This window comes from Moschus berezovskii, chromosome 28 (genome assembly GCF_049115385.1).
Source record: "Moschus berezovskii isolate FMDL1 chromosome 28, NW_MosBer_1.0, whole genome shotgun sequence".
NCBI lineage: Eukaryota > Metazoa > Chordata > Mammalia > Artiodactyla > Moschidae > Moschus > Moschus berezovskii.
Window position 1 is genome coordinate 19,634,698 of NC_142487.1, and position 144,179 is coordinate 19,778,876.

Genomic DNA, 144,179 nt, shown 5'->3' on the forward strand with positions numbered 1-144,179 from the left:
TTGCAAGCCCATGGACTGTAGCCCACCAGGCTCCTCTGTTCATGGAATCCTCCAGGCAAGACTACTGCAAGGCAGGTTGTAAAAGACTTCAAAGGTGGCTTATGAATAGGTTATGAAGGATGAGTGGTCTATCAGAGAGAAAATAGGAAAGACCATCTGACAGAGCAGACAGTACAACCCCCTTACCATCCCAGCTCATGCTTTTTTCCTACACCCAACCTCAATCATATCTCCACTCTACCCACCTTCTGCTACTCCCCTTCCGTGGTCAGCCTTTCCTAGCCAGGCTGGTATACGGAGAACTTGACTGACTGGTAGATGGCAGGTGTAATAAGGAAGACCTTGAAAGCTAAGCCAGTCTCTTTCAACTTGTGGTCATAGAAAGATTTCTGAGCAGAGACGTAAGCTGAGCATATTGTGGAACACTCCGCACGGCTGTGGTATGTAACTTGAGTTGGAGGGAAGAGGCTGGGTGTTGGGAGGTCACCTGGCAGACTTCATTGGGGGGGGTACCTTATGTCTCTCATGGCACAAAACAGGCCCCACATTGAGGGGGTGACTGATGGGCTGTCCGGGTCCTGGTGGAGGAGGCGCATCCGCAGACGCCTCGGAAGCTCCTCTGAGAACAGGGCAGAGCCCGGGAGGAGAGGCTGGGGCTTAGCTTGCAGCTCGCTCAGCCTTCCTGGGAAGAGGCTGGAATCACTCAGCAATCAGGGAAACTCGGCCAGCATGGCAGATGGGCAGGAGCAACACTAGCGCTTGGTCTGGGATTGGAAACGAGGTCGGTTACCATCGTGCCGAGAGGGGACAGGAGAGAGAGAGGCTCCTGGGAAGGATACGGTGAGAGCTGCCCAGGCGTCCGTCAAGCAGGACTCACAGAGTTCCAGAAGCCTGGGCCAAGAGGAGGAAGTGGCAAGTAGGTACAAGGCTCCCCGCAGAACCCTGGCAGGTAGAAGAGGGTTATCAGGAAATACCCTTTTCTCACCATAGACGGAAATCTGTTACTTGCCGGGTCCAGATATTCCAAAAGCTGCTTCCCTTGAAGGTATTATAAAAATTAAGATGTCAAGTGATGGCCGCCGTGCAACACTGCCGTTGAACAGGTAAATAGATCGTCAAATGGTTTTTAGTGCCCTGAGAGATGGAGGGGAGAGTGAGACGGCAGACCTGGCTTCAGCCCAATTCATCCCCTCAAGTGACTCTGACCCTGGACAGACCATTGAGCCGGCCAGACCTCAGTTTCCTGATGTATAGAAGATGGAGGAGTCTTCCATCTCTAATACTGTTTTCCTACTACAATTCAAAATATGATGGTTTTGTGTGTGCATTTGAAAGAAATTATCAAATTTAAAATGATGGTAAAATCCAAATCACTGTTAGTGGGGAAAAAATTAGAGCAACTCATTTGGAAAGCAGTTTGTAATCTATGTCAAAAGCTTTGAAAGCACTCATATCTGTTGGCTCGATGGTTTGTCTCCTAGAGAACTACTCTACAAAGTGTTCTGAAATTCAGAAAAAAAAAATCACCTTACTGTTATTTCTAGTAGTGAAACATTATCTAGGATTGGACAGAATGAATGTTTAATTGATGCTCTGTGCTCCATACAGTGAATTTTTTAGTCATTAGAAATTATTATTGAGCGTATGAAATGATAATTATAAGTCACTTAAATGGTAAATAGGGAAGTTATTGAAATTCTTGAAGTAAGCAGGGAAATGTTTATATTAATATAGTAAGTTAAAAAACCTAGAATATAAAAACTGTAATCTAAATTATGTCAAAATGCATAAACATATTGGCAGAAAATATTCATTTAAAATGTTTGGAGATTATTGATTTAATTTATTTTCTCTTTGTTCTTTTCTAATAATCTATAGTAAGTTCATATTGCTTTCATTACAATAAAAACTGAAATAACTCAAGTTTATGATTATTAGTTGGTAGTATATATTAAGATACTGTCAGAAAAAATGGAAATAACAACAATTATAGAACTTTATTTGTTAACATGATATGAAATGATGTCTACAGAGCTCGGTTGTACATGGGTTAGTGGAAATGTCCCTGAACTCAGTCGAGCTCTAATTCAAATCGTGGTTCTTATATTTCCTGGCTGTACAGCCTCTAGTTCCATCTCTGGAATCTCCAGAGTGTCCTCTGTAAAACAAATTAAATTAATATTAAGCAAAGTATTTATTGAATATCTACCATGAAATCGATTTATTTGATAAACAAATATTTGTCGAATATCTGCCACGTGCTAGGCACTTGTGAAATGTAGTAGTGATACAGAGGTAAAGAAAATGATTCGCACTAATAACAGATTCACAAATTAATGGGCTGAGTCCTTAAGCTCAAGCAGTGAAATAAAAGATTCACAAATTAATGGGCTGAGTCCTTAAGCTCGGTGAGTCAAACAGGACATTACAGATAGAAAGAATAGGAAACCCACTTTTAGGGACCTACTGAAGTGCTTCATGCAGCATGGCAAAACAGAAGGACCACAGTCCTGGCCCATAGGTCTGGGTCCAAACCCTGACAAGTGTTGCTGTGTGGCGTTAGGCAAGTTGTTCAACTCTCTGTGCCTCAATTATCTTCACCTTAATGTAAAGATGATGGTACTTACATCTCATGAAAAGCACGTGACAAAGCCATGATCTCCCTTGAAAAAAATACGTATTGAATGCCTGGTACGTGCAACACATAGGGACACATTCTGAGACTAAATCATAAGCCAGACAGACACTTGCTCTTGCTCTTTCATCTAGAATAAATGATGTTATTATTGCTCTTATTAGTATTAATCACATAATTGTTGGAAAGAAGTTCTCAACGTTTTCTACGTGCCAAGTGGCCCCATCGGTTTTCATCACTGCAGTGGTTTTCAACCCGGGGCACATCGGATCGTGCCATCAGACATCACGGTATAGATGGTTGATCTCTTGGTGGAAAATGTCCCTTGGGGTACCCTGTGATGCCTCTTCCTCCTTGCTGCCTCATTGAGTCTCCTGGGAGGGGGGAGAACAGATGTGTGGATGATGGTGGGCGGGATGGGATACTCTGATGGCCCCTGGAAATGGGATGCCCCCAACCCCTGGCAGCCAGGGATGGCTGTCCCCCTATGCAGAGTGGCAGGCACGGAGGAAGGGATGGAGCCAAGGGTACACTCCTTCCAGAGGGCTCCAGAGCCGCAGGGGGTAATTATGTCAATGTCTCAGCAACCCAAGGGGCAGGAGCGGGTACGGAGGGGAGAGCCTGGTTAATTACGGAGCAGATGCCCGCAGCACCTTGGCGTGAATGCATTAAGGTTGGGGAGCTGTCATCTCACTCACCGGGTCACATTTATTTTCAGACCCCTAGGCACCCAGCTGGGGCTGCCTTCCTGCGGATTCCCGCTCAGTTGGAGAGATCTGCAAGTTCAAAGCCTGTGCCTTCTTTCCAAATTGGATTCCCCCTCCTGCCTTCTCTCCCTTGCTTCCCACCCCGCCTGCCTCCCATCAGGACTCTCCCCACCCCGCCCCATAGCTGCCTCCTGGCCTCCTCCTAGCCTACAGACAGCCTGAATTGTTTTGCCTGCACTGGTTTAGAAAGGAGGGTTTCAGGCCTTCAGGCGGATTGGAGGAGGGGGCTTCCAGGCCTCCCCTGGCCCCCCAGCCCACTCCCAGTCCCCTCCTGGGCCTGCCCACGGCTGACAGCAGACCTTTGTATGGATGGACGGTGCCCTCAGAGGAGTCTTCAAAGCCCTGCTGTCCCTGCAGAAATGGGATCAGCTGGGAGCTGTCACAAAGAGCAGAGGCCCCAGTGCTGTGTGCCCAGCCCTCTGCCAGCTTGCAACTGTGCCGTGGGCACCCGGGCCACAGCGGTTTAGGCCAGAGGTAAAATGTGCCAGGGCCTCGTGGGGACAGAAAAGGGGTCAGGGACCCCCAGGTTGTCCTGGTTCATCTCCAGTCTCCTCATTGTCTTTCCCACATGCGTCCCAGGCTGCCAAATGGAGATAAAACTTGCAAATCCAAAGAGGAGAATTGAATTTGCACCCTCTGACTTCCTGCCTGCATTTTCGAACATGACTCACCTCCCCAGGGGCCCGACTCCATCCACCTCTGCTACAAAAAAAGAGCAAACTCCTCTACCGCCTCTCATCTCTCTCCCTGCTGAATTTGTCCCTGAGTTAGCTCTTGCTTTTCGGTTAATAGGCAGAGATCCTTTCGCTCTCTGGCTAGATTGTCAATTTCTGGAGAAACTACGCCCACTTCAGATCCACCCTGAGTTAATCTGGTGAAACAATAGAAAGGGAGATCTTTTCATACAGCCTGCCTCATTCTGCAATGCTTGCCCTGGGGGTAACAATTTTGGCCAGTAAAGCAAAATGTCACCAGTAATTAGGCACGTCTATAATCTCTGGCACAAGCATCCAGTAAAGGATGCGCAGGTCCGGCTTATATTTTACCCATAGTGTGTAATCAGTGATAATTTTCCCTGCACAAATGAGATGATTGAACACTTTGAGTAATTTAAACCAGATAATATGGGTGAACTCACTGGAAGTGGAGTCTTTAATGCATCATTGCCTTCATCATTGTTATGCTGTTATTATTCTCATAATTTCAAGCTGGGGGTTGCCAGTTAGATTCAGAAGCGACCTTTGAAGTCACCTAGTCCAGTGTCCTCAAAAGATAGCTCTTCCGCTTGGCAAACACTGAAGTAAAATGCTACATCAGTTTGTAAGGAATGTGGAATTGCTGTGAGGTGTTTGCCATGCTAGAGAAGAAGCCCAGGGTCTGGAATAATGGGATCTGTCTGGCTTTGCACTCTGAGATCTATAACCTTCCACGACACCATTTCAAGGCCGAGGCAGCAAACTGGCTTCTCAAATGTTGAGTCCCACCGGCCAAGGTGTTTGGTTTGGCCTGTTTGGAATTTAATATTTTGTATGAGTCAACATTTAAAAATCAGGAGAGTTCACCTAAAAAAAAAAACAAAGCAATTATTTGCTTTACTTTAAAAAGTGAAGCTTTGGAAACAGTGGCCCTGCAGTTGTACTTGGAAGCAACTGGCTGAAAGAGTTTCCTGTGGATCTCCACAGTCCTTACCGCTCCCTGTCACCTCCCTGTTCCTAAGCCCAGGTCCCGGTTGCCAGTTACCCTCATGCTTCTTTTTATTTTCCTTCTTTTCTTCTTCCTTTCCTCCCCTTTCAACTCCCTTCTTTTGTTCTTTTTCTTCTGGTAAAAATGGCAACAAAAGATAGATTAATATTATTTTTCATTTTTCATTATGTTTCACACTGGAAAAGACCCAGATGCTGGGGAAGATTGAGGGCAGGAGGAGAAGGCGGCAACAGAGGATGAGATGGTTGGATGGCATCACCAACTCAATGGACATGAATTTGAGCAAGCTCCAGGAGAGGTGAAGGACGGGGAAGCCTGGTGTGCTGGAGTCCACGGGGTCGCAGAGTCAGACACGACTGAGCGACTGAACAGCACCGACAGCGACCTTTTAAAATAATGCTCAGGCATCTGTGCTTTCCTCCCATCGCGCTTGTGCTCATGTGCTTGTTCCGTGCTTTCCTTCCCCTCTGGACCATGAATTCTAAGCAGTCGTCCACTGCCTGTCCTGCTCGTGACTACACTTGGCGCCATGCCCGACAGTGTCCACATCCGATGTACGTTCTTGGACCATTATTAAATTCTCTTACTCTTGTCTCACAAGTAGCGAGACACCTCCTCAGCCAGAATTGACTAAAACCTCAGCCACAACAAGATAAGTGGGCTGTAAAAATTCAGTGGCATACGATGCAGATGATGTCACTGGGAGGCAGGGAAAGGGCCCTTTTCCGGTGGGTCTGTACTGTCACAAGGAACTGAACGGGGGCAGGATAATGGTCACCCATCTGCCACTCCCTCACCCGCCTCTCCCCCCCAGAGCATAAGAAGCCAGCCCACTCACATGTGAGAGTGGGGGCTGGCGCAGTGAGGGGCCACACGTCACTGGAGATGTACAAATACCTGTAATCACAGCCACGGTTTCTCAGGACCCACAGTCGGGGTACCGGTGAGTGCTGCAGCTCTGACTGGGAGCTGTGCAATAACACTCCCGTGTTGACTGGCTAACCAAGGTCCCCGGCGAGTAGCCCAGCTAAGACAGTGCTGCCCTCGGCCTCATTGTGTGGCCTCTCCTTCACTCCCGTTTAAGCCTCGGGGAACAGGGCCTTGTCCCCACCGCATGGGGCAGACGCACTTGCTCCCTGGTCCGGTGTGAGCGCCCAGAGGGCGGCGTCTCTGCCTGACCCTCACCACCAGCTCTGCACCCTGAGGGGTCTGCCTTTCTCCAGGAGCCTAGAAACCCCGTGAGCAGGGAGCTCGGATCAGAGAAGGCAGCTAACCTTCTCTTGGGGTCTGTGCCAGAACTCTGCTTTGTGTCAGGGAGTCCCACTCCTTTGTTAGGAATTGTGGGGCGGGATGGTGGGGTGGTGGGCATGACTCCTGGGAGGCTTATGTTAGCATCCATTGGCATCTACTCTTCCTCGCCTGAAAGGAACATTGGCCCTTGTGCTTGCTCACGCTCTAGTCCCTTTGGGCTTTGCTGGACTCCTGGGTGGGGAACCCAGCTGGAGCACCTGAGGATCATCCCCAGGTCCTGGTCTAACCCAGTGTGAGGCTGCTTGACTACATGGGACCCTCAGTGTCTGCTCGACACCCAGACCTGTGTCCTTTTTCTGATCACATGTGACTGTTCAACATTTTTGTTGTTGTTCAGTCACTCAGTCGTGTCCGACTCTTTGCGACTCCATGGACTTCAGCATGCCAGGCCTCCCTGTCCATCACCAACTCCCGGAGTTCACTCAAACTCATGTCCATTGAGTCGGTGATGCCATTCAGCCATCTCATCCTCTGTCGTCCCCTTCTGCTCCCACCTTCAATCATTCCCAGCATCAGGGTCTTTTCAAATGAGTCAGTTCTTCTCATCAGGTGGCCAAAGTATTGGAGCTTCAGCTTCAGCATCAGTCCTTCCAATTAACATTCAGGGTTGATTTCCTTTAGGATTGACTGATTGGATGTCCTTGTTGTCCAAGGGACTCTCAAGAGTCTTCTCCAGCATACAGTTTGAAGGATCAATTCTTTGGTGCTCAGCTTTCTTTATAGTCCAACTCTCACATCCATACATAATCACTGGAAAAACCATAGCTTTGATTATACAGGCCTTTGTTGGCAAAGTGATGTCCCTCCAATATGGAAAACCAAAGGAAAAGTGACTACACCTACTTGGACTCTCTGCTTTATCATTTTTAAATTAATATTTTTCTTTGGCCAATTCTTTATGCCCTTCTTGATACAGCGTCTGGGTGGCATTAGAGCAAGTCGGTGCTGAAGCAGGGGTGGCTGAACCCTCGTGGGGGCGCGGTGGCTGGAGGTGGGCTTGCAGGAAGACACGGTGATGACTGACAAGGCAAATACCTGGACTTAAGGAGTGGTACTCGGCATGTGATTCTGACGATTCGACATATATTTCTTGCACCAGAAGTGGTGATTGTGCATCGAGAGGGACCTAATGGGCCAGTTTCGATAATCCAAGCTACGCAGCAGGCTTCATTGCTTCTACAAGCAGTCGGTAGAAATCCCACTGTGCTACGCTGTTGGCAGGTTTTTCCTAGGATTCAAAAGTCACCTGGGGGTCATCTCTAATCCCTTCTGATCTAGCAGACGCTGGATCTCCACTCTTTACCTGTGTGCATCCCTCTCCCCCAGAGCTTCCTTGTCTAGAACTGTCTGTTTCAATCGTGACTTTATCAGTCTTCTCACTGACACTTTTAGTACCTTTCTCTTGTCAAAATCTTTCACAAAACCACTGCCTCAGCTTCCTGGGGTCTGTTCCCCCGAGTGCATCCCTTCATTAATGCTCCATTTCTCTGATGAGATCCACCCCTCATCCGTTTAACCCATTCACTGTGCAGTTTGAACCCTTCCCTTGGAAGACCATCTCTTTGTATTTACACTGTTATTCAGGACATGTTTGAAATGTGCATTATTCATGTGTTATTCATGCGCATTTTTGGAGATCAGTGTGCAAATCAGCTTTATTGGGAACCCCAGAGACTAGCAGAATCCTGGGTACTTACACATTGCATAGTATCATTTTCTGAAGAGCAGGCTTGCTCTGCCTGTGGGAGGGGGGGAAATGACAGTTTCATGCAACTTCCAGGAACACTCATGCCTTTGAAAAAGATCACGTATCTTTTTTATTTGCCATTTGATGTACGTCCTCCAACCAGGCTGGGGAAGTCTTCAGCTAGATTTGACTCATTTGGTTTTGAGAATGTATTCAGATCCAGACTGGCCAGGACTCTGCTGACGTCATGGGAGTGTTGTGGCTTTCAAAAAATAAAAAATCATCCTTTTTGCTTAACAGGCATGGAAAGGCTACTGTAGAGAATGTCCCCAATCTAAGGACATACACAAACAGCAAAAGGGATGAGCATGGTCACAAAGGGAAGATGGGTGTAACTTGGGTGCCCAGCCTGCCTTTCTGAGTGTGTCTTCTCTGCTCAAAGTTCCCTCCATGCTCTGAGGCGTTCCTGTCTTGGAGAAAGCAATCCATGCCATGGGATATAGAAGCTGACCATACCGTTCCTCCGAGGAATACTCAAGTAGGTGTATCCAATTGGGATAGTTCTGTTGATGGAGATCAAGGGTTGTGGTTCTTTGGTGGGAAGACATTTAGGGGACAAGATGGCTTTCCTGGAGTCTCTCTAAATCCTGTTGTGTATGTGACTTAGATCCCATCTGAACTTTGGAAAGGCAACCCCTCTCTGTGGGTATAAGAGGCTCTGTGCCAAAGTGAACTAGACCCTCTGACTCCATTTCCTCTGCACTCATTTCCCATATGCTTCACTAGTCCTCAGGGGTAAATTAGGGTTTTTGGAAAACACTCACCCTGTGAGGCTTCTGTACTTATAAGCAGGTTGTATATTCTAAGACTATTAAAGTTTATTTAAAAACAGTTCCTATGCCATTGATGGCAAGGGGCAGAGTTCTCACAACTCTGCCATGGTTCTGGCTTTATTCTATCTATAGACGCTCTTATATGAAAACCTTTAATTGAAAGGATTTGTAGAGGGAAAGAGGTGAATGACTCCCTTAAAGGTGTAAAGTGTTCATGGCTCAGTCGTGTCCGACTCTTTGAGACCCCATCAACTGCAACCTGTCAGGCCCCTCTGTCCATGGATTCTCTAGGCAAGAATGCTGGAGTGGGTTGCCATTTCCTTCTCCATAAAAGTGTAAAAGTAAACTTTATTTTTGTATGCATTTAGCTTCTCACAGTACATTTGTATGCACTTCGCTCCTGACAATCTCAAATTGTCAGAGCTCACTAAACCTAAAAATTTTGGTTCATTCATTAAAATGGAATAAAAAGAATTGTGAGTGTTTACTCGGTGTCAGCACTATGCTAGGTATGGGGATAAAGCAAACTCTGTGTGTGTGTGTGTGTGTGTGTGTGCTCTCCATCATGATCATGCTCAGCTGTGTCTGACTCTTTGTGACCCCGTGGACTGTAGCCCACCAGGCCCCTCTGCCCATGGGATTTCCCAGGCAAGAATACTGGAGTGGGTTGCTGTTTCTGCACCCAGGGTATCTTCCCAATCCAGGGATTGAACCTGCGTCTCCTGCATTGCAGGCAGGTTTTTTACCACTAGCCACCTGAAAGGCCCATGTACCCTCCCAACACACACACAAATGCACACACGTGTTACAATAATTATGGCTCAGTGGGAGTCGGGTGCAAGGAAGGTGAGGATGTTAGGGAGTGAGCAGATAAGAGGGCCCAGCTCGAGGTTGGAGGACCACAGCAGGGAGATGAGCCAAAGGAACTGATGCCTGAGCCGGTTCCTGAAGGATGACGAAGACCTCTGTGTGGAGAGGAAAGAGGGTGGTCAAAGCCAAAGAAGCATTTTTTTAAAAAGGCACAAAAGCAAGAGGGAACAAGGCTGCTTACGAAACTGGGGTGGGTCTGCTGGGAGGTCTGCAGCATGTGGGGATTCTAGCAGGAGAAAAGGTTAGAGAAGAAAGCTGGATCACACCAGGAGGTTGCAGGCATGCCAAGCTGAGGGGTGGGGACCCGCCCTTAAAGCGACAGGAAATTCCTGCTGATTGAAGCAAGACCACGTGCTCTGGTGAGACCACTGTGATGTGATGGTGGAAACTGGTTTATAGGGCAAGAGAGGAGAGTCAAGAGACTAGTGCTGGGACCTTTTCCAGGTGGGAAAGACTCAGCAAAGATGGGGGCAGGGGGCTGGGAAGCAGGGGGTGACCCAGAGCGTCACTGATGAGAGGAAACGAGGGGATGCTTGGGGGGAGGCAGAAGGTGGTTCTCAGGGTTCGGAGGTGGTGACCAGAGGCTTAGCGGGCCATTCCTCAGATACAGAACTTGAGGAAGGTCTTTCTTTAGGTGAAAGAATACGCATCACCTCAGGGAACTATTTGAAAACAGAATTCACTTGTATTAAGAAAAGGGAATTTTTAAAGCTATTGTAAAGTAATTAGCCTCCAATTAAAAAAAAAATGAAGATATAAACAGACAGCCCACAACAGGGAGTACAAGTTCTAGGCTCAGTGGGGTAATGTGTTTCAGACAGAATGTCTCTTTCCAGGGGACAAAGACCAGTGGTATTCAGGATGGGGACTTTGAAGCCTTGTGAGTCATTATCAAGGCTGAAAGAGTCAATTATTTGCCTCAAAGCAGGAGAGTGAGCTCAGGTATTTGAAGTTATTCCAACTCCGCATGGTGCCCACTTTGAGTCTGTTTACACATTTTGACTGTTCAAGATAAGATGTTTCTGGGGAAAGCAGGAGGAGTTGGAGCTTTTTCAGCACTGGAGTTGAGTAGACAGTGACACTGAAGGATAAAATATCACAAAAGTTTGGGGTTCTTTCTGCTGAGGCCAGAAAGATTGAACTCATTCTCTCTGGATGATATAAAGAGTGTGCCTTCATCACTTGTAAAAAATATTTCTGCAGTAAAACTTAAACAAAGTTCATTAATCATTATTTCTAGTATGGTAACAGCAGTCGTGGAGTCTTCCAAAGTTTTTAATGGGGAATATTTGTCTTCATCCCCAAGGCAACAGAGTCATCCTTTAAACAACCTCGAAGAGTCTCTCTTCTTTGAACTCCATGCCCAGACCGCCAAGGTTCTGTGCCTGGACCGTGGTGGGACTTCCTCGTGGCCTCGCCCCCATCACTCCCTGTCCCCTTAGACCCATCTTATGAGAACCCCTGTCTGCTCATCTATACGTGAAAGACACCCTAACCTTCCTGGCCCCCAACCTCCCCACCGATTCATACATCTGACGCTCGGATGTTGCAGCAGCCTCACCACAAGGGCCTCCCAGGGCCGCCGCCTCCTAGCACGTCCAGAGCCAGACTGCTGGTCTTATCCGCAGCCTTGCTCTTCCTGCCATCTTCCCGTCTCAACGACTGACAGTTCCGTCCTCTGGTAGCTTATTTCAGCAAATTCCATTCGCTCTGCCTTCCTAATATGTCCAGTTTCTCACTGCCTGTCACCAGCTCTACCATCGTGGCAAAAGTCACTGTCATTTATCACCTGGACTGTTCATGAAAGCCTCCTACCTGGTCCCCTGCTTCTACACCCGAGCCAAAACAATGTTGATGGCAGAAGAGTCAGAATGACCCTATTAATATCAGAGACTGAGTCCTTACTGACCCTCTCCTGCAGTTCCCATCACATTCAGGATCAATCTAGTGGCGTTGCAGCAGCCTGGCGGCCCTCTTAATCTGGTCTCTGGTCACTTTGCTCTTTTCACTTAGTACCAGTCTCGACTTACTAAGTGTCTTCTGGCCGCACTAACTCTCTTTCTTCCCAAGCTTCCAAATCCCATCTTGCCCAAGCGAGATGCTCCTGCCCTGTTCTCCAGTCTTGGCTCATACTGTTCACTCCTGAGTCCTTTTCACTTTTCCAGCTCCTTCTTACTTCCGAGCTCACCTCAAGCTCACTTCCTCCAGGAACATGCCCATGACACTCGGATGATCTTTTTTCCCAAACCCTGATGTTAATTTTTGACTCCTGTGTTCATCTCTTTTCGACTACGGCGTTCTTACTTGAGTGATACAGCTGGGTTTAATGTTAGCCAGCCAATGGGATGAGGGCCATTTCTTTTGTTTCTAGCTCCTGGAGACCCTCAGCATGGCCTGCCTGTAAATAAATCTCTTTAGGATTCTGGTAGACAGTCTGCATTACTGTATCAGGCTAGGAAAGAAGGTACAGGAGAACTGACGGGTTCTGCCTCAAATGTCATCTCGGGTGACTGCTGAGCAGTGAGGAGCAGTGAGCTGTGAACGCATGTCACAGCATGGATGGAGCGCAAAGGTTACGTGAAAGAAGCCACACCCCAAAGGATTCATAATCTAGGATTCTGTTGATGTGAGATTCTGGAAAAGCCAGAATTACAGGGCTGGAGTATAGACCAGAGGTTGCCAAAGGGTTGAGAGTAAGGAAAGCAACAGAGAGTCAGCAGGAGGGAATTCGGGGGATGATGGGTCTGTCCTGTATGACCGTGGTGGTGAACTCACAGACAGGGAAGTCTGATCATTGGCTGAGAATAAATTTGGAAAATACATGAAAAACAGACCACTGATAAACAATGCAACTGCTTGATAAATGTTTCCATTGTGTGTGCCCAGTTGTTCAGTCTTGTCCGACTCTCTGTGGCCTCAGGGACTGTAGCCCACCAGGCTCCTCTGCCCATGGAATTTTCTAGGCAAGAATACTGGAGCAGGGTACCATTTCTTACTCCAGGGGATCTTCCCGACACAGGGATCGAACCTGTGTCTCTTGCGTCTCCTGTATTGGCAGGTGGATTCTTTACCACTAAGGGAAAAAAGCCTGCTTTGCAGAAAATGTGGACTATACCAATTGCAAAAATGGAGTATTACCTGGATGAAACATACATAAAATGGATTGCAAGAATATTTTTCAGTTTGTGAATATCCAGTTGTATTTATGCTTGACAGAGATTTTACCTTTGAAAGAATGAAAGAAAATATTGTGAAACATAGCAAGTAGGTGCTGATTATTTTAAATAATACAAATAAAAGTAATTGTATCTTTAAAAATGTTCTGATGTCCAAAGAAATATGCTGTCAGCATTGTAATGAATGTGCAAAAGAATTTTTTTTGGAGCCACACACCTGTACAGATAGCTGTCATCTCATTTTTCAGAGATAAAAACTGTCAAGGGGATTCAGTTTGAGCCTAGTTGTGCTGGATACCTGCATTTTTTAGTTCTTATAATAATCCTATGAGGAAAGCAACATTATCCCCATGGGATGGATAAAAACGATGAAACCCGGAGAGGTTAAATGAACAAAGGGCTGGTGAGTGGCTGAGCTAGGATCCCCCCGGGTCTGTCTGACTCGGATGTTGCACTTGACACAGACACACGATTGTCTAGCTGTGCAGATGGAAGGCAGCCAAGGGAGTCTTCAGCCTGAATAACATGCAACTGGGCTTCTGTTGAGACCTCCGTCTGGCCTCGGGACATGGAACCTCATCACTCCTGCCCCGTTAGTGACCTCAGTCTGGTCAGTATAGCGAGAAAACTGTCCCTTTGCAAAGGCAGGGCCAGGCTGTTAAGTCCTCTCTCAGCTGCAGTACCAGCTTGAAAACAAACAGCCTTGGAGGGGCCTCTCTGTCGGGAAGATCAATGCTGCCTGCCTGATTCTCTCACCAGGGAGCTCGGCCTAAGCGGCAGCTGCTAGATAGAAACGCTTTGAAGGTTGAACTCAGGAGTCCAGCGCCGCCCCTTCTGGCAGGCTTGCCGAGCAAGGCAGAAGTGCAAGACAAATTAAAGTCCCGTCACAGGCTAGGATAGAAAGTAAAATGCATGACTCATACACCTTTTCCAGGGAGATCCTTAGAAAGTTGCCAGGACTGAGCACTCTGGATTCTCCCCACCTTGGAATTATGGCCACCCACCCCAGGATTGACAAAGTTCATTTACAATGAACGGCAAGGGCAAAGGGAATTCTTTCAGGCAATGAAGTCATAAGAAGGGAGAAGTGTAAAGTCTCCCCCTTTGTAGGAGATAGTGAAAGCTGTCATTTGGGATTGTACGTGTGTATGTATGGATGTTTATACTGTACCAGTGAATGGCATCATGTCACTGCCCTACTCATAGCAAGCATCCTCAGAGAGTGGGGGCTCAGGGAACGTCCCCCAACTCCCCATGTGCTGGGAAAGTGGCACGAGATCTCAGACGAGATGGGGGCAGGGACAGGAGCAGAGGGTCGTGTCCAGTCTTCACCTGGCTTCTCAGGACGAAGGATCCATCCTATTGCAGTGGCATATCTCTCCACTAGGTGGCACTCAGAGCCTAGCTTTATTTTAGTTTCTGTCCCTGGAAAACTTTGCCCTGCTGTGGAGGGACACAAGACTTTTGCTTGCTTCCCAATTAAGGTACTGATTTCATGTACTGTTATGCTTTGTCTTCTATACAATTATAATTTATTTTTTTCCCTTGGGGCCTAAGGGGATAGCTGTTATAACCTGATTGGGAAGGGTCATTTCATCATCATCTGACACACACACACACACACACACACACACACACACACCCCACAACTGCTCTAGGGATGAAATAGTGAAAATGCAAGTCAACCAGTGGTGTCCGACTCTGCGACCCTGTGGACTGTAACCCGCCAAGCTCCTCTGTCCATGGAATTCTCCAGGCAAGAATACTGGAGTGGGTTGTCATTTTCCCTTCCAGGGTGTCTTCCCAACCCAGGGATTGAACCCGGGTCTCCTACATTTTTGCAGACAGATTCTTTACCGTCTGAGCCAGCAGGGAAGCTTAGATCTTGCCATATTTTTCTTTTCCAGTTTTCCTTATCTCCTGCTTCTCTACCCCTTCCTCGTTCCTCTCTGCAGTCAAAACGGTGTGACCCGCTAGCACACTCCGGTGTTTAGAAACCCTGCACAGGATTACCTTTCCAGTATTTGTGACCATTCTATGGTGGTTAAGGCTTGGATACGCAGCCTCCAAAACCAGTTCACACCTGAGTCTTGAAGATCAAAGGCCAGAGAGGAAAAGATGATGGCAGACTCATTTTTGAGAAAGGACGTTAGAATAGTGTGTGTCTGGGATATTGTGACTGGATTTCATCCAGCCATTCTCTGTGGGGAAGCAGGGACTCTAAGACTGTGTTGACCAAGGTTCTTGGAAGCCTCTATTAATATTATTGGACACAATTTAGTTATTAGAGCTTAGAACAAAGGATATAAGATATGGTCTCTGTCTTTAAAAAATCCAGTCTACTTAGGGAGATCAGAAACGTGGCCATTTCAATAGTATTATTGGAGTAAGGCAATCTCAGCTAAGAGCTTCATGTCAACAGATTTGCTCAAAGAGTTCATAAAGCCTGTGCCTGAGTCCTGGGAGGTTGGGGGAGTTAAGGGGAAGGATCAGCCTAGGTGGGCTTTGATAGGATTAAGGTGGTAGAGGGGGTGGGAGAGGGCATACCCTGGGAAGGATGAGGAATCTTGCAGAACGAGGCTAAGATGCAGACCTGCAAAGCCACAGATAGCCACGTCTCAATAACTCAGTGCCTTCAATGATAAATGGTTCCTTTAAAAATCCCATTTTATGAAAAGACCAAACCACAGTAAATTCTTCCAACTCCAACATGGGATAATGATATCTCCAAGCTCCACAAAATTATTCATTTAAAGCAGTGTTTATTCCTATTCTTATTGAGGGTGACCTCATTCATTCAACAGATACTTATGGAGTACTTTTATTGTGCTGAATGTTTTGTGGGAAACCAAGATATATCAGGCAGGATTGTTTTCTCTGGAGCCTTCTTGCTAAGAGGGAACACAAGAAGTGTGCATATAATAGCTGTTAAAGTCTGAGAGAAAGACAGACTCTCAAAGGGAACTATAGAAAAATATCATAGGAGTTAAGCATAAGACCAAAGTGGTACTTGGCTGTGGGTGCAGTGGTGGGATAAGATCATGTAAAGATGAGGGAAGAGGAAGGGTGTTTCTCATGAAGGAAATGACAAATACACGATGAAGTGTTTAGAAAGGAAGAACTAAATGGGGACACACATGCAGGAGCAGGGCCGTGAGAAAGGATGCTGAAAGTTTAGGCCAAGGCCTGGCGTGAGCCAGCCTTGGATGGCAGGTTAAAGAACATGAACTCGGTAGAAAGTTACTGTATGATTTTGAGTTCGTGGATAAATTGATCTTTAAAAAGGCCTGTGTTTCCAAAAATTACCACCTGACACCAACATACATGATGGACTGGGCAGGGGAGAGGAGAGAAATGAAAGGCTTTCAGCTCCAGAAGGAAAATGACTTCATCAGTTGGCATCTGCTCATGTGTGTGCCATGCTTAGTTGCTCAGCCATGTCTGATTCTATGTGACCCCATGGATTATAGCCTGCCAGGCTTGTCCGTCTACTCGGTTTTCCAGGCAAGAATACTGGAGTGGGTTGCCATGACCTCCTCCAGGAGATCTTCTCAGCCCAGGGACCAAACCTGCATCTCGTGCATTGACAGGCAGATTCTTTACCACTGAGCCACCAGGGAAGCCCCATTTACTCACATCACTCTGGAAATAACCAATATGTCAAAAGCAAAGTTAAAGACATAAAGCCCTGGAGATAATTTTTGGTAAAATTAGGAGACGTATATAATTCACAGACCCCAAAATATGTGTTAAGGCTCAACAAAGTAGCTGAGAGCAGAGAGAAATGATACAGGATGTGCAGAGATACGTGTGGCAAAGAGTGAGGAGGCAGCTATGTTGGAAAGCACCAGTGCTTCCTGAAGGGAAGGTTGCGGTTACCCAGTTCTCTGGGTAAATGGGAGATCTGAGCACAGGCACTCACAGGATGGACATGGTAGAGGGAATCCAAAGATGGGAGCTTTGTGAAGAGCTGAACCTACAGCCATCTTTGCAGGATGCTTCTTCTCTGTAGTGTCATAGATTGTGCTGTAAATACCTGCTAGCCTCTCTGTTATCATAAAGGGTACTTCTCCCTCCAATGAAGTCATTCCCTGCAAATGGCTGGCCCAGGGATCCAGTGATGACTAAGGAAAAGATGAGCAAGTACTAAATCAATGCAAAGTTACTCTAAGAATAAAAGAAGCAAAAGCGCATCGAAACTTTCTAACAAATGGTGAACATTTACCGGAAAAAAATGTTTCCACCAAATAGAATAAAACTGTGACCAAACATTTTACTACAATTGAAAAAAAGAAAAGAAGTGACACGATGCCATCACCTCTACAAACAAAGAATTCAACGAGAATATAAGAACTTGGGAAAGAGATGACCAGAGAGACAGAAGACAAAACGTGAGGGGTCAGATCTCAGGAGAGAAGTCGGAACTGACAAACGGCCATCACAGAAATGAAGACAACGTTGTAAGAAGCACAGTGAAGAGCCTGCCTCATGGAAAACATGATAATGAACTCAGAGGAAGAAAGCAGGAAGGTCACAGACATGAATGAAGCTCTAAATAATAGATGAGGGTTAGACCAGCATTATAACTGGAGAGGAACGGCAAAAGGGATTCTGCATTTGTGCTACTGCAGTCTCTGAAAATGAAAATACAAAATGGAAAGATATTTAAAGCATGTAATTTAATAAAATTTTATTTAAATTAAAAAAAGACAAACATCTAAGTCAAAAGTTAGCAGTGTGCAAAAGAAACATGGACCTAGAATAGTCAATATGGAGACAGGGTCAAGTACATTTGTTAGATGTAAAGATTTTAGAACATTTTCTGAGCATCCAGGAAAAAAGATCAAAGCAATAAAAGGGAGTAAACTCAGATGACAATTATATTGACTACTGTGGGCAAGAATCCCTTGGAAGAAATGGAGTAGCCTTCTTAGTCAATGAAAGAGTCCAAAATGCAGTACTTGCAATCTCAAAATGCAATCTCAAAAACGGCAGAATGAGCTCTGTTTGTTTCCAAGGCAAACCATCCAATATCACAGAAATCCAAGTCTATTCCCTGACCAGTAATGCTGAATAAACTGAAGTTGAATGGTTCTATGAAGACCTACAAGGCCTTCTAGAACTAACACCCAAAAAAGATGTCCTTTTCATTATAGGGGACTGGAATGCAAAAGTAGGAAGTCAAGAAATCCTGGAGTAACAGGCAAATTTGACCTTGGAGTACAGAATGAATCAGGGCAAAGGCTGATAGAGTTTTGCCAAAAGAACACAAGGGTCACAGCAAATACTCTCTTCTGACACAAGAGAAGACTGTACACATGGACATCACCAGATGGTCAATACTGAAATTAGATTAATTATATTCTTTGCAGCCAAAGATGGAGAAGCTCTATACAGTCAGCAAATACAAGACCAGGAGCTGACTGTGGCTCAGATCATGAACTCCTTATTGCCAAATTCAGACTGAAATTGAAGAAAGTAGGGAAAACCACTAGACCACTCAGGTATGACCTAAATCAAATCCCTTAGGATTATAAAGTGGAAGTGACAGCTTCAAGGGATCCTATCTGATAGAGTGAGTGAAGAACTCTGGACGGAGGTTCCTGACACTGTACAGGAGGCAGGGATCAAGACCGTCCCCAAGAAAAAGAAAAGCAAAAAGGCAAAATGGCTGTCTGAGGAGGCCTTACGGATAGCTGTGAAAAGAAGACAAGTGAAAGGCAAAGGAGAAAAGGAAAGATATACCCACTGAATGCAGAGTTCCAAAGAATAGCAAGGAGAGGTAAGAAAGCCTTCCTCAGTGACCAGTGCAAAGAAATAGAGGAACACAATAGAATGGGAAAGACTAGAGATCTCTTCAAGAAAATTAGAGATACCAAGGGAACGTTTCATGCAAAGCTGGGCTCAATAAAGGACAGAAATATTATGGACCTAACAGAAGCAGACGATATTAAAAAGAAGTGGCAAGGACACACAGAAAAACTGTACAAAAAAGATCTTCACAACCCAGATAAATCACAATGTTGTGACCACTCACCTAGAGCCAGACATCCTGGAATGTGGAGTCAAGTGGGCCTTAGGAAGCATCACTACAAACGAAGCTAGTGGAGGTGACGGAATTCCAGTCGAGCTATTTCAAGTCCTGAAAGATGATGCTGTGAATGTGCTGCACTCAATATGCCAGCACATTTGGAAAACTCAGCAGTGGCCACAGGACTGGAAAAGGTCAGTTTTCATTCCAATCCCAAAGAAAGGTAATGCCAGAGTACTCAAACTACCGCACAATTGCACTCATCTCACATGCTAGTAAAGTCATGCTCAAAATTCTCCAAGCCAGATTTCAACAGTATGTGAACCATGAACTTCCAGAAATTCAAGTGGGATTTAGAAAAGGTGGAGGAACCAGAGATCAAATTGCCAACATCTATTGAATCATCGAAAAAGCAAGAGAGTTCCAGAAAAACATCTGCTTTATTGATTATGCCAAAGCCTTTGACTGTGTGGATCACAATAAACTGTGGAAAATTCTTCAAGAGATGGGAATACCATCTTACCTGCCTCCTGAGAAATCTGTATGCAGGTCAAGAAGCAACAGTTAAAACTGGACATGGAACAACAGACTGGTTCCAAATCGGGAAAGGAGAACGTCAAGGCTGAATATTGTCACCCTGCTTATTTAACTCATGTGCAGAGTACATCATGAGAAATGCTGAACTGGATGAAGCATAAGCTGGAATCAAGATTGCTGGGAGAAATATCAATAACTTCAGATATGCAGATGACATCACCCTTATGGCAGAAAGTGAAGAACTAAAGATCCTCCTGATGAAAGTGAAAGAGGAGAGTGAAAAAGTTGTCTTAAAACTCAACATTCAGAAAACTAAGATCATGGCATCTGGTCCCATCATTTCATGGCAAATAGATGGGGAAACAATGGAAATAGTGAGAGACTTTATTTTTTGGGCTCCAAAATCACTGCAGATGGTGACTACAGCCATGAAATTAAAAGGTGCTTGCTCCTTGGAAGAAAAGTTATGACCAACCTAGACAGTTTATTAAAAAGAAGAGACATTACTTTGCCAACAAAGGGCTGTCTAATCAAAGCCATGGTTTTTCCAGTATTCGTGTTGGAATGTGAGATAATTGAGTGCCAAAGTAGTGATGCTTTTGAACTGTGGTGTTGGAGAAGACTCTTGAGAGTCCCTTGGACTGCAAGGAGATCCAACCAGTCCATCCCAAAGGAAATCAGTCCTGACTGGAAGGACTGATGCTGAAGCTGAAACTCCAATACTTTGGCAACCTGATGCGAAGAACTGACTCATTTGAAAAGACCCTGATGCTGAGAAAGATTGAAGGTGGAAGGAGAAGGGGATGACAGGGGATGAGATAGTTGGATGGCATCACTGACTCTATGGAAATGAGTTTGAGTAGGCTCTGGGAGTTGGTGATGGACAGGCAAGCCTGGCGTGCTGCAGTCCATGGGGTTGCAAAGAGTTGGACACTTTGAGTGAGTGAACTGAACTGAACTAAAAAGTTAGGCAGGTCTCAAATTTGGCTGTAGCAAAAATGCCATGTCAAAATATAATGATGTAAGACTTAGACTTCAAATAAGAAAGTATAAATGAAGAATTTTCTATGCAAACTCTCCTGTAAATACAAAGCTTGTGTGTAAAACTGAAATATGCAAAAACTAAGGGAGCATAATTATTACGAGAACTTTTTGAAGAAATTTCTGTAAGATAAACTTACCTTAGTTAAAAAATAACTAGGAAAATTACAACAAAAGGTAGGACATATTGAATGTATTTCACGCTAGAATTAACACTAGTGCAAATTTGCAGATTAGCACAATGAATGATTAGCACAATGAATCATAATATAAGTCTTGTTTTCTGACAACATAGAAGTGTTACAACTAACAAATATTTTGAGGAACTTCGAAAGAAGGTGGGCAGTGGAATGGTTTTGCTGATTGCCTTAACGAAATAATAGTCAGTAGTTATTATTAAAACTGCCTATTAGAAAATTGGCATAATTAAGTGTACAAGAGTAAACATTAAAAAAGACAGACTTACTAACTAAAAACACATGGTCAGGGAACGTGAAATGTGCTAATTTTATCATTTCTCAGAATAAGGAATTGATAAATACTATAAAGAAACAAGGAGAAGGCAATGGCAACCCACTCCAGTACTCTTGCCTGGAAAATCCCATGGACGGAAGTGCCTGGTAGGCTGTAGACCATGGGGTCTCGAAGAGTTGGACACGACTGAGCAACTTCACTTTTACTTTTCACTTTTCTGCATTGGAGAAGGAAATGGCAACCCACTCCAGTGTTCTTGCCTGAAGAATCCCAGGGACGGGGGAGCCTGGTGGGCTGCTGTCTATGGGTTCGCACAGAGTCGGACACAACTGAAGCGACTTAGCAGCAGCAGCAGCAGTAGCAGCAGCATAAAGAAACAAAGGCCTAGGGGATTATATGCAATTATAAATAAAATTTTTATATATCAGAATAAATATGACCAATATTCCAAGCAAAGAGAATACATCCCATAGTTAAGGAGAGAGAGAAACATAAAATAAAATTCAGACCTATGATATACATTGATCTCATATTAATATTAATGGGCTTAAATCACTTACCAAAAGGATTTTAGACTGGATCAGAAAAAAACAAACCATGTTATATGGTGTATAGGAAACATATGAAAACAAAATAATTCAGTAAAGTTGAAAATAAAAAGTGAGCAGAGATATAATAAAGAAATGCAAGAAAAAAATGCAGTCCTCCCCAGAACAAAAAATAGACCTTCCGAAAGCAAACAAAAAAAGGAAGCAAACAAGCAAGAGTCATGATCTTATTTCTAGAGATTAGAATTCAGGCAAAAATAAAGAATTAAATAGGATAAAGAAAGTCATTTCAATCTTTTAGGGTGCAGTTCATGAGTTTTTAACAATTATGCTATCTATACATCAAATGTCATGGCATCAAAATGGATAAAGCAGAAATTACAAGAGATGAAATGGAGAAACATGGATACTCATGTTTCTTACTTACTTCTTTCCATCTTCAGGGACCTCACTTACTTCTTTCCATCTTCAACTGGGCAAGTGAGCAGAAACACTGAGATAAACAAAGTGACGTGATTCACAGTTTGATGAGATGGAAATAGTTCAAACTCTACACCGTGAAAATATAGAACACACACTTTTCTCATACGCCTAGAAAATAGTCACAAAAATTGGCCCTAAATTAGGTCTTAGAGAAAAATCACTGTACTTTCGAGGAAGTAATACAGACATATTCCTTCCATCTTGTTGATTTCTTATCTGCTAGAACACCCTGGTCCTCTGCCCGCCAACTTGCAGAAGAGGGGGAATGATCATGGCAAAGGCACGCCTTTCCTAAATGCCTTGGCCTGGAAGTGACACACACATTGGTTCACCTTCTAGGGTGGTTGGAAAATGTAATCCCTAACCAGGCAACCAGTTGTCAGGAGCAACCTTGGAACTATTTTGGTGAACATCTAACCATCTTTGAAACATTTATCTCCTTGTATAGGCAGGTTACATATTATAAAAACACTAACTCTTCCATGTCAATTTTAAAATTTATGTAATCAACATTCCAAATGGTTTTTAAAACAGACAAGGTGTTTTAAAGCTTGAATGGGAAACTGAAAAAGAAGTATAGCTAGAAAAACTCTAAAAAAAAGAAGAGGTGTAAGTGAGGTATAAACAGTTTTTCCAAGTATCAAAATGTTTTAAGGTCCCAATGATTAAAATAGTAGATGCCAGTGCATGAATTGTTGAGTGAGTCTGAGGAAAGTTGAAAGCCAAAAAATGTTGAGTTGGACAAAAATCTCCTTTGGTTTTTTAAGTAAAAATAAAAGACATTTTTCACTTTCACAAAGAACTTTATGGAACAACATATTCACTTTTGTTCCACTATTTTCTGTCATTTTTCAGATAACTTCACTATTCTATCTTCCCAAAACTTTTAATCTTTTTGAGCAAAGAACTTTTCCAGGTGCCTTTTACAGTCTTCCAGGTAACTGAACATTTTTTCCATTAACAGAATTTTGTAAAGAGTGAAATAAATGGACATCTGAAGGTGCAATGTCTGGTGAATATGATGGGTGAATCAGAACTTCCCAGCCAAGTTGTAACGGTTTTTGCCTGGTCACCAAAGAAGCATGCAGTCTTGTGGTATCCTGATGGAATGTTATGTATTTTCTGTTGACTAATTCCAGACGTTTTTCGTCAAGTGCTGCTTTCAGTTGGCCTAATTGGGAGCAATACTAGTTGGAATTAATTGTTTGGCTTTCTGGAAGGAGCTCTTAATAGAGGACTTCCTTCCAATCCCACCGTATATACAACATCACCTTCTTTGGATGAAGACCGGCCTTTGGTGTGGTTGGTGGTGGTTCATTTTGCTTCCCCTATGATCTCTTCCATTCCATATTGTTCAGTATCCATCTTTCATCGCCCGCCACAATTTGTTTTAAAAATGGAACTTTCTTTTTTTTTTTTTTAACACTTTAAGTAGAGAATTCCATGAGGAAATACAGTCAGGAAGGTTTATCTTTGACTTAACTTATGTGGAACCCAAACATCAAAGTGATTAATGATGCAAGTGATTTTCAGCACTTGATTTGCATATTTTGAGTGTGTCGGCCCTCTTTCCCACTGTGTGATGGTGATTGCTCTCAATTAATGTCTCGATTTGATCACTATCAACTTCAACTGGTCTACCTGACTGTGGAGTATCATCCAGTGAGAAGTCTCTATCACAGAACTTTGCCAATCCCTTCTGACGCATTTGATCAATCACTGTGTAAATCTTCTTTTTTTTTTTTTTATGTCTTTCAGTTGCATTTTTACCTTTCTTGAAATAATAAAGCATAATATGCTGAAAATGTTCCTTTTTTTCTTCCATCTTCAATATTAAAATGGCTATACAAAAATTCACCAATTTTTATTTTTTTAAATGCACACTGATATGACAGCTGTTACAACACAATCTAACAAAATTATTTTGAATGAAGTTCAAGACAACTAAGAACTACTAGTGGGCTTCCCTGGTGGCTCAGTGGTGAAGAACCCGCCTGGCAATGCTGCAGACAAGAGCTTGATCCCTGGTCTGGGAAGATCCCCTGGAGAAAGAAATGGAAACCCACTCCAGTATTCCTGCCTAGGAAATCCAATCAACAGAGGAACCAGGAATACTACAGTCCATGGGGTTTCAAATGAACCGTACACAACTTAGGGACTGAACAACATACAAAAGCGCTATCAGAACCTTGTTATAGAACAGCATGAACGAACCTTTTGGCCAACCCAATAACTTAAAGTCAGAACAAATGGAGGATATAACAATCAGGGAAATGATAGAATACCAAGATAAACTCCAAAAGGATTAAAATTTAAGGACAAGGGATAAAACTATAAAAATAATAAAATGTGCAATGTTTAAAATCTTAGCTTGGAAAGATCTTTCTAATCATAATATAATAGTCTTTAAATCCTAAAAAATGTTGGTTAATTGGACCACGTAAAAATTGAAGAAAAAGAGTTCTGCATGGCATTTGGGTCTCCTACTATAATACCCTTTGTTTTAGGTCTAAACTATTCAATTTAATTGAAGTATCAGTAATAGAACATCTATGACAAAGTTCTAAATGAATAGGCAATGGCAGCTACATTACCACTGCCACCTTGTTGACAGTTCTACCATTAATTGTAAAATCAGAGATGTACATCATCTTTTAAATACAAGTGTCAATATCAGTGATGTGTAGTTTAATATAAATACTTGGGTTATTGAGAGTAACACAAGCATCCTATATGCTAGTTCAAATCCAAGATGAATAGCCATCTAATACTTGATCATTGACAACATACTTAATGGCCTCAAAAGATTGCTTTTATGATTTGTGTATCATTCACTGAAAGATTAATTCTATTAGTAATCTTCTCTAAAAAGATTATATCAGTAATAAGCTTAGCTCTAGATTAAAATTGTCAGAACATTTGTCATACTCATTTGCCAACCACTAGATGCTATTATTGGGTGTTTAGTTTAAAAAAGAATGAGTGGAGTTACATTTTATTGACTATTTACATTTACACACGTGCAGATGTATACACGCACACACCCACTCACATGTGCATACACAACACTCTTTCTCAATCTGCTTTAGGCTGAAAAGGACTAATAATGTCCACAGCAGGGAAGAATAATAAGAGCATATTCATGAATCTGATTTCTGTTTTTAGTTCTATTGTGAATGATAATTGTTTGTTACCATAAATAACAGCTTATGCCTTGGTTGCAGTTTTCAATGTGGAGAAATATTAACTATTTCTATTCCTTCTGTGAAAAGTGAGCTCTGCTGATTTAATTCTGAGTAAGTCTAACAGTATCACTTAATATCAGACACTAATTATTTAAGTGGACACAGCAGACCTTATTTCACCCAAATAAACAGCAAACACAGTGTTCCAAACCACTGTCATCTGGTACAATTAGAAAAGATTAGCCCATTTGAAAAGTGCTTGTCACCATTTCTTTTCAAGAAGACTGACCCCCAATCAAATTCCAGGGTTTTATTTTTTGTTTTTGCTTTTTATGCCTTTCAAGTTACAAATTTGATTCAAATTTACCAATTCTTCTTTTTTTTTTTTTCAGTAAACAACCTGTCCTGGGCAGAATACCAAGGATTTCTGTTAAAACTGTTGCTATTGGCCATTGAATAAACATGTTAATTGTTCCTTTATGCCATAGATTTTAGTTCTGCTGGAGCTGATGGCTGTAATATTCAATTTATAGTATCTAATCCTAACAACAAAAGTCTTCCAGAAGTGCCTTTGAAGTTTTTATTTTACTTTATTTTGGGGGCGACACCATGTAGCTTGTAGGATCATAGTTTCCCAACCAGGGATTGAACCCGGGCCCTTGGCAGTGAGAGCTCAGGGTCCTAAACCCTGGCCCACCAGAGGAGTCCCAAAATACTAATTTTAGAATGGAAACCGCCATAAGGAATATAAAAATCTTCTAAGCATGTGGTCTTCTAGAATAGTTTAAAATGTGAGGACTCAAGGAAATCTACCCTGAGGGTGGCTGACACCCTCGTCACCTCTCTGGTGCTGGGGGGCTCCTGGTCTGCTGACATGGCTGCTGCTAAAGAGTTAAACCACTGGCATGTTTATCATTGCCCTGCCTGACGCTCCCCTCAGCAAGCCACACATCTTCCTTGGTCTGGATGACAGCTAATGAACTGTAAACGTCTTGCACCAATATTTCTACCCCATCTGCTAGCTTGAAGAAAGCAAGTTTGTTTTTCATCCTCGAAAAGAATCAACTGTATTTCTTAGGCCGGCAAGGATGATTTGCTTGCAGGGACCTCCTTTTAGCTGGGAGCACGTCTTTTGAGCTTGGGAATTTGATTCAGAAAATCACAAGCTCCTAATTATTCTTGGGATGTTTTATGTGCCTGGATGTGTTTTATTAGCTTAACTATATTGCAAGCTCTTCTAACTGAGTCTATGACCTTGAGCAAGTTACTTAACCTCTCTGGGCCTATTTTCCTCCCCTGTAAAATGAGAATTCTAATATATCACCAAATTTCCTTATGAGGTCAAATGTGATAATGATGATTACATTTCTAAAAGATCACTTAAAATTACCTGATTAAACATTATATTAATCATCAAACTGTTTCAATCATATTAATCACAATATATGTATATGTATGTGTATATGTATATCTGTGTATATAAATTTAGATATAAACATATCTATATTTGTAAAAACACACATTCCTATACCCTTTGAACAGAGAAGGCAATGGCAACCCATTCCAGTACTCTTGCCTAGAGAATCTCATGGACAGAGGAGCCTGGTAGGCTGCAGTCCATGGGGTCGCTAAGAGTCGGACATGACTGAGCGACTTCACTTTCACTTTTCACTTTCATGCATTGGAGAAGGAAATGGCAACCCACTCCAGTATTCTTGCCTGGAGAATCCCAGGGACATAGGAGCCCGTTGGGCTGCCATTTATGGGATCGCATAGAGTCGGACATGACTGATGTGACTTAGCAGCAGTAGCAGCGTACACTTTGAGCAGGGTATAACTGCAAGGTGTAACTGCTTCTGAAGATTAAGTAAATGAAGCATAATTTGACATGAGAAAGCAAGTGTTTAGGAGCAAGAGTAATGATACATTTTTAAGAGGCATCTTTTGCATCTTTTGGATTAATTTTTATATGCATGCCCTAGTGAATCTGCCTGCAATGCAGGAGACCTGGGTTTGATCCCTGGGTTGGGAAGGTCCCCTGGAAAAGGGAAAGGCTACACACTCCAGTGTTGTGGCCTGGAGAATTCCATGGACTCTATAGGCCATGGAGTCACAAAGACTTGGACATAACTGAGCAACTTTCATTTTCACTTTAGTGAAATTATACTTTGCCTCAAATATTGACTGGAGTCACCTCACAAACTTTAATGTCCTTCTAAATTGTTCTTTCAGTTGAGCTCTGTTTAGTATTTACCAAAATGGTATCATTTGAAATGCTGGTATTTATTCTATTTCTGATTTACCCTTCTGAGAGCTTAGAAAGAAGTCAGGTCTTTTCAGCTGCTCCTCCGTTTCTCAGCATAGCATCATTATATACCAAGTTCTGGGCACTAGGTGTGCTGGTAGGATGTTGTTCTTTTAGGCAATCTTAGCTGATGAGCGAATAAATGTATTTTTATATAATAACATGTATTCATAGACCTAGTTATAAATATTTCAATGTTTAATCCTTTGTATCTATTTCAAGGTAAATGTGAATTCATACCAGTGTCTCCAATACTAACTCCTTACTACATGGGTCATGCTAACCTTTGCTTATTTGTTCATTACAACAGTGCTCCCACCATCTGCCATTCATACTCAACTGCTCAACCCCAGTACACGTGTGTAGCAGAGTCAGAGTCATTAACCCATATTCCTGTAGGAAAATCTTTATCAACTACAATTCAGGTTTACATACCATTTCTTCTGCCTTTTGTCTTATGATCTCTGTTCATTTCCCCAAAGATGCTTAATTAGTACCTCTTCTACACCCTCTTTAGTGGTTATTTCATATGTCCCCTGCAATCAAAGCAGGGATTTTGCAGTGGATTCTCAACCACTGGACCACCAGAGAAGTGCCAGTAATACAGTTAGGTTTTTTTTTTCACATTCTGCATTTCCTCCTATAATCCCCCGGCCCCCTTAATGATTTTTAAAATTGGTCTTTATTTAATTTTAAACTTTAAATACTGTGTGACCTATCAACATACTTCTAACTACTTGCATATTTGGGCTTCCCTGGTAGCTCAGATGGTAAAAAATCTGCCTGCAATGCAGGAGACCTGAGTTCAATCCCTGGGTTGGGAAGACCCCCTGGAGGAGGGCATGGCTACCCACTCCAGTATTCTTGCCTGGAGAATCCCCATGGACAGAGGAGCCTGGGGGGCTACAGTCCATGGGGTTGCAAAGAGTCGGACGCAACTGAGAAACTGTCACACACACACACACACACCCCTGCGTATTCATATCCTGATTTTGTTGGCCTTTTCCAAACTCATGTACTTGTTAATGCTTCTTTATTTGAAAAATCAAGTACAAGGCATACGCTCTCCGTATTAAGCTGTGTTCTTAGTTGCAGAGAAGAGAATCCACACCAGGTAGTTAGAGTTGTAATAATAACAGTATTTAACAGCAGAAACAGCAATAATATGACTAGTATTTGTGTGTTTGCTGTGTTCCAGGCTGTGTTCTAAATGTGTTTTGTGTGTGTGTGTGTGTGTGTGTGTGTGTGTGTGTGTGCTCTGTTGCTTACTCATATCTCACTCTTTGTGACCCTGTGGACAGTAGCTCACCAGGCTCCACTGTACATGGAATTTTCCAGGCAAGAACACTGGAGCAGGTTGCTGCTTCCTACTCTAGGAAATTTTTCTGACCCAGGAATCAAACCTGTGTCTCCTGCATTTGCAGGTGGATTCTTCACCACTGAACTACATGGGTAGCCCCGCTAAATGCTTTACATAAATTAATTCCTTTATACCTCACTACCTATTTGCTCCATCACTTAAAGACATTCTTGTTGTTCGGCAGCCAAGTCATGTCTGACCCTTTGCAACCCCATGGGTTGTAGCATGCCCGCTTCCTCTGTCCTCCACCCTCAGGTAAGGAAACTGATGCATAAAGCAGTTAGACAACATGTTTGAAGTCACACAGTAAGTGACAGAGCTGGGATGGAAGCCCAGACTGCTTTCTCTAACTCCTAAAATCATCGGAAGAGGCAGCGGGCCATGTCTAGGCTGGTTTCCAGAGAAATTCGTGGAAACACCCTGCAGACGTGTCCTGGTAAGTGAGCTGCTGCCGGTCCCAGCATGCTGGCACCACACTGCCCAGCCATGATGCTGCCACTGTCCCCACTTCCAGTCCCGGAAATGTGTGGCTCCGGCTCCCACTCCAGGCTGCAAAATGGAAGTTCCATTCCCGCCAATTTCCTTGCTTCCAAACCAAAGGCTCTGAAGGTGGGTCTGGTTGGAGGGACCCACATACATTTCTGAACATTTATATAACAGCAGGTATATGAGACATGTGGGCTCCCCAGGTGGTGCTTGTGGTATAAAACCCTCCGGCCAAAACAAGAAATGTAAGAAACACAAGTTCGAGCCCTGGGTTGGGAAGATCCCCCGGAGGAGGGCATGCACTGTAGCCCGCCAGTTTCCTCTGTCCATGGAATTTCCCAGGCAAGAATACTGGAGTGGGTTGCCATTTCCTTCCCCACAGGATTTTCCTGACCCAGGGATCCAATCTGTGTCTCCTTCACTGGTAGGTGGGCTCTCTACCACCAGCGCTTACCTGGTAATCAATCAGCTGTCTGATTTGGGCCAGATGCCCGTGAGGATCACAGAAGGAACTAAGCCTGAGGCAGTCACACTCTGCTCCCAAACTTTCCAATCAATTCAATCTCCTTCCCACCCTCTGTTGGGGACAGTGAGTTACTACTGAGAGAGGGGATGTCTCTTCACATGGAAATGTGCTTCCCTGGGAAAACAAGTTCCCCTCGCAAGAATTCTGGGAGACTGTGATCCTAAAGCAGGTACAGAGAAGTGGAAAGAACACTTCCTATGCTTTCAACCTGGACCCATCACTGCCTTCTGTCCATCCCAGGCAGATCCAGTTACCTCTTGGCCTCAATTTCCCCCCTTTGAAAATGTAGGTAGTCAGACCAGCAGTGCTCACCAGACCAGATCATTCTGTGAATCCAGTAAGACAATATGTGTGAAAATGATTTGAAAATTACGAAGTACCAGTAAGATAACATTGAAGTTAAAAGCATATATACTCAAATCATTGGGGAATTGGGGATTGTATAGTATTTCTAGTGCCAATTTTATTTTTGCTAATAAGAAAACTGAATCAGAGAGTTAAGGGCATTTTTGTAATGTTTCTGGACCCTCAATCCAGGGCTATTTCTCCTTCATCATCATGTAAATGGTTTCTGAGTCATAACCATGCCTGGAAGCCAAAGAACTCAAGTTTCAAGAAAAATTCTCCCTTGTTTGGATTAGCCTGAGACTGAGTCTGCCATAGTCCTGATGAGCTGTATAGTCATTTTCCCTTTGCACAGGGAATTGATGTTCCTTTTGGGTGCTTTCTTCTTTCTGAGGCGTGTGAGGTGGTGAGAGGGTGACTTTGCCTGGAGTGTCTGCTCCGGAAACACCAGCAGCCCGACAGCCACCAAGCTCTCCTCACCCAGCTCCCCACGCTGCTCCCGGCACTGCCATCCATTTAGTGGTTTTAGTGTTTTTAAAAGTGTATTCGTCAGATTGTCAGTTTTCTATTTTTTTAAATTTTTATTGGAGTATAGTTGATTTACAATGTTGTATTTCTGCTGCACAGGAAAGTGATTCAGTTATACATATACATATATCTGCCCTTTTTTAGACTCTTTTCCCGTATAGGTCATTACAGTGTGCTGAGTAGCATTCCCTGTGCTCTACAGTAGGTCCTTACTGGTCACTTATTTTATATATTGTCAGTTTTCAAAGATATGTATTATTACAGTGTGTGTTAATTTGCTCAGTTGTGTCTGACTCTTTGTGACCCCATGGACTAGAGCCCAACAGGCTCCTCTGTTCATGGAATTTTCTAGGCAAGAATACTGGAGTGGGTTGCTATTTCCTACTCCGATGGGGATCTTCCTGACCCAGGGATGGAACCTGCATCTCTTGGGTCTTCTGCATTGGCAGGCTGCTTCTTTACCATTAGCGGCACCCGGAAAGCCCATTTGTAAAGACAGCTCACACTCAAAGAGTGTCTGTGCTTATACTGGCTTGGAAAACACTAGTGCGCATTCACGTCCGTTAACATAGCTAGGGCCTTAAAATCCCATAGCAAACAGAGACTGTTTATTATTTACTGTTATATAACACAAGGTTCCCAAACCTATTTAGCATTGAAACACTTTTTCTTCCCCAAGGAACAGCTACAAACATCCTGGTTTCTTGTGGTGAATAAATCTCATCTTCAACCACCCTCCCAACCCTCCCTGCTCCCCCAGCCCCCATACTGGACATGAGGCACATTCTCAATCTTGGCTCTGCATGGAAAGATTTTATTCCAGATACCCAAGCTGTCCCCAAACCAATTAAATTCAAATCTCTAGGGGTGATACCAGGCATCAGTACTTTGTAAAGCTCGCCACCCAAGTGGCTTCAATGCAGGGGCAAGGCTGAGAGCCTGCATTGAGGAAGTCACCTCGGCAGTGACATTCACTGCCACAACCTACCAAGTTCAGGTGAGTTAGCCTTTCCTATAGTAAGGACAGGCTCCTGATTCCATGGGAAATAGGAAGAATGTAAAATGTTCTTGTTGACTACGTGGACTATTCATTGCAAACACTTCTATGTGGGATTCCCAGGTGGCCCAGTGGTAAAGAACACCTGCCAAAGCAGGAGACAAGAGACCTGGGTTTGATCCCTGGGTTGGGACGATCTCCTGGAGAAGGGAACGGCTACCCACTCCAGTATTCTGGAGAATTCCGTGGACTGTATAGTCTATGAGGTCGCTAAGACTGAGTGACTTTCACTTCACTTCACAAACTATGCTCTCTGCCAGGACCCTCTGCAGAGATGAGCCTGGTCGCAGAAACTTTAGGAAAACATGAGCAGCAGCTCAGACGGGGAGCACCCCTTCCTATGCCCCGCCGTCCTCCTCGTCTTCCTCTCCACCTGCCTGGCGGAGCTCAGGCCCTGTCCTCACACATGAAGCGGACAGCATGGTGACGGAGTTGAGCTTTCTTCTCCCGGGATGGGATGAGGGGTCAGCAGAACCCTTCTCAGGACAGCAAAATCCCCGATGTTTAACACCTGCCTGGGGCTGAAGCATTAGTAAGATACCTGGAATCAGGGGGTGTGGGAGGACTCGATTAATTTGAGAATGGGGGAAGGGGTGGGCCGATGATCTTATCTGTAAGGACAGAGCCAGGGGTCCAGAAGGAAGACGAGGAGGGGGAGGGTTGGAGGCACGCAGGAGCGTGTGTCAGAACAGTTTGGCACAGTCTTGGAAACTTTCTGTGGTGAAAGGTTCAGCTCTGCTCTAGGGGAGAAGCGGGTGAGTGTTTCTAGAAGAGTGAGGGCATCAGCGTGTTCCGCAGTCTAATGGCTTTGAAGGACCAAGTCTCTGAATGTGACGCAGAGCTCCCTGCAGACTACTACCTGTCAGAGAAATAGTGACGTCCCCTCCCACCCCCACCTCCACCCAGAGAGACGACTAGAGCATCAGAATCACCTGGAAGGCTTCTGAGCAGATCACTGCATCCTGCCCCTGGGGCATCTGACTCCACAGGTGTGGGTAGGACCAGAGAGGCTGCATTTCAGCAAGCTGCCTGGTGATGCCCAGATGGGCAGGGATACCACCAGGCTGGAGATGTCCCTGCGGGGAGGGGTGGAGATGAGGGGTCGGCCACGAGATCAACTTTGGAAAAAGCCTCTCTAGGTCAGTCCTGCTTCTAGGCCTCTTCAGACTTTGCACAGAAGGAGTCTCTCTCTTACTCTTCACCATCAGCCAGCCCTCCTGCTTGCTACTCCAACCCTCAACTCCATAGTTTTCCAAGGCACGCTGTGCATTAGGTGTCTGGCCAATAGTAATGCTTTCTTTCATCTCACTGAAAATCTTTTTGTTCCCTAAAAAATGCAGGAGGACCCTGCATCACACGTGGCTCGTCCCTCCTGAGAGCCCCTGGATTGCAGGCTGTCACCAATTCAGAAAGTTAAAGGTTCAGAAACCAGGACTTCTTTCCAAGGGGAATGTTATGCTGAATTTTATCCTGAATTTAGGTACTGGGGTTTAGTCACAGTCCTGACCCCCCCACCAGAAGTTTAGAAGGATTATGCAAATGAGGCCCCACAGCCTGCCTTGAGCATCTCAGAATTCCCCAAGGCAAGTATGCAAATGAGACCGAAATAGTGACCCCCCCCCTCACAAAATTAAAGTCAAAGTCAGCTTCATTTATTCTGTGTTGCTTTTCTCCACCTGCCTTCTTACCTCAGTCTCCCTTGCCTGGAAAAGACACGCACGCTTGGTTTTCTGCTCCAAGTGTCTATAATGACACTCACTGAGGCAGCTGCTAGTTAGGAATCATGCTGTTATTGTTCCCTACACTGTACTATACACAAAAAAACATATGTCAGTGGGCTTTGAAAGCAGGCAGGAGGCCTGAAGGAGCTAGCTCCAAATGGGAGAGGCGGAATGGAAAAGCTGCACCCTCACTCATCATAGAATTCCTAATGTGCGGCTTATCATTCAGGATGCTCTGCCTTTTGGAGGCAATTCAAAGCAGACCACCTGAAATGGAAACAAAGAAACAAATGACTGAAGGGCACATCCTTTGCCTTTCCCACATGCAACTGGTGACTTGGACCAGTGTCCCGGACGCCTCCAAGCTGAAGGAGAGGTGAGGAGGCGGGTGATGCCAGGCTGATGTACGTTTTTGCAGCTGTGTCACAGGCCCAGATGCTGGACATGGAGGAGCAGCTGTCCACCTCCATCTGCAGTTTTGTCCCTTATAGACGGAGGGACATGAAACTGTACATACAAAGGGCCTGACTATTCCTTGGGCACTCTGTGAGGCTCTGTGCATATATAGCTCATTCAGTCTTCACAGGCATATCGGTGAGGAAAGTTTTCTGAGCTCCATTTTCTAGCAGAAGAAAAGAAACTTAGAGAGCCTAGCTAACTTACTCAGATCACAGCTAGTGAGCTGCTGCCCCTGTGCTAAGAGGCCTCGGGGTGTCGCCCAGTTCTGTGCTGCCTCCAGGTTCCTTAAGCTGTCCTGGCCGCTCCCAGAACTCCTCCAGAATTCCAGATCCCGCTTTCCTGCCCACTGCTGCTGCTGCTTCCTCTCTTGGGGCTCTCCTGATAAACTGGAATTTAGGGTGCTTGTGCCCTTGGAGGGGGTTTCATTACTGGATACTGGCAGTAGCATAAAGAAAGACCTGTGGAATAAGGTCTTAAAGGGATCGAGAGAGGAAGGGATGCAGAGTCCAGAATCCACAGAGCCACAAGTCTTGTCCTCCTCTGAAAGGAGGAAGGAGAAAAGTTGGAACAGAGGCAGAATGTTGCCGGGAAATGGGAAAGAAATTGGGGAGTTCAGCACCTCATGGCTTCTATTTTCCTTGGGGTAATTAGAGGCACTGTTTGTGTGGTATCTCATTTCAGGTCTCATTTCACTTGAAAGTCTGTCTTTAGTCTGGACCAGTGTTTTGAGCAAGGTAGGGCTTTGAGGGCTCATTGCTACACTTCATGGAAGCCTGGCTGCAAGTTCTGAGTACTCCCATTTAGTGGACTAAAAATTATCCTCTCTGAGAGCAGGAGGCCAGTCAGTTTCCCTAAGAGAATTTATAAAGCGATTTCGAGAAGTTGTACTGATATTTAAAACTCCAACAAGTATACCACACATTACCAGGAGGGGAGACTGTACATCCTGATGGTTAACAATCATCTATAAAGAATCAACTTAAAAAAAAATCAGTGATTTTGAATAAAATATACTTTAGAGATATTTCTAAAGTAAGGCAGAGGAATACTTACGATCAAATTTATGTGGGAAATCTAAAAGAAGCAAACAAACGAAAAGTCCCTTGAACTCAAAGATACAGGAAATAGACTGATGATTGCCAGAGGTGGGAGAGCGGGCAAAATGAGTGAAGGGGGGTCAAAAGGTACAAATCTCCAGTTATAAGTAAGTGATGGAACCGTAAGACCCAGCATGGTGACTGCTGTAAATAATGCTGTATTGTGTATCTGAAAGCTGCTAGGAGAGTAGAACAAGACAATGCTTGTCTTGTTTGTCTAATGTGGGTCTTCATCATCGTAGGTTCTTTACCATCTGAGTCACTAGGGAAGCCCCATTATGGGCCCAAATTCTCCCTATATCCATTAAAAATCCCACTTTGCTGTGGTATTAAAGTTTCAGGGCTGCTGGGTCTTCCACTAAATGGCTCAGGGGTATGAAAGCAGCGTTTGGTTCTGTGTCAGCTTCGTGTCGTTCTTCCGTCTCCTCCCCAGGGTCATGCTCTGTGCGCCGTGTAAATACATGTGTATCTGTGCAAAGATAGAGGAATCTATGTAATGCATGTTACTATGAATTTTAATGGTGAATTGTTATTATAAATATCGTTTTTCTCAAAACTGTACATGAGCCTGTGCTCAGTCGCTCAGTCATGTCCAACTCCTTGGGACCCCATACTGTAGCCCGCCAGGCTCCTCTGGCCGTGGAATTTTCCAGGCAAGAATACTGCAGTGGGTTGCCATTTCCTCCTCCAGGGCATCTTCCCAACCCAGGGAGTGAACCTACAGTGAGTTTCATGACCTCACTTTCTCACCTTTCTTTGGATGGATACAATCATAAGTACAAAAAAACTTGAACGATTGCTTACAGCCTGGGGACTGTGCAGTTGGACAGCATCACTGTCATGAACTTGGGCAAACTCTGGGAGGTGGTGAAGGACAGGGAGGCATCGTGTGCTGCAGTCCATGTGGTCGCAAATAGTCGGACTTGACTTAGAGACTGGACAACAACAACGGGGACTGTGCAACTTTTTAATTGCTTTTCCTTTGGTTCCACCAAGTTTAGGCAACCATTTTTCTTTGAATAACGCTGGGCCTTCATGTCAGTAATTGATTTTGTAATCAGTCCTTCCGGTAGCACTTTAAAATTAATGTTCTCACATATGGATTTAATTGGAGTTTAATAAGACATTCAGTGCCTAATAAGTAAAAATCACATGATACTAAATGTATTTACTGAAGATTAACCACCATGGCAATACAAATCTATTATGTAGAAATCCCAATAAATATTTTTAGAATGTTAAATCATATGTAAACATTGTGTATTGCTTCAAGTAAATCTAGATCTTCAGCTTCATTTGTTATCTCTATTCTAAGTAAACATAGCTGTTTACTACAGTTAAATTCATTTTCATCTTCTACAATTGGTTCAGCAAAATTCAGAGTTGGGGGAAAAAATATCCTCAACCTCAGTTGTGTCCGACTCTTTGTGATCCCATGGACTGTAGCCCACGAGGCTCCTCGGTCCACGGGATTTTCCAGGCATGAATACGGAGCGGGTTGCCATTTTCTTCTCCAGGTGATCTTCCCGACCCAGGGATTGAACCTGGGTCTCCCGTATTGTAGGCAGACGTTTTACCATCCAAGCTACCAGGGAAGCCCTAATGTAAAGGAGACTGTCTCATTTTTGAGGTGGGACCTGAGGATTTGCAAGTCTAGCAAATTTTTGGGTGATGCTACTAGTCTAGGGAGTAGACCAGTAGGACACATTGAGAAGTGCTGATGTCAAGCATTGCCTTGTTTTAAGGTTAAAGGAAGACTTTGGTTTCCTCTGCCCTAATTTAATGTCTGGCCTTAGCTAAAATCCCCGATAGCTCAGTTGGTAAACAATCCACCTGCAATGCAGGAGACCCTGGTTTGATTTCTGGGTCAGGAAGATCCCCTGGAGAAGGGATAGGCTACCCACTTCAGTATTCTTGGGCTTCTCTTGTGGCTCAGTTGGTAAAGAATCTGCCCACAATGTGAGAGACTGGGGTTTGATCCCTGGGTTGGGAAGATCCCCTGGAAAAGGGAAAGGCTACCCACTCCAGTATTCTGGCCTGGAGGGTTGCAAAGAGCTGGGCATGACTGAGCGACTTTCTTTCACTAAGGAGTTGGTGATGGACAGGGAGGCCTGGCGTGCTGTGATTCATGGGGCTGCAAAGAGTCAGACACGAGTGAGTGATTGAACTGAACTGAACTAAAGCTAAAATCTGTAGTAATAGGTAAAGATGGCCACACATTCTTTGTTACTGTCCCCATTGAGAGGTGGGTTATTTCTCCTTCCCTTTAATTGGGGCCTGGTCTGTGATGGCTTCCTCAACAGAATGCAGAGGAAGTGATGCTTTAACATGACGGGAAGCTTCTACTTCCTACTTCTTGTACCCTGCTCTGTCATTTGTGAGTTAGCCCAAGCAGTCATCCCCACATGGCTAAGAGTCAAGGCCACTACCCACCAGTCTTGACTGAGCTCGCAGGCAACAGTGAGAACCAACTGGCCAGTCATGAGAGGCAGTCAGCTTGGAAGTAGAGTTGTCTCAATTTACATGAGTTGGAGCAGAGAAAACCATCCCATTTATAACTGTGGCTTAGCTGTTAGTTGTGTCTGACTTTTGTAACCCCATGGACTGTAGCCTGGCAGGCTCCTCCATCCATGGAGTTCTCCAGACAAGAATACTGGAGTGGATAGCCATTACTTTCTCCAGGGGTTCTTCCTGACCCAGGGATTGAACCTGGGTCTCTTGCATTGCAGTCAGATTCTTTACCATATGAGATACCTGGGAAGCTGTCCAAATTGCCAAGCCAAAGTAAATAAATTGTTGGTGATGGTTTATTTTACAGCAGTTGATTACCAAAATTTACCCGTCTACAAGTTGATGGGGGCCCAGCAAGCAGGCTTTCAAAATAAACTGGGAATCAATTTTGACTTTCCTTTTGAACTGAACTGAACTGAACTTCTGAGTTTATGTTGTAATATCTTAATAATAATGTCAACTAAATGAATTGCAAATGGGCAAAAGTTCATTTCAGAATTTTATTTTGCCAGTCCTCTGAGACTTTGACTTTATGTGGGAGCAAAATAAGTAACTGTCAATGAGGACATCATTTGAGGCTGTGAGGAAGGTCCTTCCATCCCTTAGCATAACACCCATGGGTGTATTTTCATAATTAGGGCTCAGTTCCTTTGTCTTGAACAAATGAGCCTTGGCTGTTAAAATACAAAGAATGATGGATGATGTAACATCTTAGTCCTTAGTGGCCATTTACATGCTTAAATCTGCACTGTATCCTCAGGCCTAAAAATGGGCTTGACAGTGGGCGTGCAAGGTCCCCTTACCACAATCAGGAGCCTGTGAGTATTTGTGTGGACTCTTTCCTTTTTTAGTATAGAAGCGAAGTCACGATTCTCATACCTGTAGCAGATTATTCTTGGAAGAAGCGATGAAGTTGAAAACAGGTTTACTCATGGAATAAAGGTCATACTTGGAACTTTTACATTATTGATCAAGAAACTTATCTATAACTTTAAAAATTTATGACCATGAACGCTATTCTTAGCAATGATTACTTTTGTAGGTACAGTCTCCAGTTTATTCAACATCCATAGTTTGTTCAAATAGACAAGTAGTATCAGTTTCAAAGTGATCTTTACATCAGGAAAATAATAAATTGTGCTTTGGAATATGTTCCTACTGTATTTTTATTTCAACCACCAGAAAGCAAAGCAATATTCTTATAATAAGGGATTCGACTCAATTCAACAAATTATTGCCCAGAGTGTTAGACACTCCGCTGTGCACTGCAGGGGATTGAATGATCTCAATGATTTCAATGTAGTCTATTTGGTGTAATAAAAACAGAATAAAAATGGCTTCAATCCTAGGCAGACTACTGGCAGCATCAGAAAAGAAATGCAAAGTTTTCAAAGGAAAAAACTGTTCAAATCTGGTTGGGGAGACAGAGAAACCTTCTTAAAGGATTCAGGGTAAGTTTAACAATAAAAAACAAGACTCACTTACACTAATATAACACTTTATACCTTATATAAAGGAGGAGGAGAGGGTGAAAGAGGATGAGATGGTTGGATGGTATCACCGACTCAATGGACATGAGTTTGAACAAACTCTGGGAGATAGTGAAGGATGGGGAAGCCTGGCATGCTACAGTCCATGGGGTCACAAAGAGTTGGACAGCACTTAGGGACTGAACAACAATACTTTATAAAGCAGTTTTACATGTATTGTCTTATTTGATTCTTGCAATATGTAGGGTAGAAATTCTCAAAGTATGTTTCCCTAACAGCATTAATGTCTCCTGGGAGCTTGCTAGAAATGCAAATTCTCAGGTCCCACTCAATCAGAAACTTTGGGGATGGAACCCACCCAGCAACCTGGGTTTTCACAGGCCCTCCTCCTGATTCTGCTGCTGCTGCTGCTAAGTCACTCCAGTCGTGTCCGACTCTGTGCGACCCCACAGACAGAAGCCCACCAGGCTCCCCTGTCCCTGGGATTCTCCAGGCAAGAACACTGGAGTGGGTTGCCATTTCCTTCTCCAATGTGTGAAAGTGAAAAGTGAAAGTGAAGTCGCTTAGTCGTGTCCGACCCTTAGCGACCCCACGGACTGCAGCCTACCAGGCTCCTCCATCCATGGGATTTTCTAGACAAGAGTACTGGAGTGGCTTGCTATTGCTTTCTCCACCTCCTGATTCTAATACCTGCTAAAGTTTGAGAACCAGTGATGGAGGGCTCTTTTGATTGCATGATGTCCTTTTCATTTCACATGTGATGACTCATGTACACCCGGGGAGGATTCATGTCAATGTATGGCAAAACCAACCAATATAATATTGTAAAATAATTAGCCTCCAATAAAAAATAAATTAATTAATAAAAAAAAAGAATTATTGAAGTTGGATTTTGCCAAGTTTCTAGAACTATACCAGGAAATCCAATTTCAAAGTTATTTCAGATTGAATATACTTTTTTGAATTGCATCTTGAAGAATGAGTAAGATTTTCACAGGTGAAGATGGTTACATGTTAGAGGTATGGAGGAGGCTGGGGTTATTTTGACTGGATGGAAAATGATCTTTGAGATTCTTAAAGATGTATTTTAGGAAACTTTGATTTTTAGGTTCTTTTCCTGAAGAAATATGTCTGTGGGTATTTATTTTGTTCTGAATTTCTTATTCTATAAATATAGAACTTAAAAAACCATAATTCTTGCTATTGTGTTTGGGTTGAAATTCATTTCCTCCAAATGTGTTTGAAGATTTGCAGGCCTTATGCTTATGCTGCTGCTGCTGCTTCTTCTTTTTTTTGGTTTGTTACTTTGAGAATGAATGTTAAGAACCAGGGACTAATCCTATTTCTTCCTTTACTTCAGTGGAGGACAATTTTTTTTTTTTTTAATTTGGAAATTACTCATAATAAGGGATCAGAAGTTCTTGAAAAGCTCCAACACATGCAGGGATTTTTTGCCCTTGGTCTTCAATTGATAGAAATTAGACCAGGCCACGGAGCAGGCAATGGCAAGCCACTCTAGTACTCTTGCCTGGGAAATCCCATGGATGGAAGAGCCTGGTGGGCTGCAGTCCATGGGGTTGCGAAGAGTCAGAAGCAACTGAGCGCCTTCACTTTCACTTTTCTCTTTCATGCATTGGAGAAGGAAATGGCAACCCACTCCAGTGTTCTTGCCTGGAGAATCCCAGGGATGGTGGAGCCTGGTGGGCTGCCGTCTACGGGGTCGCACAGAGTCGGACACGACTAAAGCGACTTAGCAGCAGCAGCAGCAGAGTTCCTATCAGAGAGATAACAGCACCACAGCCGTACTGAATCCTCATGAAGGAGGCACATGAATGACTGGATTACAAGAGTTACAGGAATGAGAGCTGCTCACTTCCCAGAAACTACAGCTCACAGAAAACCAACAAAGGCATGAGATACAGACCATTACTTATGAATGTGTAAAACTCAAGAAAGTCCACATTATTCCTACAACATGTTGAAAGTGCTTCAGAATTCACATAATACTAATTTTCTTTTGATTCTGGTTAAATTATTTATACCAGTCTATAACAAATGGTAAAATCTGTAACTCTGTTCAAAGTTTTTTTGTCTCTGCTTTTTAATATACTATCTAGGTTGGTCATAACTTTCCTTCCAAGGAGTAAGCGTCTTTTAATTTCATGGCTGCAATCAGCATCCACAGTGATTTTGGAGCCCCAAAAAATAAAGTCTGACACTGTTTCCACTGTTTTTCCATCTATTTCCCATGAAGTGATGGGACCAGATGCCATGATCTTTGTTTTCTGAATGTTGAGCTTCAAGCCAACCTTTTCACTCTCCTCTTCCACTTTCCTCAAGAGACTTTTTAGTTCCTCTTCACTTTCTACCATAAGGGTGGTGTCATCTGCATATCTAAGGATACTTTATGTATCAGCAAATGTGCTGCCTGAGCTGAGCCAGCATTCATCACCCCTGTGGCCATCCCTTCTTCTAACACTCTGTATAGTAATGGGAGTCCAGAACATGACCACCGAAAGGCAGTCAGATGCAACACGCCTCTGCTGAGTTGACCTCTTGCAACTTCAGACAGTTTCCTCATGCAGGCTAGTTTTGTGGGTTTTGCTGACACTCAAACTGAGTGTTAGTTACTTAGTTATTGGTCAGTCTGAACATCGTGGTGGTTTAATTGCTTAGTCATGTCTGACTCTTGCGACCCCATGGACTGTAACCTGCCAGGCTCCTCTGGGATTTTCCAGGTAATAATACTAGAATGGGTTGCCATTTCCTTCTCTTGGAGATCTTCCTGACCCAAGGACTGAACCAGTGTCTCTTGCATTGGCAGGTGGATTCTTTACCACTGAGCCATTAGGGCTGCTGCTGCTGCTGCTGCTAAGTCACTTCAGTCATGTCCGACTCTGTGCAACCCCATAGACAGCAGCCCACCAGGCTCCCCTGTCCCTGGGATTCTCTAGGCAAGAATACTGGAATGGGTTGCCATGGCCTCCTCCAGGGGATCTTCCCATCCCAGGGATGGAATCTGGGTCTCCCGCATTGCAGGTGGTTTCTTTACTGTCGGAGCCACCAGGGAAGCCCAAACTATTCCTAGGTAAGCATTATCAAATTTACATGTATGTACCGTAGCACAGATGGAGAAGGCAATGGCAAGCCACTCCAGTACTCTTGCCTAGAAAATCCCATGGATGGAGGAGCCTGGTAGGCTGCAGTCCGTGGGGTTGCTAAGGGTCGGACACGACTGAGCGACTTCACTTTCACTTTTCACTTTCACACATTGGAGAAGGAAATGGCAACCCACTCCAGTGTTCTTGCCTGGAGAATCCCAGGGACGGGGGAGCCTGGTGGGCTGCTGTCAGTGGGGTCACACAGAGTCGGACACGACTGAAGTGACTTAGCAGCAGCATGTAAGGTATAGTTCTGAGAGCCAGAAGACTGGTAACCTTGCTTTGTAAAATCAAAAGTTCTGTGCCCGCTTAGATTTTAAGTAGAGACCCTGAAGAGGTGAGGGCAAGAAGATAGCCACATCCCTCTTCTAGGAAAATTCCATTTTACACTCACACCTGCCCTAGCCAATTCTGTAAGTAGTGTTCTAGCTGTAATTCGAGCAATGATTATACAATTGGAAGAAGTATGTTACCTTCCATAATATTAAGGGTGATTATTTAGAAGATACTAGTTTGATGTTAAACTGACTTGTTTACTTGAAAAAAATCAGCCTCAGTCACAGTTTGTATGTGGGTTGAAATCCAACTGTGAAATCTCATTTAAAAAGTCATCTTGCTGAGTCACTTAGTCAGTGAAAACCTGAGGGAGGAGGTAATTAAGAAGTGGGAGCTGGAGACACTGAGAGAACAATCTGATTTGCTCACAGAGAGGAGACCCAAGTGAGGACTCGCTGGAGGAGACATGGAGGCCCGAGGCTGTGGAGCTGCCTCGTGTCCCCTGGGTTTTCTTAGAGACAAGGAGGGGGATGCAACCGCAGCGCCGAAGAAGTGCTCCTCTGATGTCTCAATGCTGTGGCTGATTCCTTCGCAGTTGAGTGTAAGCTGTGAGATTAGGTACCAAAGCCAAAGGAAATGGAAGAGTTAAGAGATTTAGCCAACAGGTAGTAAAGATTAAATTTTTGTCCTAGGTACAAAGTGATGTGGGAGGCAGACTTGTTGCATGGATTATCGTACAGCTCTTTAGACAACTCTGTCCAGTAGTTTTCTGTCAGGATGGAGATGTATATCTGTCCTATTCAATATGGTGACTGCTAGCCCCCTGTGGCTCTTGAGTCTCCAAAATGTGCTAATGAGACTGAGGAATCAAAGTTTTAATTTTATTTAATTTAAATTTAAGCCACATGGGTACAGGTACTACCCTACTGGATAATATTTTAGTCAATAACTTAGTACTTCTATAGTTGGACTTGGAAAGAGCACGTGCTTTTTTCTTACTAGTGAACTTTGCTGCTTGGTTTCTTCTTTTACACAGCTGCATTTCTTTTTTTAAGTTGAAATATAATTGACCTGTAACACTGTTAGTTCAGGTATATAACATAGTGATTCAATATTTCTATACACGACAGAGTGATGACCATGGTAAACGTAGTTACTATCTGTCACCAAAGTTATTATAATATTATTGATTACATTCCCAACGCTATACATTTTATCTCTGTGACTTGTCTGTTTTATGGCTGGAAGTTTGTGCCTCTTAATATCCCTCATCTATTTTATTCATCCTCCTCTCTCCCTCTGGCCACCCCCTGTTTGTTTCCTGTATCTATAAGCCTGTTTCTGTTTTGTTATATATAAATTTTTCAATTCCATGTGTAAGTTAAATCATTATGAGATGTCTCATATCTTCTTCATCCTTTCCTCTATTAATAGACACATGGTTTCCATATCTTGGCTATTGTAAACAATGTTGCAAGGAACATAGCGCTGGAAGAAGCACAAGCCGGAATCAAGATTGCTGGGAGAAATATCAATAACCTCAGATATGCAGATGACACCACCCTTATGGCAGAAAGTGAAGAGGAACTAAAAAGTCTCTTGATGAAAGTGAGAGAGGAGAGTGAAAAGGTTGGCTTGAAGCTCAACATTCAGAAAACAAAGATCATGGCATCTGGTCCCATCACTTCATGGGAAATAGATGGAAAAACAGTGGAAACAGTGTCAGACTTTATTTTTTGGGGCTCCAAAATCACTGCAGATGCTGATTGCAGCCATGAAATTAAAAGACGCTTGCTCCTTGGAAGGAAAGTTATGACCAACCTAGATAGCATATTAAAAAGCAGAGACATTGTCAACAAAGGTCCGTCTAGTCAAGGCTATGGTTTTTCCCGTGGTCATGTATGGATGTGAGAGTTGGACTGTGAAGAAAGCTGATCGCCGAAGAATTGATGCTTTTGAACTGTGGTGCTGGAGAAGGCTCTTGAGAGTCCCTTGGACTGCAAGGAGATCCAACCAGTTCATTCTAAAGGACATCAATCCTGGGTGTTCATTGGAAGGACTGATGCTGAAGCTTAAACTGCAATACTTTGGCCACCTCATGCGAAGAGTTGACTCACTGGAAAAGACTCTGATGCTGGGAAGGATTGGGGGCAGGAGGAGAAGGGGACGACAGAGAATGAGATGGCTGGATGGCATCACCGACTCGATGGACATGAGTTTGAGTGAACTCCTGGAGTTGGTGATGGACAGGGTGGCCTGGCGTGCTGTGATTCATGGGGTCGCAAAGAGTCGGACACGACTGAGTGACTGAACTGAACTGAACACATATATTTTTATCTTTTTTATTGTTTTCTTCATTAAAATACCTAGAAGTGGAATTGCTAGATTGTATGTTAATTCTATTTTTAATCTTTTGAGGAGCCTCCATACTGGGTGCACCAGTTTACATTCCTAGCAACACAGTGCACACAGCTATATTCTTACTGAGAACATAGGAAGTAAGAATGTCTTAACTTTTTTCCCTTCTTTGCTTGTTCCCTGTGTTTGCAGCATTAATGACAGGCCATAAGGTAACACTCATCCTCAAGGATGGTCTTCAAGGGAGGCCCAGCTGCCTGGTGGTCCCAGCTGGTGCCCTTTCAGGACTCAATGATCTCCACCCTGACCCAAAGCTGTGAGAGCAGACATATTGTACTTGACAAAGAAATCAATAGGTCACCTTAATGCCAGGCACTGCCTCTTGTGTTCTTCCTCTTTTTTCTGGGGAGACACTGATTGAGGGAGAAATCGTGCTGTTCCCAGCGGCGTTCTGGTGCAGAACTTTCATTGTTGAAACTAGCACATGTGTTGTGGGGGCTGCCTTTCGAGAAACTGCACCCGGGGCCAAGGCTGGAGGAGACTTTTCTTTACCCACCAGACAAATGCTGGCTCTTTTCTCTTAACTTGTTTGTGAGATCTAACATCTCTATCAACTCAGGGCCTACACAGGAAGAGTGTAGGAACGAAATATAATTGCTTTTGTTTCAAATCTTGCTGACTTTACTTACATTCCTTAAACCAGCTCAAAGGGTAATCAAGGACACTGTGACGCAGTGTCTTCATTTTCCACATAACTGTGCCCTTGACCCAGGGAGAAGGAGTGCCTTGTCCACGGTCAGGGTTGGACAACTGGTCCCTGCCAAACCTGGACTGAGTTGATTGATTCTTGAGATGGATTTGTATTTGATTATATTTTCCTTAATCATTAAAAATGGGATCTATTCAACTGATACCACTCTAATGGCAGAAAGTGAAGAGGAATTAAACAGTCTCTAGATGAGCATGAAGCAGGAGATTGAAAAAGCTGCCTTGAAACTCAAGATTCAAAAAAACTAAGATCATGGCATCCAGTCCCATCACTTCATGGCAAATAGATGGGGAAAAACAGATTTTATTTTCTTGGGCTCTAAAATCACTGTGGATGGTGACTGCAGCCATGAAATTAAAAGATATTTGCTCCTTGGAAGAAAAGCTATGACAAACCTAGACAACATATTAAAAAGCAGAGACATCAAATTTCCACCGAAGGTCAGTATAGTCAAAGCTATGGTTTTTTCCAGTAGTCATGTCCGGATGTGAGAGTTGGACCATAAAGAAGGCTGAGCACTGAAGAATTGATGCTTTCAAATTGTGGTGCTGGAGAAGACTCTTGAGAGTCCCTTGGACTGCAAGGAGATCAAACCAGTCATTTCTAAAGGAAATCAACACTGACTATACATTGGAAGGACTGATGCTGAAGCTGAAACTCCAATACTTTGGCCACCTGATGAAAAGAGCCAACTTATTGGAAAAGACCCTGATGCTGAGAAAGATTGAGGTCATGAAGAGAAGGGGATGAAAGAGGATGAGATGGTTGGATGGCATCACCAACTCAATAGACATGAACTTGAACAAACTCCAGGAGATAGTGGAGGACAGAGGAGCCTGGTATGCTGCAGTCCATAGGATCACAAAGAGTCAGACATGATTAGCAACTGAACAACAACAGCAAATTCGACTGAAGGATATATTGGTAACAATAGTCACCCTAATCTTCTCCAGAAGTTTGAAAAGATCTTTTCTTTAAATATTCTCAGGTTGCCACATGTAGGGAGCCCCTTCTGTAGGAGCAATTTGCCAGGGCAGTAACCTCACTTTGTGCTGTTATTTTAATTGCCATCAGAGTCTTGGTTAGAATCCCCTGGGCCAGGACTCTAGGCTCGATGCTGGGAAATAAATTCAGTAAATATGACTTCAGTTACCCATAGAGTCCATGCACTCTCAAAGGTGACTTTTGCACTCAATGAAACTCCTGAACCAGAGAGCAAACCTCCGGCCGACTAGAAATCGCCCTCCTCCAATGACTGTTGCTTGTTAGGACTGAGATGAGCTTCTTGGGAATTCCACAGCATTCTGCTACAAAGAGGCACGATCAACAAGAACTACTCTGGAGGGAATGAGCCTTCTGAATGCTGCCTCTGATCTCAGCAGAGTTGCACTCTGCTCGCAGCTTCTGTGAGTTGATGATCACCTTGAACCTGACTTCTGTGAGTGGATTTATCCTCTGTGTCTCTTCCACCTAAGTTCCTATTTCCTTTTACGTTCCTGCCTTGTTCTTGGCCATGTCCTGTGTTTCATGCCCTAGACTAGCCCTGTGGTCTTGACAAGTCTGTCTTACATCCTCACCCTGTACAGGGTCACTGTGTTTCTCGTTCTTTCTCTGCCTCTCTGTGGCCACCCTGGCCAGTCTGTCTCTGCCGAAGAAAGCAGATGCTGATAGCCTGTCCTCAATTCCAGTCCCCATAAGTATTTTTCTAATACTTTTCTGAATGAAGAGGAAAGACGCCTGCCCTACATTTCAGTCCCTGTGTTGTCCTGTCCCACTGCTGGGCTGGAGGAGAGAAGCCAGATGTGGGGTGGGATTGTCTGGAGTGGGGCACTTTGGCACAGGCTCCTAGGGTCCTAAACGCAATCACTGAGTGTAGAGGTCTCACACTGGACTTTTCCACACTGTATTTCTGAAAATTTTGCTTCCACTACTTCCCTTGTTTCAGTTAGTGTCATCATAATTTACTGAGTTTCCCAACTAAAACGCCTCTGAAGGGAAGTGAAAGTTGCCCAGTCGTGTGCGACTCTTTGTAACCCCATAGACTGCAGCCCACCAGGTTCCTCTGTCCATGGGATTCTCCAGGCAAGAATACTGGAGTGGGTTGCCATTTCCTTCTCCAGGGCATCTTCCTGACCCAGGGATTGAACCCAGGTCTCCTGCACTGCAGGCAGATTCTTTACGACTGAGCCACCAGGGAACTTCTGACTCATCTATTCCTCCATCTCTCTGCCCACTCACACTGAGTCTTATTCATTTTATCCTCTAAATATTTTTCCAGTTCTCTCTTCCTCTACTTCCCTGAGTAGAAGTAAGGGTGTAATTCTGGTCTTTTCCTTATATTTCTTGGACAATTAAAATTGTCTCCCAACTGGGTCTTCCTCAAACACACCTACCCAACAAATATAATACTTGCATTTGCTTTCAGAGTAGCCAAGATTTTCTTCTAAAACATATATTTCAAAATTTCCCTTCCTTTGATAAAGCCTATATAGACAACAAGGTAATGTCCCTACTCCTTCGCAAGGTTCTCTCAGATCTTATTTACAACTTTTCTCCATCACACAGCCTAGACTCCATCAAAGGATCTTTTTAGAGACCTTCTAGACATTCCTGAGCCTTTGTGTAAGTTTTTTTCTGTTAAATGAAAAGGCCTACATTTTTTGTCAAAAGGACTCCTCTTAAGTCTTCAAGGTGCAAATATTTCCCCTCTGTGTATCTGTCCTTACTCCCTCTACGAAACACTGGGGGGCTTAACTTGTGTACAGCAGTCCTTTGTCTATTCCGTGTCTTTTTTCTCTTGTTATCAGGTGATATGAATACTTGCTGTTCTGTTTGTCTAACTCCCAAACAATGGAGAGGGTGAGGACTAGTTCTTTATCTGGTAACTCTTATATTCCATTTGCCATATTTCTTGTTATCATACCAGTCTTCCAAAGTGTTAGGGCCATATCTAACAAATATGTAATCCTCATTAAATATTAATTTTCTTGTCTACTCCAAAAAAGTAAAAGTGTCATCTATGTAGGGATTACTATGTTTTAGCCACTGTGTTTTATGTACCTTATTGAGTTTAGGTATCGTTATCTCCGTATTCTTTACAAAGATACTGAGACTTCTCTATTTGCCTTCTAGGATATTACAAACTATTCATCAGTCAATCTAACAAATTAATCTGCCATAAGTTATTTATGGATTCTTTTGGGTGGCTGTGTTGCCCTTTTTCAGGCGTGATATATGCTCTTCATTAGGGACCTTCCAATCTTTTCCCTCAAATAGTGACACTAATGATTGGATGGTGGTGGGTCATTGGTGTGCTGGAGTCAGATTGTACTGGTTCCTGAGAGTCAGTGGTTAAATTTTCATGAATTTTACAAGCTGGTTGCTAAACTCAGTCTTTATTAAAAATTTAATTATGTAAACTATTAAAAATTAAATTATTTAAACTTATAAGACAAATTATATTTAAAAGTTGGTAATAGCTCCCTGTTTCCTAATTATTTTACCAGTATCCATACTCTTGAGGTTACACGTTTGTTGCATCCATGTGGTATAAATACTATAAAACTGTGTGTTTACTGTACACCTCTTCCTAACTCCAAGTTTAGTGATATCACATTGGTAGCTCAAACTTGGCCATGATAAGAGTATTTACACCAGAGGAACTGGAAACAGTGCAACCCAGGGTTTCTACTCCTGCTTCTCCCCTGGTTATTAAACACTGAGATGGGAGCATATTCAAACATGACATGCCGTCTTTGCTAGTGTATACCAATATGGCCATAATGAATGACAAATGATAGGAAAACTTCTGTTCAGTTCAGTTCAGTTGCTCAGTTGTGTCTGACTCTTTGCGACCCCATGGACCACAGCATACCAGGCCTCCATGTCCATCACCAACTCCTGGAGTTTACCCAAACTCATGTCCACTGAGTCAGTGATGCCATCCAACCATCTCATCCTCTGTTTTCCCCTTCTCCTCCCTCCTTCAATCTTTCGCAGCATCAGGGTCTTTTCAAATGAGTTGGTTCTTCTCATCAGGTGGCCAAAGTATTGGAGTTTCAGCTTCAACATCAGTCCTTCCAATGAACACCCAGGACTCATCTCCTTTAGAATGGACTGGTTGGATCTCCTTGCAGTTCAAGGGACTCTCAAGAGTCTTCTTCAACACCACAGTTCAAAAGCATCAATTCTTCAGCGCTCAGCTTTCTTTATAGTCCAGCTCTCACATCCATACATTAATACTACTGGAAACTTCTGTACTGATTGGCGATAAAACCTGCTGCTCCAAGATCCTCAAGGGCCCCAGTTGTCCAGGTCATCAAATTCCTTCAGTGAGACATCAGAGACCTGCCTATGAGCTAGCCGTTGAAGGATCACTGCGTGGCCCAACAGGCACCTCCCAGACTCTGATCCTGCACAGTCTTCAGTTCTCTACTATTTCAGGCACAGTGAAGGGACAGAGGGGAGCCCATTTTAGGTGCAAGTGTCCTTCATTGGTTGTCAGATTATACCAAGTAGGCAATCACTTATTCAACTACACATAGCATCAGCCTGAAAACATCAGTCTTCATCCTTCTCTGAGGGAAAGGTTCCCTAGTGTCATGGAACAGCCTGTTCTGACCGTTACACATCATAGTGGGCCATCATTTTCATCTCACGGCTTGATTTTCAGCCTTAGCTGCACATTTGAGTCTATTGAAGAGCCCTTAGGAAAAATAAGAACTCTCAGGTCCCAGTTAACTCCAAATACATAGGGGTGGTTAAGTGGGGAATGGGCACCCTACCATCATCATTATTACTATTTTTAAACTCACTGAGTGACTCCAATAAACAGCCGCTGATCTAACAGGTAGGATGAGGTGAGAGATGAATAGACCACTCACCTTTGTTGGAGTTCTACCATTCGATAGCTGTGTAACAATGGGCAAGTCAGCTAAATTCTCTGAGCCTTGAGTTCCATATCTGTGTAATGGGAAGATTAATAACCTTCCTCCCAGGAGGCTCTAGAAATTACATGAAAGTATAAAGGGGAGCAGTTTCTGAATGGCAAAGTGCTAAACAATACAAGTGACTTTGACTACCAGATATTTGCCTTGTCCAATGCATAGTCTTATAGCCAAGTTGCATATACCAGTGTTAGAGTGGTTTCTTAACACTAGCTGAGATCCTCTGCTCATGTCTGGGGAGATGGATAGTGCTAATAACTATAAGCACACCTGGTATAATTGCGGGATCTGGTTTAAATGCACATTGTCTTCCAACACTATGTTTGAAAGCGAGCTAAGGTGCTGACCTGGGTAACATTCCAGGGCAGAGTGCTCCAAAGGTTAATGACAATTGAGTGCTCCTATACCATTTCTTGGAGAAGGAAATGGAATCCACTCCAGTACTCTTGCCTAGAAAATCCCATGGATGGAGGAGCCTGGTGCACACTACTGTTCATGGGGTCGCAAAGAGTCAGACACGACTGAGCGATTTCACTATGTCACTATACCATTTCTAACGCCGAGCTGTTACATGTCACCCAGTGTCTCCTTGTTCTTTTCATGGAGCAGGAAATCCAACCACCCAATGACCTTTGATTCTCTTCCCTTTATTTTAGAAGCATATGCACTTTGGCTTCCATGATTAGACAAGTAGAAAATTGTGAAAACAAGATTCCAATTCCTTTGTTTGCAGAAGTAGGCAAGATTCTGATTAGATGCTTATGTGTCTGGGAGTAACAGATGAGATGTCTCATTATTATTAAACTTCAACACTAGCCTGGCTAGAAACTGGGCCTTAAGCTGCTTCCTTCAGTACTTAAATTTCAGGAGGGTAGAAAAAACGCAGTGGCCTGTCTCAAAGACCCAAGAATGCCACAGCTGATATTCAAGAACAAGCTGTTGTGTGTAGGAGCACCAGATGTCCTGACATCAGGAAGCGGATGTCACAGATCTGAGAGGAGCTGTTCAGGAAAGAACCAACTGACAAGAATTTTCTTCTTTTTTTCTAATTAATTCTGATCTTATGATTAATTAATGCTTATAGGAAAGAAAAATCAACACAGAAAGAGATAATACATTGAAGTATCCATAATTATACCTAACAGATCATCGTTTTACATTTTGGAGCATATTCTTTGAATAGTTTTTGGCAGAATTTCTGCTTACCATGTGATTTTCATTTTTTTCAAATAATAAAACATTATGAATAGTTTTATAAAATAAGACTAAACATATTAATATCATCCTTTTTCTCTCTCTTTGTACGTTTGCTCCCTCCCCACTTCCCACCCCAGGCTTCCACACACACACAGTTTGCTAGGCACTGTGCTACTTGTGAACTTTTAATTAGAGCCATTTTGAAAATGGGCGTTTGTTCTCAGTATTATCACAGACTTCCTGGGCTGTCAGGGATGGCCAGAGTTTATCTAAAAGCTCCATTTTTTTGCCAGGCAGATTTCAAGTTTGCATCCATAATAATCCTATAAAATACCTTGCAGTATTCGGATCACCCTCTCTCTGCTTCTTATCCTGGAAAATCAAACAAGGTTAAAAGTATCTTCACTTTAAACAATACTAGCTATAAAGCAGATCTACCAGTAGCTCCAACTGTCCTGCTTGGCCCTAGCCAGCTGTGAAAGAGGCTCACGAGAGCAGGAGCGGGGAGAGGACTGCTGGGACATGTGGCCAGAGCCACCAGTGTCCATCCCTTAGCAGATGTCCATCAGCTGGCTGGAGGACGGTCGACTGCCCTTGCAGCTACTTTTAGCATCCTCAGGAAAAGGTCTACCTAAAGCAGCAAGGCTCAGCCAGAAATAGAATCAGCACACTGGAAGAGTCAAGGTAGCGTATCAGCTGGGCCAGCTTCTGCCTCTCCAAGTAGGACAGGGGAGACTCTTCAGTTTCAGCAGTTGTTAGGATCCCGAAGTCCAATGACCCTTCCCTCAAGTCGGTATCAGCTCACCCGCTCTCTTTAGTGTGAAATCCTACCCCAGCCTCATCCTAGTCCTCGCCAATTGCTCCCTATATGGTGGCCTTGAGATTCCTCTCTTCCCAGATCCCTCTCTGGGTTCCCACGCTGTCACAACGTGTCCCCAACAACTGATGGACATTTCTCAGAAGGTTTGAAGGTTATTGATTTTCTTTTAGGCTTGATGGCTTATTCATATATAGTTCTTTACTAGCCCATGGGTATATATTTATTTGTCATCTATTTAATCACCAATTAAAAGAGATTTACAGGACATCCATTAAATACTTTGGGGAATACAGAGAACTATAGGACCTGGTCTTAATCCTAAAGAAGCTTCTATTATGGAGGCACAAAACTGACACCTTTGAAACATTTCAGAGTTACTGAGGCAGAATATGATTCAAGATAGGTTTATGTAGTATTATAAAAACAGGCCAGAGCAAAGGAGAACTGATGAAAACCAAAGGGGTCTTTAGGACTTCCTCCCAGAAGTGGGGCTTTATCTCACTCTTCATAAATGGGTGAAAAAGGTTTGGATGGACTTGGGTAGAGGGACAGGAGAGAGATATATTCCTTATGTTGTAGTGAGTAATCAACAGCCTGAATTTGTGAAAAAGGGCTCAAAAATAAGTAAGGCTGAATGCCTCTAATTTCCCTTGGGTGTCATTAAGTTAGCAAATGCTACTCCAAAGTTAAGTTCTGCAAGGCTTGACCTTATTCTTCTTGAAATCTTTTTTTGTTATAGGTCAGTAACTCCAAATCAGTGATGGAAATGGCGATGACCGATGAAATGTCATATAGCTATTTGATATGGTTTGGGATAGTCTGTAGGGTAATGAAGACACGTGACTGTTAATTTAATTTTCCAATAATAGTCCTGATTTGCATGGAATCAGCCCACTTTCTCTGCCTTTGATGAACTCTGCATATTTTAAACGTGGCTGGTCATGGGCTTGAATAGGCTCACTTGGATTTTTAACCTAGAGCCTTTGCACATCAGCACTGTGTACATAAGTTCAGTGGATCAGTCCAGACAGAGTTAAGCTTCGGAGAACATTAGTGATTCAGTCCTCATGCAAACTGATCATTAAAACATGCCACAGTCCCTGTGGTCCCCCATTCTCCCTCCAATCCCCTCTTCAGGCCATCGAGAGACAAAGAAAATTAACAATATCTTTGTAATGAATCTTCAGGCTTTTTTGCTTTTAGTTACAATTCAAGGGTTGAATCCCTCTTGGTATTCAAACATCATGATACCAGTCTAAACCTCCTGAGCCTGAAATGGACTAAGATAGACTGTGAGAATATCTAGTTAATCCCTTTCATGCTTCATATGAGGGAACTGAGGACCTGAGAAGGAAACCGACCTTTTCTGTTTCATTAAGAAATGGCTGAGTTGGCCCAAGGGTGTGTCTGTGGCCCATTTGGCTGTTAACTGGAAGGTTGGCGGTTCGAGCCTCAACTGCCTGTTTCTGATTCACTGCGTGACTTCTGCCTTCAGTCACCCCCATCTGGCTGCACATCTCAGTCATGACCACTTACCATATAAGTGTGTAAAATAAAAATATTTAAGTTATAAAAATCAAATAATAATAATCAAATAATCTCCCCATAATAGTAAAACTATGGTTAAGACTTTGATTTATATATCTTCAAGCTTTGTGTGTATGGTTATTGGTTGCATAACATATATATTTTATTTGTTCTGTAACCTATTTTTCTTACCTACATTTATCATGAGCATCTTTTCATGTCACAAAGATACAGAAAAGCATCTGTATTTTTAAAGACTGCATTGCAGTCTATCTTATGGATGAACTATAACATTTGGATAAAATATCCCACTGCTATACATTTAACTAATTATTAAATTATTTTACCAGATGTCCATTTATTTCCTCATGACAAATTCTAACTTGCTAGGTGATCCTGTGCATTATTTTAGATTTTTGATATGTGCTACCAAATGCCCTCTGGTTGGGACAATTCGTGATCTCAGCAGCTGTACAAAACATTCTTTCCTTAACCTTCATAAACAGTTCAGTTCAGTTCAGTTCAGTCGCTCAGTCATAAACAGTAGACACTAACATTTTCATTCTTCTTTTACAATCTGATAAGTAAACCATTTTATGCTTTCTGTTTTAATTTGTATTCTTTGGTAACTGGTGAAGTTAAACATTTTTTTCCCCATAAGTTCATTGACTGTTTATAGACAGAAATATTTTCTTGAGACTAATATGCACAGATTTTCCAAAACACACTGACCTTCATGGATCCAATTAAAAGGATACTGAAGAGATGAACTAACTGGTTTATTAGACCCAGTACACATGAGCTGAAGATTATATACTGCATTGCCCTTCAAGATTCTCCAGGAATAAAAACTAAGCAGAAACAAATGAACCCACAAAGGCAGAAAAGTGCTTTTATATTCTTAAAGCTGCACAGACATTGATTTACACCCAGAAGTTATCAGCTTACTTTTGTTATTGTTCAGTCCTATTTGCGACCCCATGGACTGTAGCACACCAGGCTTTCGTGTCCATCTCCCGGAGCTTGCTTGAACTTATGTCTATTGAGTCAATGATGCCATCCAGCCATCTCATCCTCTGTCGTCCCCTTCTCCTCCAGCCTTCAATCTTTCCCAGCATCAGGGTCTTTTCCAATGAGTCAGCTCTTCGCATCGGGTGGCCAAAATATTGGCCTCAGTGTCAGTCCCTCTAATGACTGTTCATTGTTGATCTCCTTTAGGATGGACTGGCTGGATCTCCTTGCAGTCCAAGGGACTCTCAAGAGTCTTCTCCAGCACCTTGAAATCATCAGTTCTTTGGTGCTTTGGTGCTCAGCTTTCTTTATGGTCCAACTCCCACATCCATACATGACCACTGGAAAAACCATAGCCTTGACTAGACGGACCTTTGTTGGCAAAGTAATATCGCTGCTTAATTACTATTATTTTTGTCTTTGATATTAGCCCTTTTTAGTCTTAATCCCCGCCCGCCACCCCACCCAAACTAGAAAAGATTCTAAAGCAGCAGTAGCCACTTGGTGATTATATATTTTATAATACTGACATTTTGGAGAAGGAAGAGAGGAAAACACAGAAAGTTTTTTGGGTCCTTGAAGACACACTTATGCTGCTGTTTTGGTGCTGGAATTTCCTAACTTCAAATTTAATATGTGAAAGATTTAAATGTGTCTACTCGTTGAAGCCACTATTAGTTAGGTATTCTAAGATTTCAGGCAAAAAAGCAAATGTCTAACTGATAGACACTTCCATCTTCATCGATAATTTTCCAATGACTCCTGCCCACATTTTTATCCTTTCAAATTCTGTATTGTCTCTACTATGGGATTTTTTTTTTCATAAAAGGAATTTTCAAAATTATAAAAGTATTTGCATTTATCAGTCATCATTCTCTGACCCTTAAGCATCAGAGAAATGATGTAGCGTCTGCTCTTTTCATTATTTTTGCTTTCTAATGATGGAAACATACAATGAAATGTGCAGGGAGTGATTCCTCTGTTGGCCCTGATTGATCAATCTATTTTTAGCTTGCTTTCAATCACAAACTACCTTGTGTTTGCATCTTGTGTCTTCAAGTTTGCGTCTTGTGTCTTGCCAACCGTTTAACATGCGTACATCGTGCCTCTCTAAAGGTTTTCTAAGCTTCTTTTAGACAGGAACCAGATTGTCTATTTGTTATTTTACGTGTTCCACACAATGACTTTCTCAGGTTTGAATGATAAAATTCTTGTTAACTATCTGAATGTTTATCCTACAAAGTTAAGCATCTCAAACCAAAAGCATTAAGGTCTATCACTTGCCCGTGTTGGTGGTGTCCAAAACCAGCTGAAATCAGCCTTCTTTTTAAACAGTGTTTATTTCATATTGGAATATAGTTGATTTATAAAGTGTTAGTTTCAGGTGTATGGCAAAGTGATTTTGTTATGCATACACATATATCTATTCTTTTTAAAATTCTTTTCCCATATAGATTATTATAGAATACTGAGTAGAGTTCCCTGTACTATACAGTGGGTCCTTGTTGATTATCTGTTTTACTTATGTGTGTATGCATGCACGCGTGCTGAGTCTCTTCAGTCATGTCCGACTCTTTGCAACCATATGGACTGTAACCCACCAGACTCCTCTGTCCATGGGATTCTCCAGGCAAGAATACCAGAGTGGTTGTCACGTCCTCCTCCAGGGGATCTTCCTGACCCAGGGATCGAACTTGTGTCTTGCATTGGCAGGCAGGTTCTTTGCCACTAGTGCCCCCTGGGAAGCCCAATAGTTTGTATATGTTAATCCTAATTTATCCCCACCAATCTTCCCCCTTTGGTAATCATAAATTTGTTTTCTATGTCTGAGGCTGTTTTGTAAATAAGTTCTTTTGTAACATTTTTTAAGATTGTGCGTGTCAGTGATATCCTGATATTTGTCTTTCTCTGTCTAACAGTTTACTTAGTATAATGATTTCTAGGTCTGGCTGTGCTGCTGCGAATGGCATTATCTCCTTCTTTTTTAGCTAAAATTCCATTGTGTGTATGTGTCACATCTTTCTTCATTCATCTGTCCGTGGACATTTAGGTTGCTTCCATGTCTTGGCTATTGTCAGTGAACACTGGGGCACAGGTATCTTTTTGAATTATGTTTTTTTCCTTTTTCCTGGATATATGCCCAGGAGTGGAATTGCAGGATCGTATGATAGCTCTATTTTTAGTTTTTGAAGGCCCCTCCATACTGTTCTCCACAGTGGCTGTACCAATTTACATTCCCACCAACGGTGTAGAAGGGGTCCCTTCTATTCTATACTCTCTCCAGCATTTGTTATTTATAGATGAAATCAGTGTTCTTTTCTTGCCATTTTGATGCTCTATGAATGAACAGAACTGGACACTGAGATATAGAACAAAGTTTCTATAAAAGGGAAACTAATGCATTTTTGGCTAATAGTCCATTTCATGTGTTTGTCCCTTTTAACCTCTTAGTTGTATGTTTTTAATGACTTCCTTGGTCTGTGGATATTTGAAACATTAACATAATTATCTCTGTTAACGTATCGTTTTTACCACCTGCTGGGGATGAAACACTGAAACCATCACTAGTCACTCATTAACAATAACACTAGTCACTCATTAATGATGTTGACCCAACGGCATGTTGTGTATCCCAGAGACAAATAACTGTAATTGCAACTCAAAAGTGATTTCATAAACACAAAGGTTCTTTTTTTTTGAAATGCAAAGTGGCATGCATTTGAATTTTCCACATAAATACAGGTTTCAATGAAAGAGAATCATTCAACCAAATAAAATAAAAATTCAATCTAAAGAGAGGCCATTTGGAATCAATTGGTACAGTGCACATTCTGCTTTGAAGGATCAAAACACTTTCCTTGCTGGGTGTAAAAATTAAACACGTTAGCAACAATGAAAGCCAGACATCTGGTAAGTGACATCTACCCTGGCTATCAGCAGGTAGTGATTTTCTTTTGGAACCATTCAGAGTATTGTCTGTTGCCTGGACAATGGAAGCGTGATGAAGCACTGATATAATCTGCCTGGAGGTTTTTAAGCTCCACTGAAGAGATGGAAAGCCGGGGAGATTTGTGTGGGGGAAAAAAAAATGCATTATATATACATATATATGTAGACATAAATAACTATGCCTCTGCCCCTCCTGTGGAAGAGATCTGTATAAATAGAAGCAAATGTAGTGTGATGTATTAGAAGAGCAAAGGGATGATATTTTACTGAGACAATTACTAGGATACAAAATTAGGCAAAGATAGCCCAGGGAAACCCACAAGAGACGCCTCTGCGCTAGAGTCAAGATGTTAAACGCAGAGACATTTCTTTAAGACAAGCAGTCTCCTCCGTAGCCTTTTTCCTGGTAATAGAAAAATGCTGCCAGAGGAACGGGGCCAGGGGATGGAGAGGAAGGAAAAGGGGCAGGTGCATTTGAAACTTGCTGCCCAGAAAACCAACTGCCAAGGTTTCTTAGAAAGTCTCAGTTCAACAACTGTTTAGTGCAGTGGTGGTGGTGGGGTCCCCTTTTGTTTTTTAACTTAACAAGGCAACGTGGTTGATAAAAAATGCTCTATTTTAAACATGACCTTTAAAATGCTAAAAACGACCAAACACATACTGAGTGTCAGAAACCTCTCAGGCACTGCTGTGAATGTTGGAGACGTTCCAGAGGTGAACCTCACTGCCTTTCAGGAAGACATCCTTCTCCTGCATTAACATGAAACACCGAGAAGAAGAGAGCCTTTCACAATTTTACTTGTCAATTATGCCTCAATAAACTTAAAATTAAAAACCAGAGCGCTTTGGTAAACACTATACCCAAGGAACGAATAAAGTCCTAGGACCTCCCTTCTGGGCTTAAAGAACATGAGAAATACAGTGAGCTCTGGCTCAAACACTTATAAGCTGAGTGATGTCCAGTGAATTACTCACTCTGAGTCTCGATTTCATGTTTTAATTCCTGTTACCCTCCCTGCATGCGTGCTCAGTTGCGTCTGTCTTTGCGACCCCATGGACTGCAGCCCTCCAGGTTCCGCTACTCACAGGGATGTTTTAGGCAAGAATACTGGAGTGGGTGGCCATTCCCTTCTCCAGGGTTTGAACTCACGTCTCCTGCACTGGCAGGTAGATTCTTTACCACTGGGCCACCTGGGAAGCCTGTTACCCTCCCTACAAGTATCAGAGGGTGCAAGATGGGCAAACAGTGCCTGTCGGATGGCAGCACGCACAAGGGAAGTGTTAATGCAATCTCAGGGGGGAATGCGCAAAGCCGAAATTGATTCTGGCGGAAGACACACTCTGGGAGCCCTGTGAAACTCTGCAGCAAGGCTGGGGTGCTTGACTGCCTGGAATGTGCTGAGTTTGGGAGTTAATCTGACCCAGTGAATCAATTGTAATTGAATTATGTCACACAGTTTTTGCCAATTCTGCAGGAGTCTTTGATGGAAAGTCATTGGGATATTGTGTAGTTTCTTAACACGTACAATCTTAAGGAAAATATTTCTTTGCTGGCTTTCTAAAGTGAGGCCCTTCAGCCTCTATTCTTCCACATTGCTGATGTGTCTTTAATAGTTTGTAGAAAAGCACATCTTAGCCTCCTGCCATCTTAAACATGTGTCATTTATTAGCTTATTTCAGTTTTACAACAAAACTCAGATACAGTCTTTTGTCCATTTCACAGAGGAAGTCAAGGAAGCCCAGACACAGTTGCCAAGCAACTCAATGCTTAACCAAGGATAGAGCAAACAGAAAAGTTGAAGTTTTTCTACTTTGTACTATTTTCATAGCACTATTCTTTCTTCCATGACCTCAGCACGACTCTGGACATTTTCATACCCAAAAGCGCAGAGTGAGACAGAAATGTATCCTCCAACTAGCGTCTTTGTCATACTCAGCATCACTGTGCTCCATTGCATCTCTCCCCTGCCCTGAAGTGAGGTTTATTTTAATTTTTTGCTTCTAATAAAAGAAATTTTCACATGTTGAGGTACAGGTAAGTCATTCTGGCTTCAGTTCAGATCAATCACTCAGTCCTGTCTGACTCTTTGCGACCCCCTGGACTGCAGTATGCCAGGCCTCTCTATCTATCATCAACTCCCAGAGTTTACTCAAACTCATGTGTATTGAGTCGGTTATGCCATCTAGTCATCTCATCTTCTGTCATCCCCATTTCCTCCAGCCTTCCATCTTTCATAGAATCAGGGTCTTTTCCAATGAGTCAGTTCTTCACATCAGGTGGTCAAAGAATTGGAGTTTCAGCTTCAGCATCAGTTCTTACAGTGAATATTCAGGACTGATTTCCTTTAGGATGGATTGGTTGGATCTCCTTGCAGTCCAAGGGACTCTCAAGAGTCTTCTCCAACACCACAGTTCAAAAACATCAATTCTTCGGCACTCAGCTTTCTTTATAGTCCAGCTCTCACATCCATACATGGCTACTGGCTTACACAGGGGTTAACTTGAATTTTATGCTAACTGAAATAGCCTGTTTGTGGCTCTCAAGCATAACATTGTGCTTCTGCTTTAATTTTTAAAGAAAAGGGCACGTTGACTAGAAATTCAGAATATCCATGCTAAAAATAAAGATTAAATGCCTCCCTTCCTGGCATACCAAAGCTGGTCCTCCTTTGACCATAAGACTCTTCCCTGATTCCGAGGCCATAATGACTCTCTGTGTATGTGCTGTGTTTCTGATCCTGAAACCTTGAAGGAATGTATCCCTGACTTTTTTGATGTTCTTTGTTCTGACAAGACAGAATAATGTGATGAAAACCAAATTTTTCTATTCAGTTCAGTTGCTCAGTCATGTCCGACTCTTTGCAATCCCACGAATAACAGCACACCAGGCCTCCCTATCCATCACCAACTCCCGGAGTTCACTCAAACTCATGTCCATCGAGTCGGTGATGCCATCCAGCCATCTCATTCTCTGTCGTCCCCTTTTCCTCCTGCCCCCAATCCCTCCCAGCATCAGAGTCTTTTCCAGTGAGTCAACTCTTCGCATGAGGTGGCCAAAGTATTGGAGCTTCAGCTTCAACATCAGTCCTTCCAATGAACACCCAGGACTGATCTCCCTTAGAATGGACTGGCTGGATCTCCTTGCAGTCCAAGGGACTCTCAAGAGTCTTCTCCAACACCACAGTTCAAAAGCATCAATTCTTCGGCACTCAGCTTTCTTCACAGTCCAACTCTCACATCCATACATGACCACGGGAAAAACCATAGCCTTGACTAGACAGACCTTTGTTGGCAGAGTAATGTCTCTGCTTTTCAATATGCTATCTAGGTTGGTCATAACTTTCCTTCCAAGGAGTAAACGTCTTTTAATTTCATGGCTGCAATCAGCATCTGCAGTGATTTTGGAGCCCCGCAAAATAAAGTCTGACACTGTTTCCACTGTTTCTCCATCTATTTCCCATGAAGTGATGGGACCAGATGCCGTGATCTTTGTTTTCTGAATGTTGAGCTTTAAGCCAGCTTTTTCACTCTCCTCTTTCACTTTCATCAAGAGGCTTTTGAGTTCCTCTTCACTTTCTGCCATAAGGGTGGTGTCATCTGCATATCTGAGGTTATTGATATTTCTCCCAGCAATCTTGATTCCAGCTTGCGCTTCCTCCAGTCAAGCATTCCTCATGATGTACTCTGCATATAAGTTAAATAAGCAGGGTGACAATATACAGCCTTGACGTACTCCTTTTCCTATTTGGAACCAGTCTGTTGTTCCATGTCCAGTTCTAACTGTTGCTTCCTGACCTGCATATAGGTTTCTCAAGAGGCAGGTCAGGTGGTCTGGTAGGTTTCTTGTAGTTATCTGAGAGACTTTTTTTTGGCCTGTGATCCTTGCTTTGGTGCGAATAAAACTGTTCTCTACTGCTATTACTGATTATTCATTATTTTCACCAACACTGCCCAGAGCTGAAAATTTGGTTAGCTAGCAAGCCATGGTTTCCACAAAATGATGGTAAATATTAAGTCAAAGCATTATCTATAAGGTTATTTATATACTTGTTCTAATAGCATCACAATGACAAGCATTTGTTTCCTGATTTTCAGACTTTGGTTAAACTCTTTCTCTGTCTTTCCCTCATAGGTGTGTGGGTACACACATACCCACACACCACCCCCCTCAACACCTCTAAATGGGACACCCACCTGCTGAGTGTGAAGTGAGTCCTGCCTTCTTGGTTTGACTATGAAAGCTTCTTCCAGCGGTAAGGAGATCATAGCACCAACCTGGGGATTGTAATGGATCACAGCTCCCTAGGTGTGGGATAAAAAGAGGCTTCTTGGATTCAGGGTCAGGACCTCTTGACTTCATGCCCTATAATTTTTTCAAAACAATTCTCTGTAGCAGGGCCTCCTCACTTCAGGGACATGCAATTTCACCTTTTCCGAATATACTGGAAGAGCAGTTAAAAGAAAATTTGGGAAATAGAGTAATGTCAATGTAGAATTCTAATCAGGGCTTTTCCCTCCTACCCGCTTCTGCTCCCTCCCATCCCCCACTGCCCCCAAATCAATCTCAAGGTCAATTCATAAGGTCTTGTTTCAACCACCAAAAGGAAGATCTGACTTAACAGAAGCACACAAAAAAGTTTTGCATTAAAGACAAACATGAAAACTCCCGCAGATTTTTAATTCACTAAATGAAGTTCTCTTGGTAGAGTTCTGATTATTTTGCAGTAGAACGAGAAGCTGCCCATACTGTATCTCTGTATAGCAAGAAATATTACACCAAGTGAAAATACCAGAGTGAAATATTACACCTGTCAATGAGAGTCCGTATGTGTTCGCTGTATATAGTGTGTGTGTATGTATGAAGTTTGGGCTTCCCAGGTGGCACTAGTGGTAAAGAATCTGCCTGCCAATGCAGGAGATGGAAGAGACATGGGTTCGATCCCATGCTTGGGAAGATTGCCTGGAAAATTCCATGGACAGAGGAGCCTGAGTCCGATGGGACTGAGCAACCTGGCACACATGTATGAAGGTCAAGGTGTCAACAATCTTTTGTATCACACAGCTCCATGACCACACAATGTTTGGTAGGGTCTATCATTTGATCTTCTCATTGTTTTGCAGGGAAAATCCAGCTAAGGCAGGTACATGCAGATGTCAAGCCAGATAATAATGGTCTTGATTATGAAAAGTGTCTTCAAGGTTTCCTTATCCACCCTCCCTAACCTCATTTTTGGAAACAGATCCTAAGTTTTCACTGTATCTCCTTTCTCCAGCTCTGAGTCTCTGTGATTCAAGAGTTGCCAATCAGGTAACATGACTCAGGTTTAGCCAATGAGAATGTATCAAGGGATTTTAAAAGTACAATTATCTCAAAAAGGATGCATTCACCTTTTTGGATTTCTGGCAGCAAGGACAGAGCAAGCCTAAGGCTGTGCACCATCATCTTGGTCAGTGACACTACACAGACACCTTTTCTGTACATGAAGCCATCAGAGAGGACAGAAAATGGGAGGGGGGGAGAGGCAGACTGCATCCCTCACCATGATCTTTGCCTGTCTAAATGGAGGTGTTTGATAACTAGAGAAAGCTGTTTCCTTTAGAAAAGAGCCAAGCTTGGCAAATAAACACTATTGGAGAAGGTCATGGGAAGAACGCAAACACTGGTTGACCTGCGAGCTGGACCCCAGCAATAGGTGGCTTGTTTCCCATCCCCTCCTTTGAATGTATGTTCCAGCCACGGTCCCCATGGTGGGAACCAGTTTCAAGGATACAGCCTCAAGAGAGCAGTGTGTTCATGAGTCCATCTGGACTGAACCCTGTTAGATTCTAAGATTCTAGCAGGTACCCAAGACCATCCTTGTATATAAGTCCCCTTGCTTTTTGAAACTGGCAACTAAAACCAGTCTGAAGCAATGCACCTTTTTCTTTCACCTCTTCTTGCTCTCTCTGTGTTTGGGACCAAGTTTCAAATTTCAGCCAGGGAAACCCACCCTTGTGCAAAGGAAAAGAGGCCTTTCTCTCTGGGTGGATGCGGCTCATGCCAGCGTGCATGATTTTAAGAGTGGGGGTGGACTGGGTACAAATGTTCAGTATACACACTGAATGACTGCATGCAATGGTCCAATCTTTTGCCATTTTCTTGCATCCCTGGATCCAGCCATTCCTGTAGCCATCATATCCCTGGACTTGGCCATCCCATGAGTCAATCCTTTCCCTTACTGTTCAAAGAAGTGAGAAGTCACTAGCAGTCAAGTGAGTCTTGCACTTGGTAAATGGAAACAGGGAGATACAAGTGTCAAATCTCAGAATGTGAAGTTGGTTGAGTCAGGGTGTAGGCTGAAAATTTGTCTCTGTTAAGCTGTAGCTAAGTAAATGGCTAAAATATGGCTTATTGAATTGCAGGACTCAGAGAACAGTTTCTATTGAGGCTTGAGTTTTAGAGTTCAGGTAAAATTAGTCTGTGACTTTAATTTTCCTTTGCTTTCTATTAATAACATTTTAATGCAAAAGTTATGTCTTGCTTGCAAAATGAATTGGGAAGAATTTCAATTGAAATGGAATCATCTTACCTTTAAATGTATGATCAAACTTACCAAGACAACTGACTGGGACTAATCTTTATTGAAATAATTCATTGGAAAAACAATTTATTTCTTCCATTGTTCTTGCTCTACTCAATTGCTCTTCCTGTTATTAAGTAAATTTTGCTTGCTTTTATGTTTCTAGAGAAATTTCGCCATTCTTGATATCATGTATTTAGACTTTTTCTTATTTCTTTATTAATCCCTGGCAGAAGATATATATATTTTTTACATGCAAAAGCACAGAAAAAAAGATGTGATTTTATTCATTGCCAGCCGGGTGTGAAGTATTGTGAAATATTTAAATAACCTTTTAGACTTTTACGGTTTGGTGTTTTTCCGTGTGTGCTTGTATACTTCTGATACTGACCACTTGGGAGGAGACGAATAAGAACTGTATGAGTATTTCTCATCAGGCTGCTTCCTATTGCCACTTCTTTGGTAGCTTAAAATATTAGTAAAAGTCAAAAACAGGAAACTTGTTATATTTCTAGTCTTTCTTTAAAAAAACGTTGAAGAGAAACATATAGAAGACTGTGGAAATTTCAGATGTATAACATAATAGTTTAAGACGTGTATATATTACAAAACCACTAAATGGTTAGTTACCATCCATCACTATTGTATATTTTAAAGTCCCAATATCTTGTATTTTGAAAAAGAATTTATGTTATTTATCCCTTTAATATTTGATTGCTTTGTTCTTTTATCGTTATGATTTCTTCATTTCTACTTTTCAGTAGATTTTGTTGTTATTTTTCTAGTTTCTAGAGTTTATTTTATTCCTTCTTCGTAAAAAAGTGAAAGCATTTAGGCTGTAGATTTCTTTTCCCCAGTACAGCTTTTGCCATATCACTTAAGTTTTGGTAAGTTGTATTCTTAATATCATTACTTTTTAAATAGTCTGCAATTATAGTTTAGATTCTTTCTTTGAGTTAGAAGTAATTTAGAAGCATGCATTTGCTATATGTGTGTGTGTGTGTGTATGTGTGCACGTGTGTGTTTATTTCCGTGTCACTGAATTTGCTTCTTATTATCATATAATTTAACTACATTGTACTCATGACACACAAAGATCCCAATATGTATTCTGAAAAGAAATTAGAGTTTAGTCACATAATGTTAGGGAATTCTACCGGCTTCAAGGTGTTCTGAAAAGAATATGGAACTGACTACCTGATTTTAAGACACATTTTTTAGAAAGATAATTTTATTAAGTTTTATAGGTGAATCCACCTGCCAAATATTTCCACTTTTTTTCTATTCTCATAATCTCCATCCCTGATACTCATCATCATAAATACCTAAAATCTACAGAAAATAACTAGAGTCACTAATAAATAAAGACCTAGGTGAGACTTCTGAGGCCTGCTTTGGTAGGGTTTGCTTTCTTATTGTGATGGTCCAGGCTTTATATCACCATTAATTAGACTACTTCAATCTTTTCAAACATTTTGAGCCCCCAAATAATTAAGTTCTGTGACAATCCTCCCTATATCTACCACTTAAACATAAAACTATCCTGAGTTATGGATATTTATATCTTCAGTGAAGGATGAGTCCATTAAGATGATTTTGTCTGGATGTTTAAAAAATGTGATTGAATAATAACAAAAATGTGTTGTTTTCCTTAACTTTCTGCTCTACCTAATCTTCACATCATCACCCTTACACTTCTCCACACACCCCCCTCCCCCCAACTATGTTTGCAGAAGTGTCTGGCAGATCTGGGTACAACATAATCTACCCAAATTAATCAAAGGGAAGAAAACCTTCTTTTATGAAGAAAAACTTTCTCAGAATGTCCCTAGCAGATTTCCCCTCACACCTCTCTGTTTATAATTGTGTAACTTTTCCTGTCCTAAAGCAGTCACTGGCAAAGGGATAAGTGTTGAAGTTGCTCTCTGCAACCCATGAACTGTAAGTCCACCAGTATCCTCTGCCCGTGGAATTCTCTAGGCAAGAATACTGGAGCGGGTAGTCATTTCCTTCTTCAGAGGATCTTCCTGACCCAGGGATCAAACTTGGGTCTCTTGCATTGTAGGCAGACTCTTTATCATCTGAGCCACCAGGCAAAAGGAATAGGTTACACTCAATGGCTTAGAATAATCAGGATTCCTTTCCTTAGGTAATTAGGGGAGGGGAAGCTGGCCTCCCCTGAGCCCTGAGCAGGTTGATATTTTAACAAATCAGGGTAGATTATAAAGGAAAAAGGAAAAATGGCTGTTGTTTAAACAGTCAAGAGTGTCTGCCACTAATTTCTCATCCGGAGGTCTCAAATGAACAATGGATAAGAAATAGACTGTTCTTAAACTGGGATGACTGAGAATGAACATTTCTCAATAAGAAAAAGAGGAAAATGAAAGAGATTTTAAAATACTTTGTTCCTCAGTAAAGTTTGCTCCATTTCTACTGGTATTCATTTCAGTTCAGTCACTCAGTCGTGTCCGACTCTTTAAAACTCCATGGACTGCAGCACACCAGGCCTCCCTGTCTATCACCAACTCCCGGAGTTTACTCAAACTCATGTCCATTGAGTCAGTGATACCAACAAGCCATCTCATCCTCTGTTGTCCCCTTCTCCTCCTGCCTTCAGTCTTTCTCGGTAGTTTCCTTTTAAGTCCAATGTTTTTAATGTTGAATTCCCTGGTGGCTCAGTGGTAAAGAATCTGCCTGCCAATGCAGGATACACAAGAGACCTGGGTTTGATCCCTGACTTGGAAAATCCTCTCAAGAAGGAAATGGCAACCCACTCCAGTATGCTTGCCTGGGAAATCCCATGGACAGAGGAGCCTGGCAGGCTACAGTCCATGGAGTCGCAAAAGTTAAACATGACTTAGTGACCAAGCAAGTCCGATTTACTTTTTCTTGGATTGCTTGTCCGTTTGGTGTCGTGTCTACGAGATCATTGCCAAACTCCAAGGTATAAAGATGAACACATCTTTATCTAGAAGTTCTCTAGTTTCAGTTCTTACATTTAGGCAGGGATCCATGTGCATTTGAAGTGTTCTCAGAGTCTGGGTGTAAATATTCACTGAATTCACCTGTTGTCATTACTGTACTCCTATCCTAAACTGTGCCTGATTTTCCCCGAACAATGTCTGTTTACTATGCTGAGTCGCTTGAGTCGTGTCCGACTCTGTGCAACCCCATAGACGGCAGCCCACCAGGCTCCTCCGTCCCTGGGACTCTCTAGGCAAGAATACTGGAGTGGGTTGCCATTTCCTTCTCTTTCTGTTTTACTATATTAGAGAACAAATTTCCCCTCTTCTGCCGGCATTGGAGAGGTAGAGGCATCTAGCTGCTAGATTAGGGAGTAGAATTGAAGCACTGACAGCTCCTGGGACAAACTTGCAATAACAGCGCCTCTGTAGCTCCGCCTCCACGTCAGAAGCTAAGATCAGAGGCTTCAGATGCCACTGATACTTAAATGAGATTATCAAGTGTTAACAGCTATGGGATCAGTTGGGCTGTTCCTGAGCTTTCTTCACCACGGCTTTGGGATCCAGCACGCAAAGGTTTGGTGAGTAAGTTGGCTGTTTTTTATTTACATTTAAGTTTTTAAAAATTGCACTGCTGTTTTATTCTTTTATCTCCTTTTCTTACTTACGTCTGAAATAAAGCACGTCCTACAGTTTCAGTAAAAATTCAGAAGGGAGCAGAGTAAATGCCTGTTTCCCCTCTGCCGTCTTCATCTGGAAGTCAGAGTGTCTTTTATCAAATACTCTCTTTCCTGAAGCAAAGTCAAGCTGTGCTGTGTGAGTTTTTCCTCCTCTAGTTCTATCTGCTTAATAATTAGTGTCAATTCCTCTCACGTTCTGTTTATATGTTTTCTGACGGTCTTGTTTCCAAAGTTGTGGTGAATCTTTTTTTTTTTTAATTGTCTTTATGGATATCTTAGTGGTAAGTTGATCGAGGATGTATTGGAGTCCTCTAGTCAGAGTCCATTTTGAACCACAAACCATTGATTTTGTTTGGAAAATTCTGTGACTTGATTGAATGAAAAACTAAAACGGAACATCCTGGGTTGGATGCTATATTCCTTCAGAGAAAAAGCCTTTGACCACTTCAGAAGACTTGTCCCAGGACCTGAGGCCTGTTTCAGTCCATCCAGGGCATCACTCAGCACTGCTGTTCACTGAGTGTGCTCAGGCAGTTTTTTTGGAGTTTCTTTTATAGTGAAAACTCCTTGAGCGCCATCTGTAGATACCTTATCATTTTCACTCCTTGGTTAATCGCAGTCAATCCCACGACCGTAAAATTCTGTCAGTAAGACGATGGGTCCAAAGCTTATAACTCAGTCTCTGAGCTCTAAGTTCAGTGTGGACTCATTTAACCAACTGCCACTTGGGTGTCCGGCATGTCCTTCAGAAAAGAAGTCTTAATTAAGTCCTCCTGCTGTTCCTTCTGAGGTTGTTTCTACCATGGTAAACGACTCTACCAGTTACCACGTTGCTTGGGCCAAAATCCTAAGAATTTTTGTAGGCTGACCAATCATCCTGGTTTGACTGAGCTTTCTCAAGACACGGGCCTTTTGGTTCTAAAACCAGGAAAGTCTCAGGCAAACTGGGATGAGTAAAATCCAAGGTATTATATCTGCGATGAACAAATGAGTGATGGTTTCTTGACACTCCAGTCTTCTAGAGACTCACAGCGTGATGGCTTCCCTGGTGGCTCAGATGATAAAGAATCTGCCTGCAGTTTGGGAGACTTGGGTTTGATCCCTGGGTTGGGAAGATCCCCTGGAGGAGGGAAAGGCTACTCACTCCCATTTTCCGGCCTGGAGAATTCCATGGACTGTATAGTCCATGGCACCGCAAAGAGTTGGACACGATTGAGATTGATAGAGGTGGCCAATTTAAAGTACTAGTGAACCACCATCTGTCTCCCTGTCCCTTTGGTAATTATAAAGCCTAAATTGGAGATGTTGAAAAAGCTGGAACCTCATGCTGAGAAACAGCAATCACTTATTGTTCAGTTCTTTCAAAACAACTTGATATTTGGTTCTCTCTATGCATCAGTTTCCAATTTAATAGAATACTGTCTGTTTGGAAGAGATTCCCTAGCCCGTCCCTGTGTGTTACTGGAGTTATAATTGGGTTCGGACTGTCCCTTTTTCATGTGGTTAAGTAATAGCAATAACAACCACAAACAAATGTTTTTCAGTCAAACCTTTTGTTTTCTGGTGACAGAAATTCAATTCCAACTGGCTTAAGCCAAAAAAGGGAAATTATAAATTAAAAACTCATTCCTTAAAATATTCTGGGTGCCAGGTTCTTTTTTAGACCCTGAAAATAAGACAGTGAATGAGAGATTATCTCACAAGCCGTTGGGAGAACCAATACGAATCGTAACAGATGTGCAGGTAGTGCAGTGTTGTGAGGGAGAGAAAGCCGGGATAATGGATAAATTAGGCACGATTCTCCCTCGGTACCTATGGTGGGTGTTGGTTCTTGGAGCCCCCATGATAACAAAATCTGTGCTACACAAGTCCCGTGTAGACAACGACTTATTACAACTTACCCTCTGTGTCTGTGAAATTTTCATCCTTGCTTGAATCTGTGGATTTGAAATCAGTGGATGCAGAACACCGTGGAGTATGAAGAGGTGGAAGAGTGCAGGAAGCTGCTGTCTCAGATAACGTCAGAAAGCCTCTCCAAGAAAGTGACAACTGAGCAGAGGCCTGAAGAAAGGAAGGTGTGAACCTCACAGAAGTGTCAGGCAGGAACTTTCCACACAGAGGAAAGAATGTGGGCAAAGGCCTGCTTGGGGAGAACAGGTCAAAGGGATTCAGGGAAAGGAAGTAGTGGATGAGGCCACAGAGGATGGAGGTAAATCACTGTGGGCCCTAAGCTGCAGAAAGGGCTTTGGATACATTTTACATATGACGTGAAGCCAGGGAAGGGTTTTAATGTCTCTGGCTGCTGTTTGGAGAATAGACCTCAGGAAGGCAAGAGTGGAAGGAAGGCCTGTTGGAAAGCGCTTTCATGCACCCAGATGGGAGGCTTAGACTCGGGCGGCAGAGGTGAAAACAAGTGGTCAGAGTTTGCCTCTGACCACAGGGAGACCCAAAAGGATCTGATGAATTTAGTTGGGGGCTTCCCTGGTGGCTCAGATGGTAAAGCGTCTGCCTGCAATGTGGGAGACCTGGATTCGATCCCTGGGTCAGGAAGATTGCCTGGAGAAGGAAATGGCAATCCACTCCAGTATGCTTGCTTGGAAAATTCCATGGATGGAGGAGCCTGGTAGGCTACCATCCATGAGGTCGCAGAGTTGGACACTACTGAGCAATTTCACTTCATCAAAGAGAGAGAAAGGAATCAGCATCTTAGTATCTATGGATTTGCCATTTACCTTGCAGGACACGAGGCAGTGGTGGGAATGGCCTATCTGCACAAGGGAGAGTTTCATTTTAAAGATGAGTTGCAGATTCTTATCAGATGTGCCCACGACAAAGTTGAATAGGCAACTTGGGAAACAGATCCGGAATCCCAGGGAAACACTGGGGCCAGAGGCATAAATTGGGAGATGTTAGGGAGGAGATGTAGGTAAGTCCATGAAATTGGGTGAGATAAGCTAAAAGGTTGAAAATAGGGATGAAGTCTGAAAATGGAGACTTGGGGCATTACTGAGATGATATCTACAAGACACAGCAGACGTTATTTATCAAGTATTAATGGTAAACCTTTTTAAGCACTTAATAAAGTGTGATCCCAACACTTAGAGACTAGGTAGTGGAGGCAGAGAGGAGCCACCAAGGTGGAGGGAACACTGGGAGGCTGTGGTCTCATGAAAGCTGAAGCAGGAAAGAGTGTCAAGCAAGATGTTAGGACCAGCTTTTGTTAAAAGCTGCTAAGAGGTCAAGTCACATGAGGCTAGAAAATGAAAAGGCTTTTGATGCAATAAAACTGGATAGTCTGAGGGTGGGAGCAGAGAACGTAGGCTTCAGGCTGAAGGAGACAGCAGAACCAGATACTGAGGGTTGATGGGCTGTGGCCAAGGGGCTGGCAGCTTCCTGAAACTTGAAGGCTGTGCCTCGGCGGTGGGGCCGGCCACCAGCATGGATACCTGGACAAGGCTAACCTTGCATACAGATGCCCTGAGAGCCTGAACAAGGGACTCTCTGAGAAGAAAGTCAAGTCACATGCAAGGCTGCTCAGCATCAAATGCACAACAGTGGCTTTGGCAGCAAGCTGGGCTAATGAGATTCTGCTTTAGACAGAACAACAGTGCTGGACAGATGGTCAGCCTGGGGCCAAAGGTACATCTTGGGGCTACAGCAAAAATAGCTGCCCCTGCAGACATGGCTGCCTGAAAGACCTCTTCTGGAGAATTGGGTAAGTCATACTGGAGACATTCGTTTGATATTGGGCAGGCTGAGCGTTGAGCAGAATTTGATTTGATTTGATCAAATGGAGACACATACATTGCTGATGCCTTCAGTATATAACAGAACAGTTTGCACCTGGTTCATTGACACCCCTGCCCTGTGATCGTGTCCTCTAGTGAGAGCGCCTATAATGTTTCCCTATGTCTTGGTACGTACAGTGCCGTCAATGTCACTCATGTTGGGGTGACCTTGGTTTCAGGGGCTGCTTTTCCTTTAAGGTGATGGAGACTGATCACAAGTGAGTGTGTAATCAGCAGAGCTCTTGGCTACAGGTGTGCATGATGCAGATGTACTGTCAGTGAATCTCCTTTCCGCCAAGAGAACCTTTCTGCAGCATCATGGGTATAGTGTTTGCAAGCTGTCTCCTCCGGTCTGCTTGCCCTGGTATAGGACAAGGTCTCCTCATGCACAACTGAACATGTCAGTCCCCCAGGAAACTACTCGGGGCGTCTCCATCACTACCGGAAACTGTATCAAAGGATTGCACAGTTACATTACCTTACATAGCTCCAGGATTGAATCATAGTTTCCCTGAAGTCTGGCAGCATAGAATCTCTGACCTTCAAATTCCTGGGCATAGCGGTACAACATTGACATTGCAATAGTAATTTGGCAGAGGAAATCGAATACAGTTATAAAACATGATGCAGAAATAATCGCACTTTTAGGCTTTTGGTTAATTTATACTATGTTTACACCAGTGTAATTATGTTAGTTCTAGGTGTTCTGGCGCTCGCTTTTTATTTTGGTACCAACAGTGCTGAAGTTCTTAATGGCAGCCTTGATTGCATCTGTTGATGACTAGCCTGCTAAGCGGAGGTACTGGGGTGGCTGGGTTAGAATGGTAGGTAAGGACCAGATGGGCACAGCTGGGCCTGGGGTGTGGCCCCTCCCTGCTGGGTGAGCTGCAGCTGCACTGGATGGACAGCTGGTATCTGAGGGACCCGTCTAGATCAGAGTAAAGCAGAAAGTCTACTCTGCACATCTGTCTGGCAGGGTGTATGGGGTAAATGGAGGTCTGGAGAAATCCACAGGGGCAGAGCCAAAGCTGCTAACAAGTTCAAGTCTGCTGGGCTTAAAGGCCAAAGATCAGCACGGGTATTAAGGCAGAAGAATTAGGACTTAGGGCAAAGAGCAGGCATTTGTGCAGAGTCCCAGCTGCAGGCAAGGTCATCGTTCTGAACCGTTTAGCCTCAACCAGGGGGTCTTCATATCTTCCTTATTAGTGCAGGAGACAGTCTACTTGTGCGCCAACCAGGTGGAGATTCATTCATTCATCCAGTGATGTTTCAGATTCAACACGACACAAGGGACATTGACCTAGCTTTCACCTAGTCTGCTGGGTAAGGGTGACTCTATTTTAACACGGAGTGATGAGAGTTACTATAAGAGTAAATTCTGGACAGGAAAGAGGAAGGCTGCTAAGTAGTTTGGGCCATTGATGTCCCTCAAACGTGGTTTTAAGTTGAATTTCTGGGTGGCTCGATCATTGCCCTGCGCCTGGAGTGCCAGAACACTCCGAGCAGAGGTCACTTGAATGGGTCAGTCTGTCCCACACCAGTCCCGTCTTTGAGTGGCTGAGGTTGCAGGGGCCAGGAACTGGCTTGGCCCTGCCTTTGTGCTTATCATGCTGCTGGTGACTTCATGGTCCCGTGAGAACAGGGCTCCGGCCTCTCTCTTCTGGGACAGCCCTTGTCCTTCCCTAGTTCTTCAGGACCTGGGTATCTTACTCCCTGCAAAGGCTGCCCAGCCTGGAGTGTCCATTCCCCCAGGATAGTATCTCTGTCCCCGGATCAGGCACTGGGAGCAAGTCCCCAGCGTCTGCTGCTGCTCTCCCTCGGGCCACCCACCTGCAACTTGGCCCCCTGAGTGCATCTCTTCTCCTCCTTCCCACTTGGGTGCACACGTCCATCATGAGGTTGGTAGAGTCATCCTTCAAATTCTTCCTTCCTGCTGCTGCTTTCAGATGGATTTCCTGGCCTTGGAATAAATTTGTCTTTTTTCTTCATGTGTCTCAAATTTTACCCTTTGGCATAGAATCCACTTTTTGTCAGTCTGTACGTGTGTCATTGGTCACTTAGTCGCATCTGACTCTTTGTGGCCCCATGGACTGTAGCCCACAGGCCCTTCTGTCCAAGAAATTTTCTAGGCAAGACTATTGGAGTGGGTTGCCACTTCCTACTCCAGAGAACCTTCCAGCCCAGGGGTCAAACCCGTGTCTCTTGCATCTCCTGCCTTTGTAAGCAGATTCTTTACTACTAGCGCCACCTGGGAAGCCCTGTGTAACCAAATGTAAGCATGATTTTTGGATGGACCCTCCAAAGGTAAGGACTGTCTATCTACCTCCCTGGGGTCTAGCTTTGGGAGTGACACTTTGACCTCAAATCATTTATGATAGAAATGCACACGGATGAGGAGATTTCCAGGTTGGCACATTCAATTTTACGGTTCCTCAGGGCAGGACTTAGCTCTTCTTCTTGGAACAGAATGGCTAGCATTTGTATATTTTGCTTCATTTTAAGCATTTCCAGGAGCACTATGCTTTAGAAAATGCACTGCCGCAGCAAAATTTTCTAAAATAAAAGAATTAGTGTTTTTCCCTGACTGAATCTGATTCTTAATAATGTAATTTTTACACTTTAGCCTTTCTAGCTTAAAATGTGTACCTATTGGAAAAATAAGGGGAACACCTTAGAAGTTGCATGAAAAGGATGGAGGACCTTTATTTCCATGGGATTTTTTTTTTTTTTTGCCTTGGACTTAAATGCTAAATTTCTCAGATTTTACTCGATGAGAACATTGATTGTTTCCCATATCCATACTGATGAACATCACTACCATCAGTAAATGCTTAGTACTTGTTTGTTAAAATAGATCTTCTTAGCATACCTGTGTATGAAGAATAATACATGGGTTCTGATCTAGAACATAATCTACTGTTTTAACTGCCAGGTTTTGAAGTAGTATTTAGTATTAAAGAGGAATTACTGCAGTGTCACTCAGTGATATGTATTTGAAAGCAATTCAGAACTTTCAAATGTTGAAATTAAGCATAACAGCATGAACTATCCTTTGAGGACATGCTCTGTACACACACACACACACACATTTAATATTAGAAAAATAAATTTACAGATAGTCTGTGTGCTTTGAATAGGCTTGTCAGACTGCTGATGGGTAGAAAGGCACGCTTTGGAGGGCCAAGATGGAGGGAAACCGAGAAGCTATATCACAGGCAGTTAGGACTAATGGACCAAAGATGGATGCAAAGGTCTGAGATGAAGGCTGCTTTCTAGAAATAGCCTCAGGAATATTTATCTAGTTCAGTGCCCTCGTTGGAGTTAACTGGGACCCCGTTGAGGAGATGAGATTTATGTATGTAATGGTATGTATCCTGTAACTTTGTAAATAGTCATGTAAGGTAATAGAATATAGTGAGTTAGCCAAGAAGTTCATTCAGGCTTTTCCATAAGTCTTACAGAAAGACCTAAGCGAAGTTTTTGGCCAACCCAATAAAATGAGTGGTGGTCAGTTCAACTGAACAAAGACCTTCTCTATGTCACATAGTATGCTGACAACTCAGGATACAAAGGTAAATGGCACAAGTATCTGCCCTGCTTTATTATTATTTTTTTTTATTTTACAATATTATATTGGTTGGTTTTGCCATACATTGATATGAATTTGCCCCGGGTTTACATAAGTTCCCCCTCCTGAACCCCACTCCCACCTCCCTCCTCCCTTTATCCTCCCTCTGGGTCATCCCCACATGCCAGCCCTGAGCATCCTGTAACATGCATTGACCCTGAACTAGTGATTCGTTTCACATATGACAACATACGTGTTTCAATGCCATTCTCCCAAATCATCCCACCCTCACCCTCTCCCACAGAGTCCCAAAGACTGTTCTATACATCTGTGTCTCTTTTGCTGTCTCGTATACAGGGTTATCATTACCATCTTTCTAAATTCCATATATATGTGTTAGTATACTGTATTGGTGTTTTTCTTTCTGGCTTATTCACTCTGTATAATAGGCTCTAGTTTCATCCACCTCATTAGAACTGATTCAAATGTATTCTTTTTAATGGCTGAATAATACTCCATTGTGTATATGTACCAAAGCTTTCTTATCTATTCGTCTGCAGATGGACATCTAGGTTGCTTCCATGTCCTGGCTATTATAAACAGTGCTGCAATGAACATTGGAGTACACGTGTCTCTTTCAATTCTGGTTTCCTCGGTGTGTATGCCCAGGAGTGCGATTGCTGGATCATATGGCAGTTCTATTTCCAGTTTTCTGAGGAATCTCCACACTGTTCTCCATAGTGGCTGTACTAGTTTGCATTCCCACCAACAGTGTAAGAGGGTTCCTTTCTCTCCACATCCTCTCCAGCATTTATTGCATGTAGACTTTTGGATAGCAGCCATTCTGACTGGTGTGAAATGGTATCTCATTGTGGTTTTGATTTGCATTTCTCTGATTATGAGGGATGTTGAGCATTTTTTCATGTGTTTGTTAGCCATCTGTATGTCTTCTTTGGAGAAATGTCTGTTTAGTTCTTTGGCCCATTGTTTGATTGGGTCATTTATTTTTCTGGAATTGAGCTGCAGGAGCTGCTTGTATAATTTGGAGATTAATCCTTTATCAGTTGCTTCATTTGCTATTATTTTCTCCCATTCTGAAGGCTGTCTTTTCACCTTACTTATAGTTTCCTTTGCTGTGCAGAAGCTTTTGATTTTAATTAGGTCCCATTTGTTTATTTTTGCTTTTATTTCCAATATTCTGGGAGGTGGGTCATGGAGGATCCTGCTGTGATTTATGTCAGAGAGTGTTTTGCCTACGTTCTCCTCTAGGAGTTTTATAGTATCTGGTCTTACATTTAGCTCTCTAATCCATTTTGAGTTTATTTTGGTGTATGGTGTTAGGAAGTGTTCTAGTTTCATTCTTTTACAAGTGGCTGACCAGTTTTCCCAGCACCACTTGTTAAAGAGACTGTCTTTTCTCCATTTTATATTCTTGCCTCCTTTGTCAAAGATGAGGTGTCCATAGATGTGTGGATTTATCTCTGGGCTTTCTATTTTGTTCCATTGATCTATATTTCTGTCTTTATGCCAGTACCATACTGTCTTGATGACTGTGGCTTTGTAGTAGAGCCTGAAGTCCGGCAGGTTAATTCCCCCAGTTCCATTTTTCTTCCTCAAGATTGCTTTGGCTATTTGAGGTTTTTTGTATTTCCATACAAATTGTGAGATTATTTGTTCTAGTTCTGTGAAAAATATCTTTTGTAGCTTGATAGGGATTGCATTGAATGTATAAATTACTTTGGGTAGTATACTCATTTTTACAATATTTATTCTTCCAATCCATGAACATGGTATATTTCTCCATCTATTAGTATCCTCTTTGATTGCTTTCAGTAGTGTTTTATAGTTTTCTATGTACAAGTCTTTTGTTTCCTTAGGTAGATATATTCCTAAGTATTTAATTCTTTTCGTTGCAACAGTGAATGGAATAGTTTCCTTAATTTCTCTTTCTATTTTCTCATTATTAGTGTATAGGAATGCAAGCGATTTCTGTGTGTTGATTTTATATCCTGCAACGTTACTGTAATCATTGATTAGCTCTAGTAGTTTTCTGGTAGAGTCTCTAGGGTTTTCTGTGTAGGGGATCATGTCATCAGCGAACAGTGAAAGTTTTACTTCTTCTTTTCCAATTTGTATTCCTTTTATGTCTTTTTCTGCTCTGATTGCTGTGGCCAAAACTTCCAGAACTATGTTGAATTGTAGTGGTGAGAGTGGGCACCCTTGTCTTGTTCCTGACTTTAGGGGACATGCTTTCAGTTTTTCACCATAGAGGATAATGTTTGCTGTGGGTTTGTCATATATAGCTTTTATTATGTTGAGGTATGTCCCTTCTATTCCCACTTTCTGGAGGGTTTTTATCATAAATGGATGTTGAATTTTGTCGAAGGCTTTCTCTGCATCTATTGAGATAATCATATGATTTTTATTTTTCAGTTTGTTGATGTGGTGTATTACTTAGACTGATTTGCGGATATTGAAGAATCCTTGCATTCCTGGGATAAAGCCCACTTGGTCATGATGTATGATCTTCTTAATATGCTGTTGGATTCTGATTGCTAGAATTTTGTTAAGGATTTTTACATCTATGTTCATCAGTGATATTGGCCTGTAGTTTTCTTTTTTTGTGGGGTCTTTACCAGGTTTTGGGATTAGGGTGATGGTGGCCTCATAGAATGAGTTTGGAAGTTTCCCTTCCTCAGCAATTTTCTGGAAGAGTTTGAGTAGAATAGGTGTTAGCTCTTCTCTAAATTTTTGGTAGAATTCAGCTGTGAAGCCGTCTGGACCTGGGCTTTTGTTTGCTGGGAGATTTTTGATTACAGTTTCAATTTCCGTGCTTGTGATGGGTCTGTTCAGATTTTCTATTTCTTCCTGGTTCAGTTTTGGAAAGTCGTACTTTTCTAGGAATTTGTCCATTTCTTCCAGGTTATTCATTTTATTGCCATATAATTGCTGATAGTATTCTCTAATAATCCTTTGTATTTCTGTGTTGTCAGTTGTGATCTCTCCATTTTCATTTCTAATTTTATTGATTTGGTTCTTCTCCCTTTGTTTCTTGATAAGTCTGGCTAGTGGTTTGTCAATTTTATTTACCTTCTCAAAGAACCAGCTTTTGGCTTTGTTGATTTTTGCTATAGTCTCTTTTGTTTCTTTTGCATTTATCTCTGCCCTAATTTTTACAATTTCTTTCCTTCTACTGACCCTGGGGTTCTTCATTTCTTCCTTTTCTAGTTGCTTTAGATGTAGAGTTAGGTTATTTAGTTGACTTTTTTCTTGTTTCTTGATGTGTGCCTGTATTGCTATGAACTTCCCCCTTAGCACTGCTTTTACAGTGACCCAGAGGTTTTGGGTTGTTGTGTTTTCATTTTCATTCATTTCTATGCATATTTTGATTTCTCTTTTGATTTCTTCTATGATTTGTTCGTTGTTCAGCAGCGTGTTGTTCAGCCTCCATATGTTGGCATGTTTAATAGTTTTTCTCCCATAATTGAGATCTAATTTTACTGCATTGTGGTCAGAAAAGATGCATGGAATGATTTCAACTTTTTTGAATTTACCAAGGCTAGATTTATGGCCCAGGATGTGATCTATCCTGGAAAAGGTTCCATGTGCACTTGAGAAAAAGGTGAAATTCATTGTTTTGGGGTGAAATGTCCTATAGATATCAATTAGGTCTAACTGGTCTATTGTATCATTTAAAGATTGTGTTTCCTTGTTAATTTTCTGTTTAGTTGATCTATCCATAGATGTAAGTGGGGTATTAAAATCTCCCACTATTATTGCATTATTGTTAATTTCCCCTTTCATACTTGTTAGTAATTGTCTTACATATTGTGGTGCTCCTATGTTGGGTGCATAAATATTTATAATTGTTATATCTTCATCTTGGATTGATCCTTTGATCATTATGTAGTTTCCTTCTTTGTCTCTTTTCACAGCCTTTGTTTTAAAGTCTATTTTATCTGATATGAGTATTGCTACTCCTGCTTTCTTTTGGTCTCTATTTGCATGGAATATCTTTTTCCAGCCCTTCACTTTCAGTCTGTATGTGTCCCTCGTTTTGAGGTGGGTCTCTTGCAGACAACATATATGGGGGTCTTGTTTTTGTATTCATTCAGCCAGCCTTTGTCTTTTGGTTGGGGCATTCAACCTATTTACGTTTAAGGTAATTATTGATAAGTACGATCCCGTAGCCATTTTCTTTATTGCTTTGGGTTAGAGTTTATACACCCTTTCTGTGTTTCCTGTCTAGAAAAGATCCTTTAGCATTTGTTGGAGAGCTGGTTTGGTAATGCTTAATTCTCTCAGCTTTTGCTTGTCTGTAAAGCTTTTGATTTCTCCTTCATATTTGAATGAGATCCTTGCTGGGTACAGTAGTCTGGGCTGTAGGTTATTTTCTTTCATCACTTTAAGTATGTCTTGCCATTCCCTCCTGGCCTGAAGAGTTTCTGTTGAAAGATCAGCTGTTATCCTTATGGGAATCCCCTTGTGTGTTATTTGCTGTTTTTCCCTTGCTGCTTTTAATATTTGTTCTTTGTGTTTGATCTTTGTTAATTTGATTAATATGTGTCTAGGAGTATTTCGCCTTGGGTTTATCCTGTTGGGGACTCTCTGGGTTTCTTGGACTTGGGTGATTATTTCTTTCCCTATTTTAGGGAAGTTTTCAACTATTATCTCCTCAAGTATTCTTTCATGGTCTTTCTTTTTGTCTTCTTCTTCTGGGATTCCTATGATTCGAATGTTGGAGCGTTTAACATTGTCCCAGAGGTCTCTAATATTGTTCTCATTTCTTTTAATTTGTTTTTCTTTTTTCCTCTCTGTTTCATTTATTTCTACAATTCTATCTTCTAGCTCGCTTATCCTGTCTTCTGCCTCTGTTATTCTACTGTTTGTTCCCTCCAGAGTGTTTCTGATCTCATCTATTGTATTATTCATTGTATATTGACTCTTTTTTATTTCCTCTAAGTCCTTATTAAACCTTTCTTCCATCTTCTCAATCCTTTTCTCCAGGTTATTTATCTGTAACTCCATTTTGCTTTCAAGATTTTGAATCATTTTCACCACCAAAATTCGAAATTCTTTTTCATGTAGATTCCCTATATCTTCCTCTTTTGTTTGTGTTGGTGGGCATTTATCTTGTTCCTTTACTTGCTGGGTATTTCTCTGCTTCTTCATCTTGCTTATAATGCTTTGCTTGGGGTGGCCTTTCCCTCTTCTGGCCGTTTGTGGAGTTCTCTTTATTATGTAGTTTCCTTGCTGTGTGTGGGGTTGGACAGGTGACTTGTCAAGGTTCCCTGGTTATGGAAGCCTGTGTCAGTGTTCTGGTGGGTGGAGCTGGATTTCTTCTCTCTGGAGTGCAATGAAGTGTCCAGTAATGAGTTATGAGATGTCAGTGGGTTTGGAGTGACTTTGGGCAGCCTGTATATTGAAGCTCAGGGCTAGTTTCCTGTGTTACTGGAGAATTTGCGTGGTATGTCTTGCTCTGGAACTTGTTGACCCTTGGGTTTAGCGTAGGTATGGAGACGTTTGATGAGCTCCTATCGATTAATGTTCCCTGGTGTCAGGACTTCTCTGGTGTTCTCAGGATTCGGGCTTAAGCCTCTTGCCCCTGGTTTTTGGTCTTATTCTTGGAGTAGTCTCTAGACGTCTCTATCTGTCATTTCCAAGGTGGTTCCCTCTGTTTTAGCTTCTGTCTGCTGGTCTCTTCAGTGTCTAATTTCCGCCCTGATACTAGGGGGTGGGTGGACACTTTTTAAGGCTCAGTTGTTCAGTCCTGTTCTGGGAAGGGAGGAACGCTGCAGTCGATTATCTCTGGCATCTGTGGGGAGTGCTCGCAGCGTCTCGGCCACACTGGGTTTGCCCCCGCTCACAGCACGTATGCTGTCCCAGTCTCTACTGCACAGGCTCTAGGTTGCTCTGCCGGGAATGGTCTGAGGCCGGCACCGGGTTGTATGCACTTCCCAGGTCTGAGCTGCTCAAGTTCAGGTTCTCAGGTACTCCACAAAGGCGCAGACTTGGTTGGGCCTGCGTTTTGTGCCTTCCCCGGTCCGAGCAGCTCAGGGGACCAGGTGTTTGGCGAGCGCGGTCTCTGCGACTTATTGCCTCCCCAGTCCCCGCCACTCAGTTTTCTGGGTGTACAACCGGCGCACCTTCTCAGGGGGATATCGACCGGCCCGAGCCCAAGAAGTCCTGATTAGCAACAAGCCTGTCTGCAGTTTGTATCAGATGCCTTTATGGGGCCGCGGTTGCCCGCTCCGGCTCTGGCTGCGCTCCCTGCCTGTCTCGGCGGGGGATGGGGGATGGGCCAGCCGCAGCCGGCTCGCTCTGCTTAGTCCTTTATTCTGTGAGCGGGGCTGGCCGAGTCATAGGTTAGAGCTTTCTGCCTTTTCGTGGGGAAGCTATCCCACAGTCTGCTTTGCTCTCCCCAGTTCTCTCAAATTGCCCTCGCGGCATTCAAGCCCAGTCCTCTCTCTAAGCAGTTCAGCCGGCTCCTCCCTGCCCAGCCCCCGCTGCTAATGGCGTATGCAGGCGTCTGCACTGCTTCTCCGCTGGGAGTTACCGTTTGGCGGGTAATCTGTGGGTTTTAAAAAAATCTTAAAAAAAAAAAGAGGGTTATGTGGCCCTCTGAGCTTCCAAGGCTCGCCACAGATTCGCCAGTGAGAGTGTTTCCTGGTGTTTGGAAACTTCTCTCTTTTTAAAGCCTCCCTTCCCGGGACGGAGCTCCGTCCTTACTTCTTTTGTCTCGCTTTTTATCTTTTATGTTTTTTCCTACCTCCTTTCAAAGACAATGGGCTGCTTTTCTGGGTGCCTGACGTCCTCTGCCAGCATTCAGAAGTTGTTTTGTGGACTTTACTCGTGTTCAAATGTTCTTTTGATGAATTTGTGGAGGAGAGAGTGGTCTCGCCGTCCCATTCCTCCGCCATCTTCTCTGCCCTGCTTTAAAGAGGAGAGTATTGAAGAAACAGGACGCTGTGATAGTTGGAAGTACTGGCTCCACAGCAGAACTGCCTGAGTCCAGCTTTGTTTCCAGCACTTACCAGTTCGTGAATCAAAGTGAGTTACCTACTCTCCGTGCCTTGGTCTTCTCATTGGAGTAATGCTGTTACCTCCCTCTTAGAATTTAAGGAAGTGACACACTTGGAACAGTGCCCAACACATTGTGAGCAATGGGGGTTCTCTGTCATTATTTCTGTAGGATTTTAGAATCATTGGGTCCAACGTGGATTATGTGAGAGCTTGTATGAAACAATGTTGGGGTATAGGAAGAAAACATTGACTTAGATTTTTTTTTTTTAACTTACAGAAATGAAATTTAATGAGTGTAAGCAAAGAGGCTGAAACTTGCACCTTCATTCAATAGGATGCCATGTGTGTGTCTCAAGGTTGTTAGGGAGAACTCAGAGGGATGGAGGGGTTTCATTTGCTTTTAGTATGCTGAAATATATTGCATTTGACATACAGTTGGATAAGTAGATTGAGATTATTATTTACTGTTTAAGTCCCTTTTTTGTTAAATTTTTATTCTGACAAGGACTTCCTTTATACCCTTTGTGCATTTACCAAGATTCGTAAATTTTTTGCATTTTTCCCAGTTTGCTTTATTCTATGTCTGTGTGAGTGTTCTGTGTGTGCATTTTTTTTCTGACCCATTTGAGAAAAAGTTGGAGACACTGTGCTGTATTATTCCTAAACATGTTACTATATTATGGATGAACAAGGAAATTCTCTTAACAACATTACAGTGATCAAAATTGTGAATATTGAATAGTGATGTAATTGCTATTCCTTGCGCCAGGATCCAATCCAACCACCTGTTACGTTTAATTGTCATGTCTCTTTGGTTTCCGTTCATCTGAAACAGTTCTTCAGCCTTATTTGGTTTTTCTTGACCTTGACTTTTTTTTTATGAGTACCAGCCAGCTACTTTGTGGAATATGCCTCAATTTGGGTTTGTCTGTTTGCTCCTGATTGAATTCAGATATGCATTTTGGGCACATATACCTCAGAAATGATAACAGGGCCATTTCTGTGTGTCACGTCCAGAGACATTTGATATTGGCTTGTCCCACTCTTTGTGGCGTTAAATTTGACCCTTGGTTAAGATGGTCTCTGTCTAGTTTACCCGTTAGAAAGTTACTGGTTTTCCCCTTTGTATTTAAGTATAATTTTTGGAGAGACACTTTGAGATGAAGTAAATACCTGGTCCACAAACTTCAGCAACTTGCCTTAGCATTCATTGACTCTGATGCTTATTACTTTGTTTATTACTTGCTCTGCTTATTATTATGTTTATCAGTTGACATTCTATATAAGGAAAAATGTATTTATGAACTCATGGGTTTTTATTTTGTGGATTATAGCCAATTACTATCATTTTGATGCTCGAATTGTCCCCTATTTGGCCAGTTGACTCCTTTGTGGCCCCTTAGACTGTAGCCTGCCAGGCTCCTCTATCTATGGGACTTCCAGGCAAGAATACTGGAGTGAATTACCATTTCCTTCTCCAGGGGATCTTCCCAACCCAGGAATCGAACCCAGGTCTCCTGCATTGCAGGCGGATTTCTTTACAGATGAACCCCCAGGGAAGCTCCTTATTTGGCCAGTATGCAACCCACTCCAGTGTTCTTGCCTGGAGAATCCCAGGGACGGGGAAGCCTGGTTGGCGGCCGTCTATGGGGTCGCACAGAGTCGGACATGACTGAAGTGACGCAGCAGCAGCAGCAGCAGCAATTGGGCTTTCCTGGCACCTCAGCTGGTAAAGAATCCATCTGCAGTGCAGGAGACCTGGGTTCGATTCCTGGGTTGGGAAGATCCCCTGGAGAAAGGAACGTCTACCCACTCCAGTATTCTGGCCTGGAGAATTCCATGGACTGTATAGTCCATGAGGTTGCAAAGAGTCAGACACATCTGAGTGATTTTCACTTTCACTTTTGAGGCCCTTAAATTAGGCCTTTAAAGGGCCTCCCAGGTGTTACTAGTGGTAAAGTTATTGTCTGCAAATGCAAATGCACGTAAGATGTGGATTTGACCCCAGGGTCGGGAAGATCCCCTGGAGGAGGGCATGGCAACCCATGTCAGTATTCTTGCCTGGAGAATCTCATGGACAAAGGAACCTGGCGGGCTACAATCCATAGGGTTGCAAAGAGTTGGGCAGGACTCAAATGACAGCACACGTGCATGCGCAGGCCCTTAAAACTGGCTCTCATGTCTTTTTTTTGTTGTTGTTTTAACCTATCCCTTTATTCTCAGAGCACTTTCTCTCTTGTGCAGTAAGACAGAAGTCCCTGACCTTTTTGGCACCAGTAATTGGTTTCATTGAAGACAATTTTCCCACAGACTGGGGGGTGGGGAATGGTTTCAGGATGATTCAACCACATTACATTTATTGTACACTTTATTTCTATCATTACTGCATCAATTCCACCCCACATCAGGCTTCCTAGGTGGAGCTAGTGGTAAAGAATCCACCTACCAATGCAGAAGATGGGGGTTCAATCCCTGGGTCGGGAAGATCCTGCAGGATAGGAAATGACAACCCACTCCAGAATTCTTGCCTGGAAAATTCCATGGACAGAAAAGCCTAGAGGGCTATAGTCAATGGGGCTGCAAAGAGTCAGACAGGACTGAGAGACTGAACACACCTCAGAGCATCAGGCGTTAGATCTGGAACCCCCTCATCCCACCCCTACCTTGCCCCAGCTCTGGAACTGGTCTTTTCTCCAAGGAGTACTGGTTGCTTTGGTAGCAGATAGGGAAAAAATTCTCTGCCCAAGGAAGATGTCAAGCAATTTTGCCTACCTTTCTAGGATCCTGATAAAAATATATGTCCCTTAAGAGTTCTGGGTATAGAAATGCTATCATTCAGGTTTGAGGTTTATATAGCCTGTGTCATCTCAGAACTCTCAAATGCATGTATTTAACAAAGATATTAACATTAAAAGTCCCTTGTTGGAAAGCCACCTGAGTAACTGGCAGGGAAAGTACAAAACCTCTTTGGAGGGAGGAAACCTTGATCTAGGCTTCATAGTACTCTCACAGAGAAATCCTTACTGAATACGAGCTCACAATTGAGAAATATGAGCCTCATAAGGAAACAGTGCCTTATGAGCTAGAGTCAGTCAAAGCAAGAGTTAGATGGACTCTACTTCCTCCCCTCCCCCAATAAAACACTTTATTTAATAGGTATCAGAGAAACTATAAAACTTGCTGAAAGTTAACAGACATAAAAACAAAGGCTGAGATGCTATATTGTTGGGGGAAAAAAGCCAAAATAATTTTTAAAAGAACCAGATTAGATTTTAGAAATGAAAAAAAAGTATCATTGACGTTTAATTGCTTTTAAATTTATCCATTGACTTAAAATACAGTTAAGAGCGACTGGTGAACTGAAATACATGTCTGAAGAATTTACATATTATATCTCATAGGAAAGGAAGAAGATAAGAATAGGAGATACTAAGAGGCATGAATAAAAGAAGATCTAACATCTGTTAATAAGAGCTCCAAAAGGAGAGAATGCCACTGATATTCCAGAATTAGTGAAAGACATTAATCTATGCATATCACAGGGAATCTGTAGAACATCAAAATCAATGAAGATCTTAGAAGCAACCAGAGAAGAGAAATGTTGGTTAATTAGAGTATGTAGCTGTAACAGTTAACACAGCCTTTGAATATTAAATACCACAAAATACAAAGACACACTTCTGTAATTTTGTTCAGCAAACTCTAATGTCATATATGCCACTTGGTATTTCCCAAAACTTTAGCAAACTTAAGCACACACATGGGGAACCCCATTTGAAGTTACTCACTTGAGTAAAAATGGTAAAAAGCCATATGCCAATGCCAACATACACTTTCTTCTTGTTATGGCAAGAATGTCTGATTGGATTCAAATAAAATAATCTCAAAATAGACTCAGTTATCACTGAATATTTGGATGATACATTAGAAAGCATTGCTGATGGTTCAAAGAGACAATTTTTAAAATATAGACTATAGGAGGTTTTCCCTGATGCTGGGAAAGATTGAGGGCAGGAGGAGAAGAGGGCAACAGAGGATGAGATGGTTGGATGGCATCACCGACTCAATGGACATGAATTTGAGCAAACAGCTGAAGATAGTGAAGTACAGGGAAGCCTGGCCTGCTGCCGTTCATGGGATTGCAAAGTCCATGGGTTGCAAATGACTTAGTGACTGAGCAATAACAATTAGAGATTTGCTGTATAATTGAAAGGAAGTATATACATTTTTTAGCACGTTTGTGTTCACGCTATTTCCTAGATTAGGATTTATTTGTGATTCCAAAAGGAAAGGATTTGCTAGAAGAGAGGTATTCTCCAGAGTAAGAATTTGTTTAATGTTAATTAGTATTTTATCAGAAAATCAAGCATGTTCATTGATAGAAGAGCTGCTTTGAGTGGAGTAAAAATGAGTTGAGTTCTAGGCCCAGAGGGCCCCACATGTGAAATCTGTTAGCTGCACAACTTACAGACAGAACATTCCAGTAAACAGATCGAAGCCTGTAATACACAAAGTTGTAGGAAGTCATCAGTATGCTGCTGCTGCTAAGTCGCTTCAGTTGTGTCCGACTCTGTGCGATCCCATAGACGGCAGCCCACCAGGCTCCCCTGTCCCTGGGATTCTCCAGGCAAGAACACTGGAGTGGGTTGCCATGTCCTTCTCCAATGCGTGAAAGTGAAAAGTGAAAGTGAGGTCGCTCAGTCGTGTCTGACTGAGTGACCCCATGGACTGCAGCCTACCAGGCTCCTCCATCCATGGGATTTTCTAGGCAAGAGTACTAGAGTGGCTTGCCATTGCCTTCTCCGAGTCATCAGTATAGTTAGTTTTAAATACCAAGCCCTTTAAAATTATCTAATACTATTGAGTATATGTATTTACCCTGAAAATCTTTTGTATCATACAGAGTGATTTATGAGTTACTTTATGGCAAAGTATGTGGCTTATCCAACTTATAAACAGTGTATATGTGTATATATTCTCAGACATATTCTAGATTGACTGTCACTTTCTGTGGTGACAAATGCTGTTTTCATGGTATTGAACAGTGCATACTCAGTTCAGTTCAGTTCAGTTCATTTCAGTTGCTCAGTCGTGTCCGACTCTCCATGACCCCATGAATCACAGCACGCCAGGCCTCCCTGTCCATCACCAACTCCCGGAGTTCACTCAAACTCATGTCACAGAGTCGGTGATGCCATCCAGCCATCTCATTCTCTGTTGTCCCCTTCTCCTCCCGCCCCCAACCTTTCCCAGCATCAGAGTCTTTTCCAGTGAGTCAACTCGTCGCATGAGGTGGCCAAAGTATTGCAGTTTCAGCTTTAGCATCAGTCCTTCCAATGAACACCCAGGATCGAACTCCCTTAGAATGGACTGGTTGGATCTCCTTGCAGTACAAGGGACTCTCAAGCGTCTTTTCCAACATCACAGTTCAAAAGCATCAATTCTTCGGCGATCAGCTTTCTTCACAGTCCAACTCTCACATCCATACATGACCACGGGAAAAACCATAGCCTTGACTAGATGGACCTTTGTTGGCAAAGTAATGTCTCTGCTTTTTAATATATTATCAAGGTTGGTCATAACTTTCCTTCCAAGGAGCAAGCGTCTTTTAATTTCATGGCTGCAATCAGCATCTGCAGTGATTTTGGAGCCCAAAAAAATAAAGTCTGACACTGTTTCCACTGTTTTTCCATCTATTTCCCATGAAGTGATGGGACCAGATGCCATCTTTGTTTTCTGAATGTTGAGCTTCAAGCCAAAATTTTCACTCTCCTCTTTCATCAAGAGGCTTTTGAGTTCCTCTTCACTTTCTGCCATAAGGGTAGTGTCATCAGCATATCTGAGATTATTGATATTTCTCCCAGCAATCTTGATTCTAGCTTGTGCTTCTTCCAGCCCAGCGTTCCTCATGATGTAAAAGGAAAAACTTAGCTGTCAATAAGGTGATTTTTTTTTTTTTAAACAATAAGTAAGGAAGTAATTGGGCTTCCCAGGTGGCGATAGTGGTAAAGAACACATCTACCAGTGAAGGAGACATAAGAGACGTGGGTTCAATCCCTGGGTTGGGGAGATCCCCTGCAAAAGGCCATGGCAAGCTATTCCACTATACTTGCCTGGAGAATCCCATGGACAGGGGAGCCTGGTGGGCTATAGTCCATAGGGTTGCAAAGAGTTGGACACAACTGAAGTGACTTAGCACAGCACTTATGTGATTTCGGATTGTTAAACATTTTTTGACTGATACTGAGTCATCTTCTGGTCAGAGGCCAGGTGACTAGAGCAGGGAAGAATTAGCTGAAATGGGGTAGACAGGGAAGACTTCAGAGAGATGGGGCAGTGAGAAAGGGAGCAAGATTTAGAAGGCGGAGACCTCCCATTAGGGTTCAAATGACTGCAGATAGATCAGTTTTCCCAGAGAAAAGGGGGGAAGTCAATCAATAAGCAGACTCTTTGGATCTATTGTGTGCGCCACTCTGTCTTGCAACATTGGGCCGTAGAAAGCCCTGCCCCTAAGGAACTAGAGTCTTTAACTCAATTATTTGTTCAGTACATTTTATGGGCTTTTATTCCTGGTGAGAACTAGCATATAGGCTGTCACGTAACTTCCCGTGTAAGGAAGGAGATAAGATTAAAAATAAATGATAATTGTAGACATTTTATACTCAGTAGTAAAGAATCCCCAGGCCAATGCAGGAGATGCAGTTTCGATCCCTGGGTTGGGAAGACCCTATGGAGGAGGAAATGGCAGCACACTGCAGTATTCTTGCCTGGGAAATCCCATGGACAGAGGAGCCTGGCAGGCTACAGTTCATAGGTTTACAGAGTTGGATGCAGCTGAGCGTGCATTCTTATGCTAAAGAACTTAATGGCTGGTACACATGGTAAGAGAAGTTCAGAAAGAAGTTGACTTTTGCCAACTGGAAACGTTTTGAGATTTGCTGCCCCACTTCCTTTGATGGTTGGTTGGCATCACCAACTCAATGGACATGAGTTTGAGTAAACTCCGTAAGTTGGTGATGGACAGGGAGGCCTGGCGTGCTGTGATTCATGGGGTCGCAGGGAGTCGGACACAACTGAGCGACTGAACTGAACTGACACCACTTCCTGCCACTCTTATCCTGGTTGCAGGTACTTTACAAGTTAAAGCTTTGCACACCCTGTTATCCTAACCAGGATGCTTTTGGGACATCTCATTCTTTCTCATTATCTTAAGTCTCATTTCAAATGGCTAGTCATCAGAGAGGCCTCTGACCACCACTGTTGGGAACAATCACTCCACTGAAGTCAAACGTTTTGTGGGTGATTCCCTATCATAGGTGATTCCCTTTATAGCATTTTTTGTAGCTGACTATTGCATATTAACATTTCCTGTTTCTTGTTGCTCCTTCTCCCACTGTTAACCAGGGTGTAAGCCTAAAGCACCATTGTATAGCTAGTTCAGTTCAGTTGCTCAGTCGTGTCCGACTCTTTGCGACCCCATGAACTGCAGCACACCAGGCCTCCTTGTCCATCACCAACTCCCAGAGTTGACTCAGACTCATGTCCATCAACCTGGTGATGCCATCCAAGCATCTCATCCTCTGTCATCCCCTTTTCCTCCTGCCTTCAATCTTTCCCAGCTTGAGGGTCTTTTCCAATGAGTCGGTTCTTTGCATCAGGTGGCCAAAGAATTGGAGTTTCAGCTTCAACATCAGTCCTTCCAATGAATATTCAGGACTGATTTCTTTTAGGATTATACTTAGTATATAGTATAGGACTTGACACCAAAGTAACAACTATATATCAAAGAAATGATAAAAATTAGGATTGGATCATGGAGGGTAGAATCTGTTTTGCTGTTGTTGTTTGGTCACTAAGTCATGTCTGACTCTTTGCGACCCCATGGACTGTAACCTGCCAGGCTTCCCTGTCCATGGGATTTCTCAGGCAAGAATACTGGAGTGGGTTGCTTCCTGACTCAGGGACTGAAACTGCATCTCCTGCATCGGCAGGTGGATTCTGTACCACTGGGCCAGCTGGGAAGTGCAGAATCTTAATAATGATGAGAAAAGAAGAGAGACATCTAAGGATGGGGGAAAAATGGGCTCAACAAAACTGCGGTCATGGGGTAATGTAAGATAGACTTGGAAGACATTAGGGCCAATTTAGCTTAAGCAGAAGGCTTGGAAAATGTATGACTGGGCAGAACATGAAACAGGAAATGTAAGCCAGGATGTGGGAGATTTTGAATGCCAGCCTAAGCATATCACAAGGCAATTTGGACTTTATCCTGTCTATCGTCAGTAGGGAGTCACTAAACTTTGATGGAAATTATAAATTAGAAAGCTCAATCTGACATGTCCCTTGGCACTGATTAACTGAACACATCACAACTCCTGCTTGTTTAAGAGTTACTGCAGAGATTTCTGCCCAGACAGTGCTGGGGAGAGTGTTGGCTAAATGCCTGTAGTAGTGGGAAAGAGACATGGCCACTTGCAGACAGAACTCCAAGTTCAGTGACCTGCTGGACAGACAGAAGTGGGAGGTGTTCTTTGAAATTCAGGATGTAGGTCTTCATTTCCTTTTCTCCCAGGTGTGTGTGTGTGTGTGGTGTGTGGTGTGTGTGCATGCACATGTGTACGCACACACACAGGCTCAGTCATGGCCAATTCTTTTCTACCCCATGGACTTTAACCTGCCAGGTTCCTCTCTCAATGGGATTTCCAGGCAAGAACACTGGAGTGAGTTGCCATTTCCTCCTCCAGGGGATCTCTCCAACTGAGGGATTGAACCAGCATCTCTTTTGTCTCCTGCATTGGCAGACGGGGTTCTTGGCCAACTGCACCAACTGGCAAGCCATCTCCCAAGTGTACCCTATATTAAAAGGCTTTCTAGGAGGCTGGACTCTAGCTCAGCAAGTTATAGAGTTCTACTCTGGGAAAATGCAGGCTCTGCTAATTATCTGGGATGATGGTCACGTTGGAGTCACTTTCTCAGCCTCAGCTTCTAAAACCGGAGACTGGACAGATGAATAGCCCACTTGTCAGGATGAGAGAGACTGTATCATCACCACAGACATGTTTTTACACTTTATCCCTGATACTTGGCTCTACCCCACTCCAAAGCAACTAAGCAAGCAATGAAAATGTTACTTACCACAGCCTGACTAACCTATTCACAATTTTGTCTACAATCATGACAACGTTGTCAGTACTCTCAAGCCCTATATTTAGACTTTTCCTATTATTTTCATGTCTCTGAACTGTCAGGATGTTTTGTTAGGAGCAGGATATTTGGCTACCAAAGCATTTGAATGCATTTTTAGGATGGACTTGCACACAACCTCATAGTCTCAAACAGCATTTTCAAAATAATGAAAGAATATTCTGTAAATAATTTTTTGGTTTGTTTTTAAAGTTATTTCTGTTGTTGTTCAGTCACTCAGTCATGTCTGACTCTTTGTGACCCCATGGACTGCAGCATGCCAGTTATCTCCTGGAACTTGCTCAAACTCATGTTTGTTGAATTGGTGATGCCATCCAACCATCTATTCCTTTTCTCCTCCTGCCTTCAGTCTTTCCCAGCATCAGGGTCTTTCCCAATGAGTTGGCTCTTCACACCAAGTGGCCAAAGTATTGGAGCTTCAGCTTTAGCATCAGTCCTTCCAATGAATATTCAGGACTGATTTCCTTTGGGATTGACTGGTTTAATCTCCTTGCAGTCCAAGGGACTCTCAAGAGTCTTCTCCAACACCACAGTTCAAAAGCATCATTTCTTCGGTGCTTAGCCTTTTTTATGGTCCAGCTCTTACATCCATGCATGACTACTGGAAAACCCATAGCTTTGACTATACAGACTGTTGCTGGCAAAGTAATGGCTCTGCTTTTTAATACGCTGTCTAGGTTGGTCATTGCTTTTCTTCCAAGGAGCAAGTGTCTTTTAATTTCATGGCTGCACTCACCATCTGCAGTGATTTTGGAGCCCAAGAAAACACTTTACTTTTAAAGACCTTAAATTGAGGCAATAACAGTTAGAATCCAGTGGTCTGTTTTCTGGGTCTACCTCTGGAGATATGTGGTCGATGCCCTGGGACACTTGGGGCCATACACTCTTCACTTGTCAACTGAGGGGTTGGACTAGGTGATTTCTAGGAGGTCTTCTCCTTGTGAGACTGTAGGGTTTTGGGGCAAATTATACCCTCCTAAATTTTCTGAAAATTTGTGCAAAAATGAGTCTTCTGGGTGGGGTGGGAGGTGAAACCACATGACCTCTAAGATCCTTTTAATTTCCAAATTCTGTGACTAAATGGATTCAGTAGATTCTCACAGATAATAGCTACTTAAAGATATTGACATCATCCACTTATCCATGTTAGTAAAACTCTTCATTTCAAAGCTTATAAATATTTCAGAAAACATGCCAGAATTCCATCTCTCCATCCCTCCCTGCTTAGATCATCCTTAGGTAATTGTCCCTTTAAGGTCTCCATGACCTCTGGATAAAGAAAGTTCACCAGGGTATACGGAATACTCTCCTGCAAACTCAAGTTTCAGGAATATTTATTCCAATCTTTAGTGGCTTTGTGTCCTTGGACAAACTGACTTCACATAGATGGAGATATTAAGTTCCAGAGGTTGCCAAATGTAACATAAAGCATAAAATGGTAATGGTTTGTTAAAGACATACCTGGCTCAGGGCAATGACTAGACTCTGAACATGAGCACTTTGTCCACACGGACCACAGCAACGGAAGGATCTGACTTGCTCCCCAAATTGCTTGCAGGTTGGAAACAGTGAGAGCCATGTAAGCTTCATAGCAGCACTGTCCATGGTTAGGCTGGGGTGTGGGTGCGTGTTAGTATCTGGTGGGATGCTCGTTGTTGTCATTTTATCGGTCTGTAAGAAGCTTGTCCTTCAGTGTCTGTCCTGTTTCTCCATTAGTTTATCCCAAACAGCGACCAGAGTCAGCGGAAGATGAGTGAGTTCCTTGAAGGGAACTTGTGTGACTTCATCTCTTATCCCTAGTCCTTTGCCTGACTTAGCACAGCATGTGGCATCTGGATATAGGTACACTTGTTGAATTAAACTTTAATTGTAATGACATGTGGATAAGTATAAAAATAATAAAGTGAGCTATCATCTAAAGAGTATTTGCTGAATGGCAGTTACAGTGCCAAGTATTCACGTGTCACACTTCATTCCATGCCTTGAGGGAGGAATTCTTGCTATCCACCACTTAAAAATGAGGAAACTCGGACAGAAAGGTTGAGCTGGATTTTCAAAGTCCAAAGCAGCCAAGTATGGATGGGACGGAGCAACTTCCAGAGCCCTGTCCTTTTGACCACCACAAACTAACTATATTGACTCCTTCGGTCCCATGTATTCTACATGATTTCTTCTCCTAATAGATTACTACTCTCCTTTCAAGACCCAACTCAAAATACTATTTCTGTAGATTTGTCTTTGAGCACTTTTATTTGTGAATCTCATTTTCCAATCCCATCTTAATTTCTTATTGAGTCATTAATCCAACTGACAATGATCTTAATCCTTACTATATATTAAACATGTGATAGTCTGGTCAGAGAGAAAGCTGTTACTCAAATAATCATGTAAACAGATGTAAATTTTACCAGCTGTGAGGCAGAGTTAAAAAAGAATGTAATATTTGATCCACCTCTGAAGGCTGAGTAAGAGTTAGGAAGATGAAGAGAAATGGGTGAAGGCAAAGGACAGACATGTTTATTTTAACGCCCAGTGGCAAAGAGCACAGCCCTTCAAGGGACTGCATGATGAAGGGGAATGGAGGTTCTTGGCCTGTAGTGAGATCCCAGGAGGGAGTGACGCCATCAGCTTTGTATTTTGGAAAGGCTGCTCTGGTTGCAATCCATAGGGCCAGTTGGAATGCACGTGGGCAGTGCAGTTTGAAGCTGTTCTAGTCACCCTGACAGTGATCTAGATTATAGAGCTGGGGTGGTGGAAATGGTGACTGCTCCAGACAGATAGAATTAAATACACTGCAAAGAGGTCACATTCGTATATGCGGTGAGAGATTAGATTTGGCAGGGGGGACGGGGTGACGACTATTAGGGCACTGGTTTGTGAAACTAGGCTGATGATGAGATAAAGAATACTGTAAGAGGACCCTCTTATTTTTAATTTTCTTTTAGAGGTAGTGGTGATACGGACAGTGGAAGACTCTCATTAGTTTACCAACTGAGTTCATTAGGGCAGGTGATATAGCTGCTGCAGCTGCTGCTAAGTCGCTTCAGTCGTGTCCAACTCTGTGTGACCCCATAGGCGGCAGCCCACCAGGCTCCCCTGTCTCTGGGATTCTCCAGGCAAGAACACTGGAGTGGGTTGCCATTTCCTTCTCCAATGCATGAAAGTGGAAAGTGAAAATTGAAAGTGAAGTCCCTCAGTTGTGTCCGACTCTTCGCGACCCCATGGACTGTAGCCTACCAGGCTCCTCCGTCCATGGGATTTTCCAGGCAAGAGTACTGGAGTAGGGTGCCATTGCCTTATCCAGGTGGTATAGATTATCCTGCAATTAGTTTGTGAGCATCTGGGGTCCAGGAAACACTTTTTATTTTTACTTAGAACCCTAGAGCTTGGTCTTCCTTGATGGCTCAGATGGTAAAGAATCTTCCTGCAATGAGGGAGACCCAGGTTCAATCCCCGGGTCAGGAAGATCCCCTGGGGAAGGGAATGGCAACCCATTCCAGTATTCTTGCCTGGAGAATTCCATGGACAGAGGAGCCTGGAGGGCTACAGTCCATGGGATTGCAGAGTTGGACATGACTGAGTGATTTTCATTTTCATTTTCACTTTCCAGTGCTTACCTTATAGGTTGATTTATTTCTCTGATAGCCTAATTTTCCTTAAAATTTTTTTATAAAGTTAAGCACAGAAATATATACATACATATATATATATATATAACCTTTAATAAGAGCATGAGTTTCAAAGAAATATACGCAGAGGTATTATTTTTTCTGATTATTTGAACCATGAAAATTTAATCCAATTTTGATCTTACTTTTCAACTTGTTAAGAAGCTATTTTTTAAAATATTCAGAACCCCTATTCTGGTGTTAGAACTAATTCCTAGCCTTAGAGATTGTCCTTGGCTATTTTCCTCCACCCCTTTTCAACTTTTGGCTTCTGGGCTTTTGGCTTGGTCCTCTGATGAAGATGACAAAAGGGTGAATTTTTTCCAGTCCTGTAACTTCTGTGAGTAAAGCGGATTTCTTGATTCTTTGAGACCCTGTGGCAGGGAGAGGGTTCTATCTGCTGTTTCAGTCTTTGTCTACCAGCTATGAATGCACTGGAGTCTGCATTCCTTTCTAACTCCCCTCTGTGAGTTGTCCTTTCCACCCTTCCCTGGGGAAGAAAGGAGCAAGAAAGCTACAGTGACAGGTCCATAGAGCACAAACCTCTGATGTTTTTCCCAACAGAGTATCTTTCAGTTACTTGATTCTAGCTCCTTTAGTGGAGACTCTACTTCTGCTTCCTCCCATCAGAAATTATTCTGGGTCTTCCCATGCTAGTCCTTCTCGCCCTAACATGTGCATCTTCTCATTAAGTGCTGAATAAATGTGATCAGTATCCCATTCTCATCTTTATAGCCCTTTACTAATTCACTCTGGTCAGGGGAGGACGATCACATACAGCCCTTCCTCCTGGGCATGTGTTCATTTAAAGCGCCTGTCAATATTGATGGGGAGAGAGGTTCTTGGAGAAGAATGGCACCGATTTTGAAAATCATTGAGGGTAATCAGTGGGACAGTGTGGTGGTTAGAAATGGCTTTTTATGCCTGAAGGAGATGAGAAAATCTTCCCGAGAGCTGTCAGATGATGGATAATTTGAAACCCCTTGAAATTATTTATTGGAAACAGGGACGAAAAACTCAGCCGCAGTTTTCAGCTTGACAAGACGGGGTTGTTTCATATTTTAAACATTCAAAGGAAACAGCAGGAAAGCTGTCATTAAGAGATCAGTGAATCAAGCCAATGAGTGAGATAATTGTTCACTAAGAAGAGACAGTTGACTTTTTAATGCCTCCTCAGCAATGGAGGGATGTGGAGATGTATTGTTGACTGGTTTCTAAGTAAGCTACCTGATGAAAGTGGCCTTGGGAGACAGAAAGCAGAAGACAAATATCTTTGGGAATCTGGAAAAATGCAAACGATCCTGGGTCTGTCTTCTGATGGTTGTGCCAGTTACAGCGGTGATAATCTGTTGGTGTTTATTTGCCTGTTCCAATCAAAATGAAGAGTGATTTGGGAGAGATTCCATGTAAGTGGCGGCCTTGGAGAGGCAGCCCATTTTGAGCACGGCTAATTGGAGGAGCTATGGTCATTTGAGTGGAACCAGAGACAACTCCGAGTGGCAAAATAGTGACACACAGAATCAGCAGCAAAAAATCCGGAGAAATAATAGCAGGAGGAGATTAGAGGCAGTTGATCAAATGCTAGTACATTTACTAGAGAAAAATCTCCTGTCCTGTCAAGGTTTTATGGGAGTGGAGTAACACTGGGGCTTGGAAGAGCTCTCAAAGTAACAATCCTGCTCCCCCACTGAGGCTCAGAACCGGTTAAGAAAGGAGTCAGGAGATATGCATTTCCTGTTTTCTTTTTTTACTTTTTAATTTTATATATGTTTTAATTGAAGTATAGTTGATGTATATCTGTCACTTATGCAATACAGTGATTCACAATTTTTTAAGTTTTGGTCTATTATACTTATGATAAAATACTGGCTATATTCTCTATATTTGCATAATATATGCTTGTAGCTTATTTTATACAGAATAGTTTGGACCTCTTAATCCCCTACTGCTTGTTTCCCTCATGTCCTTTCCCTACTGGTAGCCACTAGTTTGTTCTTTATATCTGTGAGTCTGTTTCTTCTTTGTTATATTCACTAATTTGTTGTATTTTGAGATGCTACACCTAAGTGGTAACCTGTAGTACTTGTCTTTCTGTCTTATTTCACTTAGCATGATACCCTCCAAGTCCATCCGTGTTGTTCCAAATGACAAAACTTCATTCTTTTTACTACTGAGCAATAGTCTGTTGTTTATTTATACCACAACTTTGTTCATCTGTTGATGGACACTTAGTTTGATTCTATATCTTAGCAATTGTAAGAAATGCTGCCACGAACATTGGGGTGCATGCATCTTTTTGAACTAGTGTTTATGGGGTTTTTTCAATATGTACCTGAAAGTGAAAGTGAAGTTGCTCAGTCGTGTCTGACTCTTTGTGACCCTGTGGATTGTAACCCACCAGGCTCCTTCATCCATGGGATTCTCCAGGCAAGAATACCAGAGTGGGTTGCCATTTCCTTCTCCAGGGGATCTTTCTGATCCAGGGATTGAGCTTAGGTCTCTTGTGTTGCAGGCAGACTCTTTACACCACATGTACCCAGGAGTCACATTTTGTTTTTAATCCAGTTAAATGTCTTTGGGAATTTGTGTCTTATTCATATAACTGAGGGCTGGCTTAGTATAAGATAGTATCCCAGAAGGAGACTTCTGTCTGGTCTCAGCAAGAGTTGGAGAATTGGCAACACAGCTTCCAGGGGCTGAACCTTTAATCTAAGCTTACTGCAGGCCAGTGTAGACCATAGTCCCCAAGAGAAGGCAGATTTCAGTAAAGGATATGGGAGATTTAAATGAATTCTGCCATTTCTGCAATATAATTAGTTACACCATAAAGAACCACTCAGAGGCTGGAAGTGTTTCTCTAAGGGAGGTCACTATATCCAGAAGTACAAGGGGAGTGGGAGATCATATTCTCCTGACAAAGGAATTCTGGCCATTAGGTCATAACATAGAGTATGTCGTTTAGTAAAATTGTATTATCTGTCTTTATTCCATGAGCGTTATTAAGGACCATCCATCATGCAGCGCTCATCCCAGGAAGTGATGCTTCCTGTCATTAGAGGTACCAGCAAAGGCTGACATGCATTTACTCGGGGAAGCTTGTGCAGTGGGTGTGTGTATATAGTTCCAGTGCCTGCAGCATGCGTTCTGTTATGGCAGCAGAGTGTGAAAGGTCTCTCTGTCCCCCACGGATGACCCTTCATCCTACTCACCAGTTGTCACCCTCACTGCTTAGAGGATGGGAAGTCATGGTGTTGACCCTCATTTTCTTACTTTCCAGATGACAGGGATCAAAAAAAAAGGAGGGTGGAAGTGCATGCAGAACAAGTTAGTTCTGATTGCTGGCAGATGGGTGGGTTAGCAGTAAGGGGCATTCCAAAGAGGTCTGAGCTCTTTCTTCGTTCTCAAGGCTGGGCAGCTTCAAAGGCTTACAGGCCTGTGGGGTTCAGCCCAATAATCCTATTTGGGCTGGAATCAGTTATTCCAAGTTCCCTCTGGTCTTCCGTCATCCTAACCAACATCCTTGGGATTGAAACCAGAAAGAAGCTTTTAGATTCACTAAGGAAGAAGCAAAATGGTCACTTTGGAAGTGTTGATGCCTGGTGCATCATCTCACACTTGTATCTTCCCAACCAGAAGGTGCAGCTCGGGATGCTCAGCTCATATGGTTCCCCTTCCACTATAAGTAGTTGAATCTGAGCTGTGAAAGTGGTTGCTTCTGGGTGAAGGATTTTTCCCTTTGTATTTTCCAGGTACCCAGTTGCCATCTGTATAGTAAAGGATTTAACCATACCCAGATATTTGCCCTGGGCTTCCAGAAGACAATCTCTAAAATCCTTGAAAAGTCTTTATCTGCCTGCAAGCCTTGGGTCACACTGGATAATCGAAAAGTTTCATACAACTCAGGGGCTGGCCTCATAATACAGTCTGACAATGAGATTTAGAGTAGGGACTTTGGGTCATACAATATTAGCTTGACTTCCAGAGGGACTATAAACTGAGATCAAGAATTTTGGCAGTCACTCAGCCTATGCAGTGAAGCCCCAATAAAATCTCTGGCTACCAAAGCTCAGGTGAACTTCCCTGACTGGTGATACTCCAGGCCTGCTGTCAGCCCAAGCATGACGTCACTCATCACTGCTGGAAAACATAGTGCTGCTCTTGACTCAGTTGGGAAATGATTATGGCAGCTTTCTGCTTGGAATCTCCCTGGACTTTGCACCACGTGTCCCTTCCTTTGGCTGATGTAATCTGTACCCTTACACTGTATATCTGTACTCTTACATTGCAATAAACCATAACTGCAAGTGTAAAGCTTTCAGTGAGTTTTATGAGTCTTTGTGACAAGCTGTTGGATCCCACTGTGGTCTTGGGGACCCCTGAGCTTGTAGTTGGTGTCAGAATTGAAGGAGTTTTGTGGACTCTAACTTTGCATTATCACCATTTTGATCTAAGTCTCATTCTTACTGAGGGGCTTATCTGCTTCTGCTGTAGAGTCACCTCATAGCCGTTTTCCAAGTTGTGGAGAAGGGTGAGCCCTTCTTGATCTCTGATGCATTGTGGGATATGCCCAAAGGTTATATTCTGTCCAATTCAGTTCAATAAATCATTTACTGGTTTGAAGTTCCTTTTCTACCAGATGGATTAGCAGAGTTCCTGGCTTCAAGGAACTTCTCAGTTTCTCCCAAGGCAGAAGGTGAAAACTGCCATGACATTAATAAATCCTAACTAGTCTGTAGAGTTAAATGAATGAAGAGAGATTACAGCATATTAGAAAGTTCAGCACTGGGACCTATGTATTTATGTCTCGAAAGTATAGAATTATGAAGATTCTTATATTTTAGAGATTATATGCATTAATCATAGAGTGGGAAACCATAAAAAGTTAAAAAACAGTGTTTTTTTCCAAAATACAGTCCTTAGACATGATTCAAGTTTTCCCTAAAGGGTTTGTGGAGGGGTGGAGGCCCCCAGTGGAAGTCTGATGGGGAAGAATTTATGCTTCTTTCCTCTGGGCTTCATTCAGTTCAGTTCAGTTCAGTCGCTCAGTCGTGTCCGACTCTCCGCGACCCCATGAATCACAGCACGCCAGGCCTTCCTGTCCATCACCAACTCCCGGAGTTCACTCAAACTCATGTCCACAGAGTCGGTGATGCCATCCAGCCATCTCATTCTCTGTTGTCCCCTTCTCCTCCCGCCCCCAACCTTTCCCAGCATCAGAGTCTTTTCCAGTGAGTCAACTCGTCTCATGAGGTGGCCAAAGTATTGCAGTTTCAGCTTTAGCATCAGTCCTTTCAGTGAACACCCAGGATCGATCTCCCTTAGAATGGACTGGTTGGATCTCCTTGCGGTACAAGGGACTCTCAAGAGTCTTCTCCAACACCACAGTTCAAAAGCATCAATTCTTCAGCAATCAGCTTTCTTCACAGTCCAACTCTCACATCCATACATGACCACGGGAAAAACCATAGCCTTGACTAGACGGACCTTTGTTGGCAAAGTAATGTCTCTGCTTTTTAATATACTATCAAGGTTGGTCATCATTAGGAACCCTCTAATTTTTTTAAAAATCTACTTTATAAATGATTCCATTTTTTAATAAAATAACTAACTGTTAAGTGCACATATATATCCACATAGACCTAGCAGTCCTCTCATCTTTTATACTTTGTAAGGGAAGAGTTTCGAAATAAGAATGCCATTTTCAAGGCTGTACAAGATCTATCAGTGATGAACACAACCAGTTACAAGGGGAAAGAGGTGGCGGCATTTCTGACGACGTGGAAGACTGAACTAGAGCAGTGAATGGAGGTGCAGGGATAGATGTTTCGGAAGCAAGATGGACTGGTGTGTGAGCAATCGGGAACACAGAAAGCAGAACCAAAGGTCACTTTGAGGTGACTAGATAACTCTATTCACAGCCACTGAGAGGGCAAAAGACTGCCCTCCATGAGATGACATGGTTAGTTTTATAGAGGTTGAGGGTAGGATGCCTATTGTGCCAGCAGGCAGTTGGAAGTGTGGGATCAGAAGTTACCTACTCAAGCACACTCCAAAATCCATTAGGGAGACCAATGTCATTAAAGAAATGAAAAAAAGAAAAAATCCACCCAGGAGACAGACCCTTTAAATTACCTCAATAAATCTTTGAAAGATGTGTTTTAAATGCATTCAAGTTGTACTACCTATGAAAGATGACTTACTGACACAGATCCATTTTAAAATCTCATGTTTTAATAGGAATGTTAACACTTCTGGCTCCTTCTTACCTGGGAGAGATGAATCTTCATAAAATTCTGTTTTGATCATGTCAGTTCCCTGATCTAAATGTTTAGTAGCAATCTGTGTTCAGCTCTGCTAATATTAAGGAAGTTGCCTTTCCAGGAGGAGGCTTTAGTTCAATTCTGTGAACTGCAACAGGGGAAAAATCACAGGAAACCAAGACAGACTGGTCAGAACGATTCCAGCTCCCCCTACTTTCTATCAGAAAGAATGTGAAACGGTGTCAAGATGTTACCTACTCTGTTTCCCGATGGGGGTAGACATCTTCAGTTCAGTTGGTCCTAAGCCCTCCCCATCTTTCCCACTCTCCTCCTCTTCCCAGCCAGAAACACTTGTTTCCTGATTGGGAGCAAGGCTCTGCACTGGTAACAGGGGTAGTTTCCCCACAGCCTGTATGAGAATTCTGTATGCCAGAATTATACCAGAAAGGGCCGTTAGTTAGTTAGTCATTAGTTAGTTGTACTGTTCCTGCAGTACAGGTTCTGACCCTGTACCCAAGCAGAAACCTACTAACCACTCCCCCCTCCCCCCCAACCACACACACTGCTTTGAGCGGAATCCATACCAAAAAGTTTTGCCTGGATTCTGCTATTGTTGCACGGAAAAGGAATGGTGAGTTAGGATTTGCACACTGTGCGCTCTAACCCATTCTCACAGAGTCCTTTCTTAACTTTAAGAAACTCTGGATTCCACGGTTTGCTGTGAGAGACAGATAATACACGTCAAATCTTAACCAATGTGTTTCATTATCTCAACCCCCTTTAGTGCACTTGCAGCTCTGGAGACCTCTCATGGATTTAGGACAAGGATGTGTGAAGAGGGAACAAAGGCGTCGATGCTTAGCTTCAGCGCATCAGCACAGGCTCCTTAGATTGGCTATAAAGATAGCAGACACAGGAAGGGGCTCTTGATGAAAAGAGCCAGACTTCTGAGGATGCAAAGTTACACTGTGAGCTGAAAGTATTGTTAATATCTGGGAAGTTCTGATGAATTACCCGTCTGCCTTAACCATCTGCAGATACAAAATGGAAGGACATGTGTCAACATGAAGAGGCATCGTAAGGAAATCAAAGAGCGGGAGTCATAGAAGAAAATGGATGCATGGCTTCATTTCTGGGAGTTAGTTCTGTATAAAGAAGAGCTCTGGGGCTCGTAGTAGCAGAGATTCATGAACTTCCCTCTCGGGTCATCTTATTGTTTGTACAGAGGTTGCATGAACAGTTAAAAAGAGAAGGAAGTCACATTATCGATCAACAACCCTTATCAAGAACTATCACATATCATATATTGTTAGAAGGAAAAACCTTATGTGATAGTGGGCATATGCAGAATCTTGGAATAAAACCTCGATTTCCAGGCTCCCTTGGGAGCTGTGTGTCAGCCAGGTAACTAAGTTGTGGTCAGTGAAATTAAGTGACAGAGGTGAACGCACTTCTGGGAAGAGTCTTTTAGGGAGAAAGATATTTCCCCTCTTCCTTCTTACTATATTGTATGTGAAGACCAGGTTGGTAAGTGTGGTGGGGTCAGCTCAGCTCTGAACTGCCAACATTTACAGATATCTCTACTTGTTTAAGCTACTGTTATTTTGGATTTTCTGTTGCCGTTCAGTTCAGTTCAGTTCAGTCGCTCAGTTGTGTCCGACTCTCTGCGACCCCATGAATTACAGAACGCCAGGCCTCCCTGTCCATCACCAACTCCCGGAGTACACTCAAACTCATGTCCACAGAGTCGGTGATGCCATCCAGCCATCTCATTCTCCGTCGTCCCCTTCTCCTCCCGCCCCCAACCTTTCCCAGCATCAGAGTCTTTTCCAGTGAGTCAACTCGTCGCATGAGGTGGCCAAAGTATTGCAGTTTCAGCTTTAGCATCAGTCCCTCCAGTGAACATCCAGGATTGATCTCCTTTAGAATGGACTGGTTGGATCTCCTTGCAGTCCAAGGGACTCTCAAGAGTCTTCTCCAACACCACAGTTCAAAAGCATCGATTCTTCGGCAATCAGCTTTCTTCACAGTCCAACTTTCACATCCATACATGACCACGGGAAAAACCATTGCCTTGACTAGACGGACCTTGGTTGGCAAAGTAATGTCTCTGCTTTTTAATATGTTGTCTAGGTTGGTCATAACTTTTCTTCCAAGGAGTAAGCATCTTTTAATTTCCTGGCTGCAGTCAGCATCCGCAGTGATTTTGGAGCCCAAAAAATAACGTCTGACACTGTTTCCACTGATTCCCCATCTATTTGCCATGAAGTGATGGGACCGATGCCATGATCTTAGTTTTCTGAATGTTGAGCTTTAAGCCAACTTTTTCACTCTCTTTCAATTTCATCAGGAGGCTTTTGAGTTCCTCTTCACTTTCTGCCATAAGGGTGGTGTCATCTGCCTATCTGAGGTTATTGATATTTCTCCCAGCAATCTTGATTCCAGCTTGTGCTTCCTCCAGCCCAGCATTTCTCATGATGTACTCTGCATATAAGTTAAATAAGCAGGGTGATAATATACAACCTTGGAGCATAGAGTAGATATTCTTTAGGTTGCTTTTAGCTCCAAGTCAATTATCTCATCCTTAAAGGATGATTGTCATCTTTTAAGGCATCAGGTAAAGTGTAACTTAGATTTTAAGACAGTTTCCCAGAACTATTGAAATATTTGCTCATTCCTTATTATTCCATTCAGCCATTTTTAGTCATTTTTTAAACTTGAGATATAATTGGTGTAACATTCTACTAGTGGTAGGTGTAAAACACAATGATTTGATAGATACATATATATATTGCAAAGTAGTTACTGCAATAACTCTGAAAAATGCTGTAAGAATTTTGATAGAGATTGCACTGAGTCTAGATTACTTTTGGTGAAATGGAGGTTTTAGCAACACTCTTCCAGTCTGTGAGTATAGATAATCTTTCCTCTTACTTCTCTTTCATCAGTGCCTTAAATATTTCAGTGTACAGGTGCTGCTGCTGCTGCTGCTAAGTCACTTCAGTTGTGTCCGACTCTGTGCGACCCCATAGACGGCAGCCCACCAGGCTCCACCCTCCCTGGGATTCTCCAGGCAAGAACACTGGAGTGGGTTGCCATTTCATGTATGTGCAAATAGTGACAATTTTATTTTCCTTTCTGATTTGTGTGCCTTTTATTTCTTGCTTATATGCCATAGTTAGGGCTTCAAGTACTGTATTGAGTAAAAGAGGTGAGAGCAGGCATCTTTGTCTTGTTCCTGAACTTAAAGAAAAATCTTTCAGTTTTTCATCATTGAATATTACTCAAGTTATGGGCTTATAATATGACTTTATTACATTGAGGTGTGTTTCCTATATACCCTCTTTGAGAGTTTTTATTGTGAATGGATGTTAAATTTTGTCAGATGCTTTTTCTGCGTCCATTGAGATGATCATGTTGTTTTTATGCTCTTTTTAAAATGTGATGTATCACATTGATTTGAAGATGCTAAGCCTAGCATGCATCCCTGAAATAAATCTCACTTGATCATGGTATATAGTCCTTTTAATGCAGTGTTGAAATTCAGTTTACTAATATTTTGTTGAGGATTTTTATATCTATATTCATTAGAGATATTGGCCTACAATTTTCTTGTATTATCTTTGTTTGGTTCTGGTGTCAGGGAAATGCTGGCTTCATAAAATGACTTGGGGAGTTTTTCCATCTTTCATATTTTGTGGAGACGTTGAGAAAGATTGATGTGAATTCTACCAAATGTTTAAATAATTAATTGCTGGAGTCACCTGGTCCTGGAATTTTATTCATTGGGAGGTTTGTGATTACTGATTTAATCTTCTTTACTAGGAATTCTGTCAGTTCAGATGTTGTAGTTCTTTATGATTCAACCCTGGTACTTTGTATGTTTCTAGGAATTTATCCATTTCTTCTAAGTTGTCCAACTTAACTGGCATATAATTGGTCATAGTATTCTCTTAGAATCCTTTGTATTTCTGTGCTATCAGTTGTAAGTCTTTTCTTTCATTTATAATTTTAAATCCTCCTTTTTCCCCTTTAGTGACCCTAGGTAGAGACTTGTCAATTTTTTCTCTTTAAAAAAACTACTCAGACTTATTGATCTCTTCTATTGTCTTTTATTTTCTATTTCAGTTATTTCTGCTCTGTTCTTTATTTCTTTTCTTCTAATAAATTTAGGCTTAGTTTGTTCTTGTTTCTTGATGTGCAAAGCTAGATTGTTTATTTGATATCTTTCTTGTTTCTTAATGTAGGCATTTAATCACTATGAACTCTCCTCTTAGAACTGCTTTTGCTGCATCCCACAAGTTTTATTATCTTATATTTCAATTTTCACTTGTCTCAAGATACTCATTCTTTTATGTTTTTAAATCTGTGTGACACCTAAAGGAAGATGGTTACTTTTTATATTTTATTGTGATTCTTTAATAACTTAGTGCTATTCCATATAGATATTCTTGTGCTTGGCTTTCAGAGAACTGTGGTATTGGAGAAGACTCTTAAGAGTCCCTTGGACTGAAAGGAGATCCAACCAGTCCATCCTAAAGGATATCAGTCCTGAATATTAATTGGAAGGACTAATGTTAAAGCTGAAACTCCAGTATTTTGGCCATCTGATACAAAGAACTGGCTCATTGAAAAAGACTCTGATGCTGGTAAAGATTGAAGGTGGGAGGAGAAGGAGACGACAGAGGATGAGATGGTTGGATGGTATCATCAACTCAATGGACATGAGTTTGAGTAAGCTCTGGGAGTTGGTGATGGACAGGGAAGCCTGGCGTGCTGCAGTCCATGGGGTTGCAAAGAGTCAGACACAACTGTGTGACTGAAGTGAACTGAAACATTGTTTTCCCATAATATCATATATGAAATATCTGATATGATAAAATTATTTGTAAATATATAATATAAAATAGAGTCAGGAAAATTACTTGAGAAATGGAGTGGAAAGGTAGGGAAATACTAGATGAGGTATGTTAGTGAAAGAGAAGAGTACCTTTCTTGGCATTGATAAGAACAACGCTATTTTGGGAATATGACACCAAAACTATAGGCAACAAAAGCAAAAAGTAAACAAATGGAATTGCCTTAAACTAAAAAGTATCTGCACAGCAAAGAAAACAATCAGAGTGAAAAGACAACCTATGAAATGGGTGAAAATATTTGCAAGTTATTTATCTGATAAGTGGTTAAGATCTGAAATAGATGAGAAATTCATGCAACTGAATCAAGAAACCAAATAACTCAATTAAAAAATTAAAGAAACCAAATAACCCAATTCAAAAATTAGTAAAGGACCTGAATAGACATTTTGCAAAAGAAGACATGCAAATGACTCATAGATATTTTAAACGGTGGTGAACTTAGGGAACTGCAAATCAAAACTAAAATGAGATATCACCTTACACCTGTTAGAACCTTGTTATCAGAATACTGTATAGAATACTATACACACACACACAATGGAATACTATTCAGTCTTAAAAGGAAGGAAATCCTGTGTTTTTGATGATACGGATGAACTTGGAAGACATTAGGTGAAATAAGTCAGACACAGAAAGACAAATTTGGTATGATCTCACTTATATGTGCCGGAGAAGGCAATGGCAAGCCACTCCAGAACTCTTGCCTAGAAAATCCCATTGATGGAGGAGCCTGGTAGGCTGCAGTCCGTGCGGTCGCTGTGGGTCGGACATGACTGAGTGACTTCACTTTCACTTTTCACTTTCACACATTGGAGAAGGAAATGGCAACCCTCTCCAGTGTTCTTGCCTGGAGAATCCCAGGGACAGGGGAGCCTGGTGGGCTTCTGTCTATGGGGTCACACAGAGTCGGACACGACTGAAGTGACTTAGCAGCAGCAGCAGCACTTATGTGTGAGGGTGAATGTTCAGTCATGTCTGACTCTCTGCAACCCCATGGACTGTAGCCCACCGGGTTCCTCTGTCTATGAGATTTCCCAGCAAGAATACTGGAGTGGATTGCCATTTCCTCTTCCAGGGGACTGTCCTGACCCAGAGACGGAAACTGCACCTCTTGCATTGGCAGGCAAATTCTTTACCACTGTGCCACCAATAGGTTTTTATGATCTCACTTATATGTAGACTCTAAAAGAGACTCATGGAAGTAGAGAGTAGAAAGTCGGATGCCAGGGGCTGAAGGGGTGGAGAAATGGGATACAAAGGGTCCAAAGTTTTAGTTAAGCAAAGTGGGTAAGTTCTGGAGATCTAATGTATAACACTGTGACTATAGTTAACAATATTGTATTGTGTACTTTAACTTTGCTAAAAAGGTCTATTTTAAGTGTTCTCATCACACTCTGGAAAAGGTGATGACTATCAGAGGTGATGGATATGGTTAAATCAATCAGCTTGATTGTGGTGATTACACAAAGGATACATATAATCAACTGTCAAGTTATACACCTTCTGTTCAGTTCAGTTCAGTCGCTCAGTCATGTCCGACTCTTTGCGACCCCATGAATCACAGCACGCCAGGCCTCCCTGTCCATCAGCAGCTCCCGGAGTTCACTCAAACTCATGTCCATCGAGTCGGTGATGCCATCCAGCCATTTCAGATATATTTAATTTTTAGTTGTCAGCTATACCTCAAAAAAGCTAAAAGGGAAAATGTTAGCTATAGACATTCTTGAATCTCATTGCTCTGTACACCAGAAATAATCACTCCTGTTACAGTAAGCATTTGTAGTATTCACTATTTTCATAAATGTTGCTGCTGATGTTACTTATACTGTGTGTTTGAGACAGAAAACTGGGTAGATGGGGGGATTTTGAGTAGCCTTGTGAGCAGATGACAGCCATTTCTGAGCTCTTTATCTGTGAAACAGTTCTTTCACTGAAAGAGAATGTTGACTTTTGAAGGAGTTTAAGATGCTGCCTTTACATGTGATTTCCTCCTTAAGGAAAAATAGGATAAAAACATCCATTCTAATAACACTTTTTAAAGCTGTTTATTCTAGGACACATTCAGCAGTTCTTCAAATTAGCTGTCATAACAAAAATATTTTACTCTGGGGACAGTTAGCACCATCATGTCAAAATAGATTTCTCCTCACAACTCCCTCCCATGGCTGTTGAGAGATCGCAGAATAAGAGCAAGAAGCATGTTTTATAGAGCTGTGTTCTGGAGCCTGACAGGATGAGGCCCTGTTCCTTCCGGCCTTGACGATGGGTCATCAGAGGCTGTAGGGACCCTTTTAAGAGCTATTTGGGTTGACAGGTGTTGTTTGTTGGAGTTCTGGATGCAGTGCTGGAGGAGGTGTCATCATTCATGTTACAACGTGTAGGTGGGAGCCGAAAGAGTGCATGGACATCATTTGGTGGGAGCTATTCTTAGGTCTTTGGACAGCCTGAGGATTTAGAGTCTGCCTCCTTGGCAAAATAAAGAATACCACTCAATTTTTAATAAGATCAGAGCTCTTTGTACACACCATGTTTTCTCATCTCTTACTAATGTAGAAGGTGCATGCCAAGCTTTTGACAGGGAAAAGCTGGGGATAAATTAACAACAGCCTAATAATTCCCCTGTGTCTGCCAAGGCTGTTTAATGTTGTTGTTTACTTAAATTACATTTCCTGAAGTCAATGGTTTTAATTTAATTTATGGAAATATCCCCAAGGACCCAGAGAGCACCATATTGGGTGGGATCATTCATAAATTTGGGGTCTCCTGTGAGAATGCATTTTTTTTTCCCCAGCCTGTGAAGAAAGCTGATCGCCGAAGAATTCATGCTTTTGAGCTGTGGTGTTGGAGAAGACTCTTGAGAGTCCCTTGGACTGCAAGGAGATCCATCCAGTCCATTCTAAAGGAGATCAGTCCTGGGTGTTCATTGGAAGGACTGATGCTAAAGCTGAAGCTCCAATACTTTGACCACCTCGTGCGAAGAGTTGACTCACTGGAAAAGACTCTGATGCTGGGAGGGATTGGGGGCAGGTGGAGAAGGGGATGACAGAGAATGAGATGGCTGGATAGCATCACCGACTCGATGGACATGAGTTTGAGTGAACTCCTGGAGTTGGTGATGGACAGGGAGGCCTGTCATACTGTGATTCATGGAATTGCAAAGAGTCGGACATGACTGAGCAACTGAACTGAACTGAACTATGCTTCTGATATTTCAATCTCAGTGTGAATAGGATAGAAAGGTCAGTTCCTTCACAAAAATGCAAAGTTCCAATGCTGCCTGTTGGTTTTGATAAAGGTGAGAAGGTAAAAATCATGAAAGATCCATCTAGGTGCATTTCTTACATTTTTCTTGTCCCTTAACTTAAAACCCAAAGTATACTATTTGAAGCCCACTGGCCAGCCATTAGGGAGAAATTATTTGCATCTTGATGTAATCTCTTATAGCATTTTGAACTTGGTCATTTTAACAGTATCTTTAAATGTTTATTGACTCAGAGGCAATATTTTCTTTAACTTCCTCTCTGAGGATCTGGAAAACTCAACAAGTCAGTATTTATGACCTTCATTGAATATGATCTCCTTTAAGACTCTGATACTTTAGATCTATAATTCAGCTGTGTTTGTGTGGGCATGGTGAAGTACACAGGCTGTGTAGCACATTGAGGTATTTAAAAGCGAAAGTGACTGCCTAATGAGTGTTCTGCAAGGTGCTTAGGGTATCATGAATCACTAGAGGTCTGATCTCCCCTCATCCTTTTAGTGTCCTCACCTCTGTTCTAGTTCTGGTTCAATACTCTCAAATGTAAGTATGATCAAACGCAAAGATACACCTTTATGACTTCTTTGAATCTTATGAAAAAACAAATGATAAATTAAAACAATTGCAATCCTGAAAAACAGATAGAGATGAACAACAAAAGCTTTAAAATATCAGGAACAGAGTAGTCTATGGACATGTGGTAAGTGATTGTTGTAGGCCAGCAATGGGAGAAGGGGAGCAACAGTTTGATTTGTACTGGAATTCCTAAAAGACACAGCAATTAGAACCATTAGGTAGCCCTGAAAGTGAGGCTGAAAATAGGAGGATTGACTGAAAGCCTGAAGAAGCAGTTTAGACTCCACATCATCACTCTTCCCATCTGGAAGACTTCCCTCTTCAACTCTAGGTACAGGGGTGGAGGTTTATCCCCAGGAGAGCGGGTACTTAGACAGCTGGGGACACATCACACTGAGGGTAGGGGTAGCATGTTGATAAATACCAGATAATGCAGAAGAATTATTAGGGACCTTGAAATCCCCAAATTCCTTCCCTCTCGAGGCTCCCTCACTGCAGTTAGGCTAATTCCCTTCATGCAGAGGTTGAAGTGTTCTTAGATCTGATTAATACAAGAGAAAACAACGAAAGATCTAATCATTTAGTTTCTGAGTGACCCACTCTTTCATATGCAAGGCTAGCGAAGAGTCATCAGTCATGTTTCTTGCAAATCCAACATCACATGGCAGATGGCAAACACACAAAACATAAGCAAGGACATAGAGAAACAGTTTTATTAGCAGTCTCAAAGAGCTGGAAGATACATCATATATGACCCCAAACAAGATGCCATTAAGACAATTCCATCAGAGGGAGAAAAGGTTTTCAAAATAAAGAATAGTAAAGATGAAAAAACATCAATCGAAGCATGAGATAAATTTGAGGAATCTCTTAGGAAGCAGAGCACTAACAATGACACTAAGAAAGTTTCTTAAAAGGAAAGAAATAGTAAGAAAAATAGTGTCATGCAGACAGGTCCACCACCTGCTAACATGATTCAGACAGGGATAAGAGGGAAACTAAAGGGAGCGAATTATCAGAAATAATTAAAATTTCTGGGACTGAGGAACCTGAGTTTCTGTATTTAAAGAGCTCACTAAGTACTCAGCAAAATTATATGAAAATATATAACAAGGCACATCATAGTGTAAGTTCAGAGTATGAAAATTTATGCTAAAATCCTAAAGTTTTCAAGAGATGAAAACCAAGGGCAAATACAAAACCTCAACAAAAACAGTTGTCCACAAAGTGTCAGCAATTAGAACCAGATGGAGCTTACCCGTTATAACAATTCAGGCCAGAAAATCTAAGTTTCTATATTCCCAGATCCTCAAGTGAGCAGAAATAGACATTTTTTCAAACATACAAAGTCTTGGAACTGTCTACTATGCTGTCTTAATTAGGAAGCTACTTGTATGATCCATCTCAATGATATACGTAGTAAGCACGAAATAAAATATACTATGAAACAGAATAAATACACAGTAAGTGAATGAAACCCAGGTTACATCTTTTATTCCAGGCCAGTGAATGTAGGTTGTCATCTCAAGTGCAACCAAAGACTTGTGGAAGTTGCTGTTATGTTCATTGTGATAAGGTTTTTTATTCTAACCCTCAAATCCAGTTCTGGGGCTTCAGGAGAGTCTTAAAGTTGTATGTCTGCATTGTATGTTGGCGAGCATCTCTGCACACCCTTCTTGGACGCCAACAACTGAGAACTGAAGACCATAGGCTGTTCAAATCTGGGAAGCCTCATGGTCAACCAGTTAAGAGCACCGAGGTTGATCTGCAACATTGGAGCCTTTTCTGGGCTCACTCTCCAGCCTTCTGCTTTTGGGGTATTATCCCCCACATCGTAGGCAAGGATCTTCCCTTGGTTTGTGTGTTATCTGTATCTACTTTATATGAAAGCACTTGTAATGTATCTCTCTGAGCCATTTAAGTGAGGTCATTTAGTAAAGGCAACACATAACTGGAGAAGAAAGCTAACCAGTGATAACCAATGACCCTTGAACAACATGAGTTTGAACTGCATGGATGTTTTCAACAAATATGCACTACAGTCCCAGTCAATCCTAAAGGAAATCAACCTTAAATATTCATTGGAAGGACTGATGCTGAAGCTGAAATACTTTGGGCACCTGATGCAAAGAGCTGACTCATTTGAAAAGACCCTGACGCTGGGGAAGATTGAAGGCAGAAGGAGAAGGGGGCAACAGAGGATGAGATAGTTGGATGGCATCATTGACTCAATGGACATGAATCTGAGCAAACTCCAGGAGATGGTGAAGGACAGGAAAGCCTGGTGTGCTGCAGTCCATAGGGTCGCAAAGATTCGGACATGACTGAGCGACTGAACAACAACAGTACTACACCATCTGTAATTGGGTTGAATCCACAGATATGAAAGAATCCAGGGTATGGAGGGCCAATTATAAGTTATATGTGAATTCTCAGCTGTGTGGTAGGGCAGTGCACCTAACCACTACCCCTTTGTTCAAGGGTCAACTGCATCTTTGAAGAAGGCACTGGCACCCCATTCCAGTACTCTTGCCTGGAAAATCCCATGGACAGAGGAGCCCGGTGGGCTGCAGTCCATGGGGTCGCTAAGAGTCAGACACGAATGAGTGACTTCACTTTCAATTTTCACTTTCATACATTGGAGAAGGAAATGGCAACCCACTCCAGTGTTCTTGCCTGGAGAATCCCAGGGATGGAGGAGCCTGGTGGGCTGCGGTCTATAGGGTCGCACAGAGTCGGACACGACTGAAGGGACTTAGCAGCAGCAGCAACTGCATCTTATATTTGAATAATCCTTGGATTTTTGTAAAGCACTTGAACAAGCTATTTTTTTTATCTGACCCTCAAAACAGGACTGTGAAGTAGAAATGTCTACCCTTTTTCCAGTTAAGTGGCTAAGAAAATTCTAAAGCTAATTAGGAGTCTGGCAGGACTAGTTCCCATCATCTTTGCTACTATTTTACAATGAGCACTTTCTTTGGGCTCCCAAGGCTGAATTCTTCTTACCTGGTGACGATGATCATTTCAGAACTAATGCATAGTAATTGTAGCGGGTCTGCATTTCTTTTTATTTGTCTCTGCTTTCTCATAAATAAGTCTTCCATTTTCCAGAATATTCTTCAAAACCCTTAGTCATTCCCCCCAGACACTAACAGGAGATTTCCTTGGTGCTTGTTCTGGTTCTACCAAGCCTTCAAAAGCTGGATCCTTCAGGTTTCTTCCCCTCCCTGGGAATCATGTTAGTCACCTTATCTATCTGTCTTTAAATAGGACAAAAGAATTGAACCACACATTCTCTAAGATGGCTCTAGTGCTGGTATGCTCTGTTCCACAATTCCCTTCATTTTCCAGGTTTAATGGCACGGCATTGTTTAGACAAGAGATATGAGGATATTTTACGGTTTTGTTAAGTGGTTACCTAAGAAAGATGATCAGAAAGAAGTCAGAATGTGGCAAAAGAGCTGGAATGTTTCTTTTTCACAAAATTATATATTAATAAAAGCCATCTTTTTTTTTTTTTTAACATTTACTATATGCCCAGAAATGTTCAGGGCATATTACATAACCAACATACATGCATGTCCTGTTAGTGTCTGGGATCACTAATCTTCACATCTCTTTAAAGTAAATGCTGTTGTCTTCATTAGCCATTTTTAAAAATAGAAGAATATTCACTTTTTGTACATAAATACACATAATCAATCAACTGATACAGAGAATTCTAAGTTTGCAAAGTAAATTGAAGAGTCCATTGAAAAACCCCACCCCAACTCCTGTCCATCCCCAAACCGGCTCATCAGAGCTGCAATGGTTTCCTGTGTGTGCTTCCAATCCTGAGAGAGTAAACGGCTGGAAGTAGAGTTGCTGGATAAGAACATCCATATTTGAATGCTTCTAAATAGGAGCTGTTGGTCTCAGGGCCCAGCAGGAAGGTCTTTTTCCTTCTATGGTTTATGACTCACAATGCAGCCAACACGGAATATCATTAAACCTTTAAAATCTATAGCAAGTGAATAGAAAATGCACCTCAGTTTTTAAATTTTTTGAAGCTGAATAAGTTTCTTAATCAGTGACCAATTGCATTTCTTTCTGTGAAACCCTCTGTATATATATATATTTTTAATATATTGAGTTATTCTTTGTTTTCTTGATTTATGAAAGCTCTTTATGCATTAAAACCTTAGGCCCTTTTCTGTCATTTGCATTAAAAATGTTTCTCAAACTTGTTATATATACTTCTTAGGCATTTCCCGCCTCCTCCCCACACTCCCCAGTACTTTAAACACTTTTCATGGCATCTGTTTAAATGAAAGATTTCCCCTTACCAAAATGACAAAAAATTTCAATCAAGCTTTTGTGTATTTGTTTTTAAGTTTGCATCTCTAATTTATCTGAGAAAGCTTTTAGATATTTCCATATTAGGAATGAGGCTGATATCCAGCTGTTTTTTTTTTTTTTAACTTATTTATTTTAATTGGAGGCTAATTACATCATTGTATTGGTTTTGCCATACACTGACATGAATCCTCCCTGGGTGTACACGTGTTCCCCATCTTGAACCCCCCTCCCACCTCCCTCCCCATATCCTCTCTCTGGGTCATCCCAGTGCACCAGCCCCGAGCATCCTGTCTCATGCATTGAACCTGGACTGGCGATTTTTAATTCTATCTCCCATTGATAGCTGAGCAAGTGTTCACACATAATTTTTTCAGTTGTTTTCTCACTGACTTATTTAAAAATCATCTTTTTAGTATTATAAGTTCCTCCTATGTCCATTTTGGATAATTTATAGACTATTCATACTCTAATAATCATTATAAGAAAAGAAAGAAAGTGAAGTCTCTCAGTTGTGTCTAACTCTTTGTGACCCCATGGACTGTAGCCCACCAGGCTCCTGTGTCCATGGGATTTCCCAGGCAAGAATACTGGAGTGTTCTTTTCCTTTTCCAGGGGATCTTCCTGACCCAGGGATTGAACCTGGGTCTCCCGCCTTGTAGGCAGACACTTTACCCTCTGAGCCACCAGGGAAACCCAATACTCATTATAATTATGTTCAATTTATCTGTTTTCCTGAGTCAGCACTAAATTATTTTTAATTATTTTAATTTAAAAATATTTTATTTTTGGATAAAAGAGTCCAACTCCTTTTTTGTCTTATTTTTCTGGCTTGTATCACATTTACTTTGCTAAATGAATATGTTCATTGTGTTTTATGCTTCTGATGTACTATAGATTTAATATTTTAATTTTTTATTCATTTGAATCAATACTCATATATAAAAATAGTAAGAATTTTTTACTGAAAGTGTGGGTAGTTGTATTTATCCAGTTTTGATGTCAACCTTATTCTACTTTTACAAGAAGCATTTGAATCTTTTTCCTATGGTAGGAATAACTAATTCCCATTGTAAAGATGACAAAACTGAAGCTTTAAGAAGTAACTTGATTTCTAACATAATTCCACAAAGATAAGTGAATAGACTCTGTGATTTCAATACCTTTAGACTGTGAAATGTTTGCACCTTGTTTTATGTCCCTGGATATGTTTCAGTGTCTCCTAGTATATAGTCTATGGGAACTTGAATAGAATTTGTATCCTGCTGTTGTGAAAGTTGTATAAATCTTAATTATGTTGAATTGGTTCACAGGGCTTTTCAGGTCCATTATATCCTTCTGCTTCTCTGTATATTGATTCTATTAATTTTTGAGAGCTTGGTATTAAAACCCCAACTAAAAAAAATCTTAATTTAGCTACCTAAAAAATAATTGTAATATAGAGTGGAACTATATGTAAACTTGTTCTGTGTTTTCCAAGTCTCCTGTAAATGTGTTATCACACTTTCATAATTTAAAAGAATAAAACTCTTTTTAAAAAATTGGGGGAAAAAATGAACATGCCCAAGGTCATACATCTGTTAAAGAACAGAGGTATGATTTTCACCCACTCAACTGGGAAATATTTATCCTGACTGGATAAGTAGACACTGGAGCATTTGCTCTGAAATAAGACACTAGATATTAATAACATCCCTAAAACTTATAAAACATACCTCATATATAGCTTGTATATAAATAATTACCATATGCTTATAAGGTCATATTTTTCAAGTAATGCTAATGCCCATTTCACCATCTTTTTCTCCAATACCCCTTCTAATGCAGGGAGGAAACTAAGGTTGCGTAGCTCCTGGGTCAGACCAGAGCTTAGAAACCGAGAATGGTAATGACCAAGTGCATCCTGTGATGTGTCTAGTCTTCCCCTAAGAATTAGCTGCAGTCTTGCCTCACTCAGAAGAATATGACAAGTTTTTCCACAAAGAGAGTCAACATATTTTGGTTGAAACTTCACCCTGTCACAGAAGCTGCTCTGCCACCATTAGAGCTTTTAAGCAAGGATGAGATAATCACAATAATTATCTTCCATTAGCAAAATGATCTGGCACCAGATTCTTCCTCCGGTTCTCACAGCCTCCCTTCTGGAGCAAGGAGCATCTGAAATGGGCTTCAAGACCATTTGCAGTGGAGAATAATTAGAAGTATAATAATGAGCTAGAGGTGGGTAAATTAATCAAAGGATCAGGAGGGATGATGGACCCCAAATCAGAAAAATCTGCTAATTTGGGCTAATATAACCTAGTTTTCATCTTTTCAAAGGATCACTTTAGACTAGCCTTATAATTAGTATGCTTGCATCATAGCATCAGTAAGGGACAAAACATTTGGATGTATCAATCCAGCATTTATCCGTCTAATTCATTTTCCCTTTAAGGGTAATAAATAAGGCTGATAAAATTATACTCGTTGCTTTAATTCTAGGTTTAATGTAAACACAAAAAATCTCCTATGGGAATTCAAAAAGAATTCATAACCTTTGACTAGGTCTTTTCTCTCTTTTGCTCAGATATAACTAGACCCTGAAAGAATGTTTCCATTTGGTGGCTCTTATTTTTTAAAATCACCACCTCATTATCATCACCATTTTGACCATCACCTTTTTCTACTGTGTGAGGAATGCCGTTCTGAGTTTTTTGAAGGAAGTTGCAAAGAAAATTGAAGCCTATGCTTGCCCAGACAGTGTTTGTAACAAAAGGGGAAAGTATTATTATATTATCAGACTGATAAAACTGTCAGTAAATGCAAATGACATACATCCTAAAATAGTCACCTACAACATTGACAAAAGGAACGCTTGTGCGAGACAGGTCTACAGACTTATTAGACTCGCCAGATTGTCTGTTCCCAGAATGCAGAGGCCATGTCTGCTTTGTTTATCGCTGTATACCCACCACCACAAGCAACATCTAGCACTTGCCAGGGCTCCATAACTCACCATTGAAATGCAAATCAGGGCACGGTTAAACTACAGTCATTGAGGTGAATATAATTGTTTCTGGAATTCACTATGCACTGAAATCACCCAGGATCTTTAAAAGTTCTTCTGTCTGGCTGCTACCTTCAGATTTTCAGATTTAATTGGTATTGGGTGCAGCCTTCTCAGCTTAATTTGTTAAAGCCCCTAGATCATTTTAATGTTCACAACTTTTGGAAATCACTTAATACAATTAAAATCCAACGTTAGACGCAAGGCAGTCCTAGCTTATGATCTTATTAAGCAGTCAGTCAACTTGGCAGACACTTATTTAGCACCTATTAAGCACAAGGCAGTCTATGTGGTCATAGGGAGTGTGGAAAACATAGCATGACTGTGAAAGTTTCCCATTGATCTAGGAGACAAATGAAACCACACAAAAAAGATGTTTGTTAAATAAAATAGGGTGACAATATTGAAAAATATTATAGAATATAATAATTGGCATATGATTTACAAGTGAACCAATAAATATTAAGAAGTTTATAGGAAGAAGAGAGCTTTCCTTTTGAAGTTGTCAAGAAAGTATCCACAGAGGAAGGGACTTCTAAGCTATGTCTTGAACTGAGCATATGAGAATAAAACATTCTGGAATAGAGAAGAACTCCAAGTAAGGGCAGGCTTCCCTGGTGGCTTAAGTCAATAAAGAATCTGCCTGCAATGCAGAGACCTGGGTTCGATCCCTGGGTCAGGAAGATCCCCTGGAGAAGGGAATGGCTACCCACTCCAGTATTCTTTGCCTGGAGAATCCTATGGACAAAGGAGCTAGCAGGCTACAGTCCATGGAGTCCCAAAGAGTTCAACATGACTGAGCGACTAACACTTTTTTTCACTTTTTCCACTCAAAGTCAGGGCACCCAAAAAATGCCAGAAGTGATGCAGCCTCAGGAGTGATAGTTTCAAAACATTGCTAGGTGGATTATTCAAGGGTCTCCTTCTTCATAGGCTGCTGTGGGTCATTGGAAGGTTTCCAGAGCTATGCCAGTGTTGCCAGAACTGTGGTGTCTCGTAGAGTCCAAGTACTTAACTGGAAACTATCGCTCAGACCCAATCTGAAAAGTCTTAGTTGAATACTAATAACCACTTCTAGCAGAGATAAAGGTGTCAACAAGGAGGGAGTGGTTGGGATGAGGTCAGTGGCCTTGGAAACAGATTTTCTCAGTGGGAAAGAAATGGTGGTGAAGCTCCACCTGAGATATCTTAGTAACTTAGGCCTTGTCTTGGACCCTCTGCTGTTCCAGATGGTTATTAGCTGTCAGGCAGAATTTAACCCAAGGGTCAAAAGGACTTAATTACAGCCTTTGTTAAAGTCTTGATGACTTGCTATTTATTTTTAATAAGCTTGTCATTCATTATGTCTCTTACTTAAATGTCAAGATGGTGAGGGAATGAAGGGAATATTGCCTTGGTTCTCTGTCCTGTCATTACTGTCAACCAGTCATTACTGGAACCCTGTTCCTTGTCCACTGCTTTTGACAGTCTATTTCTGGGGAAGTAAAAGGACACAATTCCAGTAGTTTAAAACCCCCAGCTTAATAAAGAATAAATGGAAAGGAATTAGAAAAATGGAGGCAGGGCTATCTCTGGGGTCTGCTAATTTAGGTACTTGCCTTCAGGGGACTCTGAGTTTATAAACAGATGGGAAGAAAGGAGGGGTGGATTAGCTAATTAGTACTAAAAAAGATCCAGCATTTATATATAAGACGTTTAGTCAAAAAGTCTTCAGTTATTCTCTCTACAAGTAAGAAGATGACCTGTCTCTCTTCTGTTTCACCCTTTGCTTAGGCAGCCCCTTTAGAAGGGTTTCTCTTCCATGTTTGGGGATTATGTTTGCAGGGGAGAATGGCAACGGGCAGAAAAGATGATTGGAAAGTGGAGATGCGATAGAGGATCAGATTTCCCTGTTTCCTTTGTGGCGAGCTGAGCTGGGAGGTTGGAATAAGGCTGTTCAAAATACAGCAGGATCAACCAATTTTCTGCAAACACCCGCCGGATAAGTGTTTTAGGTTTTGTGAGACACCTGTAGTCTCTGTTGTGCAGTCTTTTCTGTGCTGTTGGTTTGTTTTTCTATGCTGCTGCTGCTGCTGCTAAGTCACTTCAGTCGTGTCTGACTCCCAGCGACCCCATGGACTGCAGCCCACAAGGCTCCTCCGTCCATGGGATTTTTCAGGCAAGAGTACTGGAGTGGGTTGCCATTGCCTTCTCCTTGTTTTTCTATAGACCTTGACAAATGTTAAAAAAAAAAAAAAAGAAAAAGTGTTTTTTTTGTTGTTGCTGCTGTTGCTTTTTGCTTGTGGGCTCTACCAAAGCAGGCCATGTGCCTCCATTGGGAGCTATATTCTCTACATTATTTTTTGGGTTTTTTTGGTATAGGGAAGGCTCTGCATTTGCACCACTCCACAGGTCTGAGAAAGGAGGGAAAGACTGGTTGTCAAGATGGAGGAGCACCTTCTTTTTGCTTTCTGAACTGTCAAATCCCTTTCCTTTTACTCTTCCTTTCAGAAACAGAAGAGTTCCTTTCTGATTTTTGTTGGAGGTATCATGTGAGACTTATCTGTTTAAACTGTTTCTGGTTGACCTCCTATGCTAAATGGAATTGAAATGCATTCAGTATGGGCTAAATAACAGCACTCATCAAGTGCTTCCATATGCCTTGTTCTAAATGCTGTATGTGTATTCCCCTTAGCATACACTGACCCATAGCATTGGTTCAGCTAAATGACAGCTGAATTTTAATATTTTTCTCAAGGTTGGATTATCTTACTGGGACAGAACTGGGAGAGGCTTTCAGGGCTTTAGACTCTGAACTGATTCTCCCATTTATCATTCACTGTGGTGCATGTAATAGACCATCTACAGGAAGCATAAGACAGAACAGAGGTGAGATTTTCATAGATGGCCCAATGGGAGAATAGTGTGTGATCTCATGAAATAAGCTAAAGACGGTCACTAACAGAGAAATTTAGAAAAGCTCATTTAATCAAAGGAGAATTTCAGGGGAAGTCAGGTGGCTTCCTCTGCTCTGGCACAGGTTCTGCCCTTTGTCCTTTAAATTCTGGTGCTGTCTGGGGCTCCTCCTCCATCCTTGGCTCTTTTTCCTCATTATGCAATCTCACAATCATTATAACCAAATGCCTCTTGTTGGTTCCACCATACGTTGGTTCCACCATACAATGTTTCCACTGGCCTATGTCTCTTCCTGGGATCCTGATCTGTATGTATCTACTTGACATCTCTGCCAGATTGTTCCACAGATATATTGAAGTGACTACTTCCACACCTGTGCTCCTCCTTATCCTCACCCCCACACAAACGTTCTAACTTGTTCTGTTTGTCTCAGTAATTCTTGCAACTGTCTTTTTAGCAGTCAAGTCAGAACTAGTAGAGCCATTGTAGGGTTCTATCCCACATCTGTTCGGTATGTCACCACGTTCTGCAAAACTTACCTCTTCTTTATTGAATGTTTCCTCCTGTGTATCAAGTCCTCAATACAAAGCGTCAATTTGAGGAAAGAAACGGGCAACTGAGTCAGAGGAGTCAGAGCTGAGGGCTGCTGCAGCTTTTGTGAAAAAGCTGTGTGACCCAGTCATTGCTAACGGGCTGCCTATTGGGGGTTGTCCTGGACTTTAAGGTCTTTTAAAACAGATTGCTGTAATTGGACAATTGAAGCAATTATCTGAGGCTTGAGGTTAAAGATAACTTCCCTGCTTCAAATTCCTAGATATTTCAGATTAAATTAATATATGTATTTTTGTGATTAAACACACTTTGATAGGCCAAGGTTGTTGCTTTCAAGGTGATGGATTAACTGGGTTCTGATTGGGAACCTTCTGGGTCACTGTCTTACGATGCATTCATGATTCTTATCTATATCATCCAGATATCTGGACCTGTGGGTATGTGGTTAGGGATTCCTCTCATTTTCCTGAACCCCTGGCCTCACTGAGGTATTATGTGGGAGGGTTGTGTTGATGAGTGGTCTCCTTGGAAGCATCACACCCTGAATTCTTCCTCTGAGGACTGTAAAGAAAGCAGAGGGTGTTCTTTCATGAACGAGTGCTCTTTCGTGATCTTCCATGAACAAATGCTCCCAGCATGTTATGGAAAACAACTATGTGTGGTGGGGAAAAAGTGTGACATTCATCTCTGTCTAGCTGTGTGATTTTGAGAAAATCTCCTAATCAGCCTGGGTTTTTCCTCGTCCATTAAAGGAGGAATCAGGTTAGATAGTGTGCAAGGGAGGTTTTCATCCTCAAAGGTTGATATTTAACTTAAGTCAACCTAACGGTTCATTCTCAACTGATATAGACAATATCCCCATCTCTAGCATAAACTACACCAAAATCTATTTTTCTACATTCACTTTCATGGGAATTGCACTTTATATTAAATTAAGAGTTGAGTTTTGATTGAAAGAAGGAAAGAGAAAGGCAAAGAGACTTTGTCCCCCAGACCAGGTCCCTCAGATGATCTGTGGACTCCTACGGATTGAAGCATTAAAGAGGGAAGCTGATACTATTTGTTATGGGCTGAATGATTTCCTATCCCTTGCTTCCCGGTTCATATGTTAAAGTTCTAATCCCTAGTATCTCAAAATGTAACTATATTTGGAGAAAAGATCTTTAAAGGAACAGTTAGGTTAGAATGAGGCAATTATTGTGAGGCCCTAATCCAATATGATCGGTGTCCTTAGAAGAAGAGGAAGAGATAGCAGGGGTATATGTACTGGGTTGGCCAAAAAGTTCATTTGGGTGTTTCCACAAGATGGTGTGGAAAAACCTGAACAAACTTTCTGACCAATCCAATACATGGAGAAAAGACCATATGAGGACCAGCTGCAAGCCTCAGAAGAAACCAAATCTGCCGACACCTTGATCTTGGACTTGTAGCCTCCAGAACAAGAAGGGGAAACACGTGTGTTGTTTAAGCCTCTCAGTGTCTGGCTTTTTTTTTTGTTTTAAGACAGCCTTAGAAAACTAACAGGCTCTTGTTCAGGAGCTCCTGTGAGCTCTGTGATCTCTTGGCTCAGCAAAGTAGGTGGAGAGTGAGGCAAAGAGTGGAGAAGAAGGCCCTGATTGTCGATGCCCTCAGCACTTGGAGCCCCGGAGTCTGGGATGTGGGACTTTCAGAGGCAGCGGGGCTTATCTGGATGCTGGGATCCCTTCCATCATGGCCAGTGACCATGGCACATCTTCTGAAAGGAGCTTTGCAGGAAGCAGCCAAGATGGACAGGTGGGAGCCACAATTGGAGTGAGGAAATGAGGCAGGAAACAAGAAAAGACGTCCACCCCTCAGTGGGGTGGGCTCTGGAAACACCTGGCAGCCCTTTGTGTGAAGTGATGTTCTACTCTTAATAGGTTCTTAAAATTTTGACATTTTGGGTCACACACATATTACAAAGAATCCGTGCTGCATTATTCCTTTTATACACTTCTTGAACTTGCAGCCCATTTTTGGAGAAGCCTGCCTCATCCCTTAAAATATATCACCTTTTTTGGTTACTAAAGTTTCCAAGTCCAAAAAAAAAAAAAAATTCCTAGTGATTGATCTGCAAGCCATCATCATCTCTTCACATAGCATAATTGTTCTGCGCTTAGACCAGGCCTCATATGCTTTAATGATTAGCTCTTTTCACCCCCTTTAATTTATAAGCAAAATTGATTCTTCAGATCAATATTCCCGGGGGCACAAGAATCTGGGCTGCTGGTGGAGTCTGAGTGGGCCTGTCTGAATGCTAATTGTGGCTTCTGATGGTTCCCGGAGCAAAGATGCTGCTCTTAGTTTCACAGCCAAACCCTGGCCACATGTCAAAATCTATAGCAAAACACAGGAGTCATTTTTCTCCAGATCCCCAAATTAAGAGATTAATCACATTTGTCTCCCTCACTACCTTTCTAGGAGAGCCTTTTTCTTTTTTTTCAGGAGAGCCTTTTTCAAAAAGTTGTTTGTTGACTTAAGTTTTGAAGGCTGTAGAGCCTGGTGAGTGATGAAGGAACGGAGTCTGGTAAATGATGAAGGGAAGGTTTGAGAGGCTTGTGAGGATGGCGTGCTTAGGATTGGCTCTACTCAGGACCAATCCTCCTCCACTCAGACCTCATCAGCAAAGCAAACTAGGAAACTGAGGCAAATCATCCCACGTAGTGGTTCTCAAATCGTGGTTTCCAAACCAGCAGCAGCTTCAGCACCTGAAAACTTGTTAGAAATTTGAGTCCTTAGGATCTGCTTCAGATCTCCTGAGTCACAGGGAGGAGCCTGGTGATGAGCTTTTTTTTTTTTTTTTCCAAATTTAACTGGAGGATAATTACTTTACAATATGTGGTGGTTTCTGCCATACATCAACATGAATCAGCCCTGGGTGCACATGTGTGCCCCCATCCTGACACACCTCCCTCCCCACCCTATCCCCCTGGGTTGTCCCAGAGCACTGGCTTTGAGTGCCCTGCTTCATGCATCAAACTTGCACTGATGATCTGTTTTACATATGATAATAAACATGTTGCAATGCTGTTCTCTCAAATCATCCCACTCTCGCCTTCTCCCACATAGTCCAAAAGTCTGTGCTTTACTTCTGTGTCTCTTTTGCTGCCTTGCATATAGGATTGTCATTACCATCTTTCTAAATTCGATATATATGCGTTAATACACAGTATTGGTGTTTCTTTTTCTGACTTACTTCACTCCATATAACAGGCTCCAGTTTCATCCACCTCATTAGAACTGACTCAAATGTGTTCCTTTTTGTAGCTGAGTAATACTCCATGTGTATATGTACCACAACTTCCTTATTCATTCATCTGCTGGTGGGCGTCTAGGTTGCTTCCATGCCCTCGCTATTGTGAACAGTGCATTTGAGTTTTAATGAGCCACCTAGGTGATTCTGACTTAAGTTTGAGAACCGTTGCTCTGGACTTCGTAGCTGTGAATTGTTTTCTCAGTTCCTAAGTAAGTTTCTGTCATTCTTTCTTTGCCTAAACCTGATCCACACAGAAAAGATTTGGATGGTCTCCAGACACTTACTTCTTACAGACTTTCCCCAAGAAACTGTGATTCTTACCCACAGATTTGTAACACCTGTATATCATGCCAATCCTTCCATCTATCTCCCTGCCTTCTAAAATGTTAAAAAAAAAAAAGAACAGCTTAGAATGTATACTACATAATGTAAGTTCAGCAATTGTCTCTATTTTGATGTGTGTGTAATTTATATCTCTATTTTTATTTGAACAATGGTCACCAATAGGGTTGGACATACAACATACAGACTTTTCAAATAAATGATAATTTATATATTAAAGTGCTTGAATTGCTAAGACTGATGGCAAACAGAAGACTGCCTATGTTTCCTTCTAGCAGTTTTATGGTTTCAAGCTTTACATTCGTCTTTAATCCATTTTGAGTTGATTTTTATGTATGGCATAAGGGAAAGATCTAGTCTCACTTTTGTGAACATGGCTGCCCAGTTTTCCCAACACCATTTATTGAAAAGACTGTCCTTTCTCTATTGTATAGTCATTGCTCCTTTGTCATAAATTTCTTGTCTACATATGTGTGGGTTTATTTCTGGGCTCTCAATTCTGGATATGTCTCCTCAGGCAAAGGAAACAAAAGCAGAAATAAACAAATGGGACTGCATCAAACTAAAAATCTTCTGCACATAAAAGAAAATAATCAAAACAAAAAGACAACCTACTAAGTGGGAGGAGATATTTGTAAATCATATAGTCAATAAATGGCTAATCGCCCCAATAGATAAAAACTTATATAACTCAACAACAGCAATAAAAACCAAACAACCCGATTAAAAAATCAGCATAGGATCTGATATTTTTCTAAAGACAACATACAAATAGCCAAGAGGCATACCAAAAAATGTTTAACATTCCTAATTATTAGGCAAAGGCAAACCAAACCCACAATTAGATCCCCCACACTTGTTAGAATGGCTATTGTAAAAAGGGCAAGAAATAACAAGCATTGTCAAGGATGTGGGGAAAGGAAATCTCCCATGCAGTGCTGGTGAAACAGTATGGAGATTCTCAAACAAAAAATTGAGAATAGACAATTCAATATTGTAAAGCAATTCTGTTTCAGTTAAAAATAAATAAACTTTTTAAATTGAGAATAGAATTATCAGATAATCTAGCTATTCTATTCCTGGGTATTTAAGAAAATAAAAACATTAATTTGAAAAGATATAGGCCCCTCTGTTATTTTTATTATACATTAAATTATATTTTAAAAAGCAGAGACATTACTTTGCCAACAAAAGTCCGTCTAGTCCAGGCTATGGTTTTTCCAATGGTTATGTATGGATGTGAGAGTTGGACTAAAAATAAAGCTGAGTGCCGAAGAATTGATGCTTTTGAACTGTGGTGTTGGAGAAGACTCTTGAGAGTCCCTTGGACTGCAAGGAGATCCAACCAGTCCATTCTAAAGGAGATCAATCCTGGGTGTTCATTGGAAGGACTGATGCTAAAGATAAAACTCCAATACTGGCCACCTGATGCGAAGAGCTGACTCATTTGAAAAGATCCTGATGCTGGGGAAGATTGAGGGCAGGAGGAGAAGGGGACGACAGAGGATGAGATGGTTGGATGGCATCACTGACTCGATGGACATGAGTTTGGGTGAACTCTGGGAGTTGGTGATGGACAGGGAGGCCTGGCGTGCTGCAGTCCGTGGGGTCACAAAGAGTCGGACACGACTAAGTGACTGAACCGAAATGAACTGGATGCCCCTCTGTGTTCACTGCAGCATTATTTATAATAGCCAAGATAGAGAAATGACGTGTGTCCATCAATAAGTAAATGGATAAATATATTGTGTGTGCACATACATACAAACATACACACATGGAGAAATACTACTCAGTCATAAAAAAAGATGAGCTCTTGCCATTTGCTACAACATGGATGGAACTTGAGGGTGTTACATTAAGTCAGAAAAAGACAAATACCATTTGATTACACTCAAATGTAGAATTTTAAAAAAACAAACCAAAATTCTCAAAATAAATGAATAGACTAAACAAAAGCAAACATAGAGACACAGAGATACAGAGAGCAGTGTAGTGGTTAGCAGAGGGGAAGGGACTGGAAGAAAATGAATATAGAGGGCCAGCTGAATGGCTGAAGTTTGTTGGTGAGCACACTGGTTTACACAGAAGTCGAAGTACAGTGCTATATACATGTAGCATGCCATGTTATACATCAGTGTCACTTCAGTAATAAAGTGCTTGCATATTCCAGATACTAGGCTAACCACGTTTTTAACTATGTGCTACTGAAGCCCATGGCAAGCCACTCCAGTACTCTTGCCTAGAAAATTCCATGGATGGAGGAGCCTGGTAGGCTGCAGTCCGTGGGGTCGCTAAAGGTCGGACACGACTGAGCGACTTCACTTTCACTTTTCACTTTCACACATTGGAGAAGGAAATGGCAACCCACTCCAGTGTTCTTGCCTGGAGAATCCCAGGGACGGGGGAGCCTGGTGGACTTCCGTCTATGGGATCACAGAGAGTTGGACACGACTGAAGTGACTTAGCAGCAGCAGCAGCAGCAACTGAAGCCCAAAACAACCTATCAGACGATGAGGAAGATGATGGAAAATATCATAAAGGAGTCAAATAGCTTTGTAAAGGTGTAATCCCTATGTAGACCGTCTCCAGTACCATTACTTGGAACACTGCGTTGATAACTGGTGTTGGAGTTGGCAGGGGAGCTGCTTAGCTTGGGTATTCTGTGTGTCAGCCTCATGTCTCTACTATGTAACTTGGAATGGAAACATGATGTCTTTTAACATGCAGTGGTTACACTTTCCACCTGCTTTGTTTCTCTTGGAGAGATACTATATTGGCAACAAGAGATCCATAGTCTCCTACCTGGTATTTTTGGTAAAGAAGGCACATAGTCAGATAACCAAGTCTGAAATTTTAATCTCTTGCAGGAAAACTCACAGGCCTTGACTTTGTGACAAGGCATCATTAATATTCATTATGTAAACCAGCTAGCTCATCAGCTGTATCTGTTTATGAAGGAGTGAGAGAATAACTTTACTATGAAGGAGAGAGAGAGTAACTACATATATTTTTCAAAAATTTTTTATTTTATATTGGAGTACAGTTGATTTACAATGTTATATTAATTTCACTAGTACAGCAAAGGGATCCAGTTATACACACACACACACGTATCCATTCTTTTTTGGATTCTTTTCCCATATAAGAACTTTACATATTTTGACTTGAGTATTTCATTACTCATGTAGGAATAATAGACAATTATTGGATGTGCAAAAAGTATTGACTCTAAGTTAGAGAAGTAATTGGCTTTGGGACTGGGACGTGAGCATTTGAGCAGAAGTTCACACGCAAGAGTACTAATGGGCAGAGCTCTTGGAAAGCCTGTGAGCTACTGTGTCTGGTGCAAGAATTTTTTTTTTTTAATTGGAGGAAAATTGCTTTACAATGTTGTGTTGGTTTCTGCCATACAACAACATAAATCAGCCATAATTATATGTATTCCCCTTACCTGTTGAGCCTCCCTACCCTCCCCACACCCCACCGCTCTAGGTCATCACAGAGTGCCAGGCTGGGCTCCCTGTGTTATATAGAAGCTTCCCAAAATTCTTAATAAGGTGGCACAGCTCTCTCTTTTTATTAAGAAAATGCCTCCATCTACAAGGGCAAGGTCTTTGCATTCCCTTGATCTCTACCTTTTTCGTCCACGCTTGTCTGTTCCTGAAAGAATTCTAGCACAATAGGGAACAGGGCTGAGTATTGGAGGAATCCCTGGAGAAGGGAGTAGCTTAGATTCTAGGTCCATTTCTGCACTAAGTTCTGTCACTAGGAAACATTACTTAAAACCTCCTTGGGACCTTAATTTCCTCACCTGTCAAATGAGAAGACTGGACCAGATATTGCCTAGGACGAGGTTATATGTTGCGAGGGATAGACCCAATTCTTGAAATCGTCAGGATGGATAGTGACAGAGTCTTTGATTTGCTTTATCTAATGTCAAAGTGGATTTTTCTGTGATTTAAGGCAACCTGCCTCATTTGTTAAGTAGAGCCATTATCTGTTTCTATGATGACTGTGTCACCTTATGGGAAAAGGTATTAGGACTAACAGTAGTTTACATTTTGTTTTGTTCTGTTATTTAAATTTAGATTCATGTTAATTTTATTCACATAAAATCAAGCTTATAAATTTATTCATATTGTTTTTCAAATTGTTATCTTTATTTAGAGCTTTGTTCCTTTGATCTTTGCCCAATCTGCACACAAATATCAATATCCCATGCTTTCACTCTATTCATATAAGGAGATTATACTCATATATGTCCACAATGGGTTTTTCCTTGAGTCTTTGTTTGGAATTAAATGAGGTAAAGAATCATTTTCCTACATTTTTTAAAATACTATGCTTCATAAATGTTTCTCACCTAGTGGCTTTAATTTTTTTTAATATGATTATATAATATTCACTAGTATGACAATACAATACATTATTCAGCTGCTTCCCTGTTAGTAGGCAAATAATTTATTTCCAGTTTCTGTCCATTCCTAACAATTCTGCAGAAGGTTTCTAGGAAGAATTCATAAGTGTTGTATTAAGGACTTTATCACATCTATTATTAGATTTTTCTCCCAAAGAGCCACAGCACTTTGAGTTCTCCCAATAATTTTAAAATCCCCTTTCCCCATAACCCTACCAACATTAGGTGTTATGGTCCCTTTTATCTTGTATCAGTCTGATTTAAAATGAGAATCTATTATTTATTTTGCACTTACCTGTGTTCATCCATATGAGAATCCTTTCATATATTTTCTCAATTTTTTTTGTTCATAAAATTTTCATGTATGTCTTTTACCCATAATTATTTTTCCTTCTGAATAGTCTTTCTTGATGATTTATAAGAGTTCTGGGTATATTAAGGAAATTTTTCTTCTGTCTTACATCTGTCCCATTTTACCTCCATTTTATTGTTGCTTTGTTGTGCAGTCGCTCAATTGTGTCTGCCTCTTTGTGACCCCATGGACTGCAGCACGCCAGGCTTCCTTGTACTTCACTATCTCCTGGAGCTTGCTCAGACTCATGTCCATTGAGTTGATGATGCCATTCAACCATCTTATCCTCTGTTGCCCCCTTCTCCTCCTGCCTTCAATCTTTCCCAGCATCAGGGTCTTTTCCAATGAATGGCTCTTCACATCAAGTGACCAAAGCATTGGAGCTTCAGCTTCAGCATCAGTCCTGCCAATGAATATTCAGGGTTGATTTCCTTTAGGATTCACTGGTTTGATCTCCTTGCTGTCCAAGGGACTCTCAAAAGTCTTCTCCAACACCATAGTTTGAAAGCATTGATTCTTCGGCACTCAGCCTTCTTTATGGTCCAACTCTCACATCCATACATGACTACTGGAAACACCATACCTCTGACTAGATGGACCTATGTGAGCAAAGTGATGTCTCTGGTTTTTAACATGCTGTCTAGGTTTATCATAACTTTTCTTCCAAGGAGCAAGCATCTCTTAATTTCATCGCTGCAGTCACGATCTGCAGTGATTTTGGAGCCCAAGAAAAGAAAGTCTGTCATTCTTTCCATTGTTTTCCCATCTATTTGACATGAAGTGATGGGACCAGTTGCCATGATCTTAGCTTTTTGAATGTTGAGTTTTAAGCCAACAGTTCTGCAGAGATATTAACTTTTATTTGTGGTATCTTTCTAGGTAAAAACCTCTTTTTCTTTTAATTTCCCAAAAATGTTTGAAAATTTTAGATTCTGATTTTTCAGTCTTAAGCTTCCATGAACCCCACATGGCACAATAGATTCATTTTTGTTTGTTTATGATATTTATTAAAAACTTAGTTTTAAAAGCCTTAAATACATATACAATTTTTAATTTAAATGGAAGCTGTTCTTTTATCTTCTTCTGGATGGATAAGCAGCTGTGCTAGCTCAATTTTGAAAGAGCTGATCCTTTTCTCACTAACTTTTGAGGAAACTTCACACAGTTTTCCATAGTGGCTGCACCAAGTTATATTCTCACCAACAGAGCACAATGGTTCCTTTTTCTCTACATCCTTGCCAGCATCTGTTAGTTCTTGGATTTTTGATAATAACCATTCTAACGTGTGATGCCATATCTCATTATAGTTCTGATTTGTTTTTCTCTGATAATTAGTGGTGCAGAGCCACTAATGTACCTGTTTGCAACCTGGATGTCATCTTTGGAAAAATGTCAATTCAGATCTTCCCCCCACTTCTTAATTGGATTGTTTTGTTTGTTTGCTATTGAATCATCAGAATTCTTTGTATATTTCAGATATTAATCCCTTATCTGATACAATTTTCAAATATTTTCTCCCACTCCATAGGTTGCCTTTTTATTTTGTTGATGATTTCCTTTGCTGTGCAGAACATTTTTAGTTTGATGTAGCCCCAATTGTTTGTTTATGTAACCTATGCTTTTGGTGTCAAATTATGCCCTCCCCTGAAAAAAAATTACTATGAAGACTCATGTCAAGGAGTGTTTTCTTCTAAGAGTCTTATGATTTCAGGTCTTACATTCAAGTCTTTAATCCATTTAGAGCTATTTTTTATGTATGGTGTAAGATAGGGTTTTTTCTTAGCAGTTTTCGAGGAAAAATTTCCCCCATTATATATTCTTGTCTCCTTCATGAATTAGTTGGCCACGTGTCTGAGTTTATTTCTGGGTGCACTGTTCTGTTCTATTAGTCTGTTTTATGTTTATGTATTTGTCCTGCATTTCTCCATCTTGGGAAACTCCTTAGCATAATGAGGTTTTAATTTTTTTATTAGTATCTCATGAGTTTCTATCTATAAAAGTATACATATTTTCTTTCAATATTTGTTATTTAATTTTCTCATTTTATTGAATTACTGAAACTGCCAAGTTAATTTTAAATAGTAGCAGTGATCATGGACTTCTGTGTCTAGTCTTGATTTTTAATTGAAATATTTTTTGTTGCATATGCTATTTGTGGTTTTTGACAAACAAGATTAATTAAATATAAGTCACTTATTTATAACCTTTTGTTTGTCATATCTGATGAATTTTATGAAGTGTTTCTTCAGAACCTGAAGGTATAATTATTTTTCTATTTTTATTTTAATGTTCTGTGTTATGCTAATATGTTTTCTGGTATTAAAGCACTATTGCCCCCCCTCAAGAATAAACTCAGTTTCTTCATAGTATGCTGTGTTTCATATATTGTCTGACTGTTTTATAAATGTGTACTTAGAATTTTTATTATATTCATAAATGAGAGTGGTCCATAGTTTCTTTTTTATGCTATCTTAAACTTTTGGTAATAAAACTGATTTCAAAACTGAATTATAGACTTCTACCTTTTGCTTAGAAAAACTTTTAAAATTTTCTAAAGATTAGATGCCTAATGGCTTTCATGATTCTTTCTCTGTTATTGATATAATCTCACTTTTGATGATTCTTTATAAATTTTAGTAGTTTGCATTTGGCCAAGAAACAATCCATTTTCTCTAGGACCTCAAAATTTGCTGCCCAGAATTGCAAATAAAATTCCTTTCCTTTTTATCTCAGTTTGTAATCAGTCTAAGTTCTAGACATTTTATTTTTCCTCCTTTTACATGATCAGGATTACAAATGTTTTTTTATAGTGTGTTACTTCTTCAAAGTTCTAGGTTTGGATCTCTTTACTTTTTTCTACAATTTTTTCTGTTTCATATTTCAGCTTTTACTTTATTTCCCTCTTTCTGGAATCAATCTTCCATTCTCTTCACAAATTTCTGAACCTAGTTCTTAGTTCTAGTTTTATTTTCCTTTCTTAATTATGAACTATTTAAAAGGCTATCCATTTCCTACTAAATACTCTTCTCACTGTGTACTGTAATTTTTGGTATATTTTCTTTTAAATTAATTGAGTTACAGATAAATTATCATTCCATTTATATTTTAGTCAGAACTATATGGGTATTTTTTTAAAAAATTGTTTTTGAAGCAGTCAATATTTTTTGTCACTTAAACATGGAACAATGGACTGGTTCCAAATAGGAAAAGGAATACGTCAAGGTTGTATATTGTCACCCTGCTTATTTAACTTATATGCAGAGTACGTCATGAGGAACGCTTGGCTGGAGGAAGCACAAGCTGAAATCAAGATTGCCGGGAGAAATCTCAATAACCTCAGATATGCAGATGACACCACCCTTATGGCAGAAAGTGAAGAGGAACTAAAAAGCCTCTTGGTTGGCTTGAAGCTCAACATTCAGAAAATGAAGATCATGGCATCTGGTCCCATCACTTCATGGCAAATAGATGGGGAAACAGTGGAAACATTGGCTGACTTTATTTTTGGGGGGCTCCAAAATCACTGCAGATGGTGATTGCAGCCATGAAATTAAAAGACGCTTACTCCTTGGAAGGAAAGTTATGACCAACCTAGATAGCATATTAAAAAGCAGAGACTTTACTTTGCCAACCAATGTCTGTCTAGTCAAGACTGTGGTTTTTCCAGTGGTCATGTATGGATGTGAGAGTTGGACTGTGAAGAAAGCTGATTGCTGAAGAATTGATGCTTTTGAACTGTGGTGTTGGAGAAGACTCTTGAGAGTCCCTTGGACTGCAAGGAGATCCAACCAGTCCATTCTAGAGGAGATCAGTCCTGGGTGTTTATCAGAAGGACTGATGCTAAAGCTGAAGCTCCAAAACTTTGGCCACCTCATTCAAAGAGTTGACTCACTGGAAAAGACTCTGATGCTGGGAGGGATGGGGGCAGGAGGAGAAGGGGACGACAGAGAATGAGATGGCTGGATGGCATCACCGACTCGATGGACATGAGTTTGAGTGTACTCCGGGAGTTGGTGATGGACAGGGAGGCCTGGCATGCTGTGATTCATGGAGTCGCAAAGAGTTGGACATGACTGAGCGACTGAACTGGACTGAACTTAAACTTTCTTTAATTTTATTGCCTTATTAGGGAATATGGCCTACAAGTATCTGCTATAAAATTTTAAAAATATTTAAGCTTTTTATTTATTATAAGAATTTCCAAAAATAGTATGTTCTCTGAAAGATTTAAGATTCTATTACAGAACTTAGTTCCTCTGCATTTTTGCTTTCATTTATATTAAAAAAGAAGACAGTTCGGTTCAGTTCAGTTCAATTGCTCAGTCGTGTCCGACTCTTTGCGACCCCATGGACTGCAGCACACCTGGCTTCCCTGTCCATTACCAACTCCCGGAGTTTACTCAAACTCATGTCCATTGAGTCGGTGATGCCATCCAACCATTTCATTCTCTATCGTCCCCTTCTCCTCCCACCTTTGATCTTTCCCAGCATCAGGGTCTTTTCCAATTAGTCTAGCTCTTCACATCAGATGGCCAAAGTATTGGAGTTTCAGCTTCAGCATCTGTCCTTCTGATGAATATTCAGGACTATTTTCTTTCAGGGTGGACTGGTTGGATCTTCTTGCAGACCAAGGGACTCTTAAGAGTCTTCTCCAACACTACAGTTCAAAAGCATCAATTCTTCAGGGCTCAGCTTTATTTATAGACCAACTCTCACATCCATACTTGGCTACTGGAAATACCATAGCCTTGACTAGATGGACATTTGTCGGCAAAGTAATGTCTCTGCTTTTTAATATGCTGTCTAGGTTGGTCATAACTTTACTTCCAAGGAGCAAGTGTCTTTTAATTTCATGGCTGCAGTCACCATCTGCAGTGACTTTGGAGCCCCCCAAAATAAAGTCTTTCATGGTTTCCATTGTTTCCCATCTATTTGCTATGAAGTGATGGGACCAGATGCCATGATTTCTGTTTTCTGAATGTTGAGTTTTAAGCCAACTTTTTCACTCTTGTCTTTCAATTTCATCAAGTGGCTCTTTAGTTTTTCTTCACTTTCTGCCATAAGAGTGGTGTCATCTGCATATCTGAGGTAATTGATATTTCTCCCAGCAATATTGATTCCAGCTTGTGCTTCATCCAGTCCAGCATTTCTCATGATGTACTCTGCATATAAGTTAAATAAGCTGGGTGACAATAAACAGCCTTGACATACTCCTTTCCTGGTTTGGAAACAGTCTGTTGTTCCATGTCCAGTTCTAACTGTTGCTTCTTAACCTGCATACAGTTTTCTCAGGAGGCAGGTCAGGTGGTCTGGTATTCTATCACTTTAAGAATTTTACGCAGTTTGTTGTGATCCACACAGTCAAATGCTTTGGCATAGTCAATGAAGCAGAAATAGATGTTTTTCTGGATCTCTCTTGCTTTTTCCATGATCCAATGAATGTTGGCAATTTGATCTCTGCTTCCTCTGCCTTTTCTAAATCCAACTTGAACATCTGGAAGTTCACGTTTCACATACTGTTGAAGCCTGGCTTGGATAATTTCGAGCATTATTTTGCTAGCATGTGAGGTGAGTGCAATTGTGCAGTAGTTTGAACATTCTTTGGCATTCCCTTTCTTTGGGATTGGAATGAAAACTGACCTCTCCAGTCCTGTGGCCACTGCTGCGTTTTCCAAATTTGCTGGCATATTGAGTGCAGCACTTTCACAGCATCGTCTTTCAGGATTTGAAATAGCTCAACTGGAATTCCATCACCTCCACTAGCTTTGTTCACAGTGACGCTTCCTAAGGCCCACTTGACCTTGCATTCCAGGATGTCTGGCTCCAGGTGAGTGATCACACCATTGTGATTATCTTGGTCATGAAGATCTTTTTTGTACAGTTCTTCTGTGTATTCTTGCCACCTCTTCTTAATATCTTCTGCTTCTGTTAGGTCCTTCCCATTTCTGTCCTTTATCGAGCCCATCTTTGCATGAAATGTTCCCTCAATATCTCTAATTTTCTTGAAGAGATCTCTAGTCTTTCCCATTCTATTGTTTTCCTCTGTATCTTTGTATTGATCACTGAGGAAGCCTTTCTTATCTCTCCTTGCTATTCTTTGGAACTCTGCATTCAAATGGGTATATCTTTCCTTTTCTCCTTTGCCTTTCACTTCTCTTCTTTTCACAACTATTTGTAAGGCGTCCTCAGAAAACCATTTTGCCTTTTTGCATTTCTTTTTTGGAGATAGTCTTGATCTCTGCCCGCTGTACAATGCCATGAACGTCCGTGCATAGCTTTTCAGGCACCCCTATTTTCTTCAGTTTAAATCTGAATTGACAAAAATGAGTTCATGTTCTGAACCACAGTCAGCTCCCAATCTTGTTTTTGCTGACTGTATAGAGCTTCTCCATCTTTTGCTGCAAAGAATATAATCGATCTGATTTTGGTATTGACCATTTGGTATGTCCATGTGTAGAGTCTTCTCTTGTGTTGTTGGAAGAGGGTGTTTGCTATAACCAGTGTATTCTCTTGGAAAAACTCTATTAGCCTTTGCCCTGCTTCATTCTGTACTCCAAGGCCAAATTTGCCTGTTACTCCAGATATTTCTTGACTTCTTACTTTTGCATTCCAGTCCTCTATAATGGAAAGGACATCTTCTTTTGGGTGTTAGTTCTAGAAGGTCTTGTAGGTCTTCACAGGACCATTCAACTTCAGCTTCTTCAGCATTATTGGTCAGGGCATAGACTTGAATTGCTGTGATATTGAATGGTTTGCCTTGGAAATGAACAGGGATCAGGATCATTCTGTCGATTTTGATATTGCATCCAAGTACCACATTTTGGACTCTTTTGTTGACTATGATGATAATCCATTTCTTCTAAGAGATTCTTGCCCACAGTAGTAGATATAATGGTCATCTGAGTTAAATCTACCCATTCCAGACCACTTTAGTTCACTGATTTCTAAAATGTTGATGTCCACTCTTGTCATCTCCTGTTTGACCAGTTCCAATTTGCCTTCATTCATGAACCTAACATTTCAGGTTCCTATGCAGTATTGTTCTTTGTAGCATCAGACTTTATTTCCATCACCAGTCACTTCCACAACTGGCTGTCGTTTTTACTTTGGCTCTGTCACTTCATTCTTTCTGGAGTTATTTCTCCACTGTTCCCTAGCAGCATACGGGGCACCTACTGCCCTGGGAGTTCATCTTTTGGTGCCCTATTTTCTGCCTTTTCATTTTGTTCATGAGGTTCTCAAGGCAAGAATACTGAAATGGTTTGCCATTCCCTTCTCCAGTGAACCACATTCTGTCAGAACTCTCCACCACAACCTGTCTGTGTTGGGTGGCCCCACATGGCATGGCTCATAGTTTCATTGAGTTAGACAAGGCTGTGTTTCATGTGATCAGATCGGTTAGTTTTCTGAAGACAAATGGTCCTAAACTTAAGCTGTGTAAAACCAAGTGATGTATCAGTTAAATAAATTGTTTCCCAGTAGAATTATATGGTTATAAAATTATTTCTGCTTTTCAAATAATTTTTTGTTTTTATATTTAACTGATACATCATTTAATTTACACAGCTTAAGACCATTTGTCTGTTTTTTGAAGTTGTTCTTTTACTATTGAAATCGACAGTTTATATTTTATTCATTGTTTTTGATCTTTAGAACCAAGTTGTTAATTATTAATTTTGCCTCCTTTGTTTTTATAATTTTGCACTGGAGTAGTATCACTTTCTTTTGTTCTTTACATCACACTGCTTTATCAACTTATTGTGTGGGGTGTGGGTGTGCTAATTCACTTCAGTCCTGTCTGACTCTATGACCCTGGGGACTGTAGCCCACCAGGCTCCACTGTTCATGGGATTCTCTAGGCAAGAATACCGGAGTGGGTTTCTGTGCCCTTCTCCAGATTATCTTCCCAACTCAGGAATCAAACCTGCGTCCCTTATGTCTCCTACGTAGGCAGGTGGGTTCTTTACCAGTGAGTCCAATGGGAGGCCCACTGTATGGGTGTTTCCTCCACATAGCCTATAGGCAGGATCTGCTTTTAATCCAGTCTGACAGTTTGTCTTTTAATGGGGCAATTGAATATATTTTCGTTTAATGTGAGAATTTTTATGCTTGATTTTGTTTTTTATATCCAAGTTTTTCTACTTGGGCTCTTCTGGAGAGTCTTTGTTGTGGAAGCTATCCTATTCGTTGTAGGTGCTCTTTAGCAATATAACCTGGCTTTTACTGACTAGATGCCATTTGCATCCTCTCAGGTTTTGACAACCAAAAATGACTCCAGCTGTTACCAAATGCCCCTTTGGGGGTGGGGGGGAATCCCCCATCCTTCCCCAACCCCAGTCAATATCTGCTTTATATCTTTTTAAAAAACCTCCGTTGTCTTATTCCAGGCCTGAAAGTTCTGTACCTAGGTTTGTTGGGTATTTATTGAGGGCAAGTTTGTCAGTGTTACATGCACCTAGGGTGACCAACCGTCTCGTTTGTCTGGGCTGAGCAGATTCCTCAGACGTGGTACTTCCAGCACTAAAATCAGAAAGTCTTGGGAAAACCAGAGTGAGCTGGTCACCTTGGATGCACCTCCTGTTCTTGTACAGTAGACTTGCCCAAAGAATAAAGCACAATAAGGTCCATTTAGCCACTAACACAGTTCTTTTTTCACTGTTTCTGCATTTGACACATCCTGGTCTAAGTATATTCTGAAGTCAGAGTTGTGAAATTGTACAAAAATCCTTAGACATTTGTCTCTGAGAGTCATACTAACATGCTTCTACACAGCTATAAGGCATTTATAGATGTACCCTTTTAGACATAATCATATCTATATATTATGATTCATAGAGGATGAGATAGTTAGCATCACTAACTCAATGGACATGAATTTGAGCGAACTTCAGGAGAACAGTGAAGGACAGGGAAGTCTGGCATGCTGCTGCCCATGGGATTGCAAAGAGTCAGACTCTTAGCAACTAAACACCAACAACGTTATGATTTATTCTTTACCGTAATTTCCTCTATTCTTGTTTTCCTCAATCGTGCAATCTCCTCTGTATCATTTGTTATTTCATTTATCCTCCTGGCAGCATCTCCCAAGTGTTTTCCTCTGAATACTTGGCTAAAATCCTTTCTGAATTCTTCTTTATCCTTCAATAACTTAATCTACCCTGATAAATTAAATTAGTAACCTAATCTATAACTTAATTTTAGCCTGATAAGTGAATAATAAAAACTCTCTAATATGCTGAGTATAGAATTCTGGACTTCTTGTTCTCTTCTCTCTTTAGTTATTTTCTCACATGGTCTACAAGTTTTTATGATAGCATATGGGCAGAATGATGCCAATTTTATTCCTTTATATTTGTGCTTTTGCTGTTTGTTTTGTTTTGTTGGCTGTAGCATGAGGCTTGTGGGGTCTTAGTTCCTTGACCAGGAATTGAACTCAGGGCCACGACAGTGAAAGCACCAAGTCCTAACCACTGGACTTCCAGAAAATTCCCTAGATTTGTGCTTGTATGGTTTTTTTCTCTTGTCCTTGCTTTATTTTCTTTAAAAAACAATAAACACACATTACCCTTTTATGTCTGTCTCCTCACTGCTACTAACAAAGAATGAATCTTCTGATGGTGGAGAGCCTGTCAAGGGAGGAAAAGAACTGCCTCTCACCTTCTTTAGCTTATGGGCAAGTATCCGTTTCTCAACAAATATTTGGTCTGGTTTTAAGGAATTCTCTGGTTGCTAAAAAAAAGATCCATTTGGCATTTATCTGGGAGCTCTCAGCCACTGCGCTGCATTTTTGCCACCCTAGAGGCCCTCCCAAAGGAAACAGGCGGGAGTGGGGGTTAGGAGAGGAGGAGGGTGTCTTCCGGTCTCCCGGATTCTGACAGTTGTGAAGAGCATGAGGAGCTCTGCTTGTGGCCCAGAATCGCTCACTCGTGGGTCAGAATGCCATCTGGATCATGTTTTCAAAAGAACATGATAACTCAAAAGATTATTCAGGAAATTCTCATTCTGGGTCTGGTGTCTGAGACGTGTGGATGTATGCACATGAAATGCAGAAGAGAGCCTTCTTCTCTGAGCTGAGTTCTCTTTCTTTCTGTTAAAGCAGTTTTTCAAAGCACATTTTATAATAATCCCATCTTCTGAAGAGAAGGTGGTAGACAGTTGAAATCTCTGTGGCTTCACAGAAGGGAAACACGTCAGTTATGATACCCTGAGACTATTGGGAGTTATCAAGAATCCACAGAGGGCTTTTACTCCAGGCTCTTGGGGCCTCTATTTTTGGATGAGGGGCTTTAAAAGTGAACTCATCCCCCTGTGGGGTTCCATTCCAATGCTACCTTCACCATGAAGTTCTTGACAGGAAACGGTTTCTTGCTGCTCTACATCCCAAGAACACTTGAGGTTGTTCATAACGCTCATGCTGTCTTAGATCTTGAGTTATTTTTGTTCACGTCTTCTTTGTCCTTCTGCGGGGTATTTGTTATTGGCTGTGATCCGTGGCTGTGTTCTCCTCAGCCTTTAGCCTAGTGTCTGAAGCATAATAGATGTTCAGTACTGCAGAGAGGTGGACGGGTGGATGACTGAAAGAAAGAAACTTGAAATCTGATTATTTGATATATAAATTTCCTTCATCTGTCTGGTTAATGATAGTTTTAGGTCATATTCCATTCCATTGCTATATGTCTTCCAGCCATCCATGGTTTCTCCTCTGCTTTTTTGTATATTTATATCCAGATCAGAAAGATCTTGATTTAAATAAGCCTCCAGGCTTTCAATATACCTCAGGTAGCCATAAAGTATGTTTTAGTCATTAATTTGAATTCCAAAAGTTTTCCAATTTTTCTTTCTCCTTGCTTCCTTACTTCCTTTTACCCTTCCTATCCTTGGATCATCTTTACTGCTCTTGGCCATCTCCTCTTACCTACCCCCATATGCAAAAACACCATATACCAAAACACTGTTATTTTGTTTGTGGACTAATATTGGTACTGTGTTATATTTCTGTTGTGAATTTCTTTAGATCTTTGTTGTTAAGATTAAGGATAGTTCTTCCCCCAGTAAGGGAAGCATCTTAATAGGAAGTGAATTTTTAACATGGATACAGAGGCTGGAAGAGAATTGGGATTTCAAAAGATTCTTCTATATTTCTGGACTTTGAATACACATCTGTGAGTTACAGCAGAAAACACTGACTGGAGTATTAGTCTTTAACTCCTTCTTATTTTCAGACTATTTCAAAAAATCCCTATCTTGATCCACATTCAAAAACAAGGTCATTTTGCCAATAATGATTTCTGAGAATATTCACTTAGCTACAGGACTTGTTACTGAGCAAGCATTATGATTGAGTCTACATATTGATAGGATTTTCCCCAGCAGTCTTCAGAAAAGATGACCAAATGCATAAGACTTGAAAGATTACAAATCTGTGTGCAACAGAAGCTCAGTTACCAGAAATTCTATATTCTTTATTGGTTAGTGTGACTCTTCTTGGTTGAAAGCGAGTGCAAACTGTGATGCAGAACGGAACCTACTGAGTTTTCTATACTTAACCACAGCGTTAGAAGGATAAATGAGTAGCCATGCCTCGGTGTGACTAAATAGAGGGTGGGTACCACCAGCTCTTCTTTTTTCCCACTTTCTCTCTGCGTGCTGGCTTCACTGATACAAACCGCATTCTACCACAGGGCTGGAATGCAGGCTGTCAGTAGCTCCGATAGCGTATCTCTTACCTTTGCTTCTGTGTAGAGACTGAAAGTCAGTCTCAATCCAAATTGAAAAGCATCGAACAGTACTGTAAGTTGACTCAACCTGGATGAAGAATCAGGTAGTCATCCCAGAACGCTGTCTGTGAATCCATGGTGATAACCAAATATTCGAGCTCCACGTTTAACACAGGAGTAGGACTGTTCCCAGAAGACTGGAGCTGCAATTCTAGGCAGACTGAACATTAGGTGTCTATTTCTGTTTTTAATGAAGGATAAGGGGCAGACTTTTGAGAAAAGAAACTTTTATGAGGAAGCATTTGTAGGGGATGAAAATTACTTCTTTCTTCTTGGTGAGGAGATCTCCTGAGGGTGAAAATTCTAAGAATTTATAAGTAATCTCATTTTTTCCCCCTGAAGGTTGATTCAACCATCTCTCTTCCTTTGAACTCTCAAATTTCAATCCCAAGTATAAAGTGTATCCTCAGTAAGCTGTTGTAAACCTAACTTAGACCACTTACCATCTGAACTCCACCATCCCACACATCATTATGTGGCTGCTGCTGCTGCTGCTAAGTCACTTTGGGGCTCCAGTATTCACAGGGCATGATTGTTATTTCTCTTACCTGTCAAGTCATGCTGGTAGATTTGTGATTTTGGGAGATAAGGGTGAATGGGATGTCAGACTCAGAGTCTCCAAGACCTTAAATGTCCTGACTGAAAATAATACTCCATGACTTGGTTAGAATGGGCCTGGCCCTCCCTGTGTATTTAACTAGATGCTTCTCCAAAGGTCTATAAAATTTGGTATTTTCCCATTTTAATTTTGCATTTCAAGGTCCAAGAAAGTAAGTCAATGTTTAACAATAATGTACTTGGAGTATTTTGTTTGGAATGAGGCTGAGAATGGGGCCAGGTAAGAAGTGTCCCAGTTTGTCACTATCCCTGGAAATCATGTCAAGGGAACTAATATTGGAAAAAAGTGCAGCCCACCAGGCTCCTCTGTTCTGTGGGATTCTCCAGGCAAGAATACTGGAGTGGGTTTCCATACACTCCTCCAGGGGATCTTCCCTATCCAGGAATCAAACCTGTGTCTCTTACATCTCCTGCCTTGGCAGGTGGGTTCTTTACCACTAGCACCACCTGGGAAGCCTTGAAACAAAGTGAAGTGAAAGTTGCTTCATTGTGTCTGACTCTTTGTGACCCCGTGGACTATACAGTTCATGGAATTCTCCAGGCCAGACCCCATGGACTGTAGTCTACCAGGTTCCTCCATCCATGGGATTTTCCAAGCAAGAATACTGGAATGGGTTGCCATTTCCTTCTCCAGGAGATCTTCCTGACCCAGGGATTGAACCTGGGTCTCCTGCATTATAGGCAGACGCTTTACTGTCTGAGCCACCAGGGAAGTCAGAAGCCTTGGAAAGAAGCAAATGAATTAAATGTTAGACTATCATGCCCCCAAACCTTGTAGATGTGTATTCATGGAAAATATCTTTATTGCCCTGAATAGAATTAATCCTCTTGGGGAAACTGAGAATCCTATCCTGTTGTCCTTTCTCCCAGCCTCTTGGCATCAGAAAGATCTTTATGTTTACCTAGTTCAATGTCAGTGGATGTGTATCCTCATCAGCTGAGCAGGAGATTTATGGAGAGAATTCCAGCATAAGATGTAAAGCTGAATCACAGTGAACTTTTCTGAGTCCTAAAACCTACATTTTGATCTTTTTTATAACCTCAATGATTGATCGTTATCCTCACTCTTAGAATACTTCTAGTGAGATGATGCCCACTACATTAAAAAAAAATTGTCTTATTTTATTACTAGATAAATCTAGTTAATCATACTTGATTAAATGAAAGTCATCTCCACATTGACCCCCACGCTACTCTCTATGCGAGCAGAGCAAATCTCCTGCTTTGTCTGCAATGCAGGCTTTCGGATATTTAAAGGTATTCATCACACTCCACTAAGGGCTTTCTTTTCCAAGATGAACTTTGCTAATTGCTTTAATCTTTCTACCACTTGGTCTCCAGGTTAATCTTCCAGGTTTGTTCTAATCATTCAAACATGGATGTAACTCAACAAGATGATCTAGAGAGAGCTGAGCTACTGGGAAAGCTAGAGACTGAGTTTTGAGGAATGGGATGTGGGAATGAGGGGGGAATGGGCACAGATCTCAGCCATTGCCCCCACCGTAGAAGACCATGCTTCTATTGACCCTCTGTAAAACGGCATTTGCCCTAAGGAAATCCTTTGCCTTAATTTTCTAATTTTTTGAACCCTGAAAAGCTAGGAAACACTTAGGTCCTTCTTCTAATGCCCACCTTTGCTATGTGGTCATCATGGGTTTTTTAAAATATTTTTGCTTTATGATAGCTCAGACAGAACTTGTATTTTCCTCCTCATTTCTAAGTCTCAAGGGCCTTGCTATGTATGTATACAGTGTGGGGTACAAATACAATTTGATTAATATTATTCCACACAGTGGCAGATAAGTTGCAGTTAAATATGAGGATATAATTAATATAAAAATTTACTATGCTTTTTTCTGCTTTTAGTTCAGTTCAGTTCAGTTGCTCAGTCGTGTCCGACTCTTTGCGACCCCACGAAC